The sequence below is a fragment of the Peromyscus maniculatus genome, chromosome X (assembly GCF_049852395.1).
Source record: "Peromyscus maniculatus bairdii isolate BWxNUB_F1_BW_parent chromosome X, HU_Pman_BW_mat_3.1, whole genome shotgun sequence".
In the NCBI taxonomy this organism is placed as follows: domain Eukaryota; kingdom Metazoa; phylum Chordata; class Mammalia; order Rodentia; family Cricetidae; genus Peromyscus; species Peromyscus maniculatus.
This window is the reverse complement of record NC_134875.1, coordinates 91,409,680-91,553,858: the sequence shown is the minus strand read 5'-3', so window position 1 is coordinate 91,553,858 and position 144,179 is coordinate 91,409,680. Positions and strand designations below refer to the sequence as shown.

General features: G+C 42.8%; 1 protein-coding gene across 10 annotated transcripts; it reads right to left on the bottom strand.

Moving 5' to 3' along the window:
• Positions 1-49,645: 49,645 nt before the first annotated feature.
• Zfx (zinc finger protein X-linked) lies at positions 49,646-125,634 on the bottom strand. Of its 10 annotated transcripts, none has more exons than XM_076561966.1 (9): positions 125,475-125,631; positions 87,324-87,391; positions 74,543-74,631; positions 69,723-70,292; positions 57,740-57,889; positions 57,234-57,377; positions 56,732-56,875; positions 55,902-56,042; positions 49,646-55,143 (listed from the first exon to the last, which is right to left on the bottom strand). In XM_076561966.1, exons 3-9 carry the CDS (start codon positions 74,601-74,603, stop codon positions 53,960-53,962), a joined length of 2,394 nt encoding a protein of 797 aa, XP_076418081.1. In that variant the 5' UTR covers positions 74,604-74,631; positions 87,324-87,391; positions 125,475-125,631; the 3' UTR covers positions 49,646-53,959. The 10 variants fall into 10 exon arrangements, with proteins under 10 accessions (XP_076418081.1, XP_006990175.1, XP_042125610.1 ...); XM_006990113.4 differs by lacking the exon at positions 125,475-125,631 and adding an exon at positions 95,571-95,819; XM_042269676.2 differs by lacking the exon at positions 125,475-125,631 and adding an exon at positions 94,764-95,017.
• Positions 125,635-144,179: the final 18,545 nt, after the last annotated feature.

The following is a 144,179-nucleotide window of genomic DNA, read 5'->3' as shown; positions in this document are numbered from 1 at the left end:
AGAGGACAGAGTTTGGTTCCCAGCACCCACACGATACCTGCCTGTAGCTCCGAGGATCTGACATGCTTGTTTGCCTTCTTCGGGCACCTGAACACACACACACACACACACACACACACACACACACACACACACCACGTACATATAAATAAAAACAGAATATTTTTTTTGAAACGAGGTCTCACTATGCAACCCTGACAGAACTGGGATCCTTCATGCAAACGAGGATGGCTTCAAACTCACAGAGATCTGCCTGCCTCTGCCAATGGAGTTCTGGGATAAAAATAAATCAATAAATCTCTTTTAACTGTTTAATGAGATGAGTATGGTGGTAGATGTCGGTTATCCCAGCCCTCAGGATACTGAGACAGGGGTATCATGAGCATGGGACCAGCCTGCGAAGCACACAGGGAGAGGTTCACAAAAAGCAACCGAAGAACCAATTCAATTAGCACAGTTTGGTGTTTCCAGTTTCCAGCAGAGGGCAGTGTTTCCTTCCTCGGTAGCCAGACCAGTGTTCTATATGAAGTATAGTATCTAGAGGTGACTGGAACCACGTAGCCAATTTATTATGCCACTGTCTCTGATAACGAGTTTTTATTTTGCTTTTTCAAGCCTGGGACTTGAAATTACAGCCTCTCCTGTGCTAATCAAGCATTCTTCTGCGTGAACTACATCCCTAGCAACACCATGTCTGAACATGGAAACTCGTGTATTTTTTTCTTGCCCCAACACAAGATCTTCTCTAATTGCTTCCTCTTTTGCTCCATCTCCCGCCTTGACCTGTCAAAGCACTGAAGGCCCTGAGGAGAAAACCAGCATCATGCCTCTCTCCTCGCTTCTGGTGGTAGCTGCCAACCCTTTCCGCTCCTTGGCTCGGCCCTGCATACATTTCTCCACCTCCATCCTCACGTGTCCATTGTTTCTCCGTCTTCTCCTTTTCTGTCTCTTAAAAAGACACTGTCATTAGATTTACAGCCCACCCTAAATCCAAATAATCTCACTCGGCATTCCCTCAGTATCAGGAACCAGGTCTCAGACGTATCTTGGGTTTGAGTGGGAGTGAGGCTAGGACGTGATTCGGCCCACTACGGTTATCTTCAGACTGAGCTCCTTGAGATTAAGATGCCTTGTCTGTTATTTGTTTACCCCCAAGTGCCTGGAGTAGTGTGCCTCACTAACAATGTCTTAAACACAGAAAGTGCTCAGTGGGTCAGCTGAGTGCATGGGTAGGTGGACTAGTGGCTGTAAGGACGAAGGATGGAGCCAGAATTGGAAAGTGTGCATTAAGGACTCCTGGAACTTGCAGAAAATTGATCGGCATTCCAAGTAGGACTCAAAAACGACAGTGCACAGCTCTCAGTAAAAAGCAGTGCGTGGGCCAGGGACGATGCTGCACACCTGTACTTCAGCACTGGGAAGGCTGGGGCAGGAAGTGGGCCAAGAGAGTAGAGTAAACCACACAGTGAAATCCTATCCCAAAGCAGTGTGGGTTGGGGGGGGGGGGGGGAACGACACAGGACGCTCCATGGCTTCGCAGCCATGTAGCTTAAATGAAAAAAAAAAAAAGTCTCACAAATCCTTGCAAATACATCCCAGATGAAGCTTCTCTGGCCTTCAGAGAGTTAGGTAAACTTGGCGGAAACCCCAACTGTCACAATGAGGATCCCCAGCCCTCTCTCCAATTTCTACAAATTACTAACTCTGCTTCGTGATCCTAATTTGTCATCTTCCATGTGTTCTTGATTTCTTCCCTTGCCAAAAATCAGGCCAGTTCCCGGCTGTTGCCCAAGATTCCTCAGCCCTCTTCGCAGTGCAAGCACACGGTGTTGAGTCTTTCGCTCAGGCTCTGGGATTTACATAGCAGACCTCCATTATGCCCACAGCCTGCTCCCTCCATGTTCTTCTCGTCTGACTTTCCCTCTCTGGTGTAAAGCACGAATTCCTGTCCATCTCCCCTCCTGCTCTCGGAACAGGCTTGTTAAAACACAAGGAGCGGAGGGGAGGGAGGAGGGAGAGGGAGGAGGGGTGGGAGGAAGGAAAGAAATGAAGGGAAAAGGGGAAGAAAGAGAGGGGAAACGCAGGAAGGGAGAGGAGCGGGAGGGGCTGAAGAGGAATTAGAAGGAAGAAGACAGGAAGAAGAGAGGAGGGGAGGAGGAATTAGGGACTTCTAGGAGTGTTCTAGGAGGAACACTCACCCCGGCTCATCAAAAGACTGTTTTTATTTTCCTGTGTTTCATTAAGAATAGGCTAAATTTTGAAAGTCTCTGGGTAGGAAGTGGACTTCAGCAACCCCTGGGCCACTTGCTGTAGACTTCCCTTAGCTTTCTTGCCAGGGTGAAGCAAGTCACTTCTAATTTACATTTAATTCGAATCGCAACCGTAGCGATGATTTACCTACCCCACCCCCCACCCCACCCCGCCGCCGCCGCCGCCGCCGCCGCCGCCGCCGCCGCCGCCGCCCGCCGCCTTTCGCATTGTCTTTTTCTTGGCGTGCTCTCCTTGGCTCTGCTCGCCTGCTGTACACTGTGTACGAACCACAGAGATGCCTGCGCTGTTTAACTGTGCCTTTTGTTTGTTCCCACAATCAGCTCCCAAACAGCTGTTGAATGTTCGTCCTTGGATCTGGCGTCTTCTTTCTGAGACCTGGAACAGCAGCATCTTCTGCTTTTCATTTTCTTGAAGAAAGAGGAGATTTAAAAAAAAAAGAAAAAGAAAGAAAAAACAGGCCAGGCGCTGCGTGTGTAGGTGCTGGTTAATGACTTACTTCCTCCCTTTTCCTTAATCAGCCAAGTTCATACTCCAGCGGCTGCGGGGTTCCCCTTAATAAGCTTCTGGCCTACGCTGAGCTGAGTGCAACAGTGGTGCAAACAGCTGGCTTCAAGAGCCACTAAGGGGTCCAGATGAGACAGCCAGGGGCAGGCAGGGGCGGGGGGGGGGGGGGGGGCTGCCATTTGACACAGTTGTGAGGAAAGCAAGGACAATTGACACAGTCCTGTGATGCCCCCAGCTCCAGTACACCCCATCTGTTGAAAAGTCAGACATTTATGTGTTGATCAAGTGGGTCGTTTTGGTATGAATTGCCTGGTGAGTTTTGCTTTAAGGAACTTAAGAAAACTTGGCATTGAGTGATGGACACATTTAATACCTTGTGGCATGAAAAAGCACTCAAGAGAATCAAGACAAAGTGTGCCTTTTCTGGACGCAAGGTATTGCTTAGTGTAGAATCATTGCTTCAAGGCTAATGGCTAATCAAAACAGCCGTTATTAAATGTCACTAGCTATGTTTCAATTGCTTTTTGACCACTGGTTTTCAAACCGCAGCTCTCCACAGGGCTAATCTAAAAGAGAGCTTTGGAGGAGGGGGCGGGCTGGTAACGAGAATCCATGCTTTGTTGCTCTATCCCGCCAGTGAAGGCTGGAAGGGTTTACAATGTGCAGCCAGGACCAGAGGCGCTGCTTTAAGCAATCACAGTCACAGACAAGCCTTGCGACCAACATGCCATGTGGGGGGCACGAACAGTCCCAGGGGCACCCTGCTGTAAATCAGCTCATTGCTCTAACTGCCTTTGAAGTAAGAGTTGAGCCCCTTCTGTTGGAGAGACTTACCCCATGACAAAACATCTTTGGCAAGCTTCATGCTCACTTCTGTACAGTAAGTCTCCCTCCTCCTCGCCTCGCCTCCCCTCCCTTCTCTTCCCTTCCCCTCCCCTCCCTTCTCTTCTCTTCCCCTCCCCTCCCCTCCTCTCCTCTCTCCATGTCTCCCCACCTGCCCCCTGGAGATGTAAACCTTGTGTTGGGCCCACACCATCTTTTAGAGACCAGAGTCCACCAAAGATAGATCAGACTAGGCTGAAGCAGGGACTTCTTAAACTAATGCATCTTCACTTGTTTGAATAAATTATGGTCCTGCCTGTCTCACCCCAGCCCCACATCAAGGGGAAATCAGGAAAATACGGGGCCTTACAAGGAAACTTCCAGGATCCCAGTTTCAAAATATGGCCCCCAGATCTACACTCTAAGCTACATAAGGGCCACATCCTTGATTCTTTCCTTCGCCATCCCTCACAGCAAGGCTCTCACTTCCCACTGTTGGCTCAGCCTGTAACTCATAACTTGCATTCCCCAGCTTCTCCGCACACCCAAGGCCACCTGCCCATCCCCTGTTCTCCTTGCCTCCCACCTTAATGTGGCCACTGCCTCTTACCTACCTTGACCTCACTTCAGGTCTCAGTACATTCAGGCCAGTTCACACCCATCAGCCAGAGGAATTTTTAAAAGTTTCTGTTTCCTTTTGTTTTGCTCAAAGCAGGTTCTCACTGAGTACCCAATCTGGCCTCAAACTTAATTCTCATTGCCTCTGCCTCCCTAAAGCTGAGATTCCAGATGTGTTGGGGGGACCTGTAAATAAGTGGTTTATGGATCGCTTTTCTCTTGAATGCCTTTCAGTAGTTTCTCATCTCACAAGTAATACAACCCCAACTCCTGGCCATGACCTAGAAAGGCCTTCCTGGCCCTTGTGGCTTATATCAGAGCATGTATGGTACATACCTCTCTTTCGGCCTCCCCCAAGGACTGGCTGTCTGCCCCTGCCTAGAGCAAGCTGCGTCAGTCAGGGCTTCTCTCTCAGCCTCAAATACCCTCTCTCTGGTACTTTATAGTTGTGTTCACAGCCACTGACAGCATACCTGACACAGTATAGTAAAACATCAAATACCTGATGTTTCGTTTGTAAGCTGTGGTGGTTTGAATGAGATTGACCCCCCATAAACTCATATATTTTCATGTTTAGTACCCAGTTGATGAGCTGTCTTGGAAGGATTAGGAGGTGTGGCCTTGTTGGAATAGGAGTGACCTGTTAGAAGGAAGTATGTTGCTGGGGGCGGGTGGGCTTTGAGGTTTCAAAAGCCCATGCCAGGCCCAGTCTCCATGTACATGCAAGCAAGCAAGCAAGCGAGCGAGCGAGCACACACACACACACACACACACACACACACACACACACACACACTTACTCACAAAGACCTGTTCTACCTCTGCTTCTGCCTCTGCCCCTGCCTCTGCCTCCCAAATGCTGAGATTAAAGGTATGTACCACCACATCTGGCATGCATTAGGGATAAAATTAGTAGCTATGAGTGACAAAATTCTTGACTAAATAGTGGCTTCTACAGACCAGAGGGTAACATTGTCACACCCACTAAAAAGCTTGGAGATCAGTGGTCACTAGCCTTGCTTAAGGAACTCAAAGATTTCAGAGCCGAAATTAGGATTAGGAGGTGTGGTCTGGCCTTGATGGAGGAACTATGTCACTTGGGCAGGCATCCAGCTAGCCTTCTTAGTGTCCTGTTTGTGCTTGGATATGTGAGCTCTCAGCTGCTGCTCCAGTCACCTGCCCCCGGCTATTCCCACTCTGTTATGGACCGTAACTCTCTGGAACTGTAAGCCCAAAAGAAACTCTTCTATAAGTTGCCCTGGTCCTAGTGTTTTATCACAGCAACAGGAAAGTGACTGATGCACTACAGGAATTGGTTTTCTCCCTTCCGCTTCGTGTGCCATGGGGAGTAACTCAGATCCTTCAGGCTTGGTGGCAAGTACACTCAATCTACTGAGCCATCTCATTGGCTCAAGCATGGGGACTTGTGTAGGGAGGTTACAGATAAGTCTAGAATTGAGATATTCTATTTGTGTCCACATCTTATTGGCCAGATTTCAGTCATATGGGTCTACACAGAGGCAAGGGGAGCTGAAAACATACCCCGAATAAGCAATTGTTACCAGAAGCATCTCTTTACCTTGGAAGGGGAGTAGTGGTCTTTGGAGCTACACTTGTTGGTGGCACAATAGAAGCCCATAGTGATCCAAGTGTGGTGGCACACTCCTGTAATCCCAGTACTTGGGAGGCAGAGGGAGGAGAATCACCCAAATACTGAGGCCAGATTAGTTTATACAGCAAGTTGCAGGCCAACAAGGACTGAATAGTGAAACCTGATCTTAAAAAAACTATATTAAGTAAATTAAGCTGATCACAGAAAAGACAAATGTCATGTTTTTTCTTATTTGTGGTTCCTAGATTTTTATATAGATAAATAAAATCATGCACATACACACATATATAACCCAATTGAAAGGAGAAATAGAGCTGTCTAAGGGACCAACAGGAGTAGAGAGGGGTGAGAAAAGGGAGTTGGGGCGTATGAGGAGGATATACTTGACATGCAATATACAATATAGAAAATCATAAAAGATAAAAAAATACTAAAAATCTGAAAAATTAAGCCAGATGGTGGTGGTGCACACCTTTAATCCCAGCACTTGGGAGGTAGAGGTAGGCGGATCGCTGTGAGTTTGAGGCCAGCCTAGTCTAGAGAGCAAGTTCCAGGAAAGCCAAGGCTACACAAATAAACCCTGTCTCAAAACTATATAAATAAAATAAAATAAAGTTACAGAAAGAATATTAAACCTCTCACTAGCCAGCAGAAATCAGTTCTCTGGAGCTGGATCAACATTTTCTAAAACTTCAAAACAGAAAGTCACAATCTATACTCATCTATAACCCCATCTGCAGGTGGCCATTCCAAAGGTCCTGCCCAGAAGAGTCATTTGCCACCCACACTAGTTACGTCTGTTAGCCACATGTTTGTAGGCAGAATTTTCTATCTAGACTGCTGATCACTTCTGTCCTGCCAGCAACTCCCCAGATAACCAACATGGAGACTTAATATTAATTATGAATGCTTGGCTGATAGCTCAGGCTTATTTTTAAAAGTTTACTTTAAAAAGCTCTTACAAGCCGGGCGGTGGTGGTGGTGGCGGCGGCGGCTGGCGGCGCACGCCTTTAATCCCAGTACTCGGGAGGCAGAGGCAGGCGAATCCCTGTGAGTTCGAGGCTAGCCTGGGCTACCAAGTGAGTTCCAGGAAAGGCGCAAAGCTACACAGAGAAACCCTGTCTCGAAAAACAAACAAACAAAAAAAAGCTCTTACAACTTAAATTAACCCATTTATATTAATCTACATTCTACCACATGGTATTATCTCTCTTTCATCTTGTACCTCCTGCTCCCTCTGCATCTGGCTGGCAACTCCAGACTCTGCCCTTCTTCCTTCCAGCATTCTCCTAGTCTGGCTCTCCTGCCTAACCTTACTTTGTTCAGCTACTGGCCAGTCAGCTTCTTTATTAAACCAATCACAGCAACATATATTCACACAGTGTCAAGGAATATTCCATACAGGTTGACTGCCTAGCAAGCATTTATGCACCAAGGATCAAATGAAAGTTAATAGCACATGGTTGCTGACCCCTAAGAATCCACATCCAGGTACCACAGAATGTTGTCTTGTTGAAGACAAGGACAAAATATGCTACCAGCCAGCCTCTACTACAAAATACACAGAGACTGCAATGGCATCTGGAGAATACTAACTAGCCTTTAAAAGGGAGGAATTTGACACAAGCCACAATATGGGTGAACCTGAGGACACACACAAAAACAGAAACATATGATTCCTTGTATGAGGGCCCTAGAGTAGTCAGCCTCACTGACATGGAGAGCAGAAAGGCAGGGCCAGGGAGATGGCTCAGCAGGCAAGGGGGATGACATGAGTTCAATCCCTGGGTCCCACATGGTAGAAGGAGAGATCCAACGCCCAAAGGTTGTCTTCTGACCTTCACACATGCTCCGTGGTACCTGTGTGCATGTGTACACGCAAATAAATAAGTGTAACTGTTTTAAAAAGAAAGGAGAAAGGTATCTTCCAGGGTTGGTGGGTGGGCAGTTGTTTACAGAGTACAGAGTGGCAGTTTCCCAAGTTGAAGTGCTCAGATGAAAGGCAGTAATGGTAGACAACAATGTGGATGTGTTTAAAGGAGCAGAACATGTTAAATTCTAAGCAATAAATTCAACCACAATTTTTTTACACGGAGGAGATACTGGGATTTGGAACATTCTCCAAAATAGAAGCCACCTGTCTTTTTGTTCCTCCTTTTGTTTTGATTTGAGAGGACATCACTGTATAGCACAGACTGGCTGCAAACTCGGTCTCAGCCTCCCGAGTGCTGGCATTGTAGGCAGGCACCACCACATCCAGCCAACACTTGGCCTTGTTAGTTCTTGTAATGCACAGCAGCACTTTCTTTGATAAATTTAATAAGTGCAATAGATTGTGATTAACTCTACTAAGATTCTAAACTTAATGAAGGCAAACAGATTTAAACCATAAAAATGAAACTTTTTTTTTTTTTTTTTTTTTTTTTGGTTTTTTCGAGACAGGGTTTCTCTGTGTAGCTTTGCGCCTTTCCTGGAACTCACTTGGTAGACCAGGCTGGCCTCGAACTCACAGAGATCCGCCTGCCTCTGCCTCCCGAGTGCTGGGATTAAAGGCGTGCGCCACCACCGCCCGGCAAAAAAATGAAACTTTTATTAGACTATTTCCAACAAAGTTAGTTTTAAAAATATCTCCATAGATTCACCTTGCCTAAAAAGTCTGTTTTCATTTTGCCAGCTTGCTGTTGAGTTTAGGAACAGGCATTTTAGAACGTATCTAGAGGGTCAGCCGGGAAACTCTGGGTTCCAATATAACATTGGTGTTGTATCTACACATCAGGTGGCATAGGCAAGCAGCTTTGAAATGAATGCTGTCCTAGCAGGCCTTCAGGGGTGCAGCCCAGGACACATCAAGAAAAGCATGCTCTAGTTGTGGTGGCGTGGGACAGGAGCCAGAGAGGAAGGAAGAAAAGGATGGGGAGGGGGAGAGAGGGAAAGGAGAAAGGGGAGGGGAGGGGAGGGGAGGGGAGGGGAGGGGAGGGAAGGGGAGGGGAGGGGAGGGGAGGGGAGGGGAGGGAAGGGAAGGGAAGGGAAAATTCTATAGCCTGGGGCTGGGAATGCAGTTTACTGGTAGAGCACTTGCCTAGCATGCAAAAGGTCCCCAGCACTGGAAAAAAAAAATGAAAAAAAGGTTCCAGCACTGGAGCGGCAAAGACAGACAGATCTGAGTTCAAGGCCAGCCTGGTCTAGAGAGCAAGTTCCAGGACAGTCAGGGCTATATGGTGAGACCCTATCTCAAAATACCAAAAAAAAAGAAAGAAAGAAAGAAAGAAAGAAAGAAAGAAAGAAAGAAAGAAAGAAAGAAAGAAAGAAAGAAAGAAAGAAAGAAAGAAAGAAAGAAAGAAAAGAAAAGAAAAGAAAAGAAAAGAAAAAGAGGGGACACACACACACAGACACAGACACCCCAGAAGGAGGCTGTGTACACACAGAAGTCACATTTGGAGGGCTGCAGCCATAAGCTAAGGAGAGTCAAGGATTGCTGAATGGCCACCAGAAGCTAGAGAAGGTTGAGCAAGGACTCTCTTCCCAAGCCCCATGTCCTGCACCACCTCCCCTCCAACCGTCCAGTGCAACAGAACAGATTCCTGCTGCTTGAAGGCAGATCACAAAAGCAAAGGCTTTCCTTCGTACATACTTTCTCACACGGCCCGCTCTGCATTTTTATTGATTTCTCCATTTTCCATGTTGTTCATTGCTAAGAAAGTTTCTGTGGCCTCTCTTCTCCCCCCACCTCTACCTTTCAAGAGGTAATACTTCTTTTTTGAGGTGACCCTTCTCTGACCCCCATCAGTCCCCAAATCAACAGGCCATTTTTTTTTCTGTTTCCACCTGCCCTCGGGTTAAATACAAACGCCTGTTATGTTAACTGAAAAGAAGAAGATGAGAATGGAACTACAAGAAAGTTTGCCTAATTTGTAAAATAAAATGAGTTTCGATTCCAGCAGCTTATGTATTATTCTTGTGAGGACTGGGTTTCCATCGATCATCTTTTTTCCCCCCCTGGCAGTCAAGTGTGGAATATGGTGGAGTGAGAAATGTAATTGTGTAGACATAAAAAATTGCGTCTCGATACCCATCATCGGGACACTTTTCTCAAGATGCTATCTCGGTGTCCTTCAGAGCAATAACGATACCAATTGAGAACGTAACAGAAGCAACTTAAGTGTTATGCCTCGTTTGCTGCTGGCAAGCCTAATGCGCTTCGGAGCAGGGCTATTGCTCATGACATCAGGTTCTGTCAGAAAGACTGGAAACACTTCAAGACCATTAAAACAAAATGCCCACCATTCCTGCTGTTCAAATATTCTTCAACTTCTAATTTAAGGCACCAACACCTAAGAATGTAATTGTGTTATTCTCTCTGATAGCTGGAATCTATCTAAGGCAAATGCCTAGGAATTATGGACTATTGGGGCTACAGGAGTCCAGAAGACAAATGAGGCAGCTAAAACGTGTTATTTTGTATGGGCTCGTTCAACATTTGGGTTCTGTTACCATTTATGTGTTAAAATGCATTCAAAGACTAAAGTGTCTCAAGTGTCTTTCCTCGGCTCAATTGAAGAAGAGCTTTGGGGAAATGGCCAAAGCACCTCACGATCGAAACGGGAGAGAGAGAAAGACTCACACACCTCTGCTTAGAATTATTTGCCACACTGAACTTTCTCTCTAATTGTCCTTTAGAAAACGGGGAGTTGTCACCTTAAAAAAAGCAGTCCCTTGCAACTCAAACTTCTCTCGATGATTAGCCGGTGAGAGCAGGTGAGAAATGGTGCGCTGCTGGATCAGAAAAGGGCGACATTAAAAGCAAATGCTGGACAAGGTGCTGCCTGGCCCTGTCTCACGGGAAAACCATTTCTGTCTAATGCCTGCCTCGGGAGAGATGCACTTTAGATTCAGGTACCCCGTGGGCACATCAGGACTTTGACTGGGCCATGGTGCCAATTCAAAGTGTCACACATATAGTAGGAGAATGGGGGAAATTCCAAATCAGTTTCTATTCTTCAATAGAAAGCAATACCGTTGTTTAAATTAGCAAGGCGCTGACATCCCAAGAAAGGAATTTTTTTCTTGTTTAATTGCACTGTCAGTGTGGAACGCTTTCACTTAAAACCATTCTGAGGTAGACCTTTTTAATAGAAAGTGACAATTTAAATTGTCATGATACAGCAGAAATGGGGCTTAAAGTCATTACTATACTGAAGTCGCAGTTGGCTCCAGACCAGTTTCTTAAAGCTGAAGTGGGGGAAGGAAGGGAAGGAATGAACTGGTGAATCATTAATTCCTTTTGTAGCCATTGTAGTAACATCAGCTGTGATGACGTCATCTGGCTCCCAGCGGATGTAATGTACATTTCTATTGAACTCCACATTATCCCACTCTACCGTTTGCCCTGATTAATGCTGACTACTGGGGAATTGTTCCAGTCTCGGGCACTTACTTCTCTGCAGAGGCTTTGTTTTCTTGTCTTCGCTCCCAGGGTGCAAAGAGAGGAACCGTGGCTTCCATTTGCTGGTTGGAGTCCCAAAGTGCCTTTCTTTACTCTTCCTAGAATTCCTCAGAGTCTCCTGGCAGCCCCTGCAGGTGACTTTCACTAGCCTTCCGGGAGTGCCATCTGCAGACTGAATTCCTCCTGAAAGCTGAGGTCAAGGCTGCCTGAGGGAGGCCACTGGTCAAAGCCAGTTGGTTAACCAAAGGAACTGATCTGCCAAACCAGTGTGACAGCATGGTGTGTGTGTGTGTGGGGGGGGAGTCCCTGGATGCGATACTGCTTCTGTGAACTTGGATAACAGCTCATAAGTGAGTCGAGGTTGACTTTTGAACATTGGGGCTACAGAGAGATGGTGCAGAAGTTTGGAAGGATGAATGAGAGACAGACAATCCCGGAAGTTGGGACCCATGTAAGCACTTTCATGGTTTCTCACACATTTGTTTTGAAATTGTCTCTGAAACATACTCCCTTAAAAGGATATCAATCATTTGATGTTCTAGAAATAACAGGTAAGCTAGCTTATAGGGTTACCTTTTAAAACTACACTGCAGATGACAGAGAGATGGCTCAGTCCGTAGGTGGCCAGAGCCCACATTAAAAGAAAAATGCTGGTCATCGTACCACACTTGTAATCCCATTGCCAGAGAGGTAGAGAGAGAACCCACGAGCCTCACTGGCCAGCCCATTTAGTCTAATTTCTGAGTTCCACAGGCCAGTGAGAGACCCCGTCTTGAAGGAGGTACTGTTCCCAAAGATGACACACTTGGACATACATGAATGAATTTTAAAAATATACATTGCAGCTGGGCATGGTGTTACATGCCTGTAATCTCAACACTGAGAGCCTGGGATAGGAAGAATGCAAGTTTAAGGCCAGATCAAGCTACGTGGTGAGCTCCAGCTTGAACCATATGATGAGATCCTTTATAAAAACAAATATAAATAAATATACACTGTACACATCTTTATTATGTAAAATTGCTTCCAAGAGCCAATGATATTAGTCAGGCTTAGTTTAGGGAAGCATACTTTGCAATTTCAATTTAAAGTATAGTGATGGCCTGGTGAGTGGCTCAGCAGGGAAAGGCATTTGGTAAGCAAGCCTACTGACCTGAATCCAACCCTTGGAACCTACATAAAGGTAGAAGGAGATAACTAACTCCACATTGATAACTCCAACCTCTACACATGCAATGGTGTGCATGGGTACACACACACACACACACACACTAATAATACTTTTCTCTTGTTTTCTTTTCTCTTTTTTTGGTTCTTTGAGACAAAGTTTCTCTGTGTAGCCCTGGCTGTCCAGGAACTTGCTCTGTAGATCAGGCTGGTCCCAGACTTAGAGATCTGCCTGCCTCTGCCTCCAGAGTGCTGGGACTAAAGGTGTGCAACAACAATACTTTTTAAATGTAAATAAAAGATTACAGTTAGGCTAGAGTTTCTGAATTGTTGCCTGGAGTCATCTAATTTAAGGTCCTTGAGGATGACTCTCCACCCATCAAGATTTCCCTAAGTGACATATTACAATTTCTGAAATTTTCCATCATTCAAAAGCAGAGGCAACCATGGTAATCACCTGGGGAATGACATTAGGATCTTCTTGGGGATCTGGGGATGGATTAGAGAAGCACTTTTGGTTTGGTTTGGTTTCAGACAGGATTTCTTTGTGTAGCCCTGGCTATCCTGGAACTCGCTCTGTAGACCAGGCTGGCCTCAAACTCACAGAGATCTGCCTGGCTCTGCCTCCCAGGTGCCAAGACTAAAGGTGTGCGCCACTACACTGTTTTGTTTTGAGACAGTCTCAAGTAGCTCAGGGTTGCCTCAAACTTGCCATGCAGTAGAAACTGACCTCGAACTCCTAATCCTCCTGCTTCAGCCTCCAGAGTGCTAGGATTACAGACATGTACCACCATATTTAGCTTCATGTATGGATTTCGTGTGTTTGTATAGACATGCAATTTTAAAGGAAGGAGCTGATTTATCTGAAATAATTACTGAACTAAATACTCACCAACTCTTTATGCCTCATTCTGACAAACTTCATCCCCTGGCACCAAAAATAATGGCAAGTTAGATAGGATAGGATTGCAGAAGACTGTGCTATCGATTCATAATTGTTAGATACATATTTGCTTATAGCCTGACAGAAGGAACAGCATGGATGGACAGTCATTGTCGTACAGTGCTGACTCTGAGCCAGGAAGTGAGCAATAAGTGACTTCTCCCATAATCTGAGAGCACAGGGGTGGCATAGATGCTGTGAGACGGAAACCGGGGTCCACAAAATCTTACCAACAGTGAGCGCCATTCATATCAGCCAAAGCCTCATGGATTGGTGGGGGTGGGTAAAACAAACTATGGCGTATCCTTACAGTGGACTATTATTTGGTCATAAATAGGAGTGAAATACTGACATGTGCTATAATGTGGATCAGTGCTGAAAACAGTATGCTAAAATGAGAGGCCAGACCAAAAATTGCAACATATTTCATGGAATGTCCACAATAAGCAGATCTACACAGACTGACGGTTGCTTGGGAGAAAGGCTTTCTTTTTTTTTTTTCTTTTTGTTTTTTTGAGACAGGTTTCTCTGTGCAGCCCTGGCTGTCCTGGAACTCAGAGACCCACCCACCTCTGCTTCCCCAGTCCTGGGATTAAAAGCATGCGCCACGAAGCCTGGCAAGTGTTTGTAGCACGAATCTTAAAAGGTCTTATTAATAAAATTAAACTCAGAACCAGGTATGGGGGTGAACACTGGAAGATCAGAAAAGCAGAACAAGCTACAACCAACCTCATCTTGCCAGTTTCTCAGCTGATCCTGTTTCCTCAGACTGGAAGCCTCTCAGTCCTCATCCAAATGGATCTCAGCTGAACTGTTACTCAGAAGCCTAAAATCTTAACCAGGCTAGTTCCTGGTTTTCACGCCTTTCTGCTTTCTGCCCTCACTTCCTGGGATTAAAGGCTCACTTCTTGGGATTAAAGGTATGAGTCACCATGCCTGGCTGTTTCCAGTGTGGCTTTGAACTCATAGAGATCCGGATGGATCTCTGCCTCCCAAGTGATAGGATTAAAGGTGTGTGCCACCATTTTCTAGCCTCTATATCTAGTGGCTGTTCTGTTCTCTGACCCCAGATAAGTTTATTAGGGTGCATAATATTTTGGGGAACACAATATCACCACAGCCACTATATTGAGAAGGGGCTTTAGGAGCCTTTGAGATAGTTCAATGACTGATGACCTGAGTTCAATTCCCGGGACCGGAGGGTTGTCTTCTAACCTCCACACGTGCACTGTGGCTAAGGCACACTCACACAGACACGCATATGTGCACACAAATAAAAGTAAAAGAAACTGGAAGAGAAAGGACTACAGGTAGGCAAGGACAGACACAAAGACAGTTTGCAGGGCACCGGTGAGGTGTATTTCAGCGGCCCAGGTGAGAGGTAATGGTGGCTTGGATATGCACAACAGTCACTGGTAGAGGGGAATGTCGAATGTATTTCTAGCTCAAAGATGGGACCATGTGGGCTATGAGAGAAGTGAGAGAGCCTTCTGTGGTTTAGGGCAGTTTTGACAGAGGAATCCGGGCAGAATCTGATCAGGACAGGTCACGGGAGAACAGAAGCAGAAAAATAGAGATCGTGAACAACAGACAAAAAAATCAGACACATTAAATATAGAAGTAGTAACAGCACCTGCATGTGCTGATGGGGACGGTCCAGTAAAGAGGAGCCCAGCAATGATTCCGGAGGAAGGGAAGGGCTGCCCAGCCTGGTCCTTGAGAGGGGATGGGACTTAGCACACAAGAGCATGTTCCGCGCTGGCCGCCCCATAAATAAGTCATTCATCTTTATTAAGTAGGAAGCAAGGCCAAGGTCAGCTGAACGAGCGCAGCTGGAAGAGGAGAGGAGGAAAGTTTTCGGGGAGAGAGAGAGAAAATAACAACAGCCTGGACTTGGGAACTGTACCTAAGTTTGTGCTGGGCAAGCTCTTTGTTCAAGACTTCCTTCCGTTCCCAGGAAGATGCAGGTGCCCCCAAAAAGAGGCAGAGGCAGACCAGACCCCCAGACGTTTGAAGTAAGACAGGAAGTATACCACAACATACAATGATGGCAGGATACAAGTAATTGACCGTGTTGCCCAGAAGTGGACCCCCCTGTGAGGTGTGCCAGTACCTCCAGGAAGCAGTGGATCAGGAGTTCCGAACCTATGGGTCATGACTCTTTTGTGGGGGGCCAAACAACCCTTTCACAGGGGTCGCCTAAGACCATCTGTATAATCAGCTATTTACATTATGATTCATAACAGTAGTAAAATTACAGTGATGAAGTCGCAACGGAAATGATTTTCTGGTTGGGGGTCACCCCAACATGAGGAACTGTATGTATTAAAGGGCCGCAGCACTGGGAGGGTTGCGAACCACTGCCGTAGAGGACGGAACTCTCCTCCATCTTGTTCATTTGCTTCCTTCAAACAGAAAAGAGGATATGGAGACTCGGGTCGCCAGGAGAAATATTTGTTTCCAGAGAGTCTATTACTTACTTTTGTATTGCTGTGATCAAAATATCTGTCAGAAACAAGGGCGGAAAGGTTTACTTAGCTCGTGGCTTTCAAGATATTTCCGTCTACTGTGGTGAGTAAACAAATAAACATGTGTCTTGGTTACTTTTCTGTTGCTGGGATAAAACACCATGACTAAAGCAACTTATGGAAGACAGAGTTATCTGGGCTTATGGCTCCAGAGGTTAGGAGTCCATGGTGGTGGGGCACGCAGCTGCTGACAGGAACTGGATGCCTCAGGAGGCAGAGGCAGACGGATCTCTGTGAGTTCGAGGCCAGCCTGGTCTACAGGACAGCCAAGGCTACACAGAGAAATCCTGTCTCAAAAACAAAAAAAGAAAGAAAAGAAAAAGAAAGAAAAGGAAGGAAGAGAAAAAAAGCCCATGGCAGAGGCTGTTTTCATGGCCAGGACCAGGAAGTGGAGAGCACAGGACAGAACCAGGGATGAATATACTTCAAAGTCCCACCTCTAGTGACCCACCCAGCTGAGTCCTACCTCCTCATGTCTCCACAGCTTTCCAAAACAGTGTCATCAGCTGGGGAACAAGTGTTCAAACATGAGGCTTTGAGGGACCATCTCAGATTCAAACCATAACAGCACCCCAATCTCTGAATGGATGTTCCAGCTCCTCTATCAAAATGGAATGAGCATGCCAGATGTGGTGGTGCACGCCTTTAATCCCAGAACTCAGGAGATAGAGGCAGGCGGATGTCTGTGAATTCAAGGCCAGCCTGGACTACATAGCAAGTTCTAAGACAGCCAGGGCTATGTAGAGAGACCCTGTCTCAAAAACAAACAAACTAAGACACAAACCTAGGGTGAGGATGGCAATATGGTGGTGCAAGGAGGAAGGACAGACATCGTATGCCCCCCATGGACTGTGGCTTTCGAGAGTGCCCTGCCCCTGTGACATCAGTTTCTCCTGGGAAATTGGCCCTCCCCAAAGCCTACTGTTATGATTTGAATGTGCGCCCTGGAAAATTCATATTGAGGCCAGGCATGGTGGTGTGTGCCTGTAATTGCAGCACTTGGGAGGCTGAGGCAAGGAGATCACGAGTTCAAGACTTACCTCACAAGGGGAGGGGGCAGGGAAATGGAAAAAAGCACTTGCTGGCAACCTGAGTTTGATCCCCAGAATCTACATAAAGGTGGATGGAGAGAACCAACTCCACAAAGTATCCCTCTGACCTCCACATGCACGCTGTGGTGTATGAGCCCACACTCATACATCACACACACACACACACACACACACACACACACACACACACACACACTATTAAAAAAAGAAGAAGAAAGGGAAAGAACGGAGAGCAGCCCAGAAGGAGAATTATAAACTATCCTGGATCATTTAGTGGGACCCTATCTCAAAAAGAATGAAACATCCTGTTCAAACAATCCCCAATGTGATGGCATTAAGAGATAAAGCCCTTAAGAGGTGACAAGGTTAGAGGATTAGTATTTAAGTTTCTCTCTATCTATTGACTTACTTCTTATTTCTTCTGTATCTCCTGCTTTTCTTTTTCTCTCTTTTCCTTTTATTGAAAACAGCTCTTTTCTCATACACTATATCCTGATTACAGTTTCCCCGCCGTCTTCCCCTCCCATCCAGATCCACCCCCTTTCTGTCTCTCATTAAAAACCAACAGACCTCTAAGGCAATATGATATCATATAACAAAAATTAACACATCAGAATAAGACAAGACAAACCAAGAGAAGGAAAAGAGTCCAAGAGAAGACACAAGAGTCAGACCCACTCATTCACACACTCAGGAATCCCATAAAAACCCGAAACTGGAAGCCATAGCATACATGCAGAGGACCTGGTGCAGACCTGTGCAGGCCCTGTGCATGCGGCTTCGGTCTCTGTGAGCTCATATGTCTTTTGTTATGTTGACTCAGAGGGCCTTGTTTCTCCTCCTCTTTAAACTACCCAGTGGCAGGTGTTTTGTTATAGCAGCACAAACAGACTAAGACACCTACTAACTCAAAAACTCTGGATGCAGGGCTCTGCAGGCTGTGTTTTAGCAAGGTCATTGCAGTTCCTTGAGTGTTTATGAAACAGTGCTGGGAGGCGCCTGGCTAAGCTTCCGTCTGCTCTTATCCCGTGCTGCCATCTATTGGGCAAGCTCTTCCACATGCTGCGAGGCGAACCAACGAACGGGACCTAGTCAAGGCAAAGGGAACTGAGGCCCTTGTATTTTTCTTGCCTCAACAACTTTACAAATTAAAATAAAAAGGAAGTTTATGAGCCTTTGTATGCAAACACTAATTCTCCATTACTGTAAGCAGTATAGTTAGGGGTTTTTTTTAGGTTTGTTTGTTTGTTAACTCTGTGTTTTTGTGTGTGACTGTGTGTGTGTGTGTGTGTGTGTGTGTGTGTGTGTGTGTGTGTGTGTGTGTGTGTGTGTATGAGGACAACTTGCTGGAATCCATTTTCTCCTTCCATCATGTGGGCCCCAGGAATCAACTCAGGTTATCAGACAGATTAAGCAGACAAGGCCAATATTTGGAATTAATAACATCTCAGTAAATCTTAGTTTTTATCATATCCCAAATTAGTCATTCCTTGTTTTATACGCTTAAAGTATTTCCAATTTTCTGTAGTCAAAACTAATAACGTAGTAAATACTTATGTATGATAGGCTGGGGGTAGTTATTTCTTTGAGGTCATAATCTCCAGACCAAAATTACTTTTTTTCTTATTTAAAGGTTTATTTATTTTTATGTGTATGGGTGTTTTGCCTATATGTACGCCTATACACCATGTGCATGCAGTGCTTACCAAGACCAGCAGAGGGCGTCAGAGCTTATGGAACTATAGTTACAGACAGTTGTGAGGCACCTTCCCAGGTCCTCCACAAGAGCATCCAGTGCTCTTAACACTGAGACATCTCACCAGCCCTAAAATTTCTTTTTAAATTTTATTTAATTTTATTTATTAAAAACTGTGACAGAAGCCAGGTATGATGGCTCATTCCTTTAATGCCAGCACTCAGGAGGCAGAGGCAGGAAGGTTTTCGTGAGTTTGAGGCCAGCCTGGTCTACATAGTGAGATCCAGAGCAGCCAGGGTTATACAGAGAAATCTTGTCTCAAAAAAAGTGACAGGGTCTCACTATATTACCCAGGGTACCCTTGAGCTCACAGTGCTTTTTTCTGAGCCTCATGAGCAGTTGAAATTACAAGCACATACTGCCATGCTTAAAGTCGCTTTTTTCTGGCTCTAGATCTATAACGTCAGCATTTTGTCTAAGGTTTTTTTTATTTTGTTTTGTTTTGATTTGGTTTAGACAGTCTTTGTAGACTGGCCTCAAATTTGTTATGCAGCTGTCTTAGTTACAGTTTCTACTGATGTGATGAAACACCATGACCAAAAAGCAAGCTGTGGAGGAAAGGATTTATTTGGCTTACATGTCTACAGCACTGTTCTTCATCAAAGGAAGTCAGGGCAGAACTCAAACAGGAATCTAGATGCATGAGCTGATGCAGAGGCCTTGGAAGGGTGCTGTTTACTGGGTTGCTTCCCCTGGCTTGCTCAGCCTGCTTTCTTATAGAACCCAGGACCACCAGCCCAAGGATGGTACCACCCACAATGGACTGGGCCCTCATACATCAGTCACTAAGAAATTGCCCTGCATACAGCCTGATCTCATGGAGGCACTTTCTCAATTGAGGTTCCCTCCTTTCAGATAATTCTAGCTTTGTGTCAAGTTGACATTAAGACTAGCCAGCACAGTAGCCAAGGATGAGCTTGAATCCTTGCCTTAATCCTTTACCTCAACTTCCCCAGTTCTGAGTTTACAGGCATGCACTACCCTACCTTGCCAAGTTGTGGTAGTTTGAATGAAAACAGTCCCAAGAGGTTTATATAATTGAATGCTTGGTTCCCAGTTAGTGGAACTGTTTGGCAAGGATTAGAAGGTGTGGCCTTGTTCAGACAAGTGTGTCACTCAGAGTTGGGGATTGAGGTTTCAAAAGGCTCCTGGGTTCATAGTCTCTCTCTCTCTCTCTCTCTCTCTCTCTCTCTCTCTCTCTCTCTCTCTCTCCCTCCCTCCCTCCCTCCCTCCCTCCCTCCCTCCCTCCCTCTCTCTGCCTTTGTGCTTATGGATCAAGACATGAGTTCTACGCCAACTCTCCAAAACCGTAAGCCTCAAGTAAACCCTCTTCTTATAAGTTGCTGTGGTCACAGTGTTTTCTCACAGCAACAGAAAAGTAAGTAAGGCCCTGGTTTTTGTGGCGCTGGGCATGGAACACAGAGTCTTGAGCATGCTGTGCAAGCACTCTACCAATTTGCCTAAGTTTAAAGAAAAAAAAGAGAGATAGTCCAAGTGTACTCACAAAAGAATTGGTGGCGGGTGCAAACTGTCACTCTGCAGCTGCTAGCAAACGCCCCACAACATATTGTCGGGGGATTCTGCTAAAGATCCTAGCTTCTGCGCATCTTTGGGACACCCTTCCTTAGTCTTGCCTCCCTGCTGGAAGTCACGAGCTCTTTCTTGTTTCACTTGCAGAGAGTTCACATGTGATCTAGGGCTCATCCACCCAACATCCCAAAGTCAGACTGACTCGGACGTGAGCAATGAGTAGAAGCAGGAAACGTGGGGCAAGGGTACTATTGGCAGCCGCCATTCACTCCGAGCTCCATGAAGCTGGTCCTCAGCATCACAGTAAGCCATGGGTGTGTGTCCACTACCTGGTGGAGCTTACTCACTATGTGGTGGTGCGGGTAGAGCATCGCTGATAGCTGAGTACCCAGCCCTTCAGCCTAGCATTCTGGCCCTCCCAGACATCTGTGAACTATTTACATTTGTTTCCTAAGTCCACCTCTGCCTGTGTGTTTGATCCTCCTAATGTTGCTATGTAACAAATTTGGTGGGTTGTGTAAATTCATCTAGGTTTTCCCAACATTTGTACAACAGAAATTTGGGACCCAGACAACTCCTTGTTGTGTGGGGCTGTCCTGCGTCCTGTGGGATGTTTAGCAGTATTCCTCGTCTCTGCCCACTAGACACCAGCAGCATTCCCAATCCCAAGTTACGACAACCCGAAATAATGTCTCCAGATACTGCAAAATGTGTCCTGAGGCTAAAAATCTCCCCAAGCAGAGACCCACCAGCTTCAATATGTCTAAATATGTTAGGTTAGCTCATGAAATAGTGGTTAGAGATGGGTAAGCTGGGGAGTGGCTGGCATTTTTTACCTGCTTACTTAGTTCCAAGGGCTCTCCACAGGTGCTGTGTTGTGTTGTGTTTTGTCTTGTTTTGAGACAGGGTCTCTCTGTGTCCTGGAACTCGCTATGTAAACCAGGCTGGCCTGGAACTCACAGAGATATTGCAAGCATGAGCCTCCATTCCGATTATCACATGTCCTTCTTGTAGGACCTACTTTGTGCATCTTTATAGCATAGTAACCTCGTTAGTTTAACTGATTATGTGGTCAGAGCCCCAAGAGGATATTAAAAAAAATAGGAAAATGCTTTTTAGGACCTGGTCTCAGATGTCATCATTTATGCCATAAGCACAAGATCCAGAGAGGGGACATGGACTCTACCTCTCAGGAGGAAGAATATCAACATTACATCATAAGATCATATGCAATAAGATGTTGTCAACACTTTTGAAAATCCAATCTGTCACAGCCATCAATGTCACTGCGCATCAGGGAAATGCAAATTAAAACCACTAGACACCACTACAAACCCACCAGAATACCTAAATATAAAACGTGCATCAAAACTATTCTACACTGCAGATAAGAATGTATGTTGGTACAATCACTCCAGGAAAACTGGCTGTATCTGTAAAGCCTAATGTCATGCCTACTCTACAACTCAACAGTCTCCTAAGTTTCTTCCTGAGGGACAAGAACGAGCATGCACGTCAAAAGACAAACAGGAGGATGTCCATAGAGTCTTACTTAGGATAATTAAAAACTGGATGAAAAAAATGTCTATTAAGGGACCATCTCAGAAGAAACTGAAATATCTTAAGAGCCAGAAGTCAAGGAAGAGCACAGCAAAGCAGTGTGTTCTGGACACGACGGGACTGGTGTACTCGTGAACACACAGCAGCTGCGGTTGCCTGCACAGACCTGCGCAGTATCAAGCCAGCTAGCATTCTAGCGTGGAGTGGGAAGGGGTTCAGGAGTTCCCGCCCCTAACTGACAAGCTATGGGCTTCTGGGAGAGGAAAAGTCAGTTTTCTTTAAGGATGTAGCCCCTGGTAGGTCAACCACAATCCAGTAAATCAGGGAATGGCTCCACACCTATGGATATATGGGCGGCACAAGCTGGACCAAATGGGTTATTTATTTTTTAAGGGGAAATGATGCTAGAAGGGGTGGTGGAGTGAAACCAGGCAGACTTAGGGGGTGGCGGAGGTGTGAAGATGATCAAAATACATTGTGTGAACCTGGCGGGGATGGTGCACACCTTTAATCCCAGCACCGGGAGGCAGAGGCAGGCGGATCTCCAAGTTTGAAGCCAGCCTGGGCTACAGAACAAGTTCCAGGACAGCCAGGGCTACACAGAGAAACTCTGTCTCAAAAAAACAAACAAGTGAAAAAAAATACATTGTATGCACCAACAAAATTCTCCAAGAATTAGTAATAATATTTTAAAGAGCTGTCAATAAAAAAAAAAGAAACTATAAGCTCACTGTGATCAGTCATCCACTCGTGTGCCACACTTTAACATAAAACAATTGTTACACACCCAGAAGAGAAGAGGCAATAGACATTACGTTCAACAAAGGAAGCCAGACACATATGGTGTAATTGCGCGTGTGTAATATCAAAAACAGGAAGCTAATCTGCAGCAATAGAAATCAGAGGGCGTGGTACTTTCTACTGGAAGGAGGAAATGGATACTGACAGGAAAGAGGCACAAAGAACTTCTGGAAGGTTGGGAATAGTCTGTATTTGATTTGGGAGGTGATTAAACAAGTGCGCATAATACAGGGGTGCACTTAAAGGTACTTAACTCCATTCCTCAATAAGAAGCAAAACTAAAATGATGTCTCTGCTTAAAGGAACACATGGGTTCTGTCAGAGACAACTAAAATTCTTCACCTAAGAAAGATGTGGCCCTCCCCAGGAGAAGACACAGGCTCACACAGTATCCACAGTGCTCCTGTGTGACCGATCCCTTGGCCAGTTAGTCTGACTGAAGACCATCGCCACTCAGGATGTTTCCGGGATGTTCCTGAAAGAGGTAAGTACACAATCAAACACCGCAAGTATAAAACATATAATTTTTTTAGTTAGAAGCCAGGGCTCAGAGAGATGGCTTCGTTGTCAAGAGCACATACTGTTCTTACAGAGGACCCAGGTTCAGTTCCCAGTAAACACCCATACACATAAAATGAAATAATTTTTAAGAAAAGAAACATTAAGAGGCTGGAGAGATAGCTCAGCAGTTAAGAGCCCTGGCTAGCTCAGCGGTGGTGGCGCATGCCTTTAATCCCAGCACTCGGGAGGCAGAGGCAGACGGATCTCTGTGAGTTCAACGCCAGCCTGGTCTACAGAGCTAGTTCCAGGACAGCTAGAGCTATTACAAAGAGAGACTCTGTCTGGGGGGGCGGGGGGCACCAGCTGCTCTTCCAGAGGTCTGGAGTTCAATTCCCATCACCCACATGGTGGCTTACAACTGTCTTTAACTATAGTCCCATGGGATCTGCTGCTCTCTTCTGGTGTGTAGGTGTACATGCATACAAAACACCCATATACATACATAAATCATTTTAAAAGAAAAGAAACATCTGAATTAAAAAAAAAAGTTTAAAAAGAAACCTCCACAGACCCCCATACTTTAAGCACCAAGATTTTTAGAGAACACTGTTGTTAAATGTTGGGCTGATTCAGAGTGAATGCATGCTACAGGTTCCTCTCTCTGTTTCCAAACTATAAAAATTATATTGCTTCAGAAGATACTCAGGGATGTATTAAAAAACAAAACAAAACAGGAACTAGCCTAGTAGCTCATGTCTTTAATTCCAGTATACTGCAGGCCAAGGCAGGCAGATCTCTGTGGCTTGAGGCCAGCTTGATCTACATAGTGAGTTCCAGAAAAGCCAGGGCTACATAGAGAGATCCCGTCTCAATAAAAATAAAGTAAGTTTTAAATATAACAAAAACCAAGAACTAGAAACAAAGAGGAAGCTCTTGGTTCTAATGAGACGCTTAGTGTATGGGCGCATAGAGCCCAGGAGCCAGCAGAGATAGTGGTCTAGAAAGAATTTCAGACACACGGAAACGCCAGTGCAGCAATAAGGAAGTAGCACTCCATTCACAGCGGGGGAGCTGAGATACTCACCTTCTACTCCACCTATTAATTCACAGTTAACAGGCTGAAAGATTCCTCAGCTAGCTAGAAACCCACTTCTCACCTGTGACACAGGAAAAGGCAAAAAAAAAAAAAATGATCGCAGAGTGACCACCAGGAACACACCTCATGTAAGCTCCTGGTCCCAAATGGTGAGGTTTCCCTGAGCCGCTGCATTTATCCCTGAGCATAATAGGGTGAAGCAATCACATCATCACTTTCCAGGGAGTGAGGAAGAGAGGAAGGAAGGGTGGGGGGAGAGCACCACGAAAGAAAGACAAACCCAGCATGTATAAGGATTTATATAAAAGAAACTAGGTCTACAGAGCGAGTTCAAGACCAGCCAGAGCTTTTACACAGAAAAACCCTGTCTCGGTGGGGGGGGGGGGAGCAAGAAAGAAACTAGGAATGATAGAGCAATCTGAAAAAGATTTTAAAATAAGTGCATTAAAAATTAACAAACCACCCATAGAACCATGGAGGCTATATATATATATATAGCATGGAGGTCCCTAGGACCACTGTGGCTTATAATAAATTTAGGTTTTACTCAATTATTGAAAAAATAGCCAAATGAATGGAAACACATGAACTATGAACCAAAGGCTGAGGGGCCCCCAGCTGGATCAGGCCCTCTGAATAGGTGAGACAGTTGATTGGCTTGATCAGTTTGAGAGGCAACTAGGCAGTGGGACCGAGTCCTGAGCTCATTGCATGAGTTGGCTGTTTGAAACCTGGAGCTTATGCAGGGTTGCTAGGCTCAGTCTGGGAGGAAGGGACTGGACCTGCCTGGACTGAGTCTACCAGGTTGATGGCAGTCCTTGGGGGAAGATTTGCCCTGGAGGAGGTGGGAATGGGGGGTGGGCTGGGGGGAAGGGGTGGGGGTGGGAGGGGGGAAAACAAGGGAATCCGTGGCTGATATGTAGAACTGAATGGTATTGTAAAATAAAAAAAATTAACAAACCAAAGCAGATGGTTATGGTTTAAGAACAGGAGAAACACTGGATTTTTAAAAATTATTTATTTTTATTTTATGTCTATGTTTTGGGTACATATATATCTGTGTATCATGTATGTATGTAGCATGCCTGGCGCCCACAGAAGTGAGAAGGGGGAGTTGGCTCCCATGGAACTGGAATTACAGATGGTTGTGAGCCACCATGTGGATGCTGGGAATCAAACGAGTCCTCTGCAAGAGGACTAAGAGCTTTTAACCACTGAGCCATCTCTCCAGCTCCAATTTGGAAAAATTTTTAAAAGCCACTGAGAGATAATTAAATAAAAATAACAATGTATGGAGTGGTGTTTCAACAAAAGAAACATCATTCCATACATTCCCAACAAGGGCAAAAAAATGTGTGTGGAAGTTTTAAAATTATTATTATTTTATTTTTGGGTCTTTGAGACAGGAGCTCTCTATGTAGCCCTGGATGTTCTGGATAGCCTTGCTATATCTACCAGGCTGGCCTCGAACTCACAGAGATCTACCTGCTTCTGCCTCCTGAGTGCTGGGATTAAATGCACATGCCACCATACCTGGAATACAAGTGCTAATTTAGACAAGGAACTTATTCTACAGGTAATAGACAAGCTTAGATGGTGTAACATCCCAGAAATTAAGTACAGCAGGAAGCTGCTGCTGCCTTTACAGCCAAAGGGACAAAAGAAGGAACTGTGTCGCCAGAAGCCAGCACTTACAGCCATCTGATAAGGGAACAACCGCGGACCGAAAAAAGGGCCTCACTGGACAGTGGTGCCTCACACTTTCAACCCCAGCACTCAGGAGGCGGAGGCAGGTGGATCTCTGGGAGTTTGAGGCCAGCCAGAGCTGTTACACAAAGAAACCCTGCCTCGAAAACCTAACAGATAAATCCAAGTGCCTCTGTAGTAAATACGCATAGGCTTTTTCTTATCATTAGTCCCTAAGCAATATAGCAGAGCAATGATTTACACAACATTTATAGTGCATTAAGTACTCTGAGTAATACAGAGATGGCCTAAAGTATGTAAGAGTCTAAGAGTGTGTGGAGACTTTAGCTTGGTTGTAGCATGCTTGTCTAGCAGGCATAAAGCCCCGAGTCCAATGTCTAGCACCACATAAACCAGGCATGTTAACATCAGCCTGGAATTCCAGCACTCTGGGTAGAGTCAAGAGGATCAGAAGTTCAAGGCTACATATGAAGTTCGAGGCCAGCCTTGAAAATGAGACCCTCTCTAACCAGCTGGAGAGACGGCTCAGCAGTTAGAAGTACTTGCTGCCCTTGCAGATGGCCTGGCTGAGTTCAGTCCCCAGCACCCACATGGTAGCTAACAACCATCTGTTACTCCAGTTCCAGGAGATTGACACCCTCTTCTGATCTCCTTGGGTCAGGCAAGCACATGGTACAGATGGATGGGTGGATAGATAGATAGGTAGGTAGACAGAATGAATGAATGAATGAATGAATGAATGAATGAATGAATGAATGAATGAATGAGTGAATGAATGAAGGACTTGGGCCATTTCTACTTCACACTCTGTTTCATGCTTCCGGTTGAATATGCGAGCTGTCAGTTTCACCATGCCTGCTGCTCAAGGCCAGGCCTCCCTGCCGTGACAAAGTCTATCCCCTGGAATCACGAGCCTGAGTAAATTCTTTCTCTATAAGCTGCTTTGGTAATGGTATTTTATCGCAGCAATAAAAAGCAAACTAATACAGGACTCAAGCATCCATAGATTTTGATACTCAAGGAGTCCCAGAAACCAATCCCCCATGGTTACTGAAGAACAACTGTAATAACACGATAACGTCCTCTGATGTTTACTGCACATGGCTATGGAGGCATAGAGTTCCGGGAAGGGGCTATAAATACAGAACTGTAGGGTCCTTGAATTGTCTGAGAAGTAGGCAAAACATGCCAGTTAACATTAGACTTTGGGAAATCAAAGACGCACATTGTAATCTCTATTACAGCTACAAACCAGCGGTCTTACCCCTGGGTACATGCCTAAGAGAAATGTGTGAACGCTTGCACCAAAAGGGAAATGCACGAACACTCAGAGCAGCTGCATTGGAGACAGCCCCAGAGGTTGAGAATTTGCAGGGTGCTTGAGAAATGGAAGCAAGCCGAGCCAAGGAGCTCCAGAGCCCCTCTGCAGCTGGTAAAACTAGACAGTCCCCCCAGCCCTCCACCAGCGCTGCCTCAGGAATGAATAGACTTGCTTCACTCCATTTAGGATTAAAGGATTAAAAGTTCCAGAAGAATGAGTCACTCACATACTTTAGACAACATGCTGGCACCTTGGCCCTGTTGCAGAGCTTAGGAGAAGAATCTGCCAGATGGCGTCTTCAGGGGCCTCTTTGGTTTCTGTGGTGGGAGTTCCGCCAGATTCTGGATTTATCATTCCACTGAGATAGCACACACCCTGGGAACAGCCCAGGAGCAACCGTGCCTGTTTTTCGGAAGGATGAATGAATGAATATTAAATAGTAACCCCCTCTCCCACAAAACTCCATCGTTTCAGGTCTGTCTTCTCACATACATATGTCTAGGAGCTCTGTTGTCTACAGTGATGCGATTTCCCCTAGCAACCCGAAAGAGACTCACGGTTCTCAACATCTCCCCAGTTTCCACATCTAGCTCCAAGATAAAGATCTGTTTGGATCCAATCTGTTCTCCTAATTCCATAGGAATGTTGTAACCTAAGGTCCACACAGCAAGTTTATCCATCTTTATCTATATCAAGGAAAGGGAGCCAAAATGATGAGAATGTTTTAATGTTTTTTTAAACACACAAGCATGCATATTTGGGGGGGGGGTGAGGCTCAACTAGAGCCTTTATTTTTGCAGCTTGCTATCCATGATCCAATCCTAAATTCTGTTAACTTGCAGAGGTGGGGGTGTCAAAAAACCTAATCTATGAAAGCCTGTGCCCTTTGTGGTCCTGCCTGGCCAAACACCTAGTAGTTTTCCATTCCCTTTCAAGCAGAGAGACTCCCCCGACTTCCAGCCCTATCCTCAATGTATTTCGCATCAATCAGAGACAAGGCTCTCCTTTCCACCTGGCCTTCCCACTCTCGAATTGCTGGTCTACTGGGTAAGCCCAGTGACTCCCACTGGATTAATGGCCTGGCTGAACCCAGCAGCTCTTCATCACCCCACAGGGAGTGACAGGCTGCTCAGTTTCTCTCTCACAAGCTGTCCCAGTGCTATCAACACTAGGCAGCTGATGTCCTCAAAAGGAGCATGGGACTTCCCTGAGTAGTTGGCACCGAGGTGGAAATCCACTCCCTGCTCCCCACCCTCACACAGGCACACCCAACTCCTCTTACAGCAGTCCTATAGGAAGGGAGAGAGGAGCTGCCAATAGATTTTTTTTTAATTGCATGAAGAGGGGAATGCAAGCTAAAAACAACAAGAAATCATGTTTCACCCACTAGACTGGAAAAATAGGACATCCCAGGCCGGCTTACAGCTATCAGGCACTTTCACTACAGCAGAAAGTATCTATGGGCATGGCCATTTGGGTGAGCAGCTTGACGGTGTATGTAAGACTTGGAAATGTACATATTAGATGACTGAAAGCATCTGCCCTAGGAAAACACTCTGGCGCAGTAGGTGAGGTGTTCAACTGAAGCACTGGGGAGAATGAGGAGAATCTAGAAACACCCCAAAAAGTCACTAGTAGGAAAATGGCAAAATGTATGGTTCTCACTTGATAGTTAAGACAGAAGTGTGTTTCAAGTACCTGGGGAGGGGGGGGGGGTTTGTAACCTAATCTCCAAATGGACATCTCATGATTTATGTAATGTTCTGATCAAAACTAGATGAGATGGTTAAGTGGAAAAAAAGCAATGAGTGAAAAAAGTGAAAGTTATGGCCAGAGGGGGATCATGTTTGCAAAAATAAACACATGCATTTGCTTTGGGTGTGGAAAGATTGACTCCAAATGCATAAGTGCAGGCAAGGAGAGGGGAAGATGAGGGCTCCAGATCAGGTTACTGTCAAAGAGGATTCTATTTATAACATACTTATTTCATAAAGAGAATGTGTTTGTGCTATAGTCTTACAACTGCAAATTAATCTAAAACTAATGGGTGCTGCTCTGAAAGGTATATGCTTAACAGTAAAATGCTGATTTGCATGATGTACGACAATGATTTACCTCTTTATTTAGTGTTTTGAGAGAGTAATAGTTCATTGGTCTAATAGTCACTAATATAGTTCAGGATGGTCTCAAATTCACAATCCTCCTGCCTCAACCTCCCAAGTGCTGACATTTCAGGTGTGTACTCCCATGCTCAGCTAGACCTGCCTTTTATGATAGACTCTTTACAGGGACACAGACTGTGAGTGGCCCCAGAAGCTTCTAGAATTACTTCTCTGGAAAGGCTAAATCTAGCAAGTTAAATAAGCAAGCACAGTGGAAAATCTTTCCTGAAGCTTATGAAATCAAAGTTAGGCAGGAAACTCCTGGAGCATTTGAAATTTTTTTGTCTAAATAAATGAGCTGATAGTGGTCCCTGGGCTACCTATTTGCATTCACTGCACAAGAAATCATCCTAAAACGTAATGGGACGAAACAATGTAATTTTCTCAGTTTCTGTGACTCGAGTATCAGTGTCTCTCACTGCAGGGTGACCACCAGAGTACTGGCAAGGGCCATGGTCTCACCCAAAGGCACCATGGGGGAAAGTGCCAAGTTGACTCATAGAGCTGTTGGCTGGATATTGTTTCTCAGAAGCCGTTGGTTCCCCAAGAGCCTCGGCTTCTCACGCACTGGTGAGCAGAGCCAGCTCTTCTCTGCGTGGACATCTCCATAAAGTAGGTGGCGGCAACAGGGTAGCAGGCCCCGCTCAAAACAAGCAAGCAAGAGACAGCTCATGAGCAACACAGAAGTCCTCGCGTTTTTGTAATCTAATCTCAGGAGGGACATCGCCTGCCTTTTATCATGTTGAGTCCATTAGAGTCAGGTCATTAAGTGCAGTTCACACCCCTGGCCTTACAGGGATCGCTGGAATCCCGTCCAGAAACTTCCTGCCCCAGCCTCATGGGAATGCTGCACTCTTCTTGTGCTGTTCAAATGGAGCCTGTGGGGTGGGGAGAAGGAAATGCACTATGAATAGAGGAGATATTAGCCCCCAGAAGCGAATTAATCAATCAATCAATCAATTAATTAATAAAAAGGGAATTAATTTCTGGTGCTGCTAGAGAGAATACTAGTCAATCCCCCAGGAGGCATCCTCCTTGTGAGCTGATCCCTGCCTCTTCAGAAACAGCACACGCCGGGAATAAAATCATCTGGCACCGAACATTCTAGTCAATGGGAATGACCAGATCCAGTGTTGATGATTAATTTCCAAAAAGATACACTTCCACTACCATTCTGAGCGATTGGTGTGATTTTCTTTTCTAAATAGTCACAGATTTGGACATGGTGACAAAGTATATCATAACAACAAATACATTTTTTACATTATCCTGTATTACCCATTTTAAAGGAAAAGCCCTCCCAGGCAGCATCACCACTGACAGATTCAAAAGGCATTGTAGTATTTGTGCCTAACAAAATGCTATGCTTGCCCATGGGTGGATCATCACAATGCATCAGCGATCAACTTTTAACCCTTTCTTCCTGTTACAAATTAAAATATCTAAGCAGCTATAAATATTAATCACCGTCTAGAGATCTTTTTTCATTTTAAAGTATGTGTCATATTAGTGGTCCAGGAAATCGATTTGGTAGGTTGTGATAAATGTTTTAGATCACAATGAAATTATATATATAATAAATACATGTATTGGAATTTATCATTACAAGCATTGTAAGTGCTATTTAACCATTATGTATAGTTAAGTATTATTTAACTACCACCATTATCTGTTTTCAGAGCATTCTCATTATCCCAAGCAGAAACTGTAGCTTAAGCAAAAACTTCCTATTACCCCCACCCACCCACTCACCCCCATACTGGCCCCAGCCCCTGATATCCTTTTTTTAGTTGGGGAGGGAGTTATGGTGAGGTTTTGTTGTGACAGGATTTTACTCTGTACCCCAGGGCTAAATTTCATTGTGTGGCCCAAATTGGCCTTTAAGTCACTGCAATCCTCCTGCCTCAGCCTTCGGAGCTCGGGTTATGGGTGTGCCCCACTGCCATGACTTTCACCTGCTGACCTCTAATGCACTCTGTGTCTCTGTCTCATGTAACTAAAATAATGGTATTTGTCCTTCCTCATACATGGCACACTGGACAGGACATTTCAAGGTTAAGTCACGCTGGACAATATATCAGAATTTCATTTTTTTTTTTTTTTTTTTTTTGGTTTTTTGAGACAGGGTTTCTCTGTGTAGCTTTGCGCCTTTCCTGGATCTCGCTCTGTAGACCAGGCTGGCCTCAAACTCACAGAGATCCACCTGGCTCTGCCTCCCGAGTGCTGGGATTAAAGGCGTGCGCCGCCGCCCGGCCAGAATTCCATTCTTAACAGTATTCCAACATATGAAAGATCCCATCTTTTAATCCATTCAGTTGCCCATCATTTGAATTATGTATCTTCTTCAGCTATTGTGAGTAATGCTGCCTTGGTGTACAAATACTTATTTGGGCCCTGGCTTCACTTCTTTGGGGTCTTTACCTACTGGTAGAATCAATGGATCATATGGCAATGCTATGTTTAACTTTTAGAGCCATGAAACTGTTTTCCACAGCAGCTGCACCGTTTTACATTCCTACCAGCAATGCCCAGGGGTTCCAATTTCTCCATGTCCTTCCAAACACTTGTTATCTCCCATGCTTTGGATGATGGCCATCCTGGCAAGTATGAAGTAGGAGCTCACTGTGGTTTCGATTTGCATTTTCTTAATGACTAACGATGTTGAGCATCTTTCCATGTGCCTGTTGGTCATTTACATATCACCCGTTTTTAAATTGGGTTGTCGGCTTGCTTGCTGTTGAGGTCTTAACTTTCTTTTTCTTTTCTTTTTTTTTAATTGAAGAACAATTTTTTTCATACAGTATATTCTGATCACAATATCCCCTCCCCCAACTCTGTCCAGCTCATGGAAGATGGGGAGGACCTAGGAGTTGAGTCCTTTCTGTATTCTGTATGTTAACTCTCATCAGATCTAGGATTTGCAAATATTTTCCTCACTGTGTGAGGTGTCTTTTCTCTCTTTCTCTCTCTCTGATAGAGTCGGTCTGACCTCGAACTTTCAGTGTAACAGAATGACCTTGAACTTCTGAACTTCTCGCCTACACATACCCAGTTTCTGTGACGATGAGGCTTGAACCCAGGACCTTATGCTTGCTTAAGCCTTCTCCCCAACCTTCCAGTCTCTTGATAGTGTCCTTTTCACAGTAGGTTTTAACTTCTATTCAGTCCAGTCACCTATTTCTTCACTTGTTTCCTGTGTTTTTTGTGTCACATTTAGCTAAATAGGTGACTTAATGAAACACAATAGAAATATGCCAATTGGCCCCACAGGATAAGGATTAATGGAGCTCTTGTTTCGGTTATATGGATATGCGATGTGTGCACATTGAATGTGTTTTCATGATAACTGCAGTTGTTTGGATAGGTCATAGTCAAAAGGGTGTGACATTGGCTGAAGCAGAACTATCCCCCACCACACTCTTGAATAGTCTCCCTCTCCCTCCATTTAAACGTAAAAGCTTGTGTTGACAGGATGCTTAGTCCCTTTCGAGGCAGCCTCCTAGCATTCCAAGAAAAGTTGCAAACTGATCGGAAGCACCTAAACCTCTTCCAACAGCCTGGAATAACAGAAAAAATAAATTGTTTGTGTATACCACCACTAGAAAGAAAAACATGAACCAGGCGTGTTGAAGCACTGTTAAAGACAAACTACACGACAAGATCAAATCTATGCGCCATGTGTGCAAGACAGGAAGAAGGGAGGGCCGGCGAAGTCTGAAAGCAATGGCTATGGGGAACGTGGTGGGACCGTAGGCAGTCTTCTAGGTGGTTAATTTGAAGACTCCATGCCAATTTCTCTGTCTGCCTGAGCAGTGGACAGCAGAAAGAGTTATTGAAAAACTTCCCCAGGAGCAGACAGTCCGCACCGGCCACCTTCCACTCCAGCCCCATAATCCTCAAAAGACGTTGCCCTGCGCCTAGACGGCACCCACAGTCACACAAGCAAGAGCTCCCAAACACCAATGGGAGCACGCGGGTGAAAAGGAAGGACAGAAGATCTGAGGACCAAGCTCAATCAACACAAGACATACCAGCATTGCCCTTGGTGCTGACGCGAGGATCGCTTGGTGTGCTTTCTCCTTTGCCGCCCACTGTGAGGAGCCTGCCCCAGCTCAAGGCTGAGATGATGAGAGGGCATCTTCCCCAGCCCGGAAAACAACTAGAGCTGACAGGACGGCACATGCTTGTTGTCACAACCCGCGGAGGCTGAGGCAGGAACACTGTGCATGTGAGAGGAGCCTGCACGACACAGTAAGCTCCGGGTCAGCTTGGTCTACAGAGTGATCCCTGGTCTCAGAAACGACAACAAAATGTAATTAAAGATGGAAAAAAAAGACGTGAAATCTTTGGCCCCAAATATATTTGAGTGACACATATCTGCTGCTTCCTCTGCTTCACCTCCGTACATTGTATCCTTGAGGGGAACCAAGGGCCATGCAGTATAACTGGCAGCCTGTGACAAGAGGGGAGACATGAACGCTGAGGCCCACACGAGGTGAGAATGCAAAGGTTGACGCAAGGTTGCTTAGCTGGGCATGGTGACTGTTTTAGTAAGGGTTACCGTTGCTGTGCTGAAATACCGTGGCCAGAGGAAAGCTGGGGAGGAAAGGGTTGATTTGGCTTGCACCTCCACATCACTGTTCATCATGGAAAGAACAGGAACCTAGAGGTAGGAGCTGATGCAGAAACCACAGAGGAGTGTTGCATTCTGGTTTACTCAGCTTTCTTTCTTCCTTCCTTCCTTCCTTTCCTTCCTTCCTTCCTTCCTTCCTTCCTTCCTTCCTTCCTTCCTTCCTTCCTTCCTTCCTTCCTTCCTTCCTTCCTTCCTTCCTCCCTCCCTCCCTCCCTCCCTCCCTCCCTCCCTCCCTCCTTCCTTCCTTCCTTTCGAGATAGGGTTTCTCTGTGTAGTTTTGGTGCCTGTGCTGGAACTCGCTCTGTAGTCCAGGCTGGCCTCGAACTCACAGAGATCCGCCTGCCTCTGCCTCCTGAGTGCTGGGATTAAAGGCGTGCGCCGCCGCTGCCGCCGCCACCGCCGCCGCCGCCGCCGCCACCGCCGCCGCCGCCGCCGCCGCCGCCGCCGCCGCCGCCGCCGCCACCCGGCCCTGCTTGCTTTCTTATAGAACTCAGGACAACCAGCCCAGAGTGCTACCACCCCCATGGGCCCTAATTAAGAAAATGCCCACTGTTCAGCCTTAAAGAGGCATTTTTTTCGATTGAGATTCCCTCCTCTCAATGACTACAGTTTGTGTCAAGTTGACAAAAAAAAAAAAAAAAAAAAAAAAAAAAAAAAACTAGCCTTCACAGTGGCTCCAAGAAGTCAGAAGGCTGAGGCAGGAGGCTATGGAAGAGTGTGCGCACACACGGGGGCGTGCGCGCATGCGCACGCACACGCACGCGCGCACGCGCACGCGCACGCACACGCACGCGCGCACGCACACACACACGCGCACGCACACACACACACACACACGCGCGCACGCACACACACACACACACACACACACACACACACACACACACACACACACACACACACACACACACACACACACACACCAGTGTATTTGCTAGATTGAGGATTAAGTGTGTATGCTTCACCTTTTCCCTCTCTGGATCGCCACAAAACTTCCTTTTCCCAAGCAAAAGCCAGAGACTGGGCACGGTGGTGTCTGCTTTTAATCCCAGCTCTAAGAACCAGGGAGATCTTTGTGAGTTTAAGGCCAGCCTGGTCTACATAGCTAGTTCCAGGACAGCCAGGGCTACATAGAGAGACCTTGTCAAAAACAAACCAAAATGGATAAAGAGAGAAAATTGTCACATATGGAACAGCTATTATCTTGTCCCTTCTGTGTAGGACCTGAACTACATTTGGGGTGCTACAAGCAACTGGCTTTCAGATTAAAGTTTTCACATGAAGCCTAAACCAGAAAACATTCTGACTGGGAACATCAGACTATCAGAAAAATGATGCTAAGAAACAGTTGTCCAAACCCAAGCCATGACACATCTTATATTAACCCAGATAGTCCGAGAGTTAAGAGCTCATGAAGTCAGCGTGGTGAATTACAGCTGTACATTCCAGACAGAGAACCAAACCTATGTGCATTGCACAAGTTTGAAAATTTGAAATTGTAAGTCAGATGTCCTTTAAAACCTAATCCCCAGGGCTAGGATAATAGTTCAGTGGGCAAGAGAACTTGTTCTCAAGCAAGAGGCCCTGAGTTCAAATCTCCAGCACTCAAGTGCAGTGCCAAGGCCGGCTGCACATGCTTGTAACTCTGGAGGTAGGGGGTGGAGTCCTGGGAGCCACCCAGGAAGTCCCAGCTTCCAGGTCAGTGAGAAACCAGGTCTCAAGGCAATAAGGCAGATTGTGAAAGAGAAAGATAAGACACACCACATCCTACTCTGTCCTCCACACACATGCACAGGAGCACACAGACTCACATGCATGCAGCACAGAGAGAGAGAGAGAGAGAGAGAGAGAGAGAGAGAGAGAGAGAGAGAGAGAGAGAGAGGGAGGGAGGGAGGGAGGGAGGGAGGGAGGGAGGGAGGGAGGGAGAGAGAGAACCTAATTTCCACCCTACCAATGTCCAATTTCTTAAGAAATCGAACTGTCCCTGGAGACAGAAAACTTATGACCAACAATGTTTGCCTTTGCTCAAGACCCCCCTAGGACCCTCCATGAGCTCCTATGGCTCAGCAGCCTCTGTGAGGTTTGTGACGATGTGAGCTCATCAGAAACATAAGAAGTGTGTGAGAAAGAGCTCGTAAAGTACCAGGTCAGAAGACTTCATTCTGTGACTCGAGGTGCTAAGGAAATAGTACAGAGAACTTGGCATACATTAAGTGACTATCATGAGAAAGTTTGTCATGGGTCCTTAGGTCAGCAAAAGCAGTTTTTATGGGCTGCTTCATACCCTTAATGGACCACATGCCTGTTTATCAGTGTGTCAGTGAGAAGAACAGAGGACGCTCCCTATTTGTGCAGAATACAACACTTCCAAGGCGCATTATCTACTGGAAGGAAAGCCACAGCTGAGGAGGGCCAGAAGCACCAACCAGGAACTAGTTCCCCCCGCCCCCCGACTCCCCCACTTTCTCAAGGTCGTATAGGACCATACCCATTTGAACACTGCTTTTTCAACTTGGCTGCACATTCAATCATCTGGGGAGTGTTACAAAAAAAAAAAAAATACTAGTGCCTGAGCCTCTCTCCTAGAGAGTCATAGTCTGGTGGCCTGAGATGACTCCTGCACAGAGGGACTTTTAAATGACCCCAGGGGAGTCTTAATGTGCAGCTAGAGTGGAGAACCTCTACTGTGAATTGCAGACTTGCAACCCTGGTTTGTAATCAGGATTGTTGATTCATCTTAGATCTCATTCTGAGTTCCACAGCTCTCCCATTGCTTTGGCTAACCTGAGGTTACAATAGTATCTATTTTCTCCAGAAGCAAGACAAAATACTGAAAGCTCAGACATGATTCTGACATAAAGCTGGAGTAAAGAACCAGTTCAAAGTACAAACTGGAGGAAGGCCTGGTAGCGCAAGCTCACGAATCCCAGCAGCTAGGAGGCCAAGAAGGAGGTGGTGCGCTCCAGGCCAGCCTGATGGATCACACTGAGTTTTAGTTAACTTGATTTTATGTGCACTGATGTTTTACCATGGGTGTAGTAGGGTCCTCTGGAACTGGAGTTTTAGACAGTTATGAGATGCCATGTGGGCGCTGGGAATTGAACCCCGGTTCTCTGGAAGAGCAGCCAGTGCTCTTAACCACTGAGCCATCTCTCCAGCCCCCAGCCTGGATTATTAATGAGACCCTGTCTCAAAACCATAGCTACAAACTGGACTGATGAGATGAGAAAGATTGTAGTGGTTTGGATAAGCACAGTGTGAACCTGTATTCATGTGTACTGGCTGGGTTTTTTTGGGGGGGTGGGGTTGTTTGTTTGGTTGGTTTTTGTCATCTTGACACAAACTAGAATCATCTGGGAAGAGAGAAATTCAACTGAGAAAACGCCTCCATCAGATTGGCCTGGAGGTAAGACTGAGGGTCATTTTCTTTTTTAAATTTTTTTTATCATTTTATTTTGTGTGTGAGTGTTTTGCTCACCTGTATGTATGTGCATAGTGCACATGCCTGATTCCCACATTGGGCAGAAGAGTGATAGGAATTCCAGCCACACCCCCATGATCACACATGCCCCGTGGGACACTTCGTCATTTCCAGGTCATAAGTCCTATGTAACCCATGCGCTATGTGGTCATGTAAATTGCGTGCAGCGTGACCACGTGATCTATGCACACACGTGGAGTAGCCATGTGGGCCTGTGTGCGCATACGCGGGGTGATCCTTAAAAGGTAGGACCCCATGTCCCCCTGCCCCTTCCCTCACTTGTCCTTTCAGCAGGCCTGAACACAGCTATCCCTTCTCCCTTCAACAAAACTCTTGCTTTTCCTCGCAGGGTAAGAGCGCTGCTAAAAACCACCAAAGAGAGCATCAGATCCTCTGGAACTGGAGTTACAGATGGTGTTGAGCCACCATGAGGGTGTGGGGAATTGAACCTGAGTCCTCTGGAAGAGCAGCTAGTGCTCTTAACCGCTGAACCATCTCTCCAGCCTCTGAGAGTAGTTTTCTTGATTTATGATAGATGTAAGATGGCCCAGCCCACTTGCCATCCCTGGGCAGGTGTGGTCCTGGGTTCTATAAGAAAGGAGGCTGAGCAAGCCACAGTGAGCAAGCCAGGAAGCAGCACTCTTTCATGGCCTCTGCATCAGCTCCTGCCTCCAGGTTCCTCCCCTGTTTGAGTTCCTGTCCTGACTCCTCTCAGTGATGGAGTGTTTCCTGCAAGTCTAAGCTGAAATAAACCCTTTCCTCCCCAAGTTGCATTTCGTCATGGTCTTTATCACAGCAATAGGAACCAAACTAAGACACCACATCCCCTCCCAAAAGCTCAGTTGGAAGACTGCACCTTCTAATTTGCTTCAGTAGAACGGGATGAGCTACGAAATTTTTTGAAAACTCAGACAAACATGAACTGAAGCCTAAAACACTGTTTCCAAGCACTAAGCAGTTTTTTAGGCCCTGGACTTGCTTCAAGTTGTCAAGAAAGGTCACTTGAGCAAGGCATGGTGGTGGCCTGCTCTTGTAAACCCAGCCCTCCAGGAGGCAGAGACCAAAGAGTGTGAGTTAACTATAGGCCATCTTGGGTTACACGGTGACACCATTGTGTCACCACAACAACAACAACAACAAACAGAACAAAGACCCGGGAGATAAAAGATAAAAGATAAAAGATCCTGAGAGTTTGGTCTCCAGGACCTAGGTGGAAGGAAAGAACCAACTTCCAAAAGTTGTCCTCCGACCTCCACATGCACAGCGTGGCTGTCATGAGTGCGCAGACACACACACACACACACACACACACACACACACACACACACACACACCGATAAATAAAATAACTTTTAAAAACAAAAGCCAAGCTGGGCAGTGGTGGTGCAGGCCTTTAACTCCAGCCCTCAGGAGGCAGAGGCAGGGGAATCTCTGTGAGTTCAAAGCCAGCCTGGTCTACAGAGTGAGTTCCAGGACAGCCAGGGTTACATATAGACACCCTGTCTCAAAAAACAAAAAAGTCCTGCAAACATGCCAATTAGGTGAGCATGTCTTCCCCAGCACATATTCAGGGCAGAAAGTGTGCAATGTCTACTACTTCCTGGCTCTAAAGTCTATGGCAAGATCAAGGTGAATTCAGTCAATCTCAGCAGGAACTCCAGGATATGAAAATAAACAAGGATTTAAGCTCACTCCAAAGGGAGCAAGGTGAGGATTCAACTGAAGAAGTGGTCTCTGGGTGCCATTATGGAATTGTATTTAGAGAGACTTTTGAATACTTCCTTGGAAAATGTAAGTGAGGGAAATCCTAGTATGAATATTCACCTTCTTCGTTCTCAGTTTCTATAGGAAAAAGCTCCTTCTTGCCCCTGGGTTTCCTCTATTGGAGAGAATGCACAGGACGATCTACCGGAAAAAGAGAGTTGTTTTTTAAAGCTCTGTGTATTCCAAAACGGACGGCGGGGGGGGGGGGGGGGGGGGGGGGGAGCAAAGCCACACAGATGGGATTTCTGAGGGAGCACTGGAAGGCGATAGTGGGAGAGACTTTTCAGAGATGCATCATCAGTGGTGCGACAGGTTTTAGCGGGGTGGCAGTGGAGGGAGGGGACATTTGAGAAGTTAGGTGGGAATTAAAAATGTATTTCTTCTTTGGGTCTTCTCAAGAGATTAGAATAAAGCTAAAAATGACCTGTTAAGAATTTTAGCTGCTGACCTAGATTTCTTTGGATGCCTTGTAATGAATGAATCACATAAGGCCCTGACTTATATGAATGTTCCAAAGGATAGATGCGGCAAATAAAAGATGACTTAGAATTAATTATAACTAAGATCTGGAGAAAGATTAGAGAAGCTATCTCGTTCGTAAAGCAAGAATTAACTGTGGAGGACAAACCAACGAAAGACAGAAAAGAAAGTTTTGAATATCACAAATTCTGGCCGGAGAAGTTTCTTTGAGTCACTTTCTTGGAACATCAAGCAAACAGGAAAGAAAGGCGATTAAGACGTGAGAGAAAAGTTGAGGGAACAAGAACACATTGAACGGCGCCAGGACTGAATTCATGGGAATTCTAGGCGAGCTGAAGAAAATAAAGGGGAGAAAATCATTTTTAAATGAGATGAATTTTGCTCAAGAGATGAAAAAAATATGGACGCCAGTTTTCATATTTTAGAGCCACTCAGGGGAGCTAGAGAGACGGTTCAGCAGTTAAGAGTGATTGTTACTCTTGCATAAAACCCAGGTTTGGTTCCCAGCATCCATATCTGGTGGTTCCCAAGCATTTGTAACTCCAGCTCCAGGAGATCCCCATGGACACCTCCAACAGAGAGAGAGAGAGAGAGAGAGAGAGAGAGAGAGAGAGAGAGAGAGAGAGAGAGAGAGAGAGAGTTTTTTAAAAAGTCAATCAAACCCAAGGAAGATAAAAATTTTAGGGCCAGTGAGATTGGTTCATTGGGTAAAGGCTTGCTGAGCAAGCCTGATGCCATTAGTTTGACTCACAGAACTGAGGTAAAGATAGCAGAAGAGAACTAACTCCACAAAGTTGTCCTCCACTCCCCCTACCACACACACATACATCACCCATGCACACAATAGGCAATGTTAAAAATTAAATATAGCTGGGCGGTGGTGGCGCACGCCTTTAATCCTAGCACTCAGGAAGCAGAGGCAGGTGGTTCTCTGAGTTCGAGGCCAGCCTGGTCTACAGAGCAAGATCCAGGACAGGCTCCAAAGCTACACAAAGAAACCCTGTCTCGAAAACACACACACACACACACACACACACACACACACACACACACACACACAAAATACTTGGACCTACTAAAGTCAAATATCAGAATGCCAAAAATAAAGAAAAAAAATCAAGTTTCCAAAGAAGAAAAACACATTCTTTCAAAAGAAGATTTCTCATCAGTATTTCTTTTTTTTTAATTTTTCATTGGTGTTTTGCCATGGGTGTTGTGTCCCCTGGAACTAGAGTCCCAGACAGTTGTGAGCTGCCACGTGGGTGCTGGGAATTGAACCAGGGTCCTCTGGAAGAGCAGTCAGTGCTCTTAACCGCGAGCGATCTCTGCAGCCCTCTCACCAGTATTTCTAAATGTTGTACAAGAACTAGGATAACGGAGCTTCAACTAGGAAGGGGGAGAACAGTGTGAAGACATCTTCAGACATGCAAGGGCTTCCAACTGATCTCCCCAAACCCTTTCAGGAATTTAAAGGATCTGCTCCAGCATGCGATGGGCCACGGAGCCTAGAAAGAGAAAGGTGTAACAGTGAAGAAGGAGTAATACAACCAGGAAACAAGAATTCAAGGAGAGCAGCTGCAGAGAGGAACTTGGAAAGAAACCAAGGCACTTGGAACAGGAGGCAGAGGATCCCAGGAGGGGAAACATTTTCGTGACTAAAATCCACCAAATACTGATTCACAATCAGGAGGTCAAAAATCAAAGCAAACAAAAAGTGTAGGAACTGGGGATGAACATTGTACCCATATAAATACAGAACTCCTACTATGCGACTGTGGAAACTAGGATTACAGGACGAAACGCAAATTTCAAACACCCCGACCAAGTAAAAGAAACAAGAAAAAAAAAAGTCGGAATGTTGCTTTTTCTCTCTACAGCAAGGGTGAACTGAATTCTTGCATACCAGCCCTTCCCACTAAAGCATGGCCAGAACAAAAAGACAAGAGCGTGTTTCAAGTGTCTTAACGAGTATCAAGCAAGCTAGCAACGTAAAAAAGACTTGAAAGCCAAGATGGGCCCCAAATGCACTGTTGCTCTTCTCTCCGAGGATTCTCCTGGGTGTTAAAAGGCAGCTGAGAAGCTGGGAGCCTAGCAGAAAGTGATGACGCATCCACAGGAACTGAGCAGGCTTCCAGTGCTCTCCGAGGGACAGGCGGGGAGGCGCTGGGCTCTGAACGTTCCCTCCCAAACTCATCCTGAGTTGAATGGCTTTTAGAACCATAGTAAGGAGTGGGCCTTTGAGAGGTTGGTTACATCATGAGGACAATGAGAGAGACTAGCCTGAGAATGTCCTGACAGCGTGGGAGTAGGTAGGTTAGTTAGCTCTGTTAGTCTCTCCTTCAGGATTCTCTCCCTCTCCCTCAATCCCACTCCCTCCCCCTCCCCCCCTTTCTCTCCCCTCCCTCTCCCTCCTGCCTTCTCTCTCTCTCTCTCTCTCTCTCTCTCTCTCTCTCTCTCTCTCTCTCTCTCTCTCTCTCTCTCTCTCTCATGTTATACTCTCCACACCAAGTGTGACCGCTCTATCTTGTACTTCCCAGTCACAAGCCAAACGAACTTCTATTGTTTATGAATTACCTAGTCTGTGCTCTTCTGTTATAGCTATGAAAAACAGACTAAGACAGAAAACAGTACCAAAAACTGGGCCTGTTACTATAGCAAATATTTTATTTGTCATTTTCAAAAATTAAAAACTTGGCCAGGATTGGTGGCCACATGCCTTTAATCCCAGCACTTGGGGAGACAGAAGCAGGTAGATCTCTGTGAGTTTGAAAGCAGCCTGATCTACCTAACAAGTTCCAGGCCAGCCTGGGTAACAGTAGAACACACACACACACACACACACACACACACACACACACACACACACACACACTCACACACACACGGAAATGTAATAAGTTTTTTTGAGACAGAGTCTCACTAGATAGCCCTGGTTAGCCTGGAATTCACATTGTAAACCAGACTGGCTTTGAACTCACAGTGATCTCACTTGCCTCTGCTTCCCAAGTGCTGGGATTAAAGACATGAGGAGGTACCATGTCCAGCTTTAAAAAATACTGAATGTACAACACATGTATTAGAAAATTAATAGGCCATTCAAAGGATACTAAAGATTCCAAATAGAAAACAGGACTCACAGGATTTGCACGGGCAGTTTATCAGAGAGATGATGCAAAGGACACTTAGATATAAAAAAGTATCGAACTCCATCTCATCAAAGCAGAGTTTGCTTGCTTAATGTCTGATATTGGCTATAGCACTCTCAGTAAGACAAAAGGGAACAGACTCGCCCATATACAGCCATGGGAGAATGAATTGCTCTAAGCCTGGAAACTTCATCCAACAGATTTCTTTAGCACCTACTCTATATCGGTCTATCCTATATGAACAGCAACAATCAAAACAGCATATATCTCTGCATTCATAATATTTACAATCTAGAAGAAAATAACTCAGCAATACTTAGTGACATTTTAAAACAGGACACTAATCTGGCAGTCCCATCTTGGGGGGAAATGCTCAAATTTGCATAGATCATATACACAAGGATAGTCATTTCAGTGTTCTTATTTGTGAGTGAGTGTGTGTGTGTGTGTGTGTGTGTGTGTGTGTGTGTGTGTGTGTTCACACCCATTCACATGTAGGCCAGACGACGATATGAAGTATCTTTATCACTCACCACCCTATTTTTTTCAAGACAGGGTCTTGTACTGAACCTGAAGCATGGTGCTTCATCTAGACTGGCTGGGCAGTAAGCTACCAGGATCCTGCCTAACTCTAACTCCCCAGTGCTGGGACTACACGCACATGTGGCCATAGTTAGAATTTTCTTTGGGCCACCAACCAGCTCCCAAATAAAGATATGGAGACTTACTATTAATATGAATTCAGCCTTAGCTCTTTTAACTTAATCTAACCTGTTTCTATTCATCTATGTTTTGCCCTAAGGCTTTTTTTACCTTTCTTTCTTGTTTTTGTTGTTGTTGTTGTTGTTGTTGTTTATTTGTTTGTTTTGTTTTGTTTTTCGAGACAGAGTTTCTCTGTGTAGTTTTGGTGCCTGTCCTGGAACTCACTCTGTAGCCCAGGCTGGCCTCGAACTCACAATGATCCGCCTGGCTCCGCCTCCCGAGTGCTGGGATTAAAGGCGTGCGCCACCACCGCCCGGCCCTTTCTTCACTCTATATGTCCTACTTTCCTGCTTCCTGTGTCTGTTTGGCCCCTGCCGTCTTTGTCTTTTTCTCCCCAGCCTACATTCTTCTTCCTGCTTATTCTCCCTGCCCACAAGTCCCACTTATACCTCCTCCCTGGCTATTGGCCGTTCAGCTTTTTATTAGACCAATCAGGTGCCTTAGGCAGGCAAGGTGAAACAGCAACACATCTTACATAATTAAACAAATATTCTGCAACATATCTTTGCAGAATTAAACAAGTATTCTATTCCACAACATGTGGCCATGTCCAGACTTCATGTGAGTACTAGGAATCTGAACTCGGGTCCTCTTGCTTTCACAGCAAATGCTGCTACTTACTAAGTCATCTCCGCAACTTGTTTCAACATTCTTCAAGGGGAAAAAAAGAAAAACTGGAAACAAATGTCTATCAAAGGGGAGCTAGTTGATTAAATTATGGTAGAGTCAATGTATGGAAAGTTATTCAGCTTTAAAGAGAATGAAAGGAGGACTGGCCTGCTGCCCCAGAAGAATGGACACAAGGTATTAAGTAATATGTGAAAGATGCATAATCTCATTTTTGTCACAAAATTGGAACTAACTTGGTGCAGTGGTACACATCTGTGCTACTTGGAGGTCTACAAAGCAAGTCTGTCTAAAAATAAAAAAGATCTATCAATAAGCCTTGAAATCACCGTTATGATGGAGTCATCGGCATTCAGCACAGTTAAACACATGAATTAGCAGATATGACTGACACTGGTCAGACAAAACCCCAGGGCTGATGGGTCGGAGCTCCCAAGTCCCGCCCCTAGCTGAGAAGGTACTGACAATCCTTGGCTGTTGGGAGAGGAAGATTTCTTGAGGTCCCTGAGAGGCTGCCCATGCTCTGGTAGATGGCCTTACACTTATTCACATGACAGCAGCACAGAGCACATGGGCTCTGTGAGTTTAAAAAAAAAAAAAGAGCCATGCTGGACAGTGGTGGCACACGCCTTTAATCCCAGCACTCAGGAGGTAGAGCCAGGCGGATCTCTGTGAGTTCAAGGCCAGCCTGGGCTACAGAGCGAGATCCAGGACAGGCACCAAAACTACAGAGAAACCCTGTCTCAAAAAAATAAAACAAAATAAAAAAAAAAAAAAGCCAAGCACAGTGGCACAATTTTAATCCCAGCACTCTGGAGACAAAGGCAAGTATATCTCTGTAAATTCATGGCTAGACTGGTCTACATAGCAAGTTTCAGTCCAGCCAATGCTATATAGCAAGAAGACTTTGTCAAAAACACAATAATAATAACAACAACATAGGAAATTTGAGAGGATTGTGGTAGGGGAATAGGGAAGGATTCAGAAGGGAGGGAATAGGGAGATTTGATTAAAATACATTATATGCATGAAATTATCAAGCAATTAAAAAACTCTTAGCCAGGCAGTGGTGGTGCAGGCCTTTAATCCCAGCACTCAGGAGCAGAACCAGGCAGATCTCTGTGAGTTCTAGGCCAGCCTGGGCTACAGAGTGAGTTCCAGGAAAGGCTCCAAAGCTACACATTGAAACTCTGTCTCAAAAGACAACCAAAAACAAACAAACAACAACAACAAAAAAAACCAAACAAAACCTCTTCTTTTGGTTATCCAGTCTTGTACAGGTTTGTGTGTGCATGGAGGCAAAGTCTACAGGCTGTTTACTCCAATCCCCTCAAGGAAACCAGTTGCAGGGCATGGGGATATTAAGCTGTTTTAATAGTTGTTCTGTATTGTGTAATATTTGTTCCAATAACATTTACAATTTTTTAAGAGGTCCCATGCAACTCACGCTGTCAGCAAACTTCCTAGGTAGCCCAGAGTGACCTTGAACTGCTGATCCTCCTGCCTCTGTCTCCCCAGTGTTTGGAATAGAGCTATGTGCCCCCACGTCCAGGTTTACTCTCATTTTGCAATTGGAAAAAAATCTGACAGGCATTTTCTAACTTGTGTGTGTGTGTGTGTGTGTGTGTGTGTGTGTGTGTGTGTGTGTGTGTGATGGGAATGAACACGGCACCGTGGCATGCATTTGGAGATCAGAAGGCAAGCTTTTTGGTGGTTCTCTCCTTCCACCTCACTGAGACAGCCTCTGTGTCTGCTGCCCTGTGTACATCATCCAGGCTAGCTGGCCCAAGGGCTTCATGGTGTATGTCGGGGGTCCTTCTGTCTCTGCCTCTCATTTTGCTGTAAAAGTTGGGGTTATAGGTGCATGGCACTGCATCCAGATTTTGAAATTGTGGGTTCAGGGGGTTGAACTTAGGTTACTAGGCTTAGATGGCAAGCCTAGTACATGTTGAGCTGTCTACCTGGGCCAATGGCTATTTTTTACAGGACAATTGTGTTCCAGGTAACGGAGCTGAGGAGACAAAGTTATTTTTTTTTTGTTACATCATTCTGTATCCCCCCCCCCAAGGAGTACATTTTATAAGTGTCTAAAGGCAATGAGTGAATTCAAAAATGCACTTGACAACAACAAAATAAAAACCCTTCACTATCAGTCAGGCATGGTAACACACATCTATAATCCCAGCTGGGATTTGGAAAGCTGAGGAAAGAGGAATGAGGTTTTGTTTTTTGAGACAAGGTTTCTCTGTGTAGCCCTGGCTGTCCTGGCATTTGCTTTGTAGACCAGGCTGGCCTCGAACTCAGAGATCTACCTGCCTCTGCCTCCAGAGTGCTGGGACTAAAGGCATCCACCATCACTGCCCGCTTTGGGATTGAGAGTTTAAGCTAGTTTGAACTATAGTGGTTTGAAGTCTAGTCTGGGTACATAGCAAGACCTAAAGGATGCAGTTCAGTGATGCAGCACCCAGTGAGCATGGGCAAGACCCAGAGTTCAAGACAAACATGGTGGTATATAGCTGTGTTCTCAGCGCTTGGAAAGTTGCGGCCAAAAAAGTTCAGTCATTATACTCAGCCTCAGTTCGACTGATGAGGCCTTAAATTCAATCTCCAGACAGAAAGGAAGGAAGGAGAGGGAGGGGAAGAAAGGAGGAGGGGAGAGAAGGGAAAAAAGTTATTGAACATGAACTAGAACTAATGCTGTGGTTACAAGTTGGATAAGAGATTTATGTCATAGTCTAAAATTGGAAAACAAAAATCTCTTTACTAGAGAAGGTGGACGGGTTGACAGGTGTAGACAGGAAAGTATTTGCCTAGCTAGCACACATGGAGATGGAGCTCTGGGTTTGATCCCCAGCACCACATAAAACTGGGAGTGTGCTGGGCCGGGCGGTGGTGGCGCACGCCTGTAATCCCAGCACTTGGGAGGCAGAGGCAGGTGGATCTCTGTGAGTTCGAGGCCAGCCTGGGCTACCAAGTGAGTTCCAGGAAAGGCGCAAAGCTACACAGAGAAACCCTGTCTCGAAAAACCAAAAAACAAAAAAAAAACAAAAAAAAAACTGGGAGTGTGGTCCATATCTGTAGTTTCAGCACTCAGAAGGTGGAGGCCAGGGAATCAGTTCAGTGTCATCCTCAACTAGATAGTGAATGAGTCATAAGAGACAGGAAGGGAGAGAGGAAGGAGGGAGGGAGAGAGGGTATCTCTCTCTCTCTCTCTCTCTCTCTCTCTATATATATATATATATATATATATATATATATATATATATATATATATATATATATATATAACACACACACACACACACACACACACACACACACACACACACACACACACACACACAGAGGCTTTGTAGACCAGGCTGGCCTTGAATTCAGGGCAATCACAGTCTAGCCTCCAAACTGGGATTAAAGGTGTGTGCTTTCATTTCCATTTTATTTTTCGTGCATGTGTGTGCGTGTGTGCGTGTGTTGCTAGAGACTGAACTCAGGACCTTGCCCATGTTAGTCCAGTGCTCTACTGCTAAGATAAATCCTTAGCTCTAAATTTGTCCTTCATAATTATTTTTCTTGCAAGAACTGTATTGTATGCCTGTAATCCCAGCGCTCAGGAGGCAGAGGTAGGATGTTCTTAAATTTAAAGGCAACCTTGGGCCAGCTAGATGGTTCAGTGGATCAAGGTACTTGCTGTCAGGCCTGACGACTCTCAAGTTTGACCCCTAGAACCCACAAGGTGGAAAAGAACCGAGTCCTCAAAGTTGTCCTCTGATCTCCACATACACAACGTGGTGTGTGCAAACATGGCCACCAATCAAATCAAATCAAATCAAATCGTGTTTAAATTGAAGCCAGCCTAGGCTAAATTGTCCCTCTCTCAAAACACAACTTCTGAACAACTATCAAAATATGCTGCTTGGGAGAAATAGGCACTAAACCTTCTGACGTGTCACAAACCCTGCCTTAGAGGCGGTGAAAATCAAGAATGGACACCAACATACACGGCCGAAACGGAGTTACTCATGTGTTAGTGCCAGAGGACAAACTAGGCTGGCACAAGGGAACCCTTTCTCCATCTCTTCAGGCCCCAGTAAGGGTGGCTAGAGCATGCTCTGCAGGAGACAAGTCAGTCTTTGGACTCAGAGCAGAGGGTGGGCTCCATTCCTCCAAGTGACTGGTTGCAGACAGGGCTTCCACTGCGTGGAATTTGGAAGGAACCACATTGCAGCCTCCGAGTCTCCTGATTCAACATCACTATACTGACATTCAATGTTTGGTTCATTATTTTTCAAGATTTATTTTCGTGTGTGTGTGTGTGTGTGTGTGTGTGTGTGTGTGTGTGTGTGTGTGCGCGCGCGCACCTGTGTGAGTGGATGCCATGTTATGTGCAGGTGCCCTTGGAGGCCAGAAGCAGGCATCAGATCCCTTGGAGCTAGAGTTACAGCTGCTCGACATGGATGCTGGGAACTGAACTCAGGTCGTCACCCAGAAGAGCACCAAGTGTGTGCTTAGAGCAATGTTCTCCAGCCCAACGTGTGGTTTCTTGTGCATGTCCAACATGATTAGAACTCAAGAAGGGAGGACAGATGTAAGAGAACCTCCAAAACTTCAACATGTATCCCTGCTAAATGGACTCTGCATTAAGTCAAACAGAAACATGAAGCAATCAAACTGCCTCCTCTTAGCAAGCAAATAATTACACAAATCGAGTTCACTGCTATGTAATCTTAGCCAAAGTGTTCTGATACTTCGGTGGCAATCCACACAGCTGTATGCCATCCAGAACTCATACAAAGCCTTGATAGCAAGGTATCCTAGTGGCCTTCCAGTATCAGCAGGTCACTAGTGCCAAATTCTCTGTGTTTTCCAATACCAGCAAGCCGGGTAACATGAGAGGGAACTGGATAGGGAAAACCAAGCAAAAGCAAAGGATTCTTGATTTGTGCCCTCAACTGGCGGTCAGAAAACACTCGCAAACTCCGAGTAGGACGGGGAGATGGCTGCCGGGAAAGTGCTTGCTGTGCATGCAGGACAGGAACTCAATCTCCACAGCCAGCGGCAAAGTCACATGAGGACACATGCCTGGAATCTCAGCAAGGGGGAGGCAGAGTCAGGAGCACCCCTGGGGTTTGCTGGCCAGCCAGTCTAGCCAAATAAAATCCAAGTAGTTGCAGGGGCTGTGCTTTAAAGCAACAGTGGTTCCCTCGGTGGTGAAAAGTGCTCAAGTGAGGCGGTCACAGCACGTCAGGCTTGTAACAAGATGGGGATGTGATCCAAGTCTCATTTCTGTGAGCATGTGGGGGATGTGTGCACAAGTATCCATGTATGCCTTGTCTATAGCCAACACTCCACTAGGGTAACTTAAAACAAAATAGGAATTTATTTACAATAGCAAAGATGTCAAAAATAACAGGAACAATATATAACAAATCCAAGAATTATTTATGAAAAAGGCAAACAATATATACATGAAACAAAAGATAAAACAAAATTCATAGGGCAAACTTAATTTTGACCTCCTAAAAAGCTGTAAAATGCAGCAAAACGTCCTTTTGAATATGAATTACTTTAGTAACTCTGGGCCAATTAAACACACACACGAACACACAATTTTCAGTCCTTCTCTTTACTTATCAAGTCTTCCTACCTTTGAGGAATGCAACACTGGGGGGCTATGTAAGAGTAGGAGGTGCAAGCTATTCAGATGTGCACTGAAGGGTATACTTAGTGACTGACTGGCTCCGACTTTTACAGAAAGGATCAAGCAAAAGTCTCTGGATTCTAATTTACTCTCACTGTGCCATCTCTAGCTTGTGTGTGAGCTTCCTGACTACACAAAATGTCACACCAAGTCATCTTTAGGTTCCTCAAGTGCTCTAAGATCACTTTCACTAAACTTGAGCATGCAACACAGTCACTGGGGGAGCTCCCTCAAACACAGGCTGCTGGGGCTCATGCCTTGTCCCACTTCACTGGGCACGGGAAGAGGGCAGAGAATCGGCATCTTTAACCAAGTCCCAGACTACCATGCTGCCAGGCATTACTCTGACATTGATCTTCTTTAAGATACTCCTTGACCCTGCTTTTCCTTACACAAATCTAAGACTTTACAGGAAATGAATAGCAAGATCCCCAGCGACAATAGGGCCGCATAGTTTAGCAGAATTGGTGGGATCACGTTTTAGAAGCAGGTCCTGGTTTCGTCAGACTTAGGACTTAGGACTCTGACTGTGATGTCCACCATTCTGTTGGACATTTACCTCAAGTTTGGTTATTTGTTATTTCATTTCTTAGGCCAACGCTGGTTCTATATTACAGAACCTCACTGTTAAAATCAAAAGTGCTGCAAATCTCTCTCATGACTCCTGACAACTTTTACCCAACTTGCAATTTTCACTACTACAGTGACCATCCTCCAGTATGTCGGGATCTACTAGAGGCCTCCAACCTGGGCACAAATGGTAACTCAAAGGTAGGGCTTCTGAATAGTGGTAGTCTCCTTAGACTAAATGTGTTGAGAATTGATCATAAAACAAATTTTAAGTGCTTTGAAAAACCCACTTTATGCACAGGTAATTTATAACAGGAATCAGAGATGCTAATAAAACAAATCATTTACAAAGATAAAAGAAAAAAATTAATTTCAAGGACATGCTCATCAAAGGACTCACCAATCACCTCTTAACTTCTCTGTAATGTTACTTGCAAATTCACAGGACTGAAATATCAGTATTTGCATCCAAGTCACAAAATTCAAAGCAATCAAGCATTTTGCATTCCACTGCTGCATAAAAGGAATTAAGAAATAGGGGGATGAAAATAATCCACTGCTTTTGATGTTTATTAGGTTTACAAAAACTGTACATTTTCTTTCTTAAGAAAAAGCATTAACTTAGTACTGGTATCAAATAGACTGAACATTCGTTAACAGGAAAATATTCTGATTTTTATTTTTGCACGTTATTCTCAAGTACACAATTACAATAATGTCACACATCCCCTATATGATTTTCTTTTTATGTATTTTACTTTTTTTACAAAGTATACAGAGGGAGGGACATACAATATTTAATAGGATATTTCTACAGAACAATAACTTATATTATGTCCTTGTAAAAATCTGTACCTCTTTAAAACATTTAACTGAAACATCCTTTTTTTTAGCTTTGCTAATCAAAATTGTTTTAAGAATTAAAACTAGGTTGTAACTAATGTCAGTACATATCAGTGACTACTTCATTTTCTCTTTATACAGACACACATTTTATATTCACTTGACCAAACCCTTAAATACCTTTTAAAGGCTTCAATATTGTGCTTTAAAAAGAAAAGAACTGTGTATGGTTCCAGATTATGTAAAGAGAAATATAAAGTGTGTAAAGTGTTGTGTTCTTTATCTTTCAGTTTATTAAAAAAATATGTTAAATGATCCAATCATTTGTATTTTCTGTACTGATTGTAGATTATTTTTAAATTTTATAAATTTCAATGTTAGGTGTTTTACATTACTTCTGGGGAAAATAATAAAGTAGATTTTAAAAGTTCTCACAAAAAAAAGACAGAGCTTTCAAGAATAACAGGGCAATAAATCAAATCATAGTTGTGATGCATTTTTTAAAGCACGTTGCGGAGGCTACAAAGGCAAAAGAATTCCCTATTGGATGGAAAGGCTAGGGAATCTATGCCTTGGCTTTGACTGGCATTGAGGATGGTGTTCCTACCAGCCTTAAGAACTTGATTTAGAACTAGACTAAATCAATCTAGCACTTCAGAGGTTTGCCAAACACCAAATAGTCAAGACATCTAACCCCAAAAATAGAACTTTTGAATACAAATATTGATGACTAAGAGAAAGATGAAAGGTAAAAACCTAACGGCACGAAAGGGATGGAGCACCATAATGAGGCGGCAAGGCAGCTATCGAGTGGGAAGAAAACTTCTAGGTCTCCCCACGATGTGCCAGACCCGTGTGCCAACGGCCAATTCCAGGGACTCTAGAAACTGTTTTCCAAAAGACAGCTTAACAAAATCTTAGTATCCAACTTCTTTTTTACAAATTTCCTCAGTGATCAGACCTGGATGTTACAAACCAATGTTACAAACCGCCAGCTCTCAAGAACAAAACTGTGAAAGAAAGACTTGGTAAGGATCCAAGTGAGGCCTCAGCCTGGTCACACACTTGGACCACATCTCTATCAAGCAATCCACGACAAGTGAGTGTTAAGTTTCTCAGGTTAACTAAGAACTAAGAGAGCAGGCTCAATCTGCCAAGTCTACGTCCTTATTAGCACCCGTTCTCTGGTCCATGGAGCCATCACTCCTTCCTGTCCCTCTCGCTTAATCAGACAAGAGTTCTCTCGCCAGCTTCTCGGAGAGAACTAAGGGATTCCTGTCTGGATACCCATTAGCTTTTCAGAAAAATATAAAGGCATGGAGTTGAAACTGTATGAAAACATTGTATCTATAAACATCTTAACTTCTATTTTTTCAATTATTTTTCAATTACCAAAGATATTTAAAAGAAAATACCTTTACTCTTTAAAAATACTAGTGTCCTTATTTTCCTTCTAATTCTTCACCTGAGTAGTCTCTCTGAAGAGCAAGACTTACAAAATGCTCTCTCTTGCATCCCTGGATCTTTCACGTTACTGTAAATTTAATACTTTTCATTATAGATTTTAAGCAACTACTACTGGGGGTTGTGTGTATAAGTATGTAAAATAAGCAATACACACAGATACATGTTACATATATATGTGTATATATAGATAGATATATATAATTCAGGGTACATTTACATATATAAAGTTGCAAAAGATCCTATGAGCCACAAGTTACCCCTAGGAGATTCCAAAATGCAGTCCTCAATTAAATTTCATTTGTAGCACACAACCATTCCAAGACAAAGCAGCACAGACAGAATAATCAAAATACAACAAGGATCAAGCAAAACTTCCCAACAAGGTTTTCTAAAAGTTTGCTACACTGACAAAAGAGGTAAATAATCTAAAGAAAAAAGAAGTATATTTTGTCCACTAAAAAGGAAAAAAAAAGAAAGAAAAGTAAACACAAACCCAGCCACTGTTCTTTTACTCAGCAATGCCAGGGACACGAAAGTTCATATGGAAACTTTCAGAGTCGTATGGCCTGCAAATACTAAGCAAGACAAGTAAACGACTTTCATGTTATGATCATGAGACCTCACCGTAAAAAAACCTCCTGCTTCAATGTCTCTGACAATTTTATTGTGAGAAATTTGTGAGAAAAAAAAATGAGTCAACATGAATACTTTCAGATACCAATGCAAAGTTACCGTGAGTTAAATGGTCTTAGAAGAGTACCATCAAGGTAAGCAAGGTAAATATTTTAAAATAAATATAAAACTTCTAAGATAGAAAACTTCAGTATAGAATCAGGGAGTACTTTAGTAAAAGCAACTAACTTGTTGCTGCTTTTCCCCATGTATTAAACAAACTGAATGGAATTCAGAACACACTATTGAACAAAATGTAAAAAAAAAAAAAAAAAAAAAAAAAAGTCAACTAGAAGCAGTAATTCTATTTGTACACAGCATAAATCAATATACAGTATTGTATGTGAACAAGACTGATTGGCTTTTCAATGAATTTTATGTTTCCAGGCCAGTTTCTCTACAAGCATCTGTGAAGATTACTGTTAGGGCAGGCCAACTTCTTTATGATGTCGCATTATGTGCTGGTTCTTTTCCGAGGGTCTTCGAAATCCTTTCTTGCAGTACTCACAGCGGTGAGGATAGTCTTTTGTATGAATGGAGATAACGTGCCGCTTAAAGCCTGAGGCATCTGTAGTGCTATATTCACAGTACTCACACTGATACACTTTCCGGCCACTGTGCGTCTTCATATGCTTTTTAAGCTCACTCTGTTGCCGAAATCCCTTTCTACATCTCTTACACCTAAATGGAAGGTCCTTTGTATGAACCGAGAGGATATGGCGACTTAGTACAAATGGATCTGCAATCTTAAAGTCACAATGTCTACACTGGTGCATTTTTTTACCCTTGTGGGCAGCCACATGTTTCTTGAGTTCTGATGGCCTGTGAAAGCCTTTATCACACATGTCACACTTATGAGGATAGTCCTTTGTGTGAACTGAAATTATGTGTCGCTTCAAATCACTTGAGTTCGAACTCTTGTGGTCGCAATGCAAACACTGGTGTGTTTTGCTCTCTTGATGGATAAGAGCATGTTGTTGCACCTCTTTGGTATCTGAGAAAGTCAGAAGACAAACGTCACACTTGAACGGCATCTCTTTACTATGCTTAGTCTTTACATGTGTTTTCAAGTTAGAGGAGTCTGCGGACCTGTATTCGCAGTACTGGCATTCATAGGGCTTCTCCCCGGTATGGATTCGCATGTGCTTTTTGAGCTCTGATGGGTGGCGGAAACCTTTGCCACACTCTACACAAATGTGAGGAAAGTTCTTGCTGTGGACTGCCAAAAGGTGGCGATTCAATAAGCCTTGTTCAGCTGTTTCGTATTCACAGAATTTACACTTGTGCATTTTGTTGGCTCCTTTTTCCTTATGCACCATTTTATGAGTAAACAAAGCCCCAGCATGAGAGAAATGCTTTCCACACTCATCACATTCTATGGCCTTCTCTGCCTTGCTGGTCAGCTTGTGGCTCTCCAGGTGATTATGTAAACTTATCTTCTTGTTGGTAGTGTAGTCACAGTCAGTACAGCGGTACTTCTTCTTGGCAAGGTGTTCAGGGTGGTTTTTCATGTGCCTTTTCAAGAAACCTCTCGATTTAAACTTCTTCCCACAAATCATGCAAGGGTAGACAGTCAGGGGATGTCCATCTGGGCCGATAATTATTGCTATGAAAGTAAAGGAGCAGAAGTGATCAAAACATGCTGGTTTGGGGTTCTTCAGAAGTCTGAAGGTTTGCTCTAAACACTACAGTCGGGGGCTCCTAATCTGGGCTACATGCTACACATTTTTTTTTGTCATTTTCAATCTACAAGACACAGCAACCTGACCCTAAGAAATTGGTCTACACTAACCTCTTCCATTTTAATAAAAATTAATAAATATGTAATTTCTATTGAAATGTGACAAACCCTTATAAATTTAGAAACCTAAGGGAATTATTCATATCAAGTTTTTAAATTAGAATTCCTACTTTATTAAAAAACATTAATGTTAACTTATAATAGAGCTTAAATATACCAATAAGATTCTTAATATGCAAATTGGTATATAAGAAATAAGCTACATTATATAAACTCAAGTACATATCTTGCTGCTCTGTAAATTATTCCTGTTTTTTTACTGAAATAATCATTATTTTTTTCCAAAATTAACACTTGCCAACACAGTTGCCTTTCATTTTCATGTAATTCCAGCTTTAACTTTTTTCATCCTTCTTTGATCCATTTCCCATTCCTTTTTAATCAAGAAAATCATTCATGAATATCACTGAATTCTGAAAATTATATTTTAAAATTCAATATACAAAAGCTACATGTCATCTAGCCACTAAGATGCTATCCCGATCACTCCCCCTGGGGATGCACACTAGCACTTCCTGAGAGCTCGCGGAGCACGCTGCCCTGTGGAACTCGCATGCCCTCACCTGTTTGGTACTGCCTGGAATCAGGTCTTCTCCTTTTCTTTGGTTTTTGTTTAGCCAGCCTGCCGAGGCCAGCAGACTCATCTATGTGCAAGAGGGCACTTGCTGTGCCATTCCGGTTTTCAATTCCATCAGAATTATTACCTAACAATGTGTATTAAAAAAACAAAATCATACAGTATTATAAATTATAAAAGAATTAGGAATTCTTTATTAATTATAACAATGAAAAGCCATGATACTCATGAATGACAGAAATATCCCACTCTAGGTAATGGAATTTTATGAACACCTTCATTACAGTAAGACCATTGGAAATGCCTAGCTTCCAACACTAAAATATCCATCAGTATTTTCCCCATGGATTCCCATGCTGTTTCCCAAGATTTTAAAGTCATGAGGTTGATACAGTTAAGATGAAAAGTTCCAGCCTGAAAGCCTGTATACTTCATACAGTATATTTCCTTCTATGTAATATACACATAAAGGAAATGCCTGTTAAAAGTCAGGACAAGAAGTACACTTTAAAATCTTCCTCTACTCTTGTTTAAATCAAATAATCCTTATAGCATTTCAGATTTCTGAAACCTAAAAAAAATCACAAAAACCGTTTTTTGTTTTTTGTTTTTTTTTTCCAAGACAGGGTTTCTCTGTATAACAGCCCTAGCTGTCCTGGAACTCACTCTGTAGACTAGGCTGGCCTCGAACTCACAGAGAACTGCCTGGCGCTGCCTCCCAAGTGCTGGCATTAAAGGCGTGCGCCATCACCGCCCAGCTACAGAAACTGGTTTTCAATCACAAACTCCTGTCTAAAGAGCTGCTCTGTGACTTACCATAAGCAGCTGCCCAAGCAATTGGCATGAAGGTTTTCATTTCATTGTCTTCTATTTGTTGTTCATGCACTGCGGCTGCGGCTGCAGCATCCTCCTCCCCAACAATCACTTCCATATAAACTTCGTCGGCAATTTCAGCAACATCTAAGTAGAAAATATATGAACTTTCCTGACCAGGTTTAGAGACATCATAGGAAAGATACTTTTATTTGAACCCAGCTAACATGCAAACAGGAAGAAGTCCAAACATTACATACCTAGAACACAGCTTTTATATGATAAACACTCAACAAACACTTGCCGAATGACTCATTTCTTGGTTCTCACCATCATTTAGTTTTAAAGTAACAAACATTCTAAACAGTAACAATTCCCTCAGAACATGCCAACATAATAATTTCTAAAACAATGCTACTTATTTCCTTCAAATACCGACCATTTAAAGGAGACAGAGAAAACACTCAGAAACACATTCCCTCCCACAGAACGGCCAACTACTTACTTATATCTTCATCTTCTTGCTGAGCGTCATTAACAGCCATATAAACCATCTTTTCCCTGGGAACACGAATACTGTTGTTTGGATCAAGTAGTTCAACTCCATGATCATTCTCAGGTTCACTTTCCACGATGTCTACAGTTCCACCTATCAAGGAAAACAGCAGCTCCAATAATTTATTTTAAAATTTCATTTCCACTTCTTCCTTTTTTTAAACATATTTTTCAGTTACTATGTTAAAATTATTTTATCTTCAGAAAAAACTTCACATCTTCTCAATCTAAATAACCCAAAAACAATTAGGCTGAAGCACTGATCAGGATGTGTAAGATGCTAAGGCTAGCAGTGGTGGCACACGTCTTTAATTCCAGCACTTAGGAGGCAGATCTCGAGTTCGAGGCCAGCCTGGTCTACAAATACAAACTGAGTTCCAGGATAGCCAGAGCTGTTACACAGAGAAACCCTGTCTCAAAAACAACAACAAAAAGATGCTAAGGCTTCCCTCTCACCTAAGTCATCTTCTCCAGGGTCAGCTTTAAAAATGTACACCTTGATGACTTCAGGGCAAGTGCCATCCACTTTACAAGGATCAATTTCAGGTTCCGTGTCCATGGTCAGTCCAGATGAACCATCATGTTCTATTTTGCCAGCATCATCCACTAAACAAGGAGAAAAATACATCTCAAGTAATAATAGAAAATGCTTAAATAGAAAGTTACTATTTTTGAGAGTCCTCTTAACAGTCTCTTTAACTTGATTCACATAAAATTGGGTGATTTTAACCTAGACAAGTAGAAGGTTCAATAAACACACTTCTAGAGACTTTTAAAACTGAAATCAGATACTAAAACCAGATTAGTCACAGAAATATGCCTGGTAGCATAGAAACTCTAAGTAAAAGGATATATTTAGCCTTTGCTAAACCACAAGTACAAGCACTCCTACATTTAAAATAATCTTTGAATATCTCAGGCAAAGACCTTTAAATAATATTCTAGTAGTAAAATAAAAAAGCATGGTCCTCATATGAATATTTTGTGAGCACTCCTTCATGGTTACTATTCTTGAATATCATTTGATGTGATCTATTTTCATCAGAATAATGCACTTAAAAATAAAGAAAGCCACAAAGCTACACAGAGAAACCCTGTCTAAAAAGAAAGAGAGAGAGAGAAAGAGAGAGAGAGAGAGAGAGAGAGAGAGAGAGAGAGAGAGAGAGAGAGAGAGAACGGAAGAAAAAGGAAGAAAAAGGAAGAGGAAGGAAGGAAGGAAGGAAGGAAGGAAGGAAGGAAGGAAGGAAGGAAGGAAGGAAGGAAGGAAGGAAGAAAGACTGCCAGAAAAGTATACTTCAATGAGATGGGGAATACAAATTCTAATTCAATCTGCTTAAAATTTACAAATGCTGGCTGGATGGCACATGCCTTTTAATATCAACACTCAGGAGTCAAAGACAGGCAGATCTCTGAGTTAGAGGCCAACTTAATTCTACATGGGAGACCTTGCCCCAAAAAGTCAAAAAACAAACAAAACAACAACAAACAAAAAAACCTTACAACACATATCTTATATGTAAGTAATACATATCTACAACTTTAACTTGTGACTTTAAGTCAAGGTCCTTGGTGGTAAGTAAATACAACAATATATAAATTCAAACAAACTCTGAAATGTGCATTCGTCCTCTTTTAAAGACAAAAAGAAGGGCCATATGGAAAATGGAAGAGAAACAAAGAGGGAAGAAAGTAGCAAAGTGTTTTAGAGCAAACACTCCAGTTTTGTTTTTTGTTTGTGGGTTTTGTTGTTGTTGTTGTTTTGTTTTGTTTTGAGACAGGGTCTCTGTGTCATAGCCCTGGCTGGCCTCAAACTCTGCCTCCTGAGTGCTAGGATCAAAGGTGTGTACCACCACTGCCCGGCCAAACACTACAGTTTTAAAAAGCTTTATAGAAGTCACCAAAGTAATCAATGTTGTGTATGATTTGGAAAATAAAACACAAGAAAAATTCTAGATTTGAATAAGGACCAAAAATGTAATTGCTATGTAAGCATCCTTATAGCACACATTATTTCGGGGCATCCCCAGCAACACAGAAAGTGTGGTAAAGGTTAATGAGAACTCAGCACCTAGAACAATTTCTCAGAAAAATTAGATTCATTAATGTTAAGTCTATTAAAGAAACATGCCAATGTTTTTTCTGCTCTAAGCTCAACTAGTCATATGTGGCTCAGCTTGCCACAAGCAGAGGGAAACAGGTCCAAGGACTAAAAAGAGAAGCCCCAATGCCCCCAGCAAGCCTTTTCCTTTCTCCTTTTAGTTCTCTTTCTGGTGTCTTCCCACATATATTTGCTTTCCTTCTGGCTAGACATTTATGCTTTAATCACTTCATCAAACAGTGAATTGTAATTACATATTAAGGCTTTACATTAGATATTGGGAGTTACCCATACAACAAAGTAAGACTGCACTCCAGAGAGAGCAGACAGATGATTATTTTAAATGCAGAAACAATAAATGTAACTACCATTTATTGACTAGTACTACTTAATACTTCCAGCAACCCTGTGAAGAACAGTACAGTACTGTTGACATTGTACAACAGCAAATGGAAGTCTACAAAGGTGGACTTATTTGTAATTACACGGAATTTAAATCTCAAGCCACACAAGTCCTGGTCCAAGTTTGTTAACTTTTAGTCTCTAGAGTAGGAGATAGATATATTGGTAAAAGCAACTACATTACATGAAAAACTAGAGAATAGTATAACTATTTAAAGAGGCTTTTTTGGTCACCACAAATGAGATTTACATATGTGTGACTCTTTAAGCAGCTAGTACCGCAACAAAGGCTAGATGGTGGTGGTTCTGATCACTGTAACATTTTAAATTCTGGATCATCTCTTCTGTAGTTTACAACTAATATTAAACCAAGGCAGAACTCATATTGTGATGTCAAAAAGTTCTGTCATGCTCTCTCTCCATCAGGTTAAAAAACTGCATTTACCTAAGCAAAATTCTTGTAAAGAACATAAAGATGGGCCAGTATTTCAAAACCAACAGTAAAAAGCAAGAATTGGGCCAACAAGATCGCTATGCATTTAAAGGTACTTGCCACCAAGCCTGAAGATCTGAATGACCTGTAAAACAAACATCATAGAACAAAAGAACTTACTCCCTAAAGTTGTCCTCTGATTTCCACATGTGTGCCATAGTATGTGCTTACCCAAGCACATACATAGATACATACACACAGCAAGAAAAATTTCAAAAAGCAAAAAAATAATGACAATTTGTCAACCTGATTTTGACTTATCAAGAATTAAAACAATTTCTTTGATCTTTAAAAAATGATCTATTTATTTATTTAATTTTGTGTGCACTGTGTTTTGTCTGCATGTGTGTCTGTTGGATCCCCTGAAACTGGAGTTACAGACAGCTGTGAGCTGCCATGTGGGTCCTGAGAATTGAACCTGGGTCTTCTAGAAGAGCAGCCAGTGCCCTTAACTGCTGAACCATCTCTCCGGCCCTGACCATTCAAATTCTAAATAAATCACAGCAAAGAACTACTGGCAAACGGCTTTTGTAAACTATTCCAATCTGTCATTTACAACAATAATTACAATAATTATAAAATTTAATCATTCAAATGCAAAGTGCCATGGATCTCAAACCATTCATAGGACACTGAAAGCAAACATTTTAGTGTTTGTTTTGGTAGTGCTGGGGATCAAACCCAGGGCTTTGTGAAGGATAGGCAAGTGGTCTACTACTAAACTACACATTCTCTCTCAATCATTTTAGTCTACTTCTGACACTCAGGACATTATTAAATAGCAAATTATATTTTAATATACACCCAGCTTCAAAACCAAACATTTCACTTAAAAATATACTTGTTGGAAGACAAATACATGCTTGTAATCCCAGCATTCAGAAATAAAAGGCAAGAGGACTGTTGCAAATTCAAGGCCAGCTCAGGGGTGGTGGCACATACCTTTAGTCTCAGTACTCTGGAGGCAGAGGCAGGGGGAATCTCTTGAGTTTGAAGTCAGCCTGGTCTACAAAGTGAGGTCCGGGACAGCCAGGGCAATATAGTGAGACCCTGTCTCAAAAACAACTAAAATATGTTTATGTATATCTGATTTGTTGGTAGATTATTTTACTTTTCCTTGTATAATTTAAAGTAACTGAACATGAAGGTCGCTTATGGAGAAAAGGCAAATGTCTGTTTACTCACATTACAAGGATACGAAAGCTAAGCTCTCTAATGCAATCTTTCATAGTAAGTTCATATAGAACACAAAAGAGGATTAATATCCAAACTGATAGTGTCTCACTGTATACTAACAGGTTCTATGTAGACAAAGGATATCTCACTCAGGCTAACAGAAAAAAAAGGGGCAGTTACTTCATTCAGGTAAAGGACAAACTATGGACACAGGCACAGAGATAAGAAATGGTATGAAATGACTGGCATGAAGTGTGTCATGAGGCATGGTGAAGAACACAGCCAACTGCTAAACTGCAGTCAGATCACTAAGGGCCTCCTGACCTGGCAGAGAGGCTCAGACTTGATCCGAGAAAGCTGACGTTTCTCAATCGGGTCAGACATCAAAATTTCTTGGGGAACTTGAGGTGGGGGCAAGTCCCTAGCCAAGCAATTCTACATAATCCAAATGTAGGAGATGGGACCTAGAAAGTAAGAAAAAGAGAGAGACTGATTTAGGGGGGCCCTAAAGTCCTAACCCTGACCAGAGGCATGAGAGCATCTGCTATAAGTGATGGGAGATCTTTAAGCAATGATGAATCAATCATATGCCCATTTGCTATACCATCATGTTGGCCTTGAAAAAGCAGATAGGCTGAAATGGATCAAGACACAAAGCAGGGAGAACACTTATGAGTCTGGCAGGTGACAAGCAACAAGGCCTTCAATAAGAACAATAGTAGGAATGAGGAAGAGAGCTGGGTTGGACATCTATTTAGGGATGAGTAGGACTTGGGAATCTGGCTAGTACCTCACCTCGAGAAAAATGTAACAAAGGAACCAAGTCAGGGGTTTGATTCTGAGTGGGTAAGAATGGAAGGGAAAGGGGGAAAAGGAAGGAATAAACAGGTCTCACTCTGTAGCCCGGCCTGGTATGGAATTCATGCTAGAGCTCAAGCTGGCCTTGAATTTGAAGCATCCCTCCTGCCTCAGCCTCAAAAATACTGACATTAAAAGTCTGTGTTGGGCTATCAAGATGGCTCAGCAGGTAAAAGTGCCTGCCACCAAGTCTGATGACCCGATTTTGATTACTGGGCTGTACAGAACCAACTCGTGCAAATGTCCTCATATTGTGATTGACACATGTCATGAGGCACACACACACACATATAGAGAAAGTGAAAGAAAGAGAGAAATATAATTTCAAAAATCAACAAAAGCATGTGCCAACACACTCAGAAGTGAATGGTTAATTACTTTAAAATCATAATAATTTAAATATTCTCATAATCTAGATAACTGAACCAATTGTCATTTTCAAATTTCAAACAGAGGTTAGCACCAGAAGGATACCAATCTCACCAATCTATGTGGAAGAATCTAGAATACATATGGATTATCATCGGAGTACTTATTTTTAAACACTTCAAGTTTGGTTGAAGTTGGCCTAAACTTAGAGCAAAGTCTGACAAACTGATCCTAAGCCAGGCACTAATCCTAGCACTCAGAAAGCTGAAGCTACACAATGCAAATTCCAGTCTCAAAAATCAAAAGCAAAGTCGGGACAGTTAGGGCTATATAAAGAAATCCTGTCTCAAAAAAACTCAAGTCAAAAGCAAAACAACAAAAACTGGGTTGGAGAAACGGCCCAGTAGTCAGGAGCAACTGTGGCTCTTCCACAAGACAGGAGTTTAATTCCCAGCACTTTCGGTAGCTCACAAACTGCCTGTAACTCCAGCTCCAGAAGATCAATACCTTCTTCTAACCTCCTAGGGCACACATGTGACACACACACATAGACACACAGACATACACACACAAAACAAAAACCAAAACAAACCAACACCTGATTCTAACTGGTACAACAAAGTCAAATGTCCTTCTGTGTAAACTTGCTGTTTGCACACGTTTATCAGTCAGTATCCTTATAAAACCTCCAATGACTGAAAATCTAGCCATCTTTGAACATGCAAAGTGTCATACCCTTATCTATAATTCAGGGTTGAAAAACCCTTTTGCTTTCATAAATATGTAGGAAAACATATTTCAAATACACTGACTTCCCTGAAAACAGAGCCATTCTATCTATTATTATACAAAAGTAGAATTCACCTTCAGATTTTCACCTTGAGACCTTACCCCACCTACTCAACCCGTGAAATTATTCTGAATATAAAATATTATAGAAGAGATTTTTAAAAGAACACTTTGATGGTCCTGTTAAGTACTCAGAATTTTACCGTAATTTTAAAGTTACTATTAAAATGAATTTCTAAAAACAAAGAAAGTGCCAATAAATTGAGTCATCATATGTATGATTTCTGTATAAGCGCCTTCTTCTGCACATATGAAGAACTAGTACTTTAGAATAAGGTTTCTCCAAAACAGAAGTGCATATTTTTTTAAATTAAAATTACTTCTAATAATAACTACCATTTGCATTGCATTTTGCTATTTCCTTCATGTTTCCATGTAAGTTTCTGACTTCTTTTTCCAAATAAAGAAACAAAGGCTCTGAGAATGTGTGTAACATGGTTCAAGTCAGTTAGAGAGGGAAAGATTGGGAAGTGCAAGGACACACCTGTCTTTAGAACCCAGGCCTTCATTTTCATCTCCTGGTTTTTAAAGAAAGATATTTAGTGTCCAAAACTCAGTATTAAAAAAAAAATTATCAGGGGCTGGAGAGATGACTCAGAGGTTAAGAGCACCGACTGTTCTTCCAGAGGTCCTGAGTTCAATTCCCAGCACCCACATGGTGGCTCACAACCATCTGTAATGAGATTTGATGCCCTCTTCTGTATACATAATAAATAAATCAATCTTTAAAAAAAATTATCAATAATCCCAAACCACCCAGGAATTCTCCCACTCAGAAGGTAGAAGCAGGAAAATTCCTCTGAGTTCAAGGCCAGCCTGGTCTACAGAGTGAGTTCCAAGATAGCCAGGGCTACATGGAGAAACTCTGTCTCAAAAAAATAAATAAATAAGTTAAACTAGCAAAAGCTTCAAAAGTCATCTTCACATCTTGCCCAGCATTTGACCTAAAAACTTAAGTAAGCCGGGCGGTGGTGGCACACATCTTTAATCCCAGCCCTCGGGAGACAGAGCCAAATGGATCTCTGTGAGTTCGAGGCCAGCCTGGTCTACAGAGTGAGTTCCAGGACAGGCTCTGAAGCTACACAGACAAACCCTGTCTTGAAAGACAAAACAAAACAAAAAACAAACAAAACAAAACTGATGTGAAATTCTGGAGTACAATCTCATTGTAATAACAGAGCTACAGTAAATATAAGCACATTTTACACAGCTCCAAGGAAGTTCAGTAAACCATATGAAGACTGAAAACTAGGAAATGATTGCTTGAAGTGACAGTAGGTACTATGGCATCTAAACTTACATTATACTCAAGTCATTAATCCATTAACTTATTTTGGATGTCTAATTGGGAATGCCTACACAATAGTATTCTTCCCTCCCTCTCTGTGAGAGTGTGCATGTATGTGCATGCATATGCATGCATGTGTATGCATTTTTTTATAGACACACAACTTAAGACCAGCTCTACCTATGAAATTTACCTACACAATTTTGGATGGAGGAAAAGAAAAACTTCTGAACAAGCTTTAAAAATGAAGTTTTCAAGCCGGGCGGTGGTGGCACACGCCTTTAATCCCAGCACTCGGGAGGAAGAGGCAGGCGGATCTCTGTGAGTTCGAGGCCGGCCTGGGTTACAGAGTGAGCTCCAGGAAAGGCGCAAAGCTACACAGAGAAACCCGGTCTCAAAAAACCAAAAAAAAAAAAAACAAAAAAAAAAAAATGAAGTTTTCAGGTGACTGTAATTAATAACAATGTTCTGTATACTTGAAAAATCACTAAAATAGATTTTAAGTTTTATCAACATAAAAAAATAAATATGTAAAGTAATGCACATTTATTGTTCAATGTAACCATTCCACACAGGTCCTCTATCCAGTTACAACAAAAATCTTTGCCAGTCTTAAAGGTTTGAAATTAAAATACAGCTTTATGAACTAGCTTTGCTGGAAGGTAGAAACCAAAAAAACACTAGCAATTTCCCAACACATTACAAACCATTAAGTACAATAGTTTAATTCCAAAGGTAATAAAGTGGATTATTTAATATGATCTTAACTTTGGAAAAAAGAGATGAGGGTGGGGAGGGGAGAAAAAGTTCAAAAATGTCTGTACAATAGAGAACATTGTGTCCTCTATCTCTAAACCTAATTTTAAAACAACCTAACTACTTCATTATGGCAAACTAGGATAATAACATGAGAATATACACCTGTTTAAATGCACCTTTGCTTTCTTTGAACTTCTTTTAACAGGAATGAAATAAATATCCCATTAAAATATATTTATTATATATAAAACATATTAAAGTATGCCAAAATATACTAAAAAAGTTTACTTCTGTTCATATTTACTTTTTCAGGACCATTAAAACTGACTTAAATTGGAACCCCTGGTATCTCAAAGAAAGATAAATATAAATAAGATTTTTTTTTAAAGTCTGAATTCTGCAACACTACACTTGGTATGCTGGTGTCAATCATTACTAAATCTATCTCTATATATTTAAATGAGTCTACTAGAGAGGTGAACTTTCTAAAAAAGCAATAAAGGCAAAAGGCTGGTGTGCAGTTAAGCTTTACTCCTTAGAAAGCAAGAGGGTGAAAGCCAGAAGGGCAGGAAGCAGAGAGAAGCCAGAGTGCTGCCGCCTTCACAGTCTGGGACAAAGCCAACAACTTCCTCTAGCCTTGGTGCTGGGTTGTCTAGTCTTATTATAGGCTGGCATTAGTATTTAAAAACTACATTTTGGGCTAAGATGGCTTAATGGGCAAAGGCTGCCACCAAGGCCGACAATCGTGTTCCATTCTCGGAACCTACACAGTAGGAAAGAACAAACATCCACAAGATGTCCTCTGACCTCTACACATGCACCATGGCACAAGCACACATATATGTATGTATACACACAAAGAAATTAAAATGCAATTTTAAAAGTGAAATAAAGGGGCAGAGAGATGGCTCAGCAGTTAGGAGCACTTGCTGCTCCTGCAAAGAATCCAGGTTCAGTTCCCAGCACACTAACAATCACCCATAGCTCCAGTTCCAGGAAACTGATACCCTCTTCTAACTGCAGTATCCACTTGATGCATTATGTACATGCAGACAAAACACTCATAAACTAAAAATAAATCTAAAACTTTTAGAATAAAATTAAAAACACCATTTTTATACTATAAATTTAAGTATCTTTACTCTTCACTGGCTGCTCAATTTAGTTCCATCTATATTAAACATTCATCTAAGCCTCTTACCCTGACCCATCCCCATCAGACCCAAGCTTTTCAATCCTTTTTCCCCCCCAACCTCGTGTTTATTCTGTATTGGTAGAGGAAGCTGCTTCACAGGGAAAACAGCTATGACATTCAGATAGTCCTCTAACCTTCTGTCTCTAGAGAGCGTCCTCATTCTTCCTAACATTTTATGCCCCTGCCTAGGACACAAGAGCCATCCAGTATGACCCTAAACATCAGTCCCTTCCTCTTCTCTGCATCTATTAGCCTGCCTTTCTCTCTTGTCAGAGTGGCCCTGTCCAGTCATGTGTCCCTGGACCATAAGCATGTCCAACACACATTCACCCTTTCACCAGCCAGCAAAAGCCGTACTACTGCTTCCTGTCCCATGACTAACCACAATGGCTTACACAAAGTTTCACCCTAATACCACTTTCACTGATGTATCAACCCATTAAAGTTCAACTTCTTCCATCTCCTATCCACTCACCCATGTTTTATTGAAACTAATCTAAACACCAACAATGTCCTAATTGCCCAACAAGACCCTTTCTTCTCAGGGACTGACACTTTTAAAGAATCCTCTATACCTTCAATAGTGTTGAAAAGACCTTCAAAGTCTGTCACTGTGTCTTCTGAAAACCTCCAGTTTTCATTTAATTCTTCTCCTTTTTCTGATGAGACTGTCTCACCTTATAGCCTAAGCTAACTTCAAATGTCTATGTCATTTATACCCCAAATATCCATACTTGACCCATTCCCAAGTTAACACACAAAGTAATAGGTTTTCGTTATGGCATTTTCATACATGTGTTATACTGTTACTTAATCCACCCTCATGACCCACTATTGCTGGCTGCCTTCCTCTCCCCATGTGTGCTTCCATGCCATATGTAGTCCATTATTTCCCTCCCTTCCCCCCCTTCTTTTAAGAGTTCTTCCTTGGGGCTAGAGAGAACAGTCTTGGAACTAGCTGTCTTGGAACTCGCTCTGTAGACCAGACTGGCCTTGAACTCACAGAGATCTGCCTGCCCCTGCCTGCCCCAGTGCTGAAATTAAAAGCATGAGGCGCCACCACCACCAGGCTTTTGTTTTGTTTTTGAGACAGGTCTTGCTGGCCCTAGAACTCAATCTTCCTAAGTGCTGGGGTTACAGAACTACACCGCCACACCCAACTTGAGGTATTTTTCTCACACACGAACCACTTGAACTACTGTCTATCACTAGTCTCTTGTTCACTATTCTTACTCTCTACTGCTACAAGGATTATCTTCCAAAATCAATCCAACTGGAAATAAGTTACATCACATATTCCTCTGCAGACCAGCAAAAACCAGGGAAATACTGCTGTGTGTTGGTTAGAATATAGAAAAATAGATAACCTCATAAAGTTCATAGGAGGAATTATATTAAGCAAAACATTTGGAGGCAATGTAACAAAATTTATAACTATACATACTCTTTTCTAAATTTCTATTTTATTATTGTGCATGTCCGTGGAGCACATGTGTGGAAGAGAAAATTTTTGCTCCCTCTAGGAACAATGGCTTTCTCTACTTTACATATTTAGGAATTTTTAATAATTGGACCACCTATAGCAATGGCAAACACACAAGTCCCATAAATACCTGCTGAATGAATGCTTTTTCTTCCTTTTTACAGACGATTTATTTCAAAAGTTCTATCAGAACTTATTGAGACAGTACCTTACTGTGCAGCCTAGGCTTAAGAAACCCTCTTTCCTCAGCCTCCTGACAGCTGAGATTACAGGTATGCACACACCACCCCTGGGTTCCAATACCTCAATAACTTCTAAGAGATTTTCTATAAAATACTGGTGCATCCTATTATATAGTATACTAATTTCATACATGAAAACAATTAGGCAAGTTTATAAATAGTATATGAGTCTATTTAACTCAATTTAGTGCTGTAAGGAGTTAAAAATTGATACTGGGTTAGACCTGTGGTCTATGCAACCTAGAATTTCCTATCTGAAAGTAGTACCAAGAAATACAATGTTATAAGAAGAAAGAGCTGTTCTCCCAGATGCCAACTTAAAACACTTGGAGGTTTATCCCCACACCACCTTAGTTTGCCTCCGTGCTCTAATCATCAGGCTTGAAATTCTGTTTCACTACTACACACTTTACCATTCTGTTCCACAAACAGTATTTGACATACAATTCAAATACATAAAGATTACTGTACATCCAAGAACATAAGTTCATACTCCAGGTTTTCTCTGTCCAGTGGTTTGTTTCCTGTACCTATAAGCATACAAGAATATAAGTAGTTTGGTCATGCATTTTCCCAAAGTTGTGTGAGGAGGGTTCCTCATGCTAAAAGAGGCCTAAATTACATCCTTCATGATTCTGCAAAGTTACAGACTGTCTTTCCATAACTGAAGAAACCACCTCTTTCTATTACACCTTTTTTTGTTTGTTTGTTTTTCAAGACAAGATTTCTGTGTAGCTTTTTTTTTTTTTTGGAGCCTGTCCTGGAACTCACTCTGTAGACCAGGCTGGACTCGAACTCACAGAGATCCATCTGCCTCTGTCTTCCAAGTGCTGGAATTAAAGGTGTGCACCACCACTGCCCAGCCTATCATACCTTTATATAGAAACAAGTCAACAATTTTACTTTACACAATTTTCAGATACCTTACAAACTCCAAACTAAAACTCATTTTACAGAGATTTACTTTGTTTTGTTTTGTTTGAGACAGGGTCTCACTATGTAGCCTTAGTTGTCCTAGAACTCACTATATAGATCAGGCTGGCTTCAAACTCATAGAGATCCGCCTGCCTCTGCTTCCCAAGTGCTGAGACTGAAGGTGTGCACCACCACACCTGGATAAGGCATTTTTATACATTTAATTTCAATGACCATTTGTTAAGAAAGTTCCACCCCTGGCTTAAGTTAGAAAGGCTTCACCTCTGACAAACACTATACCCCAAGACTTACAGGAAATCATAAGGTAGTCCTCACAGTTGTTTTTGTCATCATCTTGTTGGCCCACGGGGATCCCATTGGCATCTATGACTGCTTCAGAGGCACAGTCTGCTACCAACACTTCTTCTGAAACAACATCGGCGGCCAGAGGATCAGTGACGATTTCTGCTTCTACTACACCATCATGAACCACGTGTTCAACGTGAGCAACGTCAGACACATGTATAGATTCACTTGTCAAGACATGTTCAGGCATAGCTATTGAGGCTGAAGTAATTTCAGAAGCTAAGACATCATCTGGAACTGTGCAGTGTGTTAAAGAAACCTCTTCAGTTACATCTGAGTCCAGCACTTGCTCTGGGATGATAACTGTTTCGGATACATCTGCTTCGTCCATGATATCTGGACACTGGACATCTTCTATAACAACGTCCTCAATAACATCTTGAATCACAACCGAGTCTGGGTCGTCAGGAACAAAGTTATGCACGGTTATGTCTGAATCCACAACATCGGACACAAAAACCGTTTCTTGTACTTCCACAACAATCTGATCACCATCCATGTGTGTAGCACCAGCTCCTGAAAAGTAAACCAACTCATAAATAAGGGTGGTGGGCAAATAAAATGACCCCTATAAACCCATATATTTGAATGTTTAGTAACCAGGGACTGGAACTATTTGGGGAAAGTTTAGGAGGTGGGGACTTGTTGGAAGAGGTGTGTCACTGTCGGTGGGCTTTGAGGTTTCAAAAGCCCATGCTAGGCCCAGTCTGTCTCTCCCTCCCTCCCAATCAGGATGTAGCTCTGGAGCTGTCAGCTACTTCTCCAGCCATGCTCCCCACAGTGGGAACAGACTAAACCTCTGAAACTGTAAACAAGCCCCCAATTAAATGCTTTCTCTTCTAACAGTTGCCTTGGTCATGGTGTCTCTTCACAGCAATACAACAGTGGCTAATAAGTAAATAAAAATGTGAATTTCAAGACTAAATGAATATTTCAACTAGCAAAATTATTATTCAATTTCTCCCAAGATATACTAGCTCATCAGTTTTCTCAAACACTTAGATTTTTTTGAATCCTATGCTTTGAAAAAAAAATCTCTTTTTAAATAATATTAAAAATATACTTTTTAGGATACTCTTAAGTACTCATCCCAAATCAATAGATAAGGAAAAACTATTGATAATAATACAACTGAGACAAAAAACTTCATGACAGTAAATTTGTAGGCACATTAAAACACATTCAGTTATTATAACTAAGTACAGGTGGTAAATCAGTCTTTTTTTATTATGTGTTTCTCAAGTATTTTCCTTCTTGTTCTCCCTTTCCTAAATTGTATTTTTCCTTTTGCATCTGTCACAAGAATTTCTTTTTTCCACTTCCTTCACATCCTTCTCCTTTGTGTTCTGGCTCCACCACCATTCCCCACCTCTGACTATGGAACTGGAAAATCCAACCTCTATTCTAGAACATGAAAGGATCAGGGCATAAAGGAGAAGAAGACAGAAGAGAATCTGGTTGAGGATCTGTCTCTGTGGATAGGAAACAGAAGGAGCAGGGGGATAAACGTAGGTAGTAGAAGGAACCTACTGGAGACTTCAGAGTCCTGGACTCTATCTAGCCTTCTCCCTGGGGTCACTCCTCACACTACAGGAAACTCTGCTAGAGTCCATTTTAGTTAAAGGAGTGATAGGAGATGAATCAATTTTTGCCCAGAGATTAAATGACTTAGCTGAGATCACAGTTTGCACAGCATATGGTGCTCAGTAAATATTGCTCTCAACAAATGCTGCAAATGGAACAATTATACATCCTTATGAGAAATACAAAATAAAATAAAACAAATCCAGTATCTTGGCTGCCAGTCCAGAGAAAAGAAAAGAAAGTTCTGTAAGTTTTGAGTATATAAAAAAAAAAAATGTCTTCAGTAGATCAGTGATTCTGCTTGTTTCTCAAAGCTAAATCTAAGCAGGTACCTAATTCAATCACTGTACCTCTGGACAAACAAAAACAAAAAAAAAGTGTATCTGTCAACAACAACAACAACAACATAATCAAGGCCAAAGAATTTTAAAAATGACAACAAGTCTTAAAGTCAGTTAATATCCACCATAATGACTTCTACAAATAGCAAAGAGTAGGTTTACTTTAATTCATATAATTTCTATAAAAGGCTTTATGCTCATTATTTTCAAAAATTTCAACATTATCATGAAGCTATACAACAGCAATATCCATCTGGCAGGCAGCAAGATTGAACCATTTAGTGGCACAGGCATGGTTTACAAAATGTTACTCACAGATGAGGGTTAGACACTTAATAGTTTTGTGACCTTGGGCTAGTCATTTAACCTCTGCATTTCAGTTTCCTCATCAGAAAATGAAAGTATTTGCCATGCATACTTCACAGATCGGCATGATAAAATGGGAATCTATGGCAAGTGTTCTGCAAAACTGTAAGGAGAGGTTTCCTTATTATCCTGACATGAAAATGGAGGCCCTGGCAGAATAAGTGACTTGCTAAGATGAACGAACACCGGAAGTGTTAATGAGGACTGAACTGAAAGTCTTCCACCCTACCACTCAGTACACTAGCTAGCTTTCCTTGTCACACTGTGTTTAGTATCTTTTTTCAAGAACTATAATTATACTTCATGTTTAGTAAAGAAAGAATTATAAACTATGCATTTATCATTATCAAAATGAAATCACCAAACTTGAAAGACCATCCTATGAAAAATGTATGCCCTTTTCTACGAAGTATGTAACTTTCTGATAGAGTTATTTAATATACTACAACCTGGGGTGGGTTTTGTTGTTGTTTGTTTTGGTTTTGAGACAGGGTTTCTCTGTGTAGTTTTGAAGCCTATCCTGGATCTCGCTCTGTAGACCAGGCTGGCCTCGAACTCACAGAGATCCGCCTGGCTCTGCCTCCCAGTGCTGGGATTTAAGGCATGAGCCACCACCACCCGGCCAACCTGATCATTTAAAGGCCAATAGGAAATTAGTTAACACTTTATTATAATGATAGTTCAGCTAGTGTGATATAAAACCATTTTATGTCCTAAAACCTAGTATACCCACTTCAATGTTAAAAACTACAGAAAGCCTTCTGTACTTTGGAGAGTGAAGCAAGACTGTCTTTCTGACAAGGCTCTTCGTGGGAATCTGTGAGGAGGTGAGGCTGTGAAAGTAGGACAGTGTTAGGGACACAGAGACCCTTGGTTTATACTTTATCTGTTGGGTGATAGAGAACAAATGTATCTGATCATCTACATGTTGTGCTAAATATTCTGACTAGTGAGCTGGACTAAAACACTGACGAAGGCTGAGACAAGAGACTATGTGGCAGGAATCATGTGCAACAGATGTAATTAAGGAGCATTTGTTTTAGAGACAAGGAACAGAACTCAGTGTGATAACTGAGCAAGATGATGGGAAGTAAAGAAACTACTAAGAGTTTGATACCGCTGTGTCAGAGACCAAATATTCCTTATTTAAAATGCTTGAGACCAAGTCAGGCCACAAAAGTGGCACACACATGTAGTCCCAGAACTCAGGAAGCTGAGGCAGGATAGAGAATTCAAGACCAGCTTAGGTTTTTCAAAAACTAAAACCAAATGCTTGAGAACAGAGGTATTTAGCATATCAGACTTTTCATCTTTTACAATATTCACATATTTCGGACTATTACTTTAACTAGGCAAAGATGTGTTACATTTGTTTATGCTGCATTTGTTTAATAATGTAAAGATGTGTTGCTTTGCCTGCCTAAGGCACCTGATTGTTCTAATAAAAAGCTGAACAGCCAATAGCTAGGCAGTGGAGGGATAGGCAGGGCTGGCAGGCAGAGAGAATATGTAGGAGGAGGAATCTAGGCTGTGTGAGGGAGGAGATCAAGGGAGAAAAAGAGGGAGATGCCGGGCAGCCAGCCAGGCAGCTGCCAGAAAGACAGACAAGGAGGAAGCAGGAAAATAGGACATACAGAATGAAAGAAAGGTAAAAAGCCCCAAGGTAAAACATAGATGAAGAGAAACAGGTTAAATTAAGTTATAAGAGCTAGTGGGACAAGTATAAGATAAGGCTGAGCATTCATAAACTAATAAGTCTCCATGTCATGATTTGAGAGCTGGTTGGTGGCCCAGAGAAAGCCTGTTACATCACATATATCTGTATCATGAAATTCATTTCTTTTATATGCACCATACATATACAGCCTACAAGTCACTCTTCACAGTACTTTTCATATGCACGTGTTTTCACTTCAACCCATGCCGTGAAGTGAGGTGTGGAAATGTTCTTTCTACTGTGGAGTCATGTCAGCACTCCTAAGTTTGGAGATTTGAAGCATTTGGGATTTTCACATTAAGGCTATTCAACTTGTACTGACAAGAATATTAAAGTCTCTGTCTCGAAGAACAAAAAAAAAAAAAAAAACCCAACCAAACAACAAAGAGTATTAAAGTCGGTTATGAGGAAGCCAATTTTTTTGGGAAGGGGGATAATAAAGTATTCACTTTCCCATTTGTAGATTCTGAAATCCAAGAGTGACTAACATTGTGAGAGTTTAGCAAATGGGCCCTAACAAACTCCCAATTTGGTAGACAGAGTACAATCCTGGGCTGGAGAGATGGCTCAGAGGTTAAGAGCATTGGCTGCTCTTCCAGAGGTCCTGAGTTCAATTCCCAGCACCCACATGGTGCCTCACAACCATCTGTAATGAGATCTGGTACCCTCTTCTGGTGTGCAGGTATACATACAAACAGAACACTGTATACATAAATAAATCTTAAAAAAAAAAAAGAGTACAATCCAGGTCATTATACCTGTTGCATCAAAAAATGAGTTTGGCGCCTGTGGTTGTAATTCAAGTCCATCTTCATCCATGGCCTTTAATTCTCATCAGCCACAACTCCTAAATCAAGGGGAAAAGTGAAGCCAGTATTAGTTTTGGTATCCTTTTTTTTTAATGTCACATTTTCATTTCTGAAGCACTCAAGTTATATGACAGATGAACATCTATCTAATATATAAACATATAAATCAAAAGGATCACCTTTACTCAAGCTCATTATAAATTGAGATACATGCCAGGTACACACCTATAATCCCAGCATTTGGGAGGCTGAAGCAGGAGACTCACAAGTTCAAGACCAACCTGGACTACATAAGAGGGTTCCAAATCGGTCTCAGTTACAGAGTTAAGACCCTGTCTAGTGAGGCCCTGTCTCAAATAAAACTAAATTCATCGCCCGTCAGTGGTGGCGCACGCCTTTAATCCCAGCACTCTGGAGGCAGAGGGAGGCAGATTTCTGAGTTTGAGACCAGCCCTGTCTACAAAGCGAGTTCCAAGACAGCCAGGGCTACACAGAGAAAAACCCTGTCTTGAATACAAAAAATTATTTATTTATCTTATGTGTATTCGTGTATGCATGTATATATGAGTACAACAACATGCATGCCTCACGCTGTTGGCTAGAAGAGGGTGCCAGTTCCCCCTAGAAGTAGAGTTCTAAATGGTTATAAGCTACCACATGTGTTCAGGATTCGAACCTGGGTCCTCTGGAAAAGCAGCCAATGATTTTTTGTTTTTCACTGTAGACAAGACTGGCCTCAAAACCAAAGACCCACCTGCCTTTGCCTCCCAAGTGATGGGATTAAAGGCATGCATCACCAATTGCCTGGCAACTAATTTTCTTAAGATTCAACTAAAATTCATTCTGTAATTTATCGTGGGAAATTTTGGCACAATTTTGGCACTGCTTCTCTAAACTTATATGCTCTCTCTTTCAACCACTATACTGAACAATCATAGAACCCCAAAGTACATTAATTATAGTAAACATAACTGTGGTAAGCACATTATGGAATTCTGTTATACAGTGAATTTTCTTTCCTTTTTTTTTTTTGGTTTTTGGTTTTTAGACACAGGGTTTCTCTGTGTAACAACCCTGGCTGTCCTGGAACTCAGAGATCTGCCTTAAAGGAATGTACCACCACCTTTTTACCCCCCTGGTTTGTGCAATTTAAATTTTCAGTGTATTTAAGCCTTTTGGCCATTAGCACTAGCTTTGGAATGGGTTTTTTTTTTTAAGTTCATTTTTGAGCACAATAATATCAAATTCCTACTCTCAAAAATCTGAAACCATGGGCAAGAACAAGTGAGTATCTCCTCCACTCATTCTTCTCTCACTCACTCTGCCTGCTTCCATCTCTCAGTCTAGGCTGCTAGGACAAAGGAACTGAGGAAAGTCATTTTCCCACTTTGGCTTAGACTAGTGAAGTAAAGCCTACAAACAAAAGGAATCAAGGGAATGCCCTGCAAAAGTAGATGAAGGGGAAAGAGGGAGCTTCCCAACTGATTTTTGGATCCTGAGCCCAGAATTTCCTGAGGCCCTACTTTATCCTGCCTTGGGATTTTGCAAGGCATCCCAATGACCCTAATTCTATCTCATCTACTTCAGAAAAAGAAATCTTAACATATCAAGTAATGTATTACCAAATACTATTTGATTACTATCTCAAAAGCTCAGACATCAAAGATTTTACTTGCCTATGTTCTAAGTTCTGCACAAACCTCCTCATTGGTTTCCCTATCTCTACTTTCTCACTTTTACTTTTTAATTCAAAATAAATGGAGCTATTAGATTAGAATCATCTTTCTTTGGCCTCTAATTTGCTTTCTTAGTAAATACTATATGCTTATGAAAACAAAAATAGTCATTTCTCTAAGCACCATTCCTGTTTAAACAAAGTTGAAGCTCATATTATCTTTTTTTTCCCCTGAGACAGGGTTTCTCTGTGTAGTTTTGGTGCCTGTCCTGGAGCTCGCTCTGTAGACCAGGCTGGCCTCGAACTCACAGAGATCCACCTGCCTCTGCCTCCCAAGTGCTGGGATTAAAAGGCATGCGCCATCGCTGCCCGGCAAAGCTCATACGATCTTAAATTATAACTCCAAACCACCTTTCTGTCATTATCTCTCCCACTCTTCTCCCAAGTACCTCCCAGCACCACACAGGCACACACACTTCAATAAACAAAAACGGCAGAACATCTCAACCCTGGCCTGGTACACTTGGGCACATCAGTAATTCTAGTATTCAGAGACAGAGACAGGAGGACTGCCAAATTCTAATCCAACCTGGCTTCACAGCAAGACTATTAGAAATATAAATAAAGCCGGTGGTGGTGGCGGTGGCGGCGCACGCCGGTAGGATTTGCTGAAGGAGGCGGAGGCAGGAGGATCACGAGTTCGAGGCCAGCCTGGGCTACACATTAAAAGTTTTTGAGAGAAAGAAGAAAAAAAAAGAAATATAAATATAAATATAAATATAAATATAAATAAAAAGATCTCATTTCTGTTGTGTTCTTTCCCTGCAAATGTCCTCCCCTATAACTCCAACATACACACAAAACCCTGAAAATGTATTCTCCCTCCTCAGAATTTCCAGAGAATGTTATCTTAGTGTACTTGTTAACTATGGCTATTTTTATGTCTTATTTTTTCTTCATGTTCATATGTGCAGGTGGGCCTCTGTGTGCATACAGAGGTCAGAGGTTGACCCTGGGAGTCTTCCTTGATTGTTCTCCATCTTGTTTTGCTTTTTAAATCACTTTTTTTGGTTCCCCTATGGCTTTTTTCCAAAGATCCTTCATGTATTTACCCCCAGCTCCCTCTTCCCCCATCTCCAGTTAAAGCTCCCATTTTCAGCCTCTCCGCTGTCTATTTTCCTGGCTTCTATGGTTACTTTAGGTTATACACGGAAACCTAGATACAATTCTAGGGTCCCTAAATAAGAGCAAACTTCCACCTTATTTTTTGACACAGGGTTTCTTATTGAAACCTTACTGATTTGGCTATTAAGCTCCAGTGTCTCTACCTCACCCCAGATTTTATGTAGGGGCTGAAGATCCAAACTCAGGCCGTCATGCTTGTATAAGAGTCATTTACCAAGAGAGCAAAGCCCCTATATGTCTTATGTTTATACGCTAAATTCCATAAAGAAATCTAAGAAACCCAAAACATAACAAGTGTTTTTTCAGTGTGCCAGCGATGGTTCTATTCATTTCCAAGAAATAGCTATGTTTTGTGTTAAAAACTATTTGAAATTAAAACAAATGATGGCTAGATTAATAAACAAAAAATTGTTCAGCCATGAAAAACAAAGTGTACATGCTATAAGCTGTCACCACCCACTCCCTACCAGAATCACCTCTGGCTAGAATTCTTTCCCCTTTTTAAAAATGCAATTATGAAGTGATAAAGTCAACCTTCTAAGCATAATGAAATATTACATGAAACTAAGCCAACTAAGGCAACAAAAGGGATACGGTAAGGTTCTTAAGTCCCACATCCCTCAAATCTCCCTACCTAAGACTAATTCCTATTGACTCTAAACATTCTCAACTTGTAATCCAACTACTTTGTCCAGCTTTTCTCTTTCTTGGCTTTTCGATTAGACCCTGACAGATCATCAGTCCCACTGCTTCTGAAGTTCACTCCTGCCTGCTTTCTCAAAGTGCCATCCTAACTCTCTTCTGTCCCTTTGCTCCACAGCTAGCTCTCCTGACTCCCTCACCACATTACAACAGAAAAGCCTGCCCAGTCTGGTACACTTCACTATTTTCTCTTACTGGTTTCTCTCTCCTCCCCTGGTCTCAAGAACCATTTGCACAGACCACCAAAATCTACGTACTCAAAGCAGAACCTTACGCCTCCACCAGACCAACAACTCTTCTTCGGGCCACTCTCCCCTCTTCCTTCTTTCCCACTCACAGTCAGTCCAGGGTGCCAGATCTTGTCAACTACTTCTCCACAGGACTTCTCAGCAACCCATCCCAGTTCTTATGATCTCCAGTCTTATTGTTGTCTCTCAGCTTCATACTTCCTGATCCCTGAGGCATGAAAATAGCCTCTCAAGTGGCCTTGCTCTTTTCTGCCACTCCCATAACAAATGACTGGGGAGCTCAGCACAAGCAGGAGCTGGTGCCAAGTTCTGAGGCATTCCTGCTATCTGTGGGAGACTAATCCTCCTACCACTGCTTTGATCATGGCACTCCCCTGGGCTCAGAATACTTCAGCAGCCCCCCAACATTCAGAAGCTCTACAATATGAACCCAACATGCAGGAGAGAATTCTTTGCTGTTATTCTCATCTTTTTATCATATACATATTCTATATATTTTATCATATAACATATTCTAGCAAACATGGAAGAGGGCCATTACAAAACTCAAACAGGTTTGGAAAAAAACACATTTTGTACTTACAAGCAGAAATGACTATACCTAGGGCTTTTCAACCCCTCTCACAATCAAAATGAAAGTGTGTTGTTAGGAAATGACTTAGAAAAACTCTCGGGAGTGTGATCAAGTAAGGGTGAGTGAAAAGGGTGGGCCACCAATGACATAGGTTTCTCTGTGGAAGTGTCTGCGTGCTGGAGAGCAGGAACCAATCCCCAAAAGTAGCCAAACACACAGAATGGTTCAAAGCACCAAGATGAAATCCAAATGAACAAAGAACCAAACTATCACTACTTTTCTCAAACACCCTCAAAACACCTCTGAGACTCACCCCAATGGGGAAAAATATCCCCTCCTGGTACACAAGTCATGATTCTGAAAGAATTCACGATGGAAAAATGAAATTTTAAGGGAAGTATTCAACTGGGTGAAATCCACACAATTCCCCCAAGCTGCTTTCCTTCCGATCTTTAAAATGGAGCAATAAACACCTCCACCAAGTCAATAGGAACAGCACTGGCATTTTCTCTCTTAAATTAGAAATTTGGGAGAATTTACTTGTTTTACAGTTCTTTAATTCCCTTTTGGGGAGGTGGGGAGATAGAGAGGGAGACAGGGTCTTGCAATGCAGTCCATGCTGGCCTCAAATGCATGACAATCCAGCTGTGTTCTATTTCTGTGTATACGTCTTTGACTATTCTCTTAGGCAAATTAACAGGATGCATATATATATATATATATACATATATATATATATATATATATGGTTAATATACCCATACAAAAATTACCTTTTTGGTTGTGGTCCCCCACAACTTTAATGTAATAAAATGTATGGCTGACTACAATCTTTTCTGTCACACTCAGAGAACTAATTTGTATTACATATGGTAGATGAAATGGTTCAAACTTCACAAACAGTAACAAAAGCAAACCTGTCCAAAAATTTTCTCAGCAATCAGAAATGGTAAAAATTTACAGCTATTAAAACCTAAATAACATCTTCCCTCCAAAGTTAGATTTCTTTCCCAATTTTTTACCACACTGTTCATTAGCAGCCATTTTTCCAGTCTCAAATCCAGAGTCGTATTTCATTTCTCTTAGGTTAACCCTCAAAGTCAGTTCTTTTTTATTTTTATTTTTTGGGACAGAGTCTTACTGGGTAGCCTTGGCTGTCCTGAACCATTAGACCAGGCTGTCCTCAAACTCAGAGATCCTCCTGCCTCTGTTTCCCAAGTGCTGGGATTAAATTAACTGCTATATGCCCACCTAAAGTCAGGTAGTCTTAAATCCCATCAGTTTTTATTTATTTCCACTGCTATTATTCTACCAAGCTCTTTTCAACTCACACGTACACCCAGTGGGCCCTTCTTAAACAAAGGACATGTCTGGTTTGGGTACTCCACGTTTCCAGGGCCCTGGACACAGAGCAGGTGCTCTACCAGAGCTGACTCTCAGGCCTCTTTTGCCCTTTTGGAAGCCATTTCACTAAGTTGCTCAAGCTAGCCTTGAACTTCCTCTACATGCCAGGCAGACATTGAACTTTCTATTCCCCTGCCTCAGTCTTCCTACTAGCTGGGATTACATGTCTATGCCATAAAGTCTGGCTAAAGTCTTGCATGTTGGCTAGTTTCTTGTTTTTTTCTCACACATTGCTAATGCATTTTTTTCAGAACTAGAGATTAATTCTAGACCTAGTACATGGCCTAGCTCTAGCAGGCAGCTCCTTCCATTTTCTCTATTTAGTCTTCTTTTTGTTTTTAGTGTAGGGTCTCAGTGAAGGCTGGCTTGTAAATCATACAGCCCCAGGCTGGCCTCAAACTCCTGCGTCACTCTACTAGCTTCTCTATTGACTCTTATTACAATTTCTATTACAGGATAAGTACTCCTCCTCCATCTGTCCTCTGTTATCACTTTAACGTTCCTCATATTTGCTTTTGAATTATGTATTTATGTGTGTGGGTATGTGCATGTGAGTGCAGGAACCCAGAGGCCAGAAGGTGTGGGAGCTTCTGGAGCTGAAGTTACAGGCGCTAGTCATCTGCTCCTCTATAAGTACTATGTGCTCTTAACCACTGAGCCATCTCTCCAACCCCAAACTTTCCTCTTGTACTAACTTTTCTATACTAGCTAACTTGATAGTCACAAGTAAGATGCTTTGTTTTGTTTTGTTTTTGCGACAAGGTCTCTCTCTTATGTTGGCCCTGGCTGTCCTGGCAGGCCTTGGATCTAGAGCTCCACCTGCCTCCGCTGGGATTAAAGGAGTACACCACCACACCTAGCAAGAGAGCCTATTTTAAGTTCCTAAATAAACTGGGGTGCTTAGTGGTTAATTTTTTTCCCCCATAGCAATCTTCTAAATTTTTTTGGTGGACAAAATGTCTTCCCAGATATTTCTAAGATCCCAATGTTTATGCTATACCTGACATTACACTTTCTTCTCTAGGGTTTCATTTTTCAGTTGGTTGTTTTGGAAGCCCCTTCCAAACTGCTGGTTTTCCTCAAAAGCATTGTTCCTTTTGGTTGACCACATTTAGAGACAAGTTGCTAAATTAGTTACACTGACAGCCGGGAGACTTTCCTCAGCCCCAATGAAAATCTCTGTTTGTGTTGTTAACAGTCAGTGTCTAGGTCACAAGCATCCTTTCTAGTATGGGTACACAAGAGAGAAGAAAACCAGTCAGGCTTTCCTTTAGTGGTAGAAAAGTACTACATTTCCCATGTCCAAGTCTCACAGGCTGCACAATAACTATAAGCCATCTAAAACACTGCCCCTTAGCTGGGCCTGGTCGCACAACCCTATAACCCAACCGACCTGGGAGACTGAGGCCTGACTGTGCTACAAAGTGAATTTGGTCTCAAAAAGTAAAAAAGAGGGCTTGGAATATAGCTCAGAAGTAAAGTACCCTGCCTAGCATGCACAAGGCCCTCTAGTCAATCTCTACTACCGTCAAATTAAACAAGCACGACCCCAACCTTTCTTGCCACAGCACCCATTTTGCAAATCCATGTGTACAAACAAATGTGCAACTCAGATAATTTACTGCATTTCCTTCTGCAAATCCAGAGACAGATCGATCTGTACCCACAGGGCAAAAGCTCAGCTTTAATCACCAGGCTACGTCCATGGCTTGCTCTTACAGGATGCCAATTTCGGTATAGAGCCACAGATTCACTAAAACTCTCTTGCTTTTTGCCATTGACATATTCTTAATTGCTTTATTCAAGGAGAAAGTCACCATATTCTGATGTAAAGTACATTTCAGGGTTCCCCCCACCTCCGAGTTTTTATCTTTTTCCTCAACATGATTTTGGCAGAAAGACAAAGGTTATGTTAAATTCAAAGTCATGATTTTTTAATGTACCAAAAAAATAGCATGGAAGTGTATAAAACAAAAACATCCATGAGACAGAAATTTTTAAAAATTGAATCTAGTGCTGGAGAGATGGCTCAGTGGTTAAGAGCACTGGCTGCTCTTCCAGAGGACCCGGGGTTTGATTCTCAGCACCCACATGGCAGTTCACAACTATCTGTAACTCCAGGACCCAACACCCTCACCCAGACATACATAAGAGAAAATGCCTGCTGTTGTGAATGGAAGAACCATGTCCTTCTTTGCCCTGTCCCACTTGGAACTTTTTGTGTGCTTCAGTCAGGAATTCAATGCCAAGTTTTGTTAGACTAGTTTTTCCATAAAATCATTCTGTGCCAATTGGTAATTTCAAGGTTTTGTTTGTTTAAAGTTTAAGAGTCCGAACTTTCACAATCTATTAAAAATTGGCCCTAAAATGACAAACTTAAAACCCTTATTTTTCCAAAGCCCCTATTCCTGCTCAGATTAAGAACTGCCAAAAAAATATCCTCTAAATTTAGCTGCATTTGTAAGCTAACAATACCACGCTGTGTTAGATGCTTTTAAGACTAGCTCGATGGTAGAAATAGTACAGGTTTTGACTTATTTTCAGATAAAGAAAGCAATAAATTCTTTTATAAAAACATTGCCTTTAAATGCATGTGGTAATTTACCAATCCGCTGTTATCATCATATAACATTCTACTGTTTATCATAACGGAACAAATATAACTCGACTCTGGTTCCCCCTTTCTGACTTCATAGTGACTAATTTTTAAGTTGCTTTGTAACTTGTGCTGAGATTCTCAACAAAGTCCTATTCACGTCTCCTCAAATGAAGTATTCTACCTTTAGATGTAGGTATACTGGAGTGGAATGTGTAAATAAAACGAGGATGAAGACAGTATTTGAACATAACAAAGAGTGGAGATTAATTTAATCTACATTGGACAAAAGTACATGAAATAAGACTGTCAGAGGTGAAATGTTTAAAAAGTCAATTTCCATCTAATGCAATGCATGCAAAGAAATGATGGTGTTATCAGGAAGTGTTTTCTTACCCATTTGCTTTGTTCTTCTAACACTCGCCATCTTTTCCCAAACTGGGCATTTCATTATTGCTAGCCTAGTCAACTGGTAGTTGCTAACTTAGTTGAGTGCTTTTCTTATGCAGTCCCTTTCTTAATGAGGTGTGTGTGTGTATGCAAGGTATATATACATATATATCTTGCATTTAAAAACCAAGGCTGGGCATGAATGCCTTTAATCCCAGCACAGGAAAGACAGGGGGACCTCTGTGAGTTTGACTGAGGCCAGCCTGGTCTAAAATTAGTAACTTCAAGGACAGCCAGAACTACACAGAGAGACCCTTTCTAACACATTTGAACTTCAAGAGGTTTTGTGTTGTTGGTTTTTTAAATTTATTTAGTGTTTGAGTACATGCATGTGGTTGTACATTCTCAAGACTCACGTTCTTACAGAGGTCAGGACAGCTGTGAGTCAACCCTCTCTTTGTACCATGTGCTCTCCAAGAACTGAACCCAGGTAGTCAGGCTTAGCAGCCGGCATCCTCAGCTGCTGAGTCATTTCCTATTGCTGGGTTTGGAGTTTTTTTGAAAAAGAGTCTCACAATTCAATAGCCCAGGTTGCCCTTGAACGCACAACAATCTTCCTGCCTCAGCCTCCTGAGTGCTGGAATGACAGGTGCTAGCTACAGTATCTACCTTACATTTTTAGTTTAATTTAGTCTCACTTCCAACTACTTTATTCAAACTAATTATTTTCTTAATTGTCTAGTAACTACTTTTAAAAATCACATATTACCACTTTTTCCTTTTTAAAACATTTAAAATACTTATAAACTATAAAGGGTTGGGGATGTAGTTCAGTGGTAGAGTGTTTGCCTGGCATGTATGAAACTGGGTTCTAGGTTCTACATGGAACACCACCAAAATAAACTATGAACATTTATTTATGATTTTATTTAATATTTTTGATTGGTGGTTTTGTTTTTGTTTGTTTGTTTTGAGAAATAGTCTATGTAGCCCCGACTGTCCTGGAAACTCCTATGTAGACCAGGCTGGCCTTAGAACTAGAGATCTACATGCCTCTGTCTCTCAAATGCTGGGATTAAAGGCATGTGCCACCATGTCAAACTATGAACACTGTTAACATCACTGTGACCATACCACCAACACTAAAAGTAACTAATAGTGACTCTATGCTATACCTTACCGATGTAAACACATGACATCTATTACTGCTTTTCCTAAATATGTTATAGTAGGTCTCTGAGATTCTGTAATTGTAATACTAACACCAGTAATGGCTTCCACATGTCTTTTTTTTTTTTTTTTTTTTTTTTTGGTTTTTTGAGACAGCATTTCTCTGTGTAGGATCTCACTCTGTAGACCAGGCTGGCCTCGAACTCACAGAGAGAGATCCACCTGGCTCTGCCTCCTGAGTGCTGGGATTAAAGGCGTGTGCCACCACCGCCCAGCCAGCCTCTATCTGTCTTAAACACTGGCAAGAATATAGTATTGGGCTTTTCCATAACTAGAACAATGTTTTTAAATTGGCAAGCTACAGAACTGCAGAATGTTTCTACACTGATCTTCTGTTAATGCAATTAGTAATTAGGCTTTGCACAAATAACTTAATAAATCCTTGAGTCATTAAACAAAAGAACAGGCTGGGTTTGCCACACAAGACCAGCAGTAAATATGTTCCAAGCTGACTATCAACAAGCATTTTTAAACTTCACAATCTTTCCCTAGAACTAAACTAAGGGACCAACTAATTTAAGGAAAAAATAATCTAAGATTGGCTTTTTTTTTCAAAAAAGTACAAAGACAATAAAATACTACTAAACTAAAAACATAATTAAAGTGAAGGGGCTGATACAGAAAAAAGGAAAACTTCTAAGAAAACTGTAAATCAATGCTAGCACATTGAGGGGACATGTAAATTAGCAGCATTAACTTTGTTAGACACAGAGAACCTAGGCTAGAGAGGCAGCCCTGTGGCAAAGTGCTTGCCTATCATGTGCAAGAGCCTGGGCTCAAGCCCTAATACCAAAAAAAGAGAAGAGAAGGAGGAGGGAAAAAATTAATTTAGTCACTATCAAGATTTTTAAATAAATATAGCTGTTAGATATAGTACTTTCAAAAGTCATCAAGTTTTCCCCAAACTATATGAACTATGCCAGAACACAAAGGAAGCTTTATCAATTATTTTTGCAAAATTAATTTGCCACTTAAAAACACAAAACACTTTAATCAAACTAGAAACTTAGCTATCATGAATTCCAAGTCAAATGTTTTTAAATAAGACTTATCATATAAAAAATAGTAAAAGAGGGCCGGGCTGGGTGGCGCACTCCTTAATCCCAGCACTCAGGAGGCAGAGGCAGATGGATCTCTGAGTTCAAGATTAGCCTGGTCTGCATATCAAGTTCCAGGACAGCCAGTACTACACAGGGACCTTGTTTTGAAAAACAAAAATTAGTGATAGTACATACCCACTACACAAACAGAAAGAAGTTAATACAATACAATCATTGTAGCGTTAAAGGATCCAGGAGCCAGATAATGGACAAAATTAATCATTAAAAAAGGGAATCAGACCAGGCATGGTGGCGCATGCCTTTAATCCCAGCACTCAGGAAGCAGAGGCAGGCAGATCTGAGTTCTAGACCAGCTTGGTCTACAGAGCGAGTTCCAGGACAGCCAGAGCCGTTATACAGAGAAACCCTATCTCAAAAAAAAAAAAAAAGTTACAGTATGCTTTGTTGGGTTTACTGTAAGATATTATATGCTATTAGATCTTATTATAAATTATCCTTGTTTCCGAATTTGATTTTCAAGTTGCTTGTTGCTGGTATAAATATAATTGAGTTTTGTATCAGTCAATGTTCCCCAACTATGCTGCAACACAATTAGGAAAGAAAAGCCAGAAGATATGCACAGTAGTACATGTCTGTAAATCCAGCACTTAGGAGATAGAGGCAAAAGGATTAAGAGTTATGGCTAACACCACGTTTTGAGCAGCAAATTTCAGGCCAGCTAGGGCTACATGCGACCTTATCGGTCACAGAAAAAATATGAAAAGGACAATGTATTTAGAACCACTTAATAACAATAATAAAGTAGTATCAAAATCCTAAAATCTAGTTAGCAGAGAAGTTTTCAAATTTCAACACTTGTACCTCAAAAATAGGTTGAATACTAGTATGCAAGCTTCCAGCATCCTTTTTTTAATGTCAGAACACACAGAAACAAAGCAGAAGGAAAGGTAGTAATAGCTCCCAGAGTAAAAACACAAAGCACCCATAAAATGAACAGTTGGAGAAATCTGGTAAGTACAGGTTAGTTGCTAACTTACTAACAACACAGGAAAAAATAGAAATTAAAGTCAATTTTCTAAACACCATCAAGGAAACCTGTATTTTATATCAAAATATTTGAGAATTTCTACTTTTCTAGGAAAGGAAACTTATTTTGTATAAATTACCAAAAAGACAATGCAATCTTAAGAAGCCAAAAGGACATGGCATGGGAGAGAAGAGGCTATTAATAAATTAAATCCAGCCAGGCGGTGGTAGCGCACACTTGGGATCCTCCTAGCACTCAGGAGGCAAAAGCAGACGGATCTCTGAGTGCTCTACAGAGTTCCAGGACAGCCAGGACTACACAGAGAAACCCTGTCTTCAAAAACCAAATCAGCTAGGCAGTGGTGGCGCACGCCTTTAATCCCAGCACTCAGGAGACAGAGGCAGGTGGATCTCTGAGTTCGAGGCCAGCCTGGGCTACCAAGTGAGTTCCAGGACAGCCAAGACTACACAAAGAAACCGTGTCTCAAAACACACACAGAGACACAAAATCAATCAATCCAATTCAATTCAATCCAAAATCTACTAAAAAAAAAGGGAGAAAAAGAAGAAACTAAGTACAGTTTTACTAATGGCGTTCTGTCTAACTTTCAATAATCAGATCACTTCTATTAAACAGACCTGTTTCAAAAAAGAAGGAATGCTCCCCAATTCATCTTAAAAGGTTAGCTGAGCACAGTGATACACACCTGTAGAGGGAAAAAAGAATCAATTAATAGAATATCTTATTTCCTTAGTATCTAGGGCTTTATTTAGTTTTACCAAAATAACTTTTAGGAATATTTAGATAGGACTTCTATACTATGTTGTACATGTATGAATGCACATCTCACACACACCTATGCACAAAAGAAATCAGTAAGATTTTCACAATTTAAGCCGGGCAGCGGTGGCGCACGCCTTTATTCCCAGCACTCGGGAGGCAGAGCCAGGCGGATCTCTGTGGTAGCCTGGGCTACCAAGTAAGCTCCAGGAAAGGCGCAAAGCTATGCAGAGAAACCCTGTCGGGGGGGGGGGGGGGGGGGGGGGGGATTTTCACAATTTACATTTAAAAGACTGGTATAGCTCATTTGCAGAGCACTTGTCTAGCTATCATGCACAAGGTTCTGGATTCAATCCTCAGCACCATTGGGGGAAGGGAGCTGGCAGCAGAGCCCCTAATTCCAGAGGCTGTGGTAAACAAATCTCAAGTTCTAGTCCAGCCTGAGCTAAAGAATGAACTCAAGGCCAACATAGACAAGTATGTGAAAAAAAAATTAACAAAACCAAACACCGGACTGCAGGGGCTGGGGTTGTAGTCAGTTTGCTTGCCTAACATGAAGTCCTGGACTTAATCCCCAGCATTGCATACACCGTGCTATCTAAAAGGCTACCAAGGGACTAAGCATAATGGTACATGTCCACAATGTTAGCACTCTGGAGGAGACTGGAAGACCAGAAATTCAAGGCTATCCTTGGCTACACACAACTAGTTTGGGAACAGCCTGGGATACATGGGTGAGGGAGACACAGCTTGATAGAAGAACACTGGGCTAGCATGTGTAAATCACTAAATTTAATCCCTGGTGCCACAAAGAGAGGGAGAAAGAGAGAAGGAAGAGGGGACAGAGAACAAACTAAAAGAAGACCTAACTTAAAATGACAACAAAGATTACAAGCCAAGATTAGAGTTTTCAATAGAGGTGATGCAAATACAATAAAAATCCAATCATTCTTCTCAGAAATTGAAAAACTAACCCTAAAGTAGAGGGAAAAACAGCTAAAATAATCCTGAAGAAAAAAGGAACATACTAAGATTTAATTATAAAGCTATCATCATTAAATCAATGTGGCAGTGATAGAACCAGCCAAACAGGTCAATAAAGACAGAAAGAGAAACTAACGATAGATGTGGAGCCAGGGAGATGGCTCAGTGGGTAGAGAACAACTGGCCACCAGACTTGACAACCCGAATTCAATCCCCAGGACTCACATGATGTTCTAGAGAACTGACTCTTGGAGGTTGTCATCTAACCTCCAGATGCACGTGTACACACACACACACACACACACACACACACACACACACACACTAACCTCCAGATGCACGTGTACACACACACACACACACACACACACACACACACACACACAGCCCAAACTGGCTGCCTTCACATTAAGACCGCCTACACAAAAAGTAAACAGAACTATAAGAAAAGCCACAGAGTAGGAAGATATTTTTTCATCGTATATAATCCCAAATCTTTAGGACCCAGAATGCAAAAATATTCATAAACTATAAGGAAAAGGCAACAGTCCAACATAAAGGATGTATGTATAAATGGTTCCCAGAAAACTCAAATGGCCACTAAATTTGGAGGGGGCAGTCCAGCCAACCCCAATAGTAACCAAAGAAATGTAAAATAAACAGGGCAAGGAGATAGCATTTATCCCCAACAGGTTTGGGAAAAGAGCAAAATCGAATGTTTTGGCAATGATCTGGAGAAACAAGCTCAGAAACAACTGGTAAGCCTGTCAAATGCAATTCCCAGTCAAACTGACAATGCCCAGACTTCTTCCATGCAGCAACTGTCCGTCTATACAGTCTGGGGAGAGAACCGTGAGGAAGTTCACAGCAGCACTGTTAGGAACTGCTGAAGACTGCAAACAGCCTAATGTGCCTCCCACAGAAGTAAACAGATCACAGTGTTTCCACACACTGAAACACAGTATTAGTGAGGGCTTGCCTACACACAAAAGGACCTGGCTCTGATGCCCAGCACTGCTTGCCCCCAAATAGTATGAATGAGCTACAACAGGAGTTTTCAAACTTTCTGGTTTCAAGACTCTTTTAAGCTTTCAGAAATATAGGACCACAAGAAGTTTTTTATGGCATTCATACTTAAAAATTTAAACTAATTTTGGTGGCACCTAAGCACTTGAGAGGTCAAAAGCAGGACTGCTAAGTTTCGGGCCCCTCTGAAACTGAAGTGAGTTTTTTGGGTTTTTTTGGAGACCTGGTTTCTCTATGTAGCCCTGGCTGTCCTGGTACTCACTCTGTACTGGCCTCGAACTCAGAGATCGACCTTCCTCTACTTCCCGAGTGCTGGGATAAAGGTGTGCACCACCACTGAGATCAAGATTTAAAAACATCAACTCATTAAAAAGCTTATTATATATGAGCATGAATAATATTTTAGAATTAATTTTCTAAGTAAAAATGAAACTGTTTTACAATTCTGCAAATCTCTTGAGGAAAGATGAATCCCAACTGTTTCTGTACTCACTCCATTAGGACATTGTGAATCGTGTACTCTCTAATATTTGTATAATATACAGGTGAATGTGGATCAAAAGAGCAAATATTGCTATTATGAAAATAACTCTGACTTCATGGACCTCCTATAAGACCATTAGGGATCCTAGGAATCCCTGCAGCACATGGAAAGCCAATAAACTGAATCTCAAAAATTATGTTCAATAGTTAGGCATGGTGGCATACAGGCACCCAGGAGGCAGAGGCAGGCAGATCTCTGAGTTCAAGGCCAGCCTGGTTTACAAAGCAGAGTTCCAGGAGAGCCAAGGCTACACAAAGAAACTTGTCTCCAAAACCAAAAATAGAAAAAGGAAAATAATGTATAGAACAATGCATAATAGATACAGTTAAAACACATAATATTTGATATTGTTTTCATTACATACATATTAGAACAATGGTTACAAGTAGAAAAGAGGAATGGGGATGAAGGGGGATGCACACTTGAATCTGTGAGACTATTTCATTAAACAAATATATGTATGTGTGTGTGTGTGTATCAAACATCACAACACACTAAAATCTGTAAACTCTCATTAATATTTATTTTTAGTAATTTGGAAACTTTTAGTTTTTAAAAGACAAAAGGCTACATGCATCAAGGCCATATATATTTTCTTTAAAGTGTACTTCCTGCTGAGCAAAAAAAAAAAAATGGGTTTCTAAGATTATGTGGATTTTAAGCCGGGCGGTGGTGGCGCACGCCTGTAATCCCAGCACTCGGGAGGCAGAGGCAGGCAGATCTCTGTGAGTTCGATGCCAGCTTGGTCTACAGAGCTAGTCCAGGACAGGCTCCAAAGCTACAGGGAAACCCTGTCTCGAAACCCCCCCCCCCAAAAAAAATGTGGATTTTAAAAAAACGCTGTCTGGAAAAACAATTTGGCAGGAATAAAAGCAGGGTGGTCATATTCCAATCAGATATGGGAAAAGAATAGAGGTTACTCAGCACCTGGGTTTGACCTGCTGTCCTAACAAGACAGGTGTGCCTTAAAATGAATATCCCTTGGTCAAAGAACATACTAGACAGATAACTGAATTGGAATAGCAGGAAACTATTTAATTTAAACCAACTTTACTGCACCCAATAATTCAGAGAACTGTTTGGGGGAGATAATGATCATATGCCTGGTACTGCTTGGGGACAAAGACAGAGGAGAGACCCTGTTTCTACATTCTATTAGAAGACAAAAATGCAAACATACTGTTAACAGATGAAAGATTCAATGCTAAATTAAAGATGTTCACACTGTTCTATGGAACAAAAAGTAACAACTCAGGAAAACTGGTGGTGGTAACAGAAGGATAAGGAGGCCAGGTGGTCGTGGCCCACGTCCTTATTCTCAGCACTCAGGAGGCAGAAGCAGGTGGATCTCTGAGTTCAAGACTACCCTGATCTGCATGCCAAGTTCCAGGACAGCCAAGACTACACAGAGAAACCCTGTCTTGAGGAAAACAAAAATAAGAAATAAGAGTTGTTTGGAGGCCCTGAGCTTTTTTTTTTTTTAAAAAAATCCTATAAATAGTATTGGTCATCTATGTGCTAGATAAGTTTGGTTTCAGCTATGTTAAGACACATTAGACACTTCAAACGCTGTGGCATGGTAGCAGACACTGAACTAACAGAGAAGATTCCAGAGAAGAGCTAGCAGATAAACCTTGAGGACCATCCCACCACAGGAGACAAAGAAAGCGAAGGAGTGTGTGGAACAGAACCCTTTTATGTGACAAACCCATTAGCATGGGATAGAAATGTTCTGCCTTGGGAATTAGTGGCTTTAGAAAAAGGTGAAGTGAAAAGTACTGGTTAAAGCAAAGGAAGAGGAGACAGGTGAGGTTTCTTGTCAGGACGGGGAAAGTCAGCAGCCAAGCTCAGGAGACAGGATCAAGCAGGGAGGGGGGGGGCTGCAGGTAGACTTCTGTGATTGAGGCCAGCCTGGACCACCATACCAAGTTCCAGGACGGTCAGGGCTACATACACAGACTGTCGCAAACAAACAAATAAGATAAACTAAGCCAAAAAGAGACTGAATCGACAGAGCTCCTGCCCAAAGGAGGCAGAGCCAAGGTGTGTACAGGCAGCAAGGCTAAGGAGAGGCAGGGCAATCCTTCCACAAACAAAAGGCAAGGAGAAAAGCCTACACAGAGGAAAAAAATCACCAACAGAAGAAACCCTGACAACCAGATAACTGGGTTAGCCACTGGGGTGGGGGGGTGGGGGTGAGGCAGGAGAATTAGGAGATTGAAGCTAGGCAGGCTACTTAGACTGTCTGAAAACAAACAAAAAACTAGATCTTTGATGAGGGTGAAGGATTTCAGGGGCCTGTTAAGGGTTTCTGAAGTTTAAAAAAATGAATTGCCCCTGTGCACAAGCATAAACAATACATTATCAGTGACAGTGCAAGTCTAAATATTGGAGACTAAACATCTACAGCAAGCAAGAGGAGAAATGTTTCTGAAAGTATACACAAACACATTTTTTTTGAAAAAAGGAAATCGCAAAAAAAAGGAAAGAAAGGAAATAACCATCTATCTGCAAAGTACTCTAAATAAATAAAAAAACTAGCATCTTGTCTATCCAAGCTGGATAAGGTAGCAACAGTATTCCACCAGTCAGTTCTCCAGACTAGCAGCATCTGCCCTTTAAGGTAAAAAAAAAAAAAAATTGTGTATGGAACCACTCCTGATGGAGACTATACATTTACCAATCTTCCTAATTATACAACTTGAATCTAATTTCATCTCAATATTGAACACCCACTATCCGGGGTTTTTTTTATAAAGAACTACTTAACTGTACTAATTAAACTTAACAATTTCACACTATACAGTATGCATTCTGACTGCTCTTACCCCGCCCTATACACACACCCAAGAACCGTATCTTAAAGAGAATTTTTCAAATGTACTTTTTTTTTTTTTGAGACAGGGTCTCACTATCTAGACGTAGATGGCCTCAAACTCAGAAAAATCTGCCTGCCTCTGCCTCCTAGTGCTGGGGCAAATGGCATGTGAGCCTTAAGAGAACTTTGATCAAAGTGTGCCATGGCCTCTCTGAACAACTCTGCCAGCGCCTCCATGCTCTCCAGGAGCGCTATTCCCAACCTGTTGCTGTCACAAAAGTGGAAACACTGACAGTGAGTACGTATGGAACTCAGGTTTGGATGATAAAACTCTAAAACACATTCCCCACATGTGCAGCTATCTAGACGAGTCAAATATTAATCCAAAAAAAAAAAAAAACCGCAGGAAGGCTTGCCTTAGCAAATAACCTTAGTTAACCTCTCAAACAAAACGGTGTCTACTCTCACCAGCGAGAAAAACAGATTGCAAAGGGCATCTGAAGGCCACTGTTTTTAATAATCATCCTTCCAAACTACTTTTCAAAACGGACTTTCTCAAAAATTACCATGGAAACACCTGTAGGTTCATTTCTCATCTTCAAGTTGCACCAGTCTTAATTTTCAACGATGGGCAATGAAATTATGGGAAAGCCTTCTCTATTCACCACAGAAATATTAACAACTTTGAGCAAAACGTTATTTACAGCGAGTACAGAAAAAGGGAGCAGCTGTCTAATGAAAACAGATCATTCAAAAATGTAATAAAAATCCTTTAAAAAGGCAATAAAATCTGGCTTCTGACCACTGTGTAATCGCCATCGCCGAGAAAACCCTGGAAACACTGGTCAACCTACAACCTACTTCTCTTCAACTTACTCCTAGCCGATCTGATAGCTATCGAACATAGACCGGGGTGTCTTCACCCTGCCAGGGCGTCCCTCACCGGGCGGGAACCCCTTTCACCAGTCACAAAGCAACCCACCTTTCCAAGCCTCGGCTCCTACCACTCCCTACCTGCGCTCTCCTCTTGAACCGAACAGTAAATACCTGCCGTTCTCAGAAGAAAAGCCTCACCCTTGAAACGCCCTTTGCCTGGGTGGCCCACCCCCTCAGGACGCCCCGCTTTGTAACTTCCAACGGCCGCCGAGTTCGGGAAGCCTTGGCCGACGCTTCGAGTGGAAGGCCGGCCTTCTCTGAACCCCCCCGGGCTCGGACGGGGCTCCCGCGCGGCGCCTGGCGCCTTTCCACCTTGGCTCACCTGCCTCGGGGCGAACCTGCAGCCACCCCGTCCAAGAGCCTCCTCGGTCTTTCTCGGCACCTAGTGCCAAGCACCGCCGACCCGGGGCTCCGCGGTTACCACAGAAGTTGTGCGCGGTGCCCCAACTTGCACGGGGTAGAAGCCCGCTGGCCACCTTCCCGCGTCACCCACCCACCCCAGCGGATAACTGTTCGCTAGGCAACGCATCACACTGCGATCCTCCACAAGAAAATAACTTTCCTCCCTTTTACTTTCCTCAACTAAAAAAACCACACACACACACAAAAAAGAAGCGTATACCCAAACTTCAACGCAGCCTCCCCAGAAACTTGTTTCCACAGGAAGGAATACCAAAACTTCCCTCCGCTAGTCAGGCTTCCGCTTTCGTAGGCTGCCGTTTGCCCCCTATTGGTCAAAAGAGTGGTGAGAACTTTCCCATCCTTTTCCTTTCTTTATTCACGGACTCGTGAACGCATCGATTGGCGGAGAACCGCCGCATCGGGGTCACCCTAACGGCCATGTCTGACTTTCTCTGAGGAAAAAAAAAAAAAAAAAAGAACAAAATGTCCCCGGTTCCCCTAGTGCCCCCCCCCGGTGCCGATCCCCCCCCCGGAATGGCAGCAAGCGCGCGCGGGGGAAAAGGCTCCAAGCCCCGGGGCAACACAGACCAGGTGGCTCCGGCGCCGGGACGGCCGCGATGGCCGCCTGCGGCTGCTAAGCCGAAATGCAGCGGAAACAGCAGCCAGTCACGGGGCTGTGGGAGGCTGGGCAGGAAGGTGGCGCTGCCGCCAAGCGCCTGGAATCCAAGGGCTCATCATGGCGGCGAGGGCAATGGCCGCCATGGGGAGCGAACACGCCCCTCGGCGCACACTCGACGCCGCGCCTGGGCTCCGGTGCCCGTCGCCAGCGCCGCCGCGGCCGCTGCCCGCTCTCCCACCCCCCCTCACGGGCTGTAGCGGAATTTTCTCCTCAGACGCCGCCTTCAAGATGGCGGCTCCCCCTCCCGGCAACCCCCTCACTCGTCCCCTGCAGCAGGCGCCGATCGGCCGCCATCTTGTCCCCCGTCCCTCTTCCCCCCCCCCCCCCTCGCCGATATTTACATAGCGAAAATCGGCCGGGCCGGCCTGCGGCCTTCACCTCATGCCTGCAGCCTTAGCCTCCTCGCCAGGCCTCGCCCCCGCACGGTGCCCCGGGTCGGTCGCGTCGGCCCCCCAGGACCCCTCAACCGCCTCCCCTACCTCCGAGCAACACGGCCCCGGCCCCCGCCCGTTTACAGAGCGCGCCTCAACCGTCGCTCGGAACACCCGGGCGCCACCCCGGGCCTAACTGCGGCCTCCTCGGGGCCTGCACGGCGTCGCGCGCCACGCCGCCCGGCCTAGCGCGGGAGGGCGCCTTGCGGGCCGCCGACCAGGCCGGGACCAGGCCGCCGCGCGCGCACTAGGCCCCACGGCCGCAGCGGCCCCCCCCAGACTCACCGGACGGGCGTGCGGCGGTCGGCGACGGTGGCGGGTGCTGCAGGCCGGCCTTTCTCTGGAGCACTGGGCCGGGCTCCGGCTGGTGGGGCGGGCGGAGGGAGGGAGGAGGGGCCGAGCTCGGAGCTGACAAAAAGCGGCCCAGCTCCCCGGCACGGGCCCGCCGTCAGCACGTCACGTCACCGCCGGGGAGAGAGACCCAGGAAAATGCGGAAGGATAGATGGGGCCCCCTCCTCCGCCCGGTGGGTCCCTCTGACGCCCCGGCTTTGGCGCCGCTCACGCCCCGCAACCGGGGAGCCCAGTGGCCTCGCTGCGGCGGGGTCTCCGGCGGCCCGAGTTTCCGTGACAGCGCCCCCCTTCTTTCCACCTCCGCGCTCCCTCCCGCCACCGCCGCCACACACACACCGCTGCCACTGCCGCCTCGGCTGTGAAGTCCGCACGAGGCCGTGGTCCGCCGACCCCGTCGAGAGGCGGGAGGCCCGGGCCGCCCCCTACCATGTTTGTGGGCCTCAACCACCCCCCGGGGGCCTCCAGGGAGACCTACCGCCTCTCCGCGAGGGTCCTGGCCTGAGGCGAGGGCTCGAGTGCTGTGCAGGCCCTCAGACCCCCTCCCGCCGTAAATGTGGTGTGTTTTTTTTTTTTTCTCCAGCCCCGGTGCCTGGGGAAGAAGATAAATTTAGCAACCCCCGCCGTCTCCTGTCTTCCTTTAAAAAAAAAATAACTTTGAAACAAAATGAAAATGGGCTTGCCAATTTGAATGGTCGAGGGGGGGTGTCTCCAGACCAACTACCAAACTCTGTAATTTTTTTTTTTTAATAAATAACCTGTCAGGAGGCCAAATTGGTCTTGGGGGGGTACATTTTAAAGACTTTCTCACACTGCAGTGAACAGGAATTTTTTAGTGGTAGAGTTTCTAGACACGTGTGTTACATTCTTTGGAGTGTATAAATCCTAACTTACGTATGAGTCAGGAATTCTACATTCTTCCATAAATATCTAGAAAATAAGATCTTTTTCAATAAAATTCTTAAACAAATCTCTTAAAGCTTAAGAAGAGAAGGGGAAATTATGTGATTCAACAAAGTATTTATAAACTTAAAAAATAAGAATTTTGTATTTTCCTTTGTCCAGATTACTATATTACATTTCTTTCCTTTCTTTTTTCCCCCTTCAAGACAGGATTTCTCTGTGTAACAGCCCTGGCTGTCCTGTAACTCGCTCTGTAGACCAGGCTACCCTCAAACTCAGATTCGCGAGCCTATGCCTGCTGAGAGCTGGGATTTAAGGTGTGCGCCACCACAGCAGTCTATGTTACAATCCTATATACTAAATCTAACATGTTACAACTTTTGTGAGGTACTAGGGGAGGTAAGACAATGGGGATATAGTCCAGGCTGACATGAACTTTCTGCCTCAGCTTCCCAAGTGCTGGAATCACAACCATGTGCTACCACACCCAGTTCGACATACTGGCGAAGACAATGTTGATAGCTTTTACCCTAGGTAAGACATTTTTAAATAATAAAGAACACAAAAATGATAAAGCAAATAAACAGCACACTGATGTGAAATGTCTTTCAACACGGAGGACATATATGTTAATTCCAAGAATGTAAATTGTTCCATCAAACATCTTACAATCATAAAAAGCTTTTCAAAAGGGAAAACATGTATTCTAAGAACTACCTCTGAGACAAGCATTAGTCTCCAAAATCTAGAGGCCAAGGCAAGAGGATTTTGGCAAGTTCCAGGCCAGACGGGGCTATTGGTGGGGGACTCTCTGAGGTCGAACCTATACTAAGATTGGAACAGAAAGTAGCATGACCCTGGGCAAGAACGGCATAAATTTGTGAAGTGTTCCATCAAAGTTTTTTCTGAGGATCTACTAGAATCTAGTAGGTCTATCTGGTAACCAGATAGTAATTTTCTTCTCAGGGTTTTAACTTCCTGCCACCAAACAATTTTTCTTTCAGATATAAATGACACCATCTTCATCATTTATAGAAAATCCTTCAGGCTGTGATAGGGGCTGTATCCACATAAAAATAAAACTAAACACGATGACTTCAAGTAAAGAAATGAAAAGAAGTTAAGTGCGGCACACACCTTTATCTCAGCACTCAGGAGTCTGAAGCAGGAAAATCAAAAGTTCAGGCCAGCCTGGACTACACAGGAAGACCATCTCAAAAAGTTGGAAAAAAAAAAAAAAAGTTGGCAGGCAGGCACTGCATTTCCAGATGTTCCGGAAACTGAGAAGGAAGGATTCTTTCAGAACAAGTCTTGGAGACCAGCCTCGCTAATATAGTGAGACCTTGTCTCAGGGTGGGGGTGGAAGGTAGCTCATGAAGTCACATTAATATAGTTTTTTTAACATGATAACCAGTGTTTAAAGTGCTTTATAAGGGCCTCCCCCTTAATACTAGGTTTGCCCTTAAGGGAATCTCTACGTCAGCCACACAACCATAAACAGCAGGTTCAAAACAGAAGGTCGGAATGTAGGCATTCTTGTCAATTTTTCCATTATTACCACCAACGACTCTATCAGTTGCTAAGCACTTAAGAAACGAGCGGTCAAGAAGAATAAAGAAAAAAAAAGATGCCACCTCAATTTACAAGATCACACAAGTTCTTGGGTATTGACAGTGTTAAGGAACCCTTTGTGATTCCTTGGCATATATAAAGAAACTGAACTTTGCTGGGAAAAGGCCTGGTTCTATTGCTTAGATTAGATATACTTCTCTTAAAGTGCAATGCGAAACCTCTCGATGACTGCACAAATCAAGTCAACTATATTTGTTTTAATTTTCAAAAGAGGAAAAGTATTGGGGAGGGGGATAGCTCAATGGCAAAATACTTGCCTATCATGTGCAAGGTCCTGGACTTGGTAGCCAGAACTGCACCCAAAAAGGAGGAGGAGGTGAACTATCATTAAAAACTACATCGTTTATGAAAGTACACTTGAACCTTGAGTGTGCCTAAGATTACTGAAAGCATTTGTAATCAAGCCTCGGGTGACTAAGTACCACTCACCTTGTACTTAATTTCTAATAGTGTTAGTGACTACAGAATCTTGGGCATCACTCTTCTGCCTTCTGGCTAAGATGAGTGTGGGATCTTGGTGAAACGGAGCAACAAGGATGCAACAGTTACCCTTGCAGAACTTTTAAAAAGGAGGCTGTGTGGAGTGATAAAAACACTCCTGAAAGCCCAGCAGGGTGCTACAGGTTTGTAATCTCAAGAAATGCAGAGGCTGAGGCAGGCAGGTGCTGAATTAGTTACCTACCTAGAGAGACCCTGTCTCACACAACTAACAAAACTACAGTCCTAAAGTGCTTTCATTTTTCTCAGCCAAGTAAACACAAAATAAGAGGAAATTGTATCTGGGGAAACTGAGAGCAGAATATTTCAAAGCCTATAGTAGAAATATAAAATGGCTGATTTCAAAACAGTCAAAAGGATTTTTTTTTTGAGACAGGGTTTCTCTGTGCAGCTTTGGTGCCTGTCCTGGATCTCGCTCTATAGCCCAGGCTGGCCATGAACTCACAGATATACGCCTGGCTCTGCCTCCCGAGTGCTGGGATTAAAAGCGTGCGCCGCCGCCGCCTGGCAGTCAAAAGAATTTTGATAGTATGTAAACATGTATTTGTCCCTTCAGAGCTGTTCATGTATGTTAAAAAAAAAAATCCGCTTTTGCGGATGTTTTAATCATAGAATTTCTGACATATTTATAGGTGCTTGAGCCAGAAGCCACACAAGCCTTTCGATCATTTCTCCAGAGAAAGATTAGAGCAAAAAGATGCTGTAGATTTGCACTCCATGTCTGTCACTAATAGAAATCCAAACAGAAGATGATAGAGGACTGGCTTAGGAGTAAATAGACTTGCTTGAATAAAGTTGTGATGATACATTTATTTTATATTCCAATGGTTAAAATTTGTTAATTTCCCTTAGAAAAACTATATTTATATCTGATTGTGCCCTATAAAAATTAACTGCTTGTCTGACACTAGATCCTTAAACTTACTTATACTACTATCCTTATACTTAACATGAGCAAGTTGCATCTTCTGGAAGGGGTCATTTGGCTATAATTATGCCAAAAAAGAATTTTTAAATCTCCAAGTTGTGTGCCTTCCCCAAGGAAAACATTTTTTAAAATAATTATTGACAAGCAGGTGATGTTTCAAACAATGCTTTTCCTATGAATCATTAGTTAACTAAGATAGCATATAATTCCCGAAACTCACCAATGGCCAAATTCTACCTCATAGATTAGAAATCACAGGGCATACCAAACCAACTAGCTCCACTGAAGAGGGAAAAATCAATACAGTAGCCTAGAAACAAAAGGCAGTAATCGAGAGCAGCCCTGGAGTCCAGATTTCAGCCCCTACTGTTTTCCACTGGAGTATATCAGGATTCCTCAGAGAAATGACTGAAGAATAGAAAAGCACACCATGAACCAGGGACATCTTCTACCAGAAAAGCAAGGAAAGAAAGTGTCCAAGCTTAACAAATGGTGTGGAGAAAGGTCTCAGGGGCCAGTTCAAAGATTCCAGCTGGCTAAAGTTCAGAAAATTCAAACACCCCAAGAATAGAAACTTCTGTGGATTGAAATGTACTGGATATGAAAGAAAGGTAACACCAGATGTTAGAATGTAGATTACTAGAAATGGGTTAATGTAAGTTATAAGAACTAGTTAGGAACAAGCCTAAGCTATAGGCCGAGCTTTCATAATTAATAAGGAGTCTCCATGTCATTATTTGGGAGCTGGATGGGAGGACAGAAAAAGACTTGTTACAGATATGTTCATGAATTTATGAGGCCTTACAACTAGTGATGCTTGCACAACTTGGTAAAAATGTGAAGAACTAGTAAATTCTTGGTGAGTTTGGGGGGGGGTTGTTTTCTTTTTAAGTGAGAGGGCTCAAATCTAGATCCTCAGGCAAGCCCTCTACAATTGAGCTACACCCCCAACCCCTGGTTGTTTAAGGTAAGGTTCCACTATATAGCCCAGGCTAGCCTGGAACTCACAACCTGCCTGCTTTTACTTCCTGGTTTTCAGGCACACCCTGCCAGGTTCACCACCTTAAAATGGTGATTCTGATGGTATGTAAATTATATCTTTTCTAAAATGATCACCTTTGGAGAATGCTAAGGAACCCACTCATTATTTTGAAAGCTGGTGAAGGGAAAAATGAAGCATTTGCCCCATAAGAACTGTTCCTCAGATTAACCAAATGGTTCGCCAGGGAACTGCCTTTAAATAGAAATATTCCCGCTAATACACAAAGGCGGCTTGATAAAATTAGACCATCACCATTTTGTAACCACCAGATTAATAATAGATCTTGCCAACAATAGTCAATGGCTGCTAAGCAAAAAGACTTCCAGATGTGTACCTCACGATGAACATACACAGTGTCACTTGCTTTAACTACCAATTTACAGGAAACACATGGGACAAAAAACTACATCAATAAAAAGCCAATGATGTGACCAACAACATGTTATTATAGAGACAGTCTGTAAAAGAGGTGCTCTGCTTTCTTCTACAAACAAATTATAAAGAAACAATTGGAGGGAAAGCCAATAGGGTAACCAGCACTGGGTAGAGGCAGGAGGATCAGGAGTTCAAGGTTATCCTAGGCTACATAGACCAGCCTGGACTACTTACATTCACGTCTCAAAAATAAAGAAGAAAAAAAAATTAGAAAAGCCTTAAAAGATGTCTATTAGTTAGAATATATGAACTTCAATCTTTCCTTGGTTTTGAGACAAGGTCTGGCTATGTAACCTAGGCTGGCCTGGAACTCCTAACCATCTTCCTGCTTTGGCCTTCTAAGTGCTAAGATTACAGGCATGTGTTACCACACCCAGCCTTTTCATTTCAATCTTGATTCAAACAAACAAATTCAAAACTAATGAGAGAATTGGAAAAATAATGTAATATACAGCTCATTGAAACAAATTATGGCTGGGCAGTGGTGGCATACACCTTTAATCCCAGCACTCAGGAGGCAGAGCCAGGTAGATCTCTGTGACATGTGGATCTCTGTGAGTTTGAGGCTGTCCTGGGCTACAGAGTAAGTTCCAGGAAAGGCACAAAGCTACACAGAGAAGCCCTGTCTCGAAAGAAAAAAAAAGACAGACAAATTATGAATTCATTTAGGTATGATGATGATATCAGTGTATCTAAAAATGAGTACTTATCATTGAGAAGTACAATAACAAAATATTTTCAGGTGAAATAACACACTATGGGGTGGCCTTCAAAAGACTTGGGGTGGCTGAGAATGAAACAAAGATTAAGAGTAATGTGAGTGGCTGGGTGATATCAAAGAAGCCAGGGCACAAGCAGACAGGCTGAAGCTGGATGATAGACACAAAAGGATAATTTACATTATTTTCCTCGTGTATATATCTGAAAATTTCTGCTTTCTTTTGACACAGGATGTCACCACGTACTCTTGGCTGACCTGGAATTCACTATGTGGCTCTGGCTGGCCTCAATCAAATCCATGGCAAGCCTCCTGCCTCAGCCTCGAATGTGCTGAGATTAACAGGTGTGAACCACCCTACCTGGCTTGCAATTTTCCACAGCAAGTTTCAACCCTGTATGCATACATATGTACACAAAGAACAGGGTTAGCCTCCAGTTTCAAAGCATCTTTGAAGCAGGCGAGGCAGTGCATGTAAAATGGCTTCCTTTCTCACTTTTCTATGGGCCATATGAACGTCATTGCTTCTTTCCAAAATGATCGTCACAATCAAGCGCACAGCTCAGAAGCACAGTGCTTGCCTATCAAGCATGAAGCCCTGGATTCAATCTACGGCACAGAAAGGACAAGGAGGAAGGAAGGAAGGAAACAGTAATGTTTCCCAAGTTCGTAAGGGATCACTTTGGTAAAGAGGAAGAAGCCTGGGGCCCACCTCCCAGAAACTCGAGGCCAACAGTCCAAATGAGCTGGAGTCCCAACTTTCTAATTTGTTTCATTTTGGATTTTTTTTTTTTGAGATAGGGTCTCATTAGAAATTCTGATCTGGCCAGGCGGTGGTGGCTGTGGTGGCTGTGGCAGCTGCTGCTAACACCTTTAGTCCCAGCACTGAGGAGGCAGAGGCAGGCAAGCGGATATCTGTGAGTTTGAACCAGCCTGGTCTACAGAATGAGTTCCAGGACTGCCAGGGCTACCCAGAGAAAAAGAAGCCCTGTCTTAAAAAAAAAAAAAGAAAGAAAGAAAGAAAGAAGCCAGGTAGTGGTGGTGCACACCTTTAATCCTAGCACTTAGGAGGCAGAGGCAGTGAGTTCGAGGCCAGCCTGGTCTACAAAGCAAGTTCCAGGAGACTGTTACACGGAGAAACCTTGTCTCGAAAAACAAAAAAAGAAAAAGAGAAAAAGATTCTGATCTAGTCTGCTATGGTAGTACATGCTTTTAATCCCAGCACTTGGGAGGCAGAGGCAGGAAGTGCTCTCTGAGTTTGAGGCCAGCCAAGGCTGCATAGTAGCCATGTGGTGAGACCCTGTCTCAAAAAAAGGAAAAAAAGAAAGAGAGAGAGAGAGAGAGAGAGAGAGAGAGAGAGAGAAAGAAAGAAAGAAAGAAAGAAAGAAAGAAAGAAAGAAAGAAAGAAAGAAAGAAAGAAAGAAAGAGAAAGGAGGAAAGAAAGGAAGAAAGAAAGGAGGAAAAGAAAAGAAATTCACATTTGGAGCACATAGGAGGTAGAAGCAGAGGGATCAGAGCTTCAAGGTCATCTTTGGCTATACAGTAGATTCAAAGCCAGCCTGGAATACCTGAGTCCCTACGTCAAACAAAACAAAACAAAACAAAACAAAAATGTAACCAAGAGATATCCATTTGGACGAGTAAACTGAGTCAAATAGATGGAGTTCTCCAAGGTAAACAGGCCCAACCCTTTGAGGCCCAAATAAAATGAAAAGTAAGAGGAAAGGTGAATGATCTCTCTTGCTTCTTTTTGTTGTTTTGGTTTAGTGTGATTTTGAAACAGGGTCTCATGTAGCCCAGGCTGGCCTGGAACTCAATATGTACCCAAGGCTAGCCTTAAACTCCTGCTCCTCCAGCATCTACCTCATTAGAGGTTGGATTATAGGCATGTGCTCTTGCTTCTTGAGCTTTGATACCCACCTTCTGCCCTCAGACACCAAAGCTCCTGATTCTCAGGCGTCTGGACTCAAGGCTGAATCTCAGCAGCCACTTTGCTTGGTCTCTGTCTTCCAGATGGCAAATCGAGCAGCTTCTTGTCCCCCATAATTACACAGACAAAGTCCCCTGACAAATCTCCTCTTGCCTATCTACGCACGTATTACTGGCTTTGTACCTCTAGAGAACACTAGCACAGTAGGTATGAGGTATGGGCACAGAATCTTCAGTTTAAACAGAGGCCCCTGGAGACTCAATGATTTATAACATTTGTTGCTCTTTTTCCTCTTTCTCTTTCTTTTCCTTTTGTTTGTTTGTTTTTTTGGTTTTTTTGAGTCAGGGTTTCTCTGTGTAGCCCTGGCTATCCTGGAACTTGCTTTGTAGACCAGGATGGCCTCGACCCCACAGATCTGCCTGCTTCTGCCTCCCGACTGCTGGGATTAAAGGTGTGCACCACCATCTCCTGGCACACATTTGTTGCTCTTACAGAGAGCCCAAGTTCTAGTCTGAACACCCACATGATGGCTCACAACCATCCATGGCTCCAGATCCAGGGGATCTGATGTCTTCTTCTGACTTCCTTGGATACCAGGCATGCAAGTGGTACATATATATACAGGCAGGCAAAATATTCATATTGCTTTGGGCTTAAGGTGAAGCATAGCATCATAGCAGAGTATACATATTACATAATCAATTCTCTAATTTTTTTATAGCCTGTGCTTTTGTGTCTTCCCTAATAAATCTTGCCCAAGATCATAAGGATTGACTCTTGATGTTCCTCCTAATAAATTTACATTTTAAAATTTATTTTATTTCATATTCATTGGTGTTTTGCCTGCATGTACATTTTTGTGTGAAGGTGTCAGAAGCCCTGGAACTGGAGTTACAGACAGGTGTGAGCTGCCATGTGGGCACTGGGAATTGAACCCAGGTTCTCAGCCAGTGCTCTTAATCACGGAACCATCTCTCCAGCCCCTAAATTACATTTTGAAGTCAGGCACAGTGGTGCATGTCTGTAATCCTAGCACTTAAGAAGCTGAGGCAGGAGAATGGCAGAGAGATCAAGGACAGCCTGGCCTACAATAGCAAGACCCTGTCTCAAAAAGCAAAAAGCAAAGCAAAGAAAGAAAGAAACTTTTTTATATTGGCTCAATAAGATGGTTCATCAGGCTAAAGAACTTTCCACCAAGCCTGACAACCTGAATTCAATCCCCAGACCCCATGTGCTAGAAGGAAAGAAGCAACTTCCTCATGGTATCCTGTGACCAACAACATGCCATGTATGATAGTGCATGCATGGATACACAATAAATGAATAGTTGTAGTATAAAAAGATATAAAAGTATCCTAAATCTATTATTGTGTATGGTATAAAATAAGGATTCCATTTCTGCTTTTTCTAAGTATAAAATCAATTCTATAACAATCACTAAACAGTAGACCCTTTCTCTACTGATTTGTAGCACCAACTGTACCATATACTTGTTGTTGCTGGAGTTGTCTGTTCCAAGGATTGACCCTTGAGCCTTATGCAAACTAAGCAGGGATTCTACCATGTCCTTAGTTCTATAATACATTATCTATGTTCACTCTTCTTATACAGTAACCTGCTCATCCATTCCTCCATGAAAACCACCTTGTGTCAACTGCTCTAACTGTATAACTCATGTCTTTATTCTGTTCCATCAAGTCCCTCTCCACCTCTATCTGACTGTCATTTTCCAGGATTGTCTTGGATCATTTAGAAACTTCTATGTCAAATTTAAAAAGAGCTCAGCAAGGATCTGGGGAGATGGCTCACTGGTGAAGAGCACTGGCTGCTTTTCCCAGAAGGCCTGGGTTCAGTTCCCAGCACCTACATGGAGACTCACAACCACCTTGTACTCTAGTTCCAGGGTGATATTACACCTTCTTCTGGCCTCTATGTCCCCATGGTGCATGCCCATGGTGCACAGACCTACGAACACCTATAGACATAAACTAAAATACCTCATCAAATCTTACAATCCATCCTGATGGTCTGTAAGGGCTTGTATTTTAGATTGGTTTGGTTTGTTGAGACAGACAGGGTCTCAGTATTTTTGTCCTGAATTTTGCCCAGGCTGTCATCAAATTCATGATCCTCCTTCCTCATCCTCTTAAGTGCTAGAAATGCCAGCTTGCAGGGGCCCACCAGACTTTCAAGAATATTTCTCTTCTGCTCCATGGTCTCCTTATTGACATGCCCAAGGGCAAACACCTGATCTTTGTTATTCCTTTTGCCCAGGGCTGTATCATCCCTAACACTAAAACAATGATCAAAAGTATCACAGCAAGATAGGCCTTAAGTGCAAACTGCCTGGTGCTTAATCACCTAAAGCTTGATTACCAAATGCTTTCAGTGATCTTAGGTGCCCTCAAGGCCCTAATGTACTTTCACTGATGATGCAGGTTTAATTATAGTATCATCTCTGTTCACTGGGATTACAGGTGTGCACCACCACCCTTGACTTTGATGGCATTTTTTAAACTACATTGAATTTATAGACCACTTAGAAAGAACGTTTACATTTCCCGAGCCAGGCATGGTGGTGCATGCCTATAATCCCAGCATTCAGAAGGTGGAGGCAGGGGGATCAGGAGCTCTAGATCATTGTAAACTATATAGTAACTTTGAAGACAGCCTGGGCTATATGAGACCATGTTTCAAAAATCAAAAAAGAACAAACTTGAACTGCTTACTTAGTTTTTCCATTACCTACCTATTCTTTTCTTTAATATATGCTTCATAAAAACTGGGGCTGGGAAAGTGGAGAAAGTTGAGCGCGGGCAAGGGTTCCATCTTTTTCATGTAGATGCTTCCGAAAGATCAGCACCCTCACACACACCGTGTCCTCAGTCTACTCTTAATTTGCCCCTTTGCTCACATGATTTGGGAGCTCAAATACATCACTTTCATGAGAAAAAGAAGCCTTGAGGAAATAGGTTTGAACCGTCTTTATGACCTTTGTGTTGTAAATACCCTGCAGGTGAGGAAGAGAAGAAAGCTATGACTTAATCCCCCCCTTTGTATTTTATTTTATGTGTATGGGTGTTTCGCCTGCAGGTATGTCTCTGCCCCGTGTGCGTGTGCGTGTCTAGAGCTCAAGGAATCCAGAAGAGGGTGTCTGATCCCATGGGACTGCAGTTACAGGTAGTTATGAGCTCCCATGTGGGTGCTGGGTTTGACCCTGGGTCCTCTTAATCACTGAGCCCTCGCTCTAGTCCCAACATCCTGTTTTTATTCAGTTCTGTCTGATTTATTCCCCAGTGTATTTCTCCCTTTCCTTCATAATAAGAGAATTTTAATTAGACACAGGGCTTTGCAACTAAAATATACACTTCCTGGTCCCCTTTGCCACTAGCTGTCACCACATTAATATAGTACAGGAAGGAGGGACGGAGCACTGCTGTATTCTGTATTCTAAAGAAACATTTGTACTCAATATTATAAAAAGGAATCTGCACGTACATGTTATTAGTAGCTTAGAAAGTATGTGCTGTTAATTGTTGGCTTGTTTTGCATTATCTCCCCCCCTACCCTCACCCCTCCACCCCCCCACCCCCCCACCCGTTTCCCCCAACCCAGATGTCCTGTGAGGAGGACAGGGTTGATGCTGGCAGAACGGAAGTAGGCTCAGCCTTTCCTTTCAAGTGCCTGAAGCCAGACATTCACAGGGTGAGGGGAGAGCACACCGGCTGATAACAAGAGAGGGAGGCATGGTCAGTGCAAATCTCTGAAGTGTGTTTAAGTGCCTGGCCAGAGAGGGCCAGGACAAAGGTCTGCAGAGATTCCCTGGCCGCCTCTGTCCTCCCCTCCCCCTCAGAGCCCAATGCTGCCTGAGGAAGAGATGGAAGGCAAGGGCTGTCGTGTGTTGTTTGGAAACATATTGATCTGCTGCCTTCTCCAACCCCCTGCTCTCTAGCTAAAGCACAACTTCAAGATTCGATCCCTGCCTCCACTCAGAGGCCTGTGTGGGTGAGAGGCAAAGAGAAGGCAGGCACTCAGCTTACCAGATGACCAAGTTCTTAGCGACAGAACTGGGGACGACGGCGACGGGTCAAGTGCCTCTTCAGGACCCTTTCAAACATGATGTCTGCACTCTCTTGGGCTCTGCGCCATGGCCTGATGGCTTGGACATGACAGCAGCCTGACAATACTACTTGGGATATGCAGATAAGAGGTTCCTGTTGAGTTAGTTTGCTATGGATTCCTGCCAACCCTGGACCTTCCACCACCACCACGGGATTACTTTGTGGGATGGAAATATAGTTAAAGAGTATTAAATGTCTGCGTTTTGGGGGCTCTTTGAAAAAAAGTACTCAGCCTTACCTTTCATCTTCTTGTTGTGAACAGTTAGCTCACATGCTCTAAATGCTTTCTTGTTGTGGGATATTTGTACCCTGTGGGAAGGTCTAGTGCTGTGATTGGTGTAATAAAAAGCTGAATGGCCAATAGCTAGGCAGGAGGGATAGGCAGCATTTCCAGGGAGAGAGAGGAAGTAGGAGGAAGACTCTAGGCTCATGAGGAGAAGCCAGGAGACAAGGAGAGGAACCAGGAGATGCAACACAGAAGAGAGGTAAAGCCACATGTCAGGACTAGATTACTAGGAATGAGTTAACTTAAGTTACTAGTTAGGAACAAGCCTAAACTATGGGCCAAGTTTTCATAATTAATAAGAAGCCTCTGTCTCATGACTTGGGAGCTGGCTGGTGGGACAGAAAAAGACTCCTTACACTTTCTCTTCTTTAAAATACATATGTAAAACTGTAACTTCTTTCTCAGTACCACTACCTGTATCGCTCAGGCTTCGACAGATTATTTCATTGCTTTTGAGTGCTAAACATTTCATAGGTTTTTCTTGTTTTAATTAACTGTGGGGGGTGTGTCTGTGTGTTATCTGGGGTGTGTGTAGGTGAGAAAGAGAGGCAGGAGAGACAGAGAAAGAAAGAGGGACACACACACACACAGAGAGAGAGAGAGAGAGAGAGAGAGAGAGAGAGAGAGAGAGAGAGAGAGAGAGAGAGAGAGAGACTCACGCACACCATAGCACACATGGGCAAGTCCAGAGAACAACTTGTTTGCAGGAGTTGACTCTCCTTCTTTCTATGTCGGTCCCAGGACTGAACTTTTTTTTAAACCTAGTCATTATTTAGAAGTGTTTTCAAATGTCCCTACAAAGCAGAGCCAAGTGGATCTCTATGAGTTCGAGGCCAGCCTGGGCTACCGAGTGAGTTCCAGGAAAGGTGCAATGCCACACAGAGAAACCCTGTCTCGAAAAAAAAAAAAAAAAAGAGAGAATGGCTCCTATAGTATCATATATTTGAATGCTTAGTCATCAGGAGTGGAACTGTTTGAAAGGATAAGGATTAGGAGATATGAACTTGTTGGAGGAAGTATGTCACTGTGGGCTTTGAGGTTCTAAAAGCCCATGCTTGCTGGGTGATGGTGGCGCACACCTTTAATCCCAGCACTCAAGAGGCAGAGGCAGGTGGATCTCTGTGATTTAGAGGCCAGCCTGGTCTACAGAGTGAGTTCCAGGACAGGCTCCAAAACTACACAGAGAAAACCTATCACGAAAATCTCTCTCTCTCTCTCTCTCTCTCTCTCTCTCTCTCTCTCTCTCTCTCTCTCTCTCTCTCCCTCTGAAGATCAGGATGTAGCTCTCAACTACTTCTCCAGCTCCACGTCTGCCTGCATGCTGCCATGCTTCCTGCCATGATAATAACGGACTAAACCTCTGAAACTATAAGCAAGTCCCCAATCAAATGCTTTCTTTTATAAAAGTTGCTCTGGTCATGGTTTCTCTCTTCACAGCAATAGAACACTGGCTGAGACAGAAGTTGGACCAGGGAGCAGGGTGTTGCTGTGACAGGCCTGACCATGCTGCTTGTTGGTGGAATGTGAATGTTGGGACTTTGTATTAGGAAAGCAGCTGAATGCGTTAAGGAGCCATCTTAGAAGGAGCATAAAAGACAGTGGTGCTGAGAGCAACGTAGATTATGATGACCCAGCTCAAGAGATTTCAGAAGGGAAGAGTATTATTAGTAAGTGGCCTAGGGACCATTCTTGTAATCTGGCAGAAAATGTGGCTCCTTTCTGCCCTTGTCCCAAAAATCTCCCTGAAGCTAAATTGAAGAGTTTTGGACTAATATTATTGGCAGAGGAAATTTCAAGACAGGTTAGCATTGGCTGTGTCACGTGGTTATTAGTGATCGATCACTCTTAAACAGCTCTACGATGAAAAGGAGTGAGCCAGACAAAAAGAAACACAAAATGTACAGTTTGAGGAGAAAAAATTACCAGGAACTGTAATGGAACTAATAGGTCCAGTGCTTAAGGAGATAAAAATGTTTAATGGAAATCCTGATGCTAAATGGAATAAAGTGGGACCTCAGGTCAAGACCACCCCCCAGCTAAGGACATCCCTTTTATTACATTATATTAAATTCCCTTCATTCCTTGTGTAAAGGAGCTTAAGGAAAGTTTAAGCAGTGAAGGAAACCATCAAAACCAGAAAGCTGGTGAAGATGTAATTGAGCTAGAGGGACAAGTTCCAGCCCCAGCAGGCAGCAGAACTTGAAAGGTTTGGTCAGGTGTGTGAGGCCAGGTGTGTGTCAGGTGTGTCCCTGTATGGAAGCCCAGAGAGGCCATGCATGAAGCTGTGAAGGTGAAGCCTGGATTGCCTTGGAGGGTCCATGATGTTGGAGATGCCAGAGCCGTGGGAAACCAGCCGAGGAGAGCTGCCAACAGGGAGTGGAACCAGCCCAAGAGAGAGAAGTGTGTTGCAGTCAACAAAGCTGAAAGGAGTTGGAGATCTGAAGAGCGCTTTGACATCAGACAAGGAGATGGAGAATTTGGAGTTTGCACAGCTGGTTTTGGCCTTGCTTTGATCCAGTATTTTCTGACTGTGCTCCCTTCCCTCTGTTTTGGAATGGTAATGTATGTCTTGTGCCATTATATGTTGGAAGGATGTGATCTGCTTTTGATTTTCATTTTACATACTGTATCGAGATTGCCTTGAGTCTCAGTAGAGACTTTGAACTTTTAAACATTATTGAGACTGTTATAGACTTTGGGGACTTTTGAAGTTGGACTAAATACATTTTTGCATTAAGATATAGCTACAAAAAGAAAAAAAGATATAGCTAGAAGCCTGTAAGAGCCAGGGAGTGGAATGTGGTGATTTGAATAAGAATGGCCCTCATAGGCTCCTATATTTGAATTCTTAGTCTCATCACAGCAATGCAACAGTGACTAACACATCTTGTCTCAAAGATAGATGATTGATTGATATATAGATACATTCCAATCTAAACTGGAACTGATATCTCATGCCTATAATCCCAACAGGCAGAAGGCTGAGGCAGAAGGATTGCATTAAGTTCTAGGTCAGCATGTCTCAAAAAACAAAAACCCCTAATCTACTACATACTACTTGTATAAAATAGAATAAAAATAAGCTATTAGAAAAATTATCGTTTAAGGTAATTTAAAAATATTTGTTTCATTTGTGCATGTATGGGTCTTTTGCCTGAATGTGTGTATGTACACATGTGTCTGGTGCCTGTGGAGGTCAGAAATAGGGTATGGATGCTTGTGAGCCCCATGTGGGTATTGAGAACTGAAGTTAGGTCCCCCACAAGAGCAATAAGTGCTCTTAACTGCTGAGCCATTTCTCCAGCCTCAAGATAAAATTTGTTGTTGTTGTTTTCTAGACAAAATTTCTCTGTGTAGCTTTGGAGCCTGTCCTGGAACTCACTCTGTAGACCAGGCTGGGCGCGAACTCACAGAAATCTGCCTGCCTCTGCCTCCTGAGTGCTGGGATTAAAGGCGTGCACCACCACCGCCTGGCATTAAATTATTTTTTGACCAGAATACAAATCTACTTTTTTCTTATTTACTTTTCATTGGTTTAAATCCTTGAGGGGTAATATTTTATTTTTATAAAGTATTTTTAATGATTCATTTATTTTTTATTTTATGTGCATTGGTGTTTTGCCTGCATGTATGTCTGTGTGAGGGTGTCAGATTGCCTGGAACAGGAGTTACAGACAGCTGTGAGCTGCGTGTGTGGTGCTGGGAATTGAACCCCAGTCCTCTGGAAGAGCAGCCAGTGCTCTTAACCACTGAGCCATCTCTCCAGCCCTGGGAGGTAATATTTTCAAATGACATTTAAAAAAATCGGGCCATAATTTTACCATTAGAGATGGCAGTATAAAATATTCATCACATGCTATAAAACGGTGTTGGGCCAGGTGGCACATGAATATAATACCATTCCAAAGGAATCTGAGTTTGCGGTCAGTGGGGACATACAGTGATAACTTTGTCTCACAAACAAGTAAGTTTTAAAGCCCATCCCCTCACTCTCGGCTTTTATCTTGTCCCAGGCTAGTAACAAGGAATCCACTGACTGGCAGCACTACAGGAACCACGCAAGGTTGTAGCACCGCTTTACAGTGTGCATAACATAGCATAATATTTAACTAACTTACATAACAGCCCTCCAGTTAACAACTTTAGCCCGATCGGGTCTTGAAAATTAAGCCAGGTTTTAAAAAAAGACTCCTCCATTCCCACACCAGATATAGTCAATAAAAATGCTAAAATAAAGCCCAGCACGTAAAGCCAGGCGTGATGGCACATGCCTTTCATCCCAGAAGCAGAGGCAAGTAGATGATGGATCTCTGTGAGTGGGAGGCTAGCCTGGTCTACATACATAAAGCGTTCCAGGGCAGCTAAGGCTACATATAGCAGGTCAAAAAAAAAAAAAAGCTACAATAAGTGATAATTTAACATTACACTTTGAGGCAAAAAAAAAGTCACTAATTACAAGACAAGAATTCTTAGTCAGAGAATATCATATGGAACAAATTTGGATGGTGCCCCGGTCTTGAATGAACCACAAATGTTTTCTGCTTATTTATTTCTTTTAGCATACAGACATCAAGCAAAAGAAATAAACACCCTCAAATTGAGAACAAAACAGGAAGCAGCAGCTGGCAGAACTGTGGAAAGTTTGGTAATTCTGGCCAAGGTGAGGCAAAGCCAAGGACGCAGCAGGAGTCTGACAGAGCAAAATTACAATTTCAATCAAGTCTGAATTGTGCGTACAAGACTCCTGGCAACTGAGCAGTTTTTAATAGTGCCGCTATGTGAGGGGGAATTTCACATGAAAATCAAGGGAGAGAGCAGTCCATGATCAGGTCTGCCGAGGGAGGCACTTGGAGATTTTACCATGAGATAACTGGCTGGGTAGAAAAACAGGGATTAGGAACAGAAAGTCAAGCGGAGCCTGAGCTCTGGAGCAGATCATGGCACACTTCGATGCTCACACAGTCACGGGCCGCTGTAAACATGCTTCTTGGAACACAGAGGGTCCAGGTCTGGGCCTGAGGGGGCGCCTGTCCTTGTAGCCAGCTCTCACAGAGAGGCCCCAGATTGCTGCTGCTCTGAGCAGCAGGGGATTCTGGGATCCTGCCGAGCTTGACTTCTCTCCCACCCCACCAAGCATGGAGCCTTGTCACTGGTGAGTCACACATTGCACTTACCTGCCAGCAGCTGCTGCTACAGAGACAATGAAGGCCAGGAAAAGGCCAGAACCCCTTCCCTCAGGTGGCCTGGGGGGGACTTACCTTCCTCCCTGGTGCCTCAGAGACCCAGGAATGCTGGGCCCAGCATAATGAGTCCACCACCCTATTATTAATACTTTTGCCCAAGGCCAAGCCGGGAGGGCCTGCAGCCCTCAGCGGTAGAGACGATTATGAAAGAGATGAGCGATAGGGAGAACGCAGAGCCGGCACCAGCCTAGATAGGGGCACTCACTGTTCCAGCTGAGAGCGGGAATGACAATGGCAGTTTACAAAGAAGAGGGCCCTGAGCTTCAGAAGATGGTATCTCCAGAATGAGAGACTGGGCACTCCAGGGAGACCTGACTGCCCACATGCAGCGACGACATTTGCTAACAATTTTTTATTGCAAGGGGAAAGCACCCTGTAAGGCAGCAGAAAAACACTGCTTCTGAGGGGTCTGCCTTGCCAATGTGCTCCTGCCCTGGAAATGTAGTGCCCAGATGCATGCTGATGGCATCTGGAGGTAAATCAGCGCTAGGCAAAGTCATCAGGGTAGGGCTCCCATTAGAAGGGTTTGAATGGCCTGAGCTGACACCTATTTATATCTTATCAAGTGAGGCTCTCCACCATGGGATTTACAGCAGGAAGGTCCTCACCGGATGCTAGCTTCATGGTCTTCAACTTCCCACCTTCTAGAACTAGGAGCCAAACAACCTTTTGCTCTTTGTAAATGATCTACTTTCTGGTGTTTCATTAGAAGAAAGAAAACAACAGACTAAGCTGACCACAGAGGTAATCTCAAGCGCCTGTTTGTTTCCCCATATGGGGGGTCCCGGTCTGTTTTGTTTTGTTTGCCAGTCTTGGGCTTTGTTGTTGACGACTGGATGCTTTAGAGATAGTGGAGCCAATCTGGATGCTGACTCTCCCCTCCCCTCCCTCCCAGGGCCAGTTGTTAAGTCACTTGACTGGTCCAGTTCAGTGAGTCTGCGATTCCTGCACAGTGCAGAGTCTTTTGATGTCTCTCTCAGAGGCTACCACCCTGGACACACATCCCAGTCTCCAGAAGCACCAGGATTACAGCTACGTTCTCTCGGACCTCATCTAGCTGTTCTACCAGCTGGGGGGGGGGGGGGCTCCACTAATTTGTAGCTGATGCCTCTATTTTTGATACCTCATGAAGCAGAAATTGTGCCCCAGTCCGATCAGTCTCCTTTTCAGGGCCAACTTTGAAGTTTGTTCCTACCCCAGGAGAGTTCTTCTTAGCTGCCTCTCCTTTTAACCTTTTATGTCTTTTAACCTTCTAGAAGGTCTGTCATTTCACTTGGTACTACAAACCCAGTGGAGCTCGTGGCCCTCTTAACTGCTCACCGCCAAGATGGCCGTTTTTCCCCTAATGTCCCAAGCATGAACTGTCCGGGCTCTGTTTCAAAACAGTCCTCGAAGACAGGGTAGGAAAGCTTTTTGTTCACTTGGGCTTTCTCTCTCCTCTTGGGCAAGATCTCTGTATCACTACGCTTGAACTGGGAGGGGGGGCAGAGAAATAGTAGCCTGCCTCTTCCAGAGGGACACATTTGCTTTATAAGATGGACCTTGAGAGGGGTATCAGGCCCTGGTCTTCCTGACTCGTCTTGCCCCTCCTGGTGTGGAACTGCCACCCTGTGAGCGGGCTAGAATGGGAATGGTCAGGGCTGAGGACCACTGTCTGCCACGCACACGGTGCACACAGTAGGACTTCTGTCCAAAGGTTGAGGGGGAAGGAAATGACCTCCCATCCTCTGCTTTCTAGTTGCCTGGAATTCAGCTTCTGTAGTATGGTACTGAGGAGGCTGAAAGATGCTGATGGCCTGTCCTTCCTTAGGATGAAACCACCACCCGGTCCCAGGAATATTATTAATTCATGCATTCAAACCTACCCGATTATTTCGATCCGCTTCAATTTTTTATTAATGCTAAAGTTATCTTGATTTTTTAAGGAAGAAACAGAGCCTCTATGTTTTGGACCTGTATTCCCAGAATAAAGCTTCCATCACAAAGAGTAGGTAAGGGGGTTGGAAGGAGTTTGGGGCCCAAATGCCACAGGTTCCCATTTTTCATACAAAGGTTTAATAAATGTTCTTCAGTGTCTCTCCATTTTTCTCGCCATATTTAAAAAACAATTCAGAGACATAAAATGATTGGGTCTCCCCCCCGCTCCGTCTTTTTTTTTTTTATTTTATTTTTTGAGACAGGGTCTTGATATATAACCCAAAGTTGCCTCAAATTCATGATCCTCCTGCCTCTATCTCCTGAATGAACATGCTACCTGCAAAGCTTCTTTCTCTTTTTTTGAGACAGGGTGGTCTCAAATCTTTGAATTTAATATCCTCATGCCTCAACTTCTCTGGCACAAAGATTACAACCATGTGCTACCACACTTGACAACTGTTAGTGTGTGTGTGTGTGTGTGTGTGTGTGTGTGTGTGTGTGTGTGTGTGTGTGCGTGTGTGCTGAGACAGACGAGGTTTCACTATGTAGCTCAGGCTTGCCTCTAACTCTCAGTCATACTCCAAAACAATTTTCACCAGTTAAATGGATGTTTCATGGAGGCATTTATCTACCAATTTCCTTATCTCACTAATTTCTAAGTCTTCTTCTCCCTCAATCATATTTTCTTTGAAGGTGAAAAATAAAAGTTTGGTTGGTGACAGTATAAATGCATGCTTTCACTCTTACTTGATTATTTAACCCACTGCATTTTTTACGATGAGAAAGCTTAAAATCGACTCTCTTAGTTTCTCTTCCTTTCGGTTGTCTTTCTTTTTAGACAAGGTGCCAGGCTCTCCTGTAGCCCGAGCTGGCTTCTAACTTGCTATGTACTGAGGATGGCCTTAAACATCTCCTCCTCCTGCCTCCATTTCTTGAGTGCTAGAACTACAAGTGTGGACCTCCACAGCAGATTTGTCCGACGCTGGAGAGCAATTCTCGGCCTTCTTGTAAGAAGCTGAGCAAGCTCTCCAGCCCCCTCTCTTAAACACATTTCTTTATTTATTGTACTCACTACGTTGGACAACAGATCTCTTGAACTTACTCCTCCTGCAATATTATTTTCCTGCTCTTTCCCTGAACTCTGCAGCCTGTCCTGGAATCATTGATGACCAGGTGGGGTTTGTTGTTGTTCTGTTTTTTAAATTTCAGGCGGTAACATTTGCTCTTTTTAGTTTTCTGTGGTCCCTTTCTCTGGGTTTTGACAGTTGTAACAGATCAGCCACCATTCTAGTAAAGCCCACGATGGATGGCTTCAACTCTTCCTTATTTCCCGGGCCCTGAAACCATTGGTCTGTTTCATTCCTGTTTTAGACTGCATGATGGCCCACAGAGATACCCACATTCTACTATCAGAGACCTGCGAGTGGTGCCTTATATGGCAAAAGAACCTCACAGGATGTGATTTCTATCAAGGATCTGGAGAAGAAATCATCCGGTGTTATCTATCCATGCGGGCTCTAAATGTCATGACAAGAATCCTTAAAGTAAGACTGAGAGGGGAAGGCGGAAGTAAGATGCGAGGCTGGATACCAGAGGCTGTTGTAACGTGAGGCAGGCCTCAGCTAAGGAATGCAGATGGCCTCAGAGCTAGAAAAGACGAGTCCCTGCCAATACCTTGCCTTAAGTTTAATAAAGTCTAATAAAGCAGTCTAATAAATCCTCCAGAAGTGCAAGAAAATCTATCTGTGCTGTTAAAAGCTCTTCTGTCTGTGGCGGTACTTGGTTATGGAACAACAGGAAATGAACACACATTTCTATAGTATAGTCTCTCGGTTTTTCAAAACGTCGTATATAAGGAAACTTACAGTTATTTTAACTCTTTTATGTCTGGCTTCTTATCCTGAGAGACTGTATTTAAAATTTATCCATGTTACAGAACATGGTGGCTCATGCCTTCAATCTCAGCGCTCAGGAGGTAGAGGCAGGTAGATCTCTGTGAGTTGGAGGCCAGCCTGCTCTACACAGAGTTCCAGGCCGGCTAGGGCTACATAGTAACACTAAAATTCATCTAAGTTTATGTGTATTTTACCACTATGAAAGGAGAGATTCATCCTAATTTGTAAATGAATCAACAGGCCTTCCCTTTTAATTGCTGACTAGAATTCCATTGTATGCAGTATCACAGACTGTTTATGAGTTCACCAGTTGGAGAACATCCAGATTGTTTATAATTTTGTTAGTTTTTTTTTTTTTTTAAATGGACTTGGTAAGTAGTTCAGGCTAGCTTTGAACTCATTATGTAGACCAGCTTGGCGTTGATTATCCAGCCCTAGCCTCTCTAAAACTGGGATTATAGGCTTATGCTACCACACTTGGCATTGATTTTAATTTGTTAATGAATAAAACTGCTACAAACATTTGCACATACCTTTGTGTGTCACATCAATTTTCAATTCACCTGGCTATTTAAGAAAACGCATACGCTTTTAGACTGTGGAAACAAATGAAATATCATTACCAGAGAAACAGGTTATTAAGTGATACAAACAAAAAAGAATTACAGGCTTTTGAAGGCCAAAGATACATTTATAAAACAAGCCACAAGCTCTGAGTTCCAGACCTCTTTTCTGGAAATAAATTCAAAGATAGTCAAGCAACCAAGAAATCATCTTATTCTATTGCTCTGTGTGTGTGTGTGTGTGTGTGTGTGTGCGCGCGCGCGCGCGCAATCTTTTCATAGCACAAAGAACCCTGGCCTAAGGAAGTCCCATCTTTTAGCAATCCTGCTCTTTGACCCAAAAGGAGACATCACTCATCCCTCCGGGCAGCTCCTTGCAATGCACCTCCTCAGGTACACCAGCCCTCCTCCTGGTTTTGCATTCTTGGCATATCCAAAGAGAAAACAGGGGCAGCCCGGCTCACGGAGGATCGCATCTCCCAACAATATGCCCACAGAGAGACTAGGCTGTCTCCCTTCTACATGAAGCAGATGAGATGTGCTCTGCTGAAGCTTTGCCCCTAGGACTAGCTCCCTCCTCCACTGTCCTGCAGGGGCTAGAAGGCAGCCACTGTGATCTTTTGATGGTTGGGAGGTCTGTACCCTTTCTCTGTTGGCTGGTCATGGCGAACTTCCAGAAAGCCATAAATGTGGGGGAAAGGAGAAATAGCCTAGTTGCCCCAAGTGCGAGGGGTAGCTAAACCACCTACCTCTTCACGGCCCATGGTTGACTGTGCTTTTCAACTACCCTAGGAACCAAATTGACACAGCATGACCACATTGTGATGGAAAAATGCCAGGCACGATCGGCCTGGCTCTTGATGCTCAGATCAAGAGCCCTTACTCAACTGCCTTCCATCTTCCAGATCTCCTATCTGTCCATGCCTCCCAGAAGCTGGAGGGCAATGAATCTTGTCAGTCACAGTCCCTTTTTGCGACACAGAAGGGTAGAAAGGTCTGGAAGGGTCGAGAAAGATATTCAGCACAGCCCATAAATGGCACTGATGTCATTGGTGTGGTTTTTTTTTCAAAAGCATTAAGCCATTCTTGGGAAAGTTCCAAACAAAACGCCACTATACACTCCTTTCAATTTACATAGTAGTTCCATTCCTGGAAAATTCCACGTACATTCAAGTCATACAAAAACTACTTTGAATTATGCTTGCTGAAACTGGAGTTCTAGAGAGAGGCGACCTATGGCCCCCATATTAGAATAACACGGAGCTTTGTGAACATACACCCCAGTTTTCTTTAAAGCAATTTTAGAAATAGAAAACAAGGACTCTGGAGAAATAATTACAGGCAGACCTTTAAAATACATGCATGTTGGGGCAGTATTTGAAAAGTGTGTAAGATGTGGGAGGAAAAAAAAAAACTTTAAGAATGTCACATGCAGTCAGAAACATGTGACATTCTTGGCTCCTGCCCACTACGCATTAGGAGACCCTTGTCAGTAGATTCCTGTTAATCACTATAATGACCAAAATGTTCCCAATAGCATACCTTTGGGGGATGCTGCCCACATTAATACTCATTCTCCTAAGGTAAAACATTCAACACGGTGGAATTTCAATAAGAACTTTACCTACTTAGTGTCTGGGGGCCACCCTGAATGGAAGAAATGACTTCTCCACTTATGAGTCCCCATTCAATCCGGCATACAGAAGAAATTTCTGACCCAAAAAAATTTCCTGTCTTTTGTTCGTGTGTTTGTTTAATGTATAGCTCTGAATCAGAATTTTCTGATTTAGTACAAAGAAAAAGTAAGAAAACACTGACTAAATGGGACAGTTATACTTTACACTGAGCTAAAAAAAATGCTAATAATTACCCACATTTCACATCACTTGAAAATATAATATTTAGCTATAATATTCTTTTTTCCCCCTTTAAGACAAGATGTCACTACATAGCCCTGGCTGGGCTGGAACTCACTATGTAGACCAGGCTGGCTTTGAATTCATAGAGATCTGTTTGCCTCTGCCTCCCAAGTGCTGGGATTGAAGGCCTATGCCGCCACACCTGGCAAATTTCCTTTGTTATCACGGAAAAATCTCCATTGTGTGTATATGCTACCTTTTCTTTATTCGTTTATCTGCTGACAGCTGTCTAGGCTGATTCCTACTCCTTTGGAACTAACTCACTGTGTAGCTCAGACTGGCCTTGAACTCACAGCAATCCTCATACCTTAGTCTCCCAAATACTGGGATTACAAGTTTGAGCTGGCCAGTCCTTGCTTTTTTTTTTTTTTTGTCTCACATTGGCCTCAAACTCTTAATTCGATTGCCTGTTTCCTCAGTTCTAGGATTGCAAAGGTGTGCTACCACACTGTTTCTCATTATACAGCAGTTGATCATCATGTCTGAATACAATGACGAACATGAAAATTATCACTATCCTAGTAATTCCATTGAAGTGTATGAACTCAGCTTGTCAGGCTTCCTCGGCAAGCCGTTTCCCATTGGGCCATCTCCCCAGTCCCAACACCTTCTTTAGCTACTGACAAATAATTTCAGACTTGCCCTAATTTGAACATCATTATTAGGTCATGGATTTTCATGTAGATTCAATCTACCTCATTTCATTGGCAACATTAACCTTTATATGCTATAAATGTCATGACTGTGTCCAATGAAACACGACCCCATTCATCCTTGAGAACAATACTGATTCTGCTTCTCTCTCTCTCTCTCTCTCTCTCTCTCTCACTCTCCCCCTCCCTCTCCCCTCCCCCCCCCCCCTCTCCTGGCCTCAAACTCAGCAATCTGCCTCTGCCTCCCGAGTGCCGGGATTAAAGGCATGCGCCACCATGTCTGGCTTGAACGTTACTGATTTCTAGCACCATAAAAACACCCCTGGGTCTTTGTGTACTTTCCTTGCTCCTCCTTATCTGTAACAGGCTACTTCTGCAAATGACCAGAGTCTCTGCTAATGGGGAATGAGTTAAAAGACAACAGCCTGAGCACTAGCGACACTCGCGACAAAGCCAGAAAATCCATACATATGTGTGGCAGACAAACTCTACAGCGGCCGCCATAATCCCTGCCTCCCTGCGTCTGTGTGTCGGGCTCCTGTATGAGCTGCTCCTCTGGAACATAAGAGGAGTTGTCCCTTTCATCTAGCCAGTACTACATAGCAAAGGTGACAGGATGTACATGATTGTTGTTGTTGTTGTTTTATTTTATTTTATTTTTGAGATAGGAGCTCATGTAGCTCAGTGTAGCTGAGGATGACCCTGAATTTTCAATCCTCCTGCTTCAACATCCAGAGAGCTGGGATTCCAGGCGTGTACCAATAGCCCCAGTTTATGAGGTGCTGGAGATTGAACTCAGGCCGTCCCGCATGCTCGGCAGCACTATCAGCTGCTACATTCCCAGCCCTGGTTTGGGTTTCTATCTCTTAAGGGCTAGGATTATGTGTGCGCCATCTCGGCCAGCTTTTGGGGTTTTTTTCCTACATTTTTTTTTGTGTGTATGTATTTTGTGGGTGTGCACATCACGGTATGTGCTTGTGAGGGTCACAGGACAACTTGTGGGAATTGGTTTTCTCCTACCACGTAGGTTCCAGAATTGAACTCAGGTCGCCAGGTTTGGGATCAAATTTCTTTACTTGCTGAGTCATCTTGCCAGGCCATGTCTTTTTTTTTTTTTTTTTTTTTTTTTTTTTTTTTGGTAGCTTCGGCTAGCCTCATATTCCTGGCAATATTCCTGCCTCAGCTGGACATATACATGATTATATTATGTGTATAAGGATTACATGATCGTATGTCCCTCTTGTAGGGAGACTTCCTCCCCGTTGGCTTTACAGAAGCAAACTGACTACCAATCGGGCCATGTGGCAAGGACCTGGGGACAGCTTCTGGCTGACAGCCTACAAGAAACTGAGGTTAAATGTGCCTGTTTGTGTTCGGAAACAAACCACAGCCCAATTCAACTGATTTTCTCTTTGGTTTTTTTTTTTTTTTTTTTTTTTTTTTGTGGGGAAGCGGGAGCTGGACATTGAACCCAGGGCCTCAAGCACATGCTATGCTAAGCACGTGTTCTCCCTCTATGCATTAAGATTTGTGAGACCTTGAAACAGACCATACAGACACTCCTTAGCTCAGCATCCTGGCTAAAGCCATGTTCAGACTCCTGGCTCACAGGAAGTATGAAAAAGTGATGAGTCTCAAGCCTCTGTGTTATGGTAAAACTATTGAGCAGGAAGAGATAACTGCTATAATTCTATTTTTAATTTTTTTTAAGGTTTGTTCCATTTTTTAAATGTGTATGAGTGTTTTGTCTGTGTATATGCCCAGACACTTGAGTGCTTGGTGTGTGGAGGTCAGAAAATGGTATCAGATCCCCTGGAACTGGAGTCACCATAAGGGTGACTGGGTATGCCGCAAGAGCAATGCGTACTCTAAACTGTTGAGCCAACTCTCTAGCCCTGTTATTCTCAGTCATGTGCTTACAGAAATGTTTAATTCAATCTCACCATATGGTGTTTCCCTTAATTTCTTAGAGTTTTAGCCTACTGAGACGCCTCCTTGGAAGAGCACAACTCAAATTGCGAACAAGAACAATGAAAACAAAGGTTTCCCCTTCCTTAAGGAAATAACTGTTTATTATTTCTAAATCTTAATCTTGCTTACTTCAGTAATCTATGTCTGGGAAAGCACTCTGCAATAATGTAGCCCTAAGATTCCCTTAAATTGTTAACAAAAATTGAATATTCCCTGTTATTGTAGCGTATTACGGCTTAAAATATTTTTCCTTTTATTTTTCAAGACAAGGTTTCTCTGTCTAAACCAGGCTGGCTTGGAACTCAGAGATCTGCCTCCCAAGTGCTGAGATTAAAAGCATGTGCCTGCCCTCTGCCCCCTACCCCCACCCTGCCCCTCCCCCCCCCAGCTAAAAATTTTTTTTATATATATAGTTTCTCTAATAAATTTTGGAATAACATTCAACTCACAGAAATTTGATTGAGGCAAAATTATCATACAAATCCTTTGCTTGCCAGTAAGTACCTATTCCCCCAAACAAGGCACCTCACTGCTTTTGAAATGACTAAAAAGAAAAAAGTTAAGGGCCGACGAGATGGTTCGGTGGATAAAAATGCTTGCTGCCAAGTCTATCAGCTGAGTTTGATCCCCGGAACCCATGTGTAGAACTGACTCCTGCAAGTTGTCCTCGTGCTGTGGCACATGCACACCCATACCACTCCCCAAAGAATAAATAAATATAAAAAGAGAGGAAAAATACATAATTTATATTTTAATACTTCTGCTCAAAAATTACATATTTTAGGGTCAGGCATGGTGGCACACGCCTTTAATCCCAGCACTCAAGAGGCAAAGGCAGGCAGATCTATGTGAATTCATGGCCAGCCTGGTCTACATAGTGAGTTTCAGGACCGCCCAGGCTACATAGAGAAACCCTGTCTCAAACAAACAAAAATTAGATAATTTAAAATATTCATTTGAAATGTTAAGCTGATTGATTCATTTTAAATATTCTTCTATTTCCAGCACATCATTTAGCAGGAAACATTATACAATAACGCAGGCTGACAAAAAAGCATTTCCCAAAAGTAATAATTCCAGTAACAATTTCTCTATTGGATGAGACTTGACAATAAGTATTGTGAAATATCTTATAACTACCCTGCACACAGTCGCTAAGCATTTCTGTAATGGATGTCATAGAAAGTAGCTGGGCTAGCTTTACAGAAACTTCAGAAACAAATCAAAAACCCCCGGAGACTAACGAAGCCAAAGACTTGTTGCGCAGCTCCACATGCTCCTTAAGCCTCTGTTCTAGGACACGAACCTGGGATTAATAATGCGCAGCGAAGGAAGCCTAAGGGAACCTGGAGGAAAGCGGTTGGCTTTGATTTCTTTTGCTAGGCCTAGTACAGAACCTGGCATTTTAATTCAATTAATGTTTAAAAAAAACCACGAGTGGATAATTAAAAGAAGGAAAGAAGGGAGGGAGGGAAAGAGAAAGGAAGTAAGGAAGGAAGGAAGGGAGGGAGGGAGGGAGGGAGGGAGGGAGGAAGGAAGGAAGGAAGGAAGGAAGGAAGAAGAAAGAAAGAAAGAAGGGGCGGGCAAATGAGCCAATGAGACGGCCCTAAATGTCTTTGTCAGAATGAAATATGTTTAAATATCAGAAAAGGGGGCTTGGGGAGGCGGCTCAGTGGACAATGGCACTAGCGTGACAATCCGAGGATCTGAGTTTGAATCCCCAGGACCTGGAACCCCAGTGCTGTCCTGGATGGAGACAGGAGGGTCTGCAGGGCCTTGCTGCGGGCCAGCCATTTTGGCTTAATCAACATTCCAAGTCCCGTGAGAGACCTACTCAAAAACTAAGATGGAAGCCCCACGTGGCGGAGTCTTTAATTCCAGCACCCAGAGGGCAGGGGCATGTGGATCGGATTGCTGTGAATTCCAGGCCAGCCTGGTCTACACAATGAGTTCCAAGAAACCAAGGGTACATATTGAGACCTTCTCTCAAAAGACTAATAACAATAATGTGGAGATCGATAGAGGAAGGTCCCCAGTGTTGACCTCTAGCCTCCACGTGTTCATGCACAGGAGACATACCTGCACACACATGAATACACATGGCGTGCATGTGCCACACATATTTAAATATCTGAAAAGGAATAAAGAAATGCAAAGTAGTGAAACAGTTATCCAGAATCTTTGTGAAGGCTGTAGAGTTTTCCGAGAATCAATAAAAGAAGCCGGCGTTAGCAGGCCAGATGGGCAGGACTGAGGATTATGCGCACATCCTGTATTTTAAAACTTCAAAATCTATATTTTTGTCTCTAAAAAGGAAATTAGGAGAAACTGGAGATCTACAGCCCAAATTTCACAAACCGCAGTCTCTGTCCAAAAGCAACCTCAGGGTAAAGGAACAGTAATTGCGCCCATCTCCCTGTCACACTTCTGCTATCTTAACACTCCAGAGGTGGGGGTGGGAGAATCCTGAGTACCAGACCAGCCTAGAGTACATAGCCAGACCCTGTCTGGAGAGAGAGAGAGAGAGAGAGAGAGAGAGAGAGAGAGAGAGAGAGAGAGAGAGAGAGAGAGAGAGGGGAGACAGACAGAGAAGGGATTTTCTCCATGGGTGATAGATATTGCCCTCCACGGACCATTTTGAAAGTTCATATTTGTTTGTTTAACACAATGAAATAAAACTGAAAACATAGATGCTTAGAGAACTTTTAAAACCACAAAGCTGCGCGTGATGGCCCACAGCTTTAATCCCAACACGTGGGAGCCAGGGGCCCCGGCTGACTTGGAACTTGCTGCGCGGACCAAGCAGGCCTCGAACTCGAACTCCCAGAGATCCACTTGCCTCTGCCTCAGAAAACAGTGCGCAAACAATCCCACAGGAGATAAAAGGCCTTACCGCTAAGAAATGAAAATTCGGTCGTTAGCAGCCAACCACTGGGAAGAGCGCGGGACATTTTAAAATGAAAAGAAAGTTATTCGCCACCTGGGGTTTTAAACACACTTTGCAGAGTCAAGGCACAATTTACAAGCAAGAAAAGACGCAGTTTACCATTCCCAGACCCAACGAAATACCATTCCCAGACCCAACGAGAGAAACAACGATTTCTGGTGTCAACCAAGATTGGAGTAAAATCCACAATAATCGCTCTTACCTACGTCTAACAGTCTGTAGAAAAGAGAAAGAATTACCTGAGATCTCTGAAAAGCAAGCCAGAAGAGGCCGATCCGGAGGAGAGACGAAACGTTCTTCCAGCTCCGTCAGCGCCTCAGTGTCTTGTGAGCAAGGGGCTGTGAGTAGATAAAGGCTCTAAGCCACGCCCCGCTGGAAACCAGGGTTTGATCCCTGGAATCCGGGATGAAGAAAACTGGCTCCACCGGGTTGGCCTCTGACCTCCACATAAGCCTTGTGACGTGCAAAAATGCACAAACAAAATTTTTAAAAAAAAAGAGAAAGAAAAAAAAAAACTTGGAAAGCCAGGCATGTTGGCGCATACCTTTCAATCCCGACACGCAGGCAGAGGCAGGCCGATCTTTAAGAGTTTGAAGCCAGCCTGGTTTACAAATGGAGTTCCAGGACAGCCAGAAATAATGTTCAAGACCCCTGAATTTAATCTCCAGAAAAACAAATTAAAACAAAAAAGCTTGAAAAATTGGCTTGCATGTAATTCTAGAAATCGGGAGATGGAAGCAGGAGGGTCCGGAGCTCAGGACTAGGCTCAGCTGCAAAGCAAATTCGAAGCCAGCCTAGGTTACATGAGACCCTGTCTCAAACGACAGAAATGGACAAGGACAATTGATATTATATATATATTTTTTTCTTTTTCTCAGCCATAAGGAAGAATGAAATTAGCCATTTGAGGGAAAATTGGTACAATCAGAGATAATCACATTAAGTAGATTTAGCCATTCTCCAAAAGTATGAATATTATTTTTTCCCTCTCATTTAAGGTTCCCACATAAAATCGTGTATGTATAGATGAAATGAAAGTAGAAATGAGAGTATCTAGAAAGGCTAGAGAGATGGCTTAGAGGTTAAGAGGACTTGCTGCTCTTGCCTGGAACCCAAGCTTAGTTGCTGTACCCACACAGCAGCTTATAGCCGCCCACAACTCTCCTTCTTTCCTCTCTCCCTTCATTCCTTCCTTCCTTCCTTTCTTTCTTCTTTCCTTCCTTCCTTTCTTCTTTTTTGAGACAGGCTCTTTCTATATATCCTTGGCTGTGCTGGAACTCACTATGTAGAGCAGGCTGGCCTAGAACTCACCAAGATATACTTGTTTCTGCCTCCCGAGTGCTGGAATTAAAGATGTGTGCCACTATACCTGGCAACCACCCTCAACTCCAGTTCCTGGGAATCTGAAACTCTCTCATGGCCTCCATGGGCTCCAGGCACGTGCATGTAGTGCACTTACATACATGCAGGGAGAACACTCATACACATAAAATAGAAATGAATAAATCTTTTGTTTTGGTTTGGTTTGGTCTTGGTTTTTGAGACAAGGTTTCTTTATATAACAGCCCTAGCTATCCTGGAACTCTCTTTGTAGACCAGGCTGGTCTTGAACTCACAGAGATCCTCCTGTTTCTGTCTTGTGTGCTGTAATTAAAGGTGTGCACCATCACAGCCCAACATAAATCTTTTTTTTTTAAGAAGAAATTTTCTAGAGAAAAATAGGACTATTAGGAATGGGAAAGGGGGAGGAAAGAGGGAGAGGAGAATATATTGGGGAAGATATTCTCAAATACAGTATGTATCTGTAATATACTTAAAACTGCATTTTATTTATTGAGGAGCATGCAGCACATTGCACAGTAGAGATCTGGAGTGTGTGCTCTCCCTCCCCCACATGGGTCCTTGGGATGGAACTCTAATTGTCCTGCCTCGCAACAAGCACCTTTAGCCACAGAAACATCTCTCCAGACAATGCAAAGGAATTCTTTTTCAATTTTTAAAGAAAGTGACTCTTACGGGGCTGAATTACCTACGTTGTCCACCCGACTTTTTCTTCCATCACTGATCTAGAGTGCTGTAAGCAGTGTAAGAAGAAAACCTCTGAATCCCATTTTTAGGGCCTCTGAAAAGCTCACAATGTGGAATGGCAAAAAGACCTTGAGGAGGCAACTTTTTATCTTGTGTGAGCACAGCATGAATCCCAGGCTTACCTCTAAACTGGACAAACATTTGTCAACCTCAGAACAACAACACAAAGACCTTGAGAGCTGAACTATGGTATCACATGCCACCCAGACTAAGCCCTGAGTAAACCGTAGGTGAAATAAACCCAAGGAAGTTGGGCAAAGGCTTTGGAAACTGAGCTGATAGCGGAACAGCTGCGCACAGAAGATGAACTGCAAATTTAAATCTGAGCCTAACCAGACTGATAGCCTGACTTCAAGAAGAAAAGGACCTTGAGACTCACAGCGCAAAAATGCAAACTGTCCACTATGCAATGCAAAATTGTGTGGCTGGACCGGGGCTCTAACTCCTGAGTAGAGCACTTGCCTAGCATTTGATAAGCACTGGCTTCAATCCCTAGTACCAAAACAGGCAAAAATAGAGACAAAACTTGGTGCATAAAGAACCACGGAAACAGTAATTAATTCCTGAGAGAAAAGATCTTCAGTAAATGTCAAAATCAAGATGACTCAGATGTTGAAACTAACAATGACTTGATTTTTTTTTTTTTTTTTTTTTTGGTTTTTCGAGACAAGGTTTCTCTGTGTAGCTTTGTATCTTTCCTGGAACTCACTTGGTAGCCCAGGCTGTCCTCGAACTCACAGAGATCCGCCTGCCTCTGCCTCCCAAGTGCTGGGATTAAAGGCGTGCGCCACCACCGCCTGGCAATGACTTGATTTTTTAAAAATTTTATTTATTTTATTTTATGTGCATGAATGTTTTGCCTGCATGCATGTGTGTGTACCACATGCTTGCCTGGTGCCCTCAGAGGTCAGAAGAGGATCCCCTGGAACTGGAGTTACTGATGGTTTTGAGTTGCCATTTGGGTGCTGGGAATTGAACCTGGCTGCTTTGCAAGAGCAACAAGAACTATAAATCACTGAGCCATCTCTCCAGCCCCCCTTAACAATGACTTTAAAGCCATTATTGTAATACTGCTCTGTGAGGTAAAGGTAAACACTTATTTTTATTTTTATTTTCCAGTACTTGGCATTGAATCCAGAGCCTTGCACCTGCTACATGAGTATGAGCATGCTCTAAATAAATGAAGATATAGGTCTTGACAGAACATAACAAAATTATAGTCAGGTACATATCTTTAATCTCAGGCAGAGAAAGGTGGGTCTCTGATTTTGAGACCAGCCTGATCTACACAGAAAGTTCTGGGATAGTTGGGGGCACATAGTGAGGCTCTGTTTCATAAACAAATAAACAAAAATAAATCCAAGGGGGCTGGAAAGATGGCTCAGTGGTTAAGAGCACTGGCTGCTCTGGCTGCTCTTCCAGAGGTCCAAGGTTCAATTTCCAGCACGCACATGGCGGCTTACAACTTTCTGTAACCCCAGTTCCAGGGAATCTGACACCTTCACATCAATGCACGTAAAATAAATACATTAAATAAATTACTTAAAAATTAAACATCCAATATTCAGAGGCTGAGACAAGAAGTTCAAAAGTTTGAAGAAGATTGGGCTATGTCCAGAGTTCCAGGCCAGCCTGGGCTATGTGAAACCATGTCAAAGACAAAAGGAAGGGAAGGAAGAAGGAATAAACTGGTGAGCAATAGTAATCATGCAGTAGATGAAATTTTAAAAGTTCACTAAATGGTCTCATAAGAAACACACACACACAAGCCGGGCAGTGGAGGCACACGCCTTTGATCTCAGCACTGGGGAGGCAGAGGCAGGTGGATCTCTGTGAGTTAGAGCTCAGCCTGCTCTACAAAGTGAGTTCCAGGACAGCCAAAGCTACACAGAGAAATAACCTGTCTCAAAAATTTTTTTTAAAAAAAGGAAAAAAAAAACAAAGAAAGGAAGGAAGAAACACACACACACACACACACACACACACACACACACACACACACACACACTCGTAGAAGTTCTGTAGAGAAGTAGACCCAATAGAACATAGATACATAATGTGCAGGTAAGCCAAAATCCGTAGGGTACAGCCACAGACTGGAAACCATGAAAACGTTGATACAGCAGGCCTGAGTCCAAAGGTAATCAGTCTGGAGGTAAAATTCTTTCTTCCTCAGGAAAAGTCAATCTTTACTTCCAAGGACCTTGGCAGGATGTGTGAGGCCCTCCTAAATTACAGAGGATAATCTGCTCTTTACTCAAAGTCTACAGGCTTAAACATTAATCCAATCCCAAAACTAGATTCACAACAACATCTACCCTAGTGTTTGAACAAACAAGAGATACCATAATGGATCCAAGTTAACCATTGGGCCAACAGGAAGGCCCAGTAAGGAAAGGCACTTATCAAGACTAACAACCGGAGTTTAATCTTTGGGATCCACAGAGTGGAAAGAAAGATCCAACTCCTGAAAGTTGTCTTCTGACTTGTGTGCTATGGCCCATGTGTGCTCCCCCACAAATAAATCAATAAAATGTAATACCAATTTACCATAAGAGATGGCAGAGAATAAAGTCAGTGAGTTTTATGCTAGCTCAAAAGAAATTCCGCAATCTGAAGAATGTAAAGAAAGGGGATTGAAAAAAAAATAACAGAACTTCAGACCTATGAAAATGTATCTAAAAGTCTAACATTTATGATAACATAGCCCCAGGAGAGAGAACAGAAAAAAATATTTGAAGAAATCATAACTAGCTGGGTGTTGGTGGCACATGCCTTTAATCCTAGTGCTCGGGAGGCAGAGGTTGGTGAATCTGAGTTCGAGGCCAGTCTGGTCTACAGAGTGAGTTCCAGGACAGCCAGGGCTACACAGAAAAACCCTGTCTCAAAAAAGACAAAAAATAAAAGGAAAGAAAGAAATCATAACTGAAAACTTCCAAACTTGGAAAAAGACGGATATTAAGGTTCAAGATCAGCAAACTCAAACCAATGCAAACTCACTAAAAAGAAAAAAAATCAACTTTGTTGGTATGGGCTTTTGTTATTCCTGGGCTCAAGTGGATTCTCCTGCCTCACCCTCCCAAGCAGCCAAGGCCATAGGTACATCTCATTGTTCTAGACTTGAAAATGTTTTATTCATTCTTCTCAATCACATAGAAGGTATTTATAAAAAAGGGTCACATACAAATGACAAACAGAATTTCAACACATTTCGAAGAATCAAGATTAAACAAACCCCATGCTTGAATGGAAAAGAACAATAAAAGGATAATATAAAAAGTAAATGTCTAGACCAGGCATGATGGTGCATGTCTGTTACCCCAGCACTCCGGAAACTGAGGCCGCAGGACCGGGAGTTCAAGGCCAGCCTGGGACACATAGGAATTCCCTGTGTCAAGTGAACAGCCAAAATAGTAAAGGTGTGTAGACACTAAAATGCTACTAAATAGGCCATAAGTTCATAAGAAAATCATGATCTAATAAAGGATTCTTAGATAACGCTACAATGAAAGAAAGAATGGAGAAATTCTTCATCAGCATTTAAAACTTGGGTTGCCATCAATGTGACATGCACAGGAAAGCCACAGGGAGAGAGACCGTATCTACACATCACAGATCTGATAAGAGCTTTGTACATAGACTACATAAAGAACTTGGAACAACTGAATAATAAGAAAGAAAATCCAATTTAAACAAATATCAAAGACTAGGGACACAGGTCTGTATTTCTCCAAGGAATGTACAAACAGCTAGCAGACACACAAAAGATGTCCTTCATTATTAACCATTAGGAGAAGGCAAATCAAAATGGCAATATGATGCCACTTTATAGCAGATAGGATGGCTACATTTCTTTTAAAAAATTTTAAAGATTTATTTACTTTTATGTGTATGGGTGTTTGGCCTGCGTGTATGTCTGTGCATGGCTGTGCACATCTGTGCACCAAATGTGTGCAGTACGCATGCAGTTCCTGTAGAGGTCAAAAGAAGGCATCAGATCCCTCAGAACTGGAGTTACAGACAATTAGGAACTGCCTGCCATGTAGGTGCTGGAAATCAAACCTGGATCCTCTCCAAGAAGTGCCAGTGCTCTTAAATGCTGAGCCATCTGTCCAGCCTCATAAAGGCTAGAATTTAAAATCTGCAACAGTCTCAAAAAACCAAAAATAATAATAATAATAATAACTCTGATTTATAGTAAGAGTGAAAAATGGCACAGCCCCTTTGGAGGAGAGATTCCTTACCAAACTAAATATATGCTTACTGTATTTTCCCCAAATGAACTGAAAGCTTGTATGCAAATGTTTATAGCACATTCATTCATAATTGCCAAACTGAGGCAGGAATAGTGGCACAGGCCTGTAATTCCAGCACTTGGGAAGTAGAGAAAGGAGGATCAGAAGTTAGTTCAAGGTCATCCTCGTCTACATAGTGATTTCCTGGCCACCCTGGACTACATGAAGATCAAACTATAGATAATAGTAAATCAAACAAGAATACTAGCCACAGAACACTAAGAATAAATTTCTGTTGTTTAAGACACCCAACTGGTGGTTTGTTATGACTACTCTAAAGACTACTGCACATACTAAAATATTCAACAGCATGAATGGTCGAACTTTGAAAAAAATCACATTAAATGAAAGAAGTCTATATAGCATATGATTCTGTCTAGAACAGGCAAATCCATGAAGAACAAACAGTTGGCAAACTACTTGCGAAAGATTAGGAGGTGTGGCCTTGTTGGAGGAGGTGTGTCACTGGCGATGGGCTTTGAGGTTTTAGAAGCCCACACAAGGCACAGTCTTGTTCTCTCCCTGCCTCCATCTTGAAGATCAGATGTAAGCTCTCAGCTGCTGCTCCAGCACCATGCCTGCCTGTCTGTGTGATTAAATTAAAGGTTTTGAGATAAGGAGATTATAGTGGATTATGGGGGGGGGGTTTCAATGTAACCACAAAGGTTCTCGTGTGAAAGAGTGAGGTAGGAGAGTGAGAGAGCATCAGTGTGATGCCAGAAGAGAAAGGCACAACCAGTTCTTTGCTGACTGAAGACAGAAAGGGACCATGAGCCAAGGAATGTAGGCAGCCTGGAGAAATTGAATAGACAAAAGGCTACTCCCTAGATCTGTCCATCTTGTGTTATTCTAGCAAAAGAGTTCAGGCTGGCGACTTTATAAAGATGGGTCTAGTTAGCTCACAGTTTGGGTAGCTAAAAGTCCAAACATGGTTCTGGTTCTGGTGAGGGTCTCCCCTTCGTGGTGTAAGGCATCATGGTAGTATCATAGAAGAGATGGAGGGGGGAAAGAGGAAGGAATATGATGAGATCACACAGCAGGAAAAGAAGCTAGGTTTTAAAAGAACTAATTCAGGGTCCCACAAGTAATAGAAGTTAAATATTAATTTATTTATTTATGTGTCTGTCTGTCTGTTTAGAGGCAGACATGTGAAGAACAGAGGACAACTTACAGGAGTTGGTTCTTTCCTTCTCCCATGTGCGTCCTGGGCATGGAACTCAGGTCATCAGGCTTGTGAATCTTAACCAGCTTAGCCTTCTCCCCCGCCCAAGAATTATTTTAAAGCTCTTCTGAGACCAATGGGCTCCCACAGGCTCCACTTCTAAAAGATTTCCCACACCACACCCCCAATATCACTGAGGATCAAGCTTCTAACATTGGGACCTTTGCAAGACAACATCAAACGTTGTGCAGAGAGAGACAAGGTGAGGGGGAGAGACTATATCCAAACTCTACCACTTCCTTAGAGCCTCCAGAAAAAAAATACAGCTTTGCCAGTATCCTCACCATCACCCAGTGAAAGCTGTTGCAGACTTTGACCTCCACGACTCTACAACAGTAAATTCATGTTATTGTAAACAACTACTTTCGTGGCAATTTATCACAGCAACAATAAAGACTAACATAACTATCAACAAACTCAATCTAACTGACATTTTTAGAACATTCCATCCAACCACTTCAGAAGACACATTCTTTTCAAGCACACATGGAACATTCTCTAGGATAAACTATGTCATAGGCAGTAAAACAAGTCTCTATAAATTTAACGGAACTGAAATCATATTGAGCATTCTTGGACAACAATACAATAAAGGTAGAAATCAAAATGTCTCAATCCATGAGAACAAATATGCCTCTAAATAATGACTAGATCAGAGAAGAAGTCCAAGGAAACTAAAATACAGCAAATTTTAAAACATAAATACTATATATGAGGTATCTAAATCATTCATAAAAACACCAGGTCAGAGGAAGTTATAAAGAGGAACTATTTAGCTGGACACGGTGACATGTGCCACCTAGAACTCAAGAGACAAAGTCAGGGAGGTTCCCTGTGAATTCGAGCCCAGCCTAGTCTACATATCAAGTTTCAAGGAGCTAGTGAGATCTGTCTCAATTAATTAATTAATTAATTAATTTGAAAAGGCTATTCAATGAAGGTTGTATTTAAGGTTTTTTTCCTTGTTTATTTTGATAAATACCCAGTCTGGCCTGAAATTCACTATATAGACCAGACTGACCTTGAATTCATGATGATCCTTCTGCTTCAGACTCTAGTGCTGGAACTAGAGGCAGATGCCAGTGTACTCCACCTGTTCTTAAATTTTATCTATCAATCTATCTATCTATCTATCTATCTATCTATCTATCGATCTATCTATCGATCTATCTATCGATCTATCTATTGACCGGTCTACTTTTTTATTTTGCAGTGCTGGTGATCCAACTTAGGGCCTTACACTTATCAAGCAAACTAGTGTTCTGCCCCTGAGGTACATTAATTCGTGGTTGTTTAGACGGAGTCTTAACTCTATACACCAGGCTGGCCTCCAACTAGAGACCCTTCGTCCTTCCACCTCAGCTGACCTAACACTGGAATTACAGGTGAGTGTTAACACGTCTACTTCTTTTTTATTTTTCTGGTGTTGGGGCTCGAAACCAGCGTCTCACACATAGTAGGAAAATTTTTTATAAATGAGTGATACCCACAGCCTAAGTAAAGGGTTTTAAGCTAGCAAGTTTCATACCTGGGAATCTGGTTCACAGAAATATGAATACATTTATTACTGAACTGTACGCTTAAAAATAGTTAATTTAAGCCGGGTGGTGGTGGTGGCGGCGGCGGCGGCGGCGGCGGCGGCGGCGGCGGCGCACGCCTTTAGTCCCAGAACTCAGGAGGCAGAGGCAGGCGGATCTCTGTGAGTTTGAGGCCAGCCTGGGCTACAGAGTGAGATCCAGGACAGGACAGCTGGAGCTACACAGAGAAACCTTGTTTAAAAAAACCAAAAAAAGAAAAAAAGAAAGAAAGAAAAAGTTGAGAGGTTAAGATAGGGCTGGCGAAATGGCTTAACGGGTAAGGGTATCCGCTGGCAAGTCTGATGACCTGAATTTGATCCATAGAATCCATACAGTGGAAGGAGAGAACCGACTTCTGCAAGTTGTCCTCTGACTTCCTCGCACATGTCATGGTATCTGCACTACCCACTCTCCAAAACATACAACAAATAAATAGATGAAAAATAGGGTTTTTTGTTTGTTTGTTCGAGACAGGGTTTTTCCCTGTGTAGCTTTGTGCCTTTTCTGGAACTCACGTGGTAGCCCAGGCTGGCCTGGAACTCACAGAGATCCGCCTGGCTCTGCCTCCCGAGTGCTGGGATTAAAGGCGTGTGCCACCACTGCCCGGCTGAAAAATCATTTTTAAGAGGTGAAGATAGTAAATTTCGTAATTTGTTTTTTTTTAATCACAATTTAAAATGTAAAACTATTATGTATTAGGGAAAACCTGGAAAGGAAAATAAATCACCTATTACCAAAGGCTGTGGACCGAAGGAAAACAAACGTATAAACATTTGTAAGACACAGCTAAAGCACTGCTGAGGGACAAAGGCTCCGACAGAAAAGTCTAGAAAAAGAAACATCAAACGAACCCAAAAGAAGCAGAGAAAGAAAGAACAAAGAGAACACCTGGAACTGGAGAGATGATGTGATAGCTCAGGGAGGGACGTGCTTGCCACACAATCGTGACGGCCTGAGTTCAGATCTCCAGGCCTGGGTAAAAGCCACGTGAAGGCCCGCATCTGTTACACAAGGGGTGGAGGTCTTAGAGTTCCTGGCATTCCAGTGTAGTCAAGACAGGCAAGCTGCTGGTTCCGTGAGAGACCCCATCCCAAAAAACAAAAACTGTGGAGGGTGATTATTGAAAACACCCATGTGTTCGCTTCTGCTCATGCGCAGAGGAACTTCTCTGCCCTCACACATACATCACACACACAGATAACACCAGAAATCAATGTGAAAACAGGATGGTAGAGAAGAATCAAAGAAATAAAAAGCAATCATGAAAGAAACCGGGATGTCACTACAGATTCTGAGGATTTCAATGGACAATAATGATTCTACCCACGAGACCATGACAATTAAGATGAAATGCACTAATTGCTTTAAAACACAAACTCCCATAATGCACCCAATATGTGAATACAGAGTTTGAATAGTCCTATACTTTTTCAAATAAATTTAAAGAAAAGAAGGTTTAAACTTAATTTTGTTGTTTGGTTTTAGAAAACAGGATCTCCCTAAATTGTTCAAGCTTACCTTGAATGTGCTATGTAGCCCAGGCTGAACTTTCAATCCTCCTGCCTCAGCCTCCCAAGTAGCTGGGATTGCAAGTGAGAGCCATAATGCCTGGCTAGTCCCAAGTTTCTTAAGGAAGCTGAAGAATTTTTCTTTTCAGTGGTGCAGAGCAGGCCTATGGCCTCACAAATCTTAGGCAGCCACTCTAACGCTCAACCACATCCCCCACCCACAGACACTGAATTCTTAAGCTTCAGAATTCCATGTGAAATGGTCCAGCCACTTTGGAAAAACAGTTTGGCAGTTCCTCCAAATGTTATAATATATAATTACCTTGGCCCGGCAACTCCACTTCTAGGTATGTACCTAAAAGAATTGAAAGCAGGTGTTCAAACAAAGGCTTGAACACAAAGGCTCGCTGCACCGTTATCTGCAAATGGAAACAACCCAGATGTCCATCAGCAGATGAACAGATAAACAAAATATGGCATGTTATGCGCTCACAGAAAGGAATGAAGTACTGCCACAGGATGCAACATGGATGAACTTTGAAAACATTATGCTATGTGAAAGAAACCAGACACAGAGGAATACAAAATCTGTGGCTCCATTTATGTGAGTTATTCAGAATTGGCAAATCCATATAAACAGAAAACAAGTGTTAGTGGTTGTTGGGGGGTAGGGGGAATGGAAATGAGGAGTGCGTGCTTTATGGGTATAGGGTTTCCTTCTGGGGGGATGAAAATATTCTGGAATTAGATATCAGGAATGGTTGCACAACATCCGGAAAGTACTTGGTGTCGATTGTTCATTTTAAAAATGGCTAAAATGATCAAAAAAGAAAAAAAAATGGCTAAAATGAGATCTATGATATTTTTGTACTATGGTAAAAAATTTTAAATCAAACACCACAAGCTAGTTAGGTTCATTTCATGGATGCAAATCTGGTTCGATATTTAAAAATCAACAGAACCAATTATGTTGATTAGCTGAAGAAGAAAGATCATCAAATCGTCCTCGGCTTTTTTCATTTTGTGTGCATGTGTGTCTGTGCACCATCTACAATCCTGGTGTCCACAGAGAGAGCCCGAAGAGAGACGGGATTTACAGAAGGTTGTGAGCTGACATGTGGGTGGGTGCCTCCCAGCACTAACACGATGCCTTGCAACCTTATGGAGCTCTAGCTCCAAGAGATTTGACACCTTCTTCTGGGTTTTACAGGCACCAGGGACACATAAAGGCCAAACACTTACCCATAAAATAAAAATAAAACTCAGAAAAAAAATTTCTTCTCATATTGATAAAGAAAAGCTACCATGCCGGGCGGTGGTGGCGCATGCCTTTAATCCCAGCACTCAGGAGGCAGAGGCAGGCGGATCTCTGTGAGTTCGAGGCCAGCCTGAGCTACAGAGTGAGTTCCAGGAAAGGCGCAAAGCTACACAGAGAAACTCTGTCTCGAAAAACAAAACAAAAAAAAGCTATCAAAAAATTCTTCTAGCTAACATACACATTGGTGAACGACAAGGATGTCCCCTTTTGTCACCTTATTCAGCACAATAGTGGGAATTCTAGCGAGTACAGCAAAGGGGGATTTTTAAAATTTTTATAATTAATTTACTTTTACATATCAGTCACGGATTCCCCTGTCCTCCCCCCAACCCATCTCCCATTCCTACCTTCTCCTGGGCAAGGACTCCCCTGGGGATTCAGCTCAACCTGGTAGATTCAGTCCAGGCAGATCCAGTCCCCTCCTCCCAGGGTGAGCAAAGTGTCCCTGCATAGGCCCCAGGCTCCAAACTGCCAGCTCATGCACTAAGGACAGGTGCTGGTCCCACTGCCTAGGGGCCTCCCAAACAGTTCAAGCTAATCAACTGTCTCACTTAATTGACTCTACTGTTCCTTGTTTTAGATGGTATGATTTTCTCCATATAAAATCTATAAAAGGGGCTGGAGGGGTATCTCAGCCATTAAAAGTGCTTCCATTTCCTGATGTTCAGTTTCCAGCACCCAGACGATTTTAAAAATCAAAGTGCAAAAGTCATTCAACGGAGAAAGAACAATTTTTTCAATAAAAGGGGTTACAGCAATTCTACCTCATAGGCAAAAATACAACTCAGGCTAACCTCGCACCTCAGAGAAAGTCAGTTCAAAACATGTCACAGTCTTACATTTAAAACACAAAAACTTCAGGGAAAAAAAACCGAACAACCAAACAAACAGGAGAAAATCTTTAGGCTCTTGAGCCAAAGTATTCTTAAAGTTGACATCCAAAGTCTCATACCACGGAAGGACCCATTTGGAAGATGAAAATTCAAGCTACAAATTGGGGGAAATATTTGCAAACCACATTAAACAAAGGATGAATGTCTCAAAACTCAACAATACAAAAGCAAATAATGCAAGTACAAAGTGAGGAAAAGATAGGAAATCACTTTTGCCAAAAGAGATACACAGAAGGAAAATAAGCCCATGGAAAGGCATGCTAGAGGGATCGTTACATGCCTATCAGAATAGTTCCAGTGAAAAGTGGTGATGTCGATTCCTGGCTAGGAGTCAGGAAAACTGGATGCATTGCTGGGGAGAATGTGAAATAGTGTATTCACTCTGCCTGGGAAACAAGTTGATGGGTTTTTAAAAACCTAAACATGTTAAGTGTTACTAGTAGGAGACACTTGTAAAAAGTACATATTTTAGATATAAGCCTTATGTTCACTGGGATTTATGCCAGGAACACAAGGTTGATATAATATCCCAAAATCAATTAATAGGAGTTACGGATGCTGCTTAGTGGTAGAATGCTTGCCCAGCATGTGAGGTTCTTAATTCCATTCTCAGAACGGGGGGAAAAAAAAGACCAGGGACAAAACAAGAATATCTACTTTTGTCACGTAGGATCGACACTGGGCCAGAGTACTTACCAGCATGTGCAAGACCTGGGGTTTGACCTGCAGCAACATTAAAATGTGTTTGCGTGCTGGGCATGTTGGTGCAGGCCTTTAATAACACCCCTGAGAGCCAGAGCCAGGTGGATCTCTGTGAGTTTGAGGTCAGCCTGGTCTACAAAGAGAGTTCTAGGAAAGCCAGAGCTGTTACACAGAGAAACCCGGTCTGGAAAAAACAAAACAAACAAAACAAAAGTATTTGTGTGATCTGGAGGTTCTGGCTAGTGAACCAAATCAGTAGAAAAAAATTAAAAGCATCCAGATAGGAAAGGAATGAAAACTGTCTTTACTTGCATGGTCCTCTATGATGAAAATTCCATTCCAGGACAGCCAGGGCTACATAGAGAAATCCTGTCTCCAAAACCCCCAAACCAAAATAAGGTAAAATAAAATCCAAGGAATGCACACATGTGAAACAAACAAGGAAACAATCTCTACTCAGATCAATAAACGCATGTTTCAGCGACACAAGGCATAAGCTCAATATGCAAAAATCAACTGTACTTTTATATACAATTCAAAAATGAAATGAAAAAATAATGACATTAAATGGCTAGTTAGGAATTAATTTAACAAAAGAAGTATAAGACATGTACACTGAAAATTAACAAAATGTTAAAGAGAAAAGGAATGAAAAATGAAGAGATACTCCATGGTTAGTAATTGGAATTATCAATAGTGTCAAGATGGTAATTCCCTCCAAACTGGGTCTAGAAATGCATGCATTAGAATCCTCAACACGATTCTAGCAGACTATTTTGGAACAATTACCAGGCTGGTACTGAAAGTTTATGGAAAATCAGGGACTTACAATAGCCGAAACAAGAACTTAGAATAGCCAACACCGTTTTAAATATAAAATAGTTGGAGATGTAGCTTAGAGGTAGGGCTCTTGCCTACCAAGTGTGAGGTCCTGGGTTCCATCCTCAGCACTGCCAAACCAAACCAAACCAAAACTATAAAACTTCTAGAAGAAAACACAGAAAATATCTGTGATCTTGAAGTAGGCAACGAATTCTTAGCTATGACACTAAAAACACATTCCACAAGAAAAATATTCTGGACTTCATGACAATGAAGTTTCTGCACTTCAAAAGATATCTTTAAAAAACAAAAGGTAAGGCTAGGAGTGTAGCTCCGTGGTAGAGTGTGCTTGGTGTGTGCTAGGCATTGGCTTCAGTTTCTAGCACCAAAAGAGAAAGTTCTGACGATGTAGGCCAAGGCAGAGTGCTTGCCTAGCAATGTATAGTTTGATCCCCATCACACAAAGACACACACACACACACACACACACACACACACACACACACACATGCAGGGCGAGAGGGAGGGGCAGTGTGTGTAAAAAAACAATGAAGGATAAGCTAAATATTTTTTCAATGAGGACAAACAACAGCAACAGCCTAGGAATGTAGCACAGTGGGACACTGCTTGCCTAGCACTCCCCGAGGCTCTGGCCCTGGTGGGGCTCAATCCCCAGCACCAGAAACCTTTAATCCCAGCACTCAGGAGGCAGAAAGCTGGTGGATCTCTGTGAGTCCAAGGCCAGACTGGTCTACATGGAGAGTTCCAGTGAAGCCAGGGTTATATAAAGAGACCTTGTCACAAAAGAAAACAAAAATTTAAAAAAAAAAAAATTTATGGTAGTACAGGCCTGTAACTCCAGTACTCTGGAAATGAAAGCAGAGTGATCAGAAATTTAAGGTCATTATGGGTTACATAGTGACTTTGAGGCCAGCCTGGACTGTATCAGTACATGTCTTTAAAAAATAAAAAGGAGGGCCAGGTGGTGGTGGCACGCCTTTCATCCCAGCACTTGAGAGGCCTAGGCAGGCAGATCTCTGGGTTCAAGACCAGCCTGCTCTACAGAGTGAGTTCCAAGACAGCCAGGGCTACACAGAAAAACTGTGTCTGGAAAAAAACAATACTCAAACAAACAAACAAATAAATAAAAGGAGGAAAAGACAAACTGAAGGACTGGAGATATGGCTCAGTGGTACAGCATTTGCTTACTATGTGCATGCCCTTTGATCCAATTCCCAGCAAAACACACATAGATAGTGTGTGTGTGTGTGTGTGTGTGTGTGTGTGTGTGTGTGTGTGTGTGTGTAAAAGGGTCTCACCAATACGAATCACTATTAAGCACCTAAAAGCTGTTCATTAGTTAGGAAGATACTAACTGAAATGACAAGCACTGCACACCCAGTGAAATACACATGGCAAGGCTAGTTCAAAGCAGTAGTGAAGACTTGGGGAACCCGAGACCCTTCTGGATCACTGATGGGAATATAAAATGACGTAGCTGCTTTCAAAACCAGTATAACCGGTTCTTTTCAAAAGTGGACATAGGGGGCTAGAGAGATGACTCAGAGGTTAAGAGCACTGGCTGCTCTTCCATAGGACCCAGGTTCAATTCCCAGCACCCACATGGCAGCTGACAACTGTCTGTAACTCCAGTTCCTGGGAATCTGACACCCTCACACCAATGCACATAAAATAAAGTTTAAAAAAATTGTGGCATAGACTTATCACACAACCCAGCATCACACTTCTAGGATCTGCCACAAAGAAACTTACCACTACACAAAGACTTACACATGAATGTTCACATCACTATCATACTCACAGTAGGTAAAGTGCACAGTCCAAATGTCCATTAACTGATGAATGAATGAATGAATGAATGAATGAATGAATGAACAGGATGTGGCATATCTTTACAGTAGAATATTACTCTGCAATGAAAGGGTTAAAATTGGCACTCACTACAGTATAGAAGAATTCCAAAAACATTTGAAGTGAAAACATGCAGGTGTGGGCCAGCAAGATGGCTCCGTGGGTAAAAGCACTTGCTGTCAAGCCTGATGACCTGAATTTGATTCCCTGGACCCACGTGGTGGAAGGAAAGAACCAACTCCTGTAAGATGTCCTAGCACCTCTAGATGCCTGCCATGACCCCCTCTCAAATCAATAAATACAAAATGAAAAACAACTCAGATGCCAAAACATTACATGTAGTAGGATGCTGCAGGAAGTCTTTGGAGTGTGAGACTAGTCTGTATCTTGTTTGGTCTGACAGATACATGAATATATAAACTAGTCAAACTTGTCAAAATAAATTCTTGAGATCTGTGCATTTTACTGACTATAAGATATCCAAATAAGTAAACAAAACCTTATTTAAGTTAGTCATACAAGTCTCAAGTGAGAAACTCCCCACTTTAAGTGTTTTTATTATAAGAAAATATGATGAGCCTAGTGTGGTGATGCACGCCTTTAATCCCACCACTCGGGAGGCAGAGCCAGGAGGATCTCTGTGAGTTCGAGGCCAGCCTCGTCTACAGAGTGAGTTCCAGGACACCCAGGGCTACACAGAGAAACCCTGTCTTGAAGAACTAAAGGGGGGAAAAAGAGAAAGGAGGAGGAGGAGGAGGAGGAGGAGGAGGAGGAGGAGGAGGAGGAGGAGGAGAAGAAGAAGAAGAAGAAGAAGAAGAAGAAAAGATGGAGTTTAAAGAACACATCCAAAGCTATCCTCTGACCTTTTTTAGTGCACTGTGACACAGATGTGCCACACACATGTGCACAAATGAAGTGCAATAGGGAAAATTAACAAAGGCAAAAACTGGTCTTTTGAAGAGAATAATATAATTTTTAAAAAAAAGTCATGTGGCTAAGGACCCTTGAGACAAACAAGGTCATAGGATTAGTGCTTTTGAGATTGCCACAGAGCTGTTAGGTTTTGTTGGATTTTCACAACCCCTTGGAGGTTGATGATTACAGACAATGATATCTCTAGGACTTCCAGAATTTACAAGGGGGCAGAGTTCTTGTTTAAGTTTGAAGTACACGTACTATCTATCTTACTGACCCTAAAATGCATTCCTGGTTAGTTGAAGTTTTTACTGTGACTTTTTTTTTTTTTTTTTTTTTTTTTTTTTTGGTTTTTCAAGACAGGGTTTCTCTATGTAGTTTTGGTGTCCTGTCCTGGATCTTGCTCTGTAGACCAGGCTGGTCTCGAACTCACAGAGATCCGCCTGGCTCTGCCTCCCAAGTGCTGGGATTAAAGGTGTGCGCCACCAAAGCCTGACCTACTGTGACATTTTCTACACACACACACACACACACACACACACACACTCACTGCTTATCACTTTTGGACTTCTAGCACTTAAAATTATTATCTCTGCTAAGTCCATTTACATGTTCATGGTGGAGAATATATAATTTACCATCATAGGAAAATATATATTGTTTTTAAAATATTTATATATCACACAGGAGCCCTCAGAGGTCAGAAGAGGAATCGAACCCACTGGAACTAGAATTACAGATAGTTGGGAGCCACCATGGAGTGCTGGAAATCAAACCTGAGTTCACTGCAGGAACAGAAACTGCTGAGCCCTCTCTCCAGTCCATTTGTTTGATTTTTGAGACAAGGTCTCACTATGTAGACCAGGCTGGTTGTGAAACTGTAGAGATCTGTCTGCCTCTGCCTCCTGGGTGCTAGGATTAAAGGCGTGTGCCACCTCACCCAGCTAGGAAATTATATTTGATAGGAAATACTTGTAGGAAAATCCATTGCCATGGATACCTCAGCCAAGTAGTGACTAACTTCAACATATTGCTTTACTACTATGAACATGGCAGAGCTTGGCAAGGTAGGGCATACCTACAGTCCCAGCACTCAGGATACTAAGGCAAGATGATTGCAAGTTTAAGGTTAGCCTGGGCTACACAGTGACACCCTGTTTCAAGAAAAAAGCAGCTTCACTTGCTAATTTGGGCCGTCTCCCTATACAGCCGTTAGAGAAATCGAAGCTGTGCCTCTAATAGATTCGATGATAAGACTGATGAGGTGTTTGTGTAAGACTGATGTGGCATTTGTTCCTTTGACCGGCCTCTTTTTTTTTTGTGTTGAGGTGAGTGATAATCAATACTGCCCGTTGAAGTCTCATATCACTCTAAGTCAAAATGATTATTTCCTCTCAGGGATTTCAACAAAACACTTTCTGGATCAATATTTTCACCTTTAATTTTAATCAGGGCAGAATGAAAGGCAGCTCATAGCTTCATTTTTATAATAGAATAAATATACCACAAAACATACTTAATCACCCCCTTGACTAACATTAAGGTGATTTATGATTGTTGTCATACTAAATAATACTAGAATTAATATTTGTACATGTATCTTTTGAACATGAGTAGTTTTCTTTTTTGCTTATTTTTTTAAATTAATTCATTTATTTTATGTGTGTTAGTGTTTTGCTTTCCTGTGTATACCTAAGAGAGCATCGGGTTCCCTGGAACTTGAGTTACAGAC

Excerpts from the sequence above, each read along its gene's own strand:
- Zfx (XM_076561966.1), bottom strand. The coding sequence starts at position 74,603 with ATGGATGAAGATGGACTTGAATTACAACCACAGGCGCCAAACTCATTT. Across the intron at positions 56,876-57,233 it reads GCAAGAAGATGAAGATATAA|ATGTTGCTGAAATTGCCGAC; the intron begins GTAAGTAGTTGG and ends TTTTCTACTTAG. Across the intron at positions 56,043-56,731 it reads TGCTTGGGCAGCTGCTTATG|GTAATAATTCTGATGGAATT; the intron begins GTAAGTCACAGA and ends ACACATTGTTAG.